Source organism: Notolepis coatsorum (assembly GCF_963971535.1).
Source record: "Notolepis coatsorum genome assembly, chromosome: 1".
NCBI classification, from domain to species: domain Eukaryota; kingdom Metazoa; phylum Chordata; class Actinopteri; order Aulopiformes; family Paralepididae; genus Notolepis; species Notolepis coatsorum.
Window position 1 is genome coordinate 145991297 of NC_140165.1, and position 142617 is coordinate 146133913.

The 142617-nt window shown below is 43.2% G+C and overlaps 3 protein-coding genes across 4 annotated transcripts; 1 reads left to right on the forward strand and 2 right to left on the reverse strand.

The window, feature by feature from the left end:
- Positions 1-14653: 14653 nt before the first annotated feature.
- LOC311230578 (dual specificity protein phosphatase 18) lies at positions 14654-15435 on the forward strand. The gene has a single exon (XM_084316895.1). The coding sequence runs from the start codon at positions 14822-14824 to the stop codon at positions 15362-15364; it is 543 nt and encodes a 180-aa protein (XP_084173021.1). The 5' UTR covers positions 14654-14821; the 3' UTR covers positions 15365-15435.
- A 177-nt stretch (positions 15436-15612) lies between these two features.
- Positions 15613-51156, reverse strand: tgoln2 (trans-golgi network protein 2). Its single transcript, XM_084316885.1, has 4 exons — positions 51004-51156; positions 20147-21015; positions 17139-17222; positions 15613-17047 (listed from the first exon to the last, which is right to left on the reverse strand). Exons 1-4 carry the CDS (start codon positions 51065-51067, stop codon positions 17042-17044), a joined length of 1023 nt encoding a protein of 340 aa, XP_084173011.1. The 5' UTR covers positions 51068-51156; the 3' UTR covers positions 15613-17041.
- A 5563-nt stretch (positions 51157-56719) lies between these two features.
- tcf7l1b (transcription factor 7 like 1b) lies at positions 56720-107730 on the reverse strand. Of its 2 annotated transcripts, none has more exons than XM_084332159.1 (12): positions 106875-107730; positions 106698-106764; positions 106472-106599; positions 79764-79847; positions 67625-67757; positions 66964-67066; positions 64310-64393; positions 60033-60176; positions 58943-59102; positions 58370-58477; positions 58085-58133; positions 56720-57577 (listed from the first exon to the last, which is right to left on the reverse strand). In XM_084332159.1, the coding sequence occupies exons 1-12, from the start codon at positions 107058-107060 to the stop codon at positions 57132-57134; spliced, it is 1692 nt and encodes a 563-aa protein (XP_084188285.1). In that variant the 5' UTR covers positions 107061-107730; the 3' UTR covers positions 56720-57131. The 2 variants fall into 2 exon arrangements, with proteins under 2 accessions (XP_084188285.1, XP_084188284.1); XM_084332158.1 differs by having other exon boundaries at positions 58943-59105.
- Between the last annotated feature and the right edge of the window lie 34887 nt (positions 107731-142617).

Here is a 142617-nt window from a genome sequence, read left to right on the forward strand (position 1 = left end):
CTCCACCATCTGCCATGCTCTTGGGAAAGACAAGTCCACAGCACTTCCCATCTTCCATTCATACACGGGCTGTGACACAACTTCAACATTTTGCGGGAAGGGGAAGAAGTCTGCATGGGTGGCTTGGAATGCCTACCCTCAAGTCACAGAGGCCTTCAACTTCATGGCAGAAAATCCATTTACTCCTGTGACCATAGAGGCCCAGCACTTTCACCTTCTGGAGCGCTTTACCATCATCCTCTATGACAAGACTAGTTAATTGAAACCTGTCGATGAAGCACGGCGACGTCGGCGAGTGTTGTTCTGTCAAAGAAACAGATCCATGGAACACATTCCACCTACCCAAGATGCACTTCTGCAACATGTAAAGCGAATGGCTTGCAGTCTGGGATCTGGGCGATGTCTGACCTGGCCCAACAGCCGGCACCCAGTGTGAGGGCTGTGTGTGTGTGTGTGTGTGTGTGTGTGTGGGTCATGAGCAGATAACAGGGACTCTTAAAGTTATCCATGAAATGGACAACCACTAGACTGCTTACGCAGATATTTTAGGAGAGGGCAGAAAACAACCTTTACAGGTGGAAACCTCAACGTGAGTAATTAAGAAAATAAATCAAGTCCCAAAAAACAGGACTATTCTCAATAAAGAGGTATAGTATAAAAGTAAATAAGCCCCAAGGACACCTCCTAATAAAGGAGTTTATATTGGAAAAAGTAAAACAATAAACCTCCACTAAGGGAGTTTATGTGTAGAATCACGTGAGTAGCCTAAAATAAGAATGACTACCATAAAGCTCAATTCTGAATCAGAGATCAGACTACACTTCAATATAATGAGCGTGACCAAAAGGACAGCCAACGATCTCCAAACTTAAATAGACTCCACATGGCCATAGGCACAGCTGCACTACATCAGGTGCAATCAAGCCCACACACCTGCCGACCCATGAGGCAATTAACCACAGGGATGAATGAATGAATGAATGAATGAATGAATGAATGAATGAATGAAAACTTTATTAACAGATTGCAGAATGGGTACAGTGCAGTACAGCTCAATACATACAATTGTTAAGGGGATGCAGACCAGAGAAAGACTTTCGTCTTGTTTCCACCAGGGTCCCCCATTTCCAATTCATCGTAACATATATGACATACATGACATACAGATAGACAGTACTGCTACATCTATACATTTATGACATACCAGATTTGCAATTACAGTACTGTATTTGTGATACAAAAAGAGTCCAGAAAGAAAAGAGTATATACATTAGGCGTAGAAACTGTACATTGGATTGGGTAGGTGGGGGTGGGACTGTACATTGGAGGTGGTTGGGGGGGGGGGGGGGGGGTAGGAGTGGGGGGGGGGGGGTGTTGGCGGGGGTTGTGTTCGGACATTTACAGGGGCCAGTTTCGAGTTGCAGTCTCCCTTAGGTGTTTTTTGAGAGTGTTTTTGAAAGTGGGTAGTGATTCACATTCCTTTACAGCTTTGGGTAGGGCGTTCCACATTGATGTGGCATAATTGCGAAACGTGTTTAGTCCCTTGTTTGAGCCGAATCTGGGTTTAACATGATTTGTGGAGCTCCCTCTGGTGTTGTGATCGTGGTATTCACTGACCTTTGGGAAGTATTTAGTCATGTACATGGGTACCTTGGTCGTGTAGTGTATCTTGTAGACCAGGCCCATTGCAAGTTGCTGTACTCTGTCGTCTACTCTAAGCCATCCTAGGTTGTCAAAGTGGGCAGGGGTGAGGTGGGTTCTAGGAGTAAGGTCAAGCAGTAGTCTGACCAGTTTGTTTTGAGATGTTTGTAATTTTGTTTTTAGCGCCTTTGAGGTGCTTTGGTACCATGAGGTGCAAGCATAGTCGTAGTACCCTTGAATGAGTGCTCCTGCTAGAGTCTTCAGGGTATTCTTGTTTACCAGTGAGGAGATCCGGTACAAGAAACGAGTTCGTTGGTTGACTTTTTTTATTACATTGGATGCCATTTTGTCACAGGAAAGATTTGCCTCTAGGATGGAACCCAGGTAGGTAATATCTTCTTTCCTTGTGACAATATTGTCACCCACTGTAACTGAGAAGCCGTCGGTCTTGTTGAGTTTGTTATTTGAACCGAAGAGAATGGACTCTGTTTTGCCCATGTGTAATGATAGTTTGTTATCAGCGAGCCATATGCAGATTTTGCTTAGTTCTGAGCTGAGGGTTTTTTCAACCTGTAATTTGTTCTTGTCAGAGACCAGCAGGGCTGAGTCGTCCGCAAACAGGAACAAGTTGCAGTCACAAGCTGACGACATGTCATTTGCATAAATTAGGAACAGTAGCGGACCTAGTATGCTTCCTTGTGGAACACCACAGTTTACTGTGAGGGGGGGGGATAGGGTACCGTTTACCTCCACCATCTGCTCTCTCCCCTCCAGGTAGGATTGCATCCAGCTCACTGATAGACTATCAAAACCAATTGCTTTTAGCTTGTCAATCAGAATGGTGTGATTGACAGTGTCGAAGGCCTTTTGTAGGTCCAGCATGACCATGCCGCAGTATTTGCCCGCGTCCACCTCTTGTTTGATGTGGTCGTTTAAATAGAGAAGGCATGTGTCAGTGGAGTGGGATGTTCTGAAGCCAGATTGGAATTCGTAGATTAGATTTTTTTCCGCAAGGTATTTTTCGACCTGTTCGTATACAATTTTTTCCATGGGAACAGGAATTGACAGCTATCCCTCACAGAGAGGTGAAATAAAGCAAAAATAGACAGCTGTCCCTCACAGAAAGGTGAAATAAAGCAAAAATAGACAGCTGTCCCTCACAGAAAGGTGAAATAAGGCAAAAACCATGACAGGACCCCTGTCTAAGGGGCAGCTCCAGACGGACCCTCTGAGACACATCTCCGAAACTCCCGAACAAGCTCAGGGTCCAAGATGTCCCTGGCCGAAACCCACGTGCGCTCCTCTGGCCCATAACCCTGCCAGTCCACCAGGTACTGTATACCCCTACCAACCCGCCTACCGGACAGGATACGCCGTACAGTATACACAGGTTGGCCATCAACGAATCGAGGGGGAGGTGGAGGTCTCTCTGCAGGAACCAACCTGCTCCTCCGAACCGGCTTAAGGCGGGATACGTGAAATGTAGGGTGTACCCTCATCGACGAGGGTAACCGAAGACGCATCGTGACTGGGTTTATCTTGCGAACAATAGTGAAAGGGCCCACAAAACGGGGAGCGAGTTTGCGCGACTCCACCCGTAATGGAAGGTTGCGTGTGGAAAGCCACACCTGTTGGCCCACACGGTAGGAAGGCGCAGGGCGGCGGTGTACATCCGCCGACCGCTTGTGTCGGGCCGCAGCACGCACAAGAGCCGAACGCACCCTCTTCCATGTCGCCCGAGACCGACGGATAAACGCCTCGGCAGATGGCACCCCCACGTCCCTCTCCTGTTCAGGAAACAGTGGAGGCTGATACCCAAACTGAACCTCAAATGGGGAGAGACCAGTGGATGCATTGCACAATAAATTATGCGCATATTCTGCCCATGCCAGTTGGTGACTCCAAGTGGTCGGATTGGAGGAGGCCAAGCAGCGAAGCGTACTCTCCATAGACTGGTTGGTGCGCTCTGTTTGCCCATTGCTCTCCGGGTGGAACCCTGATGACAGCCTAACCGTCGCACCCAGTATAGCACAGAATGCCTTCCAAAACCGAGCAGTAAACTGGGGTCCACGGTCCGACACCACGTCCTGGCCATGAATTCGGAAGACATGGTCAACCACCAGTTGAGCGGTCTCCTGAGCAGATGGCAGCTTGACCAGCGGAATTAAGTGAGCTGCTTTGGAGAACCTATCCACCACCACCATGATGACGCTGTGACCATTAGAAGGAGGCAGACCAGTCACAAAATCCATGGCGATGTGGCTCCACGGACGACTAGGAATGGGCAAAGGATGAAGCAGCCCTGGTGGTGACTGTTGAGAAACTTTGTTCCGTGCACAAACGGGGCAGGCTGCCACAAATTCCCGAATGTCCTTCATCATACCAGGCCACCAGAACCTTCTGGCCAAGAAGTCACGAGTTCTGTGCACTCCGGGATGTCCTGTCAGCCGAGAGGAGTGGCCCCACTTCAACACCCGAGAACGAATGCTGTTTGGTACAAATAACCGACCCGGGGGCACCCCACCCGGATCTGGTTCCAAACGTTGTGCCCTCCGCACAGCAGAGTCAATGCTCCATGTCACAGGAGCTAGGATCTGTCCTGCAGGAACAATGGGCTCAGGAGGACGGTCCTCTTCTGATCCATCATATAACCGGAAAAGAGCATCCGGCTTGATATTTTTAGACCCGGGACGGTACGTCAGGAGGAAATTAAACCGAGAGAAAAACAGTGACCAGCGAGCCTGTCGCGAGTTTCTCCTCTGAGCACCCTGGATATATTCCAAATTTTTATGGTCTGTCCAGACTGTGAATGGGTGTTCAGCTCCCTCCAGCCAATGGCGCCACTCCTCCAATGCCAACTTGACCGCAAACAGCTCTCTGTCCCCAACATCATAGTTTCTTTCAGCCGGCGAGAGCCCACGTGAATAGTATGCACATGGGTGTACCTTACCGTCGGACGATGAGCGTTGAGACAGAATAGCTCCGACTCCAAGCTCAGAAGCATCCACCTCGACGATAAATGGCAGGGATGGGTTAGGAGTAATGAGGATAGGCTCAGAACTGAACCTTCTCCTAAGCTCAATGAACGCTGCCTCAGCCTTGGGAGTCCACTGGAAATGGGAAGGTGCTGTCTTCCTGGTGAGTGCAGTGATAGGCGCTACCACTGAACTGAAATTACGAATAAAACGACGGTAGAAGTTTGCAAATCCTAGGAATCGTTGCACCTGCTTGACCGAGACGGGTGTAGGCCAGTCTGTCACTGCTGACACCTTCTTGGGGTCCATTTGAATCCTCCCCTCAGATACAATGAATCCCAGAAAGGTCACAGAGCGGACATGGAAGGCACACTTCTCAGCCTTCACAAACAACCGTGCATCCAAAAGGCACCTCAAGACCTGCCTGACATGTTTGACATGGTCAGAAATGGACTTGGAGAATATCAGAATGTCATCTAAGTAGACGAAAACAAACTTTTCCAACATCTCCCTGAGCACGTCATTGATTAATGCCTGAAAAACTGAAGGGACATTAGTAAGACCAAATGGCATCACCAGGTATTCGTAGTGACCATTATGAGTGTTGAACACGGTATTCCACTCATCCCCTTGGCGTATGCGCACCAGATTGTAGGCATTGCAGAGATGCAGAGATCAAGTTTGGTAAAAATGGATGCCCCCTGGAGGCGTTCGAACGCCGAGTTCATCAGGGGAAGGGGATACCGGTTTTTTACTGTAATGCTGTTCAGACCTCTGTAGTCGATGCAGGGTCTCAGTCCTCCATCCTTTTTTCCCACAAAAAAGAATCCAGCACCCGCAGGTGAAGTGGAAGGTCTAATAAAACCGGTAGCCACAGCCTCCTTGATGTAGGTGTTCATAGCTGCGCTTTCGGGGACCGACAACGAGTACAAGGAACCACGAGGGGGAATAGAGCCCGGCTGCAATTCGATGGCGCAATCATAAGGTCGGTGCGGTGGCAGGATGGTGACCCTTTGTTTGCTAAACACCTCACTGAGGTCAGCATAGACAGTGGGAACTCCCTCTGGTAACGGGTGTGACTCCACGCTCATGATGTTGGTGCTCTTCATGAGGGGGTCAGCTGTACAAGTAAGCGAGGAGAAGTCCTCACACAGAGCCATTAAACTGTCTAAACTGTCCTCCGCCAGAACCTCCTCACCGAGGGAGTCCCAATCAAACTGTGGATCCCATTCCAAACTCCCATCCTGATCGACAGATGGCTCGGAGTGCAATGGTTGAGAGAGTGGGCTCTGGAAACCAAGACCGCCCACTGCTTCAACAGGATCACAACCGCTCTCACTAAACTGATCATAACTCGTGGGTGACGGAGGAATTTGGAAACAACGGTGACGGCATTGGGAGCCCCACTGCATGACAGTGTCCCTCTCCTCACCCCAATTTATCTGTGGCTTGTGTTTACTAAGCCAAGAATGACCCAGTACAATGGGATACGTGGGGGAATCCACCAAAAAGAATCGAATGCGCTCAGAATGGTTCCCATAAGCAACCCGCATAGATAAATAATTGGTTCTTTTGGTGACACTGCCTGTACCCAATGGCCGTCCATCAAGCGCCGTGACACTACAGGGCTTATGGAGGGAATGTACAGGTATTTTAGAGTTCTCAGCCCATCTGGAATCGATGAAACTGTCCACTGCCCCTGAGTCTAAAAAGGCGTTAACCTTAACAGACTGCCTATTCCAGCCTAAAACCACAGGCAAAAAGGTTCGAAAGGGGGTGATGTGATGTCTCACTAGTGTCTCTCGGCCCACTAGCGAGACTGACCGTTTCCCTTCAGTTTCGGACACTCCACCCTCGTGTGACCTTTTCTCCTGCAGTACCGGCACCAGTCCACATGAGAACCAGTCTGCCTGGAGTCACGCACAGAAGTGCTGTCCACCTGCATAGGTTCAGACGAGCTGGCCACTGAAGGTTGTGGAGGAAAGGACGAAACTTCCTCCAGCGGGACACGAAAACGTTGGCCCCGCCTCTCACGCTCACGGTCTCTGATCCGGTTATCAACGCATATGGCGGTAGTGACCAGTGTGTCGAAATTGTCTGGAGATCCCACAACCGCCAAAGCATCTTTAACCTGATTAGTGTGAGGGAAAATTATTTATGTATGATATCTCATTTATAATGTACAAAATTCACAATTAGATATATTTCATTTCAGACCATAAACACTCTGTCTGTCCCAAAACCTAGTGCAAAGGTTCGCTTATGCAAACAAGCCATTGTTTGCACAAGCTGACTGGCCCCAACTTGTACACCACTACTACCCCCCCACCTTTGTATTATCATGTGCCCCGAAGTAATTTCTATAAACCCTGTCTGAATCATACCACTATTATCACTGCCTTTGTCATCATGACCTCAAGATAACATGGCACACTTGTACCCCCCTGTATCGGCCCTGTGTAAACATTACACCACTGCTTTCCTCGGATGGGACTTCTTTAACGTGCATGTATTGGATTGGATGAGAACCGCTGTCATCTATGTGATTGGATCAAACACTATCATGTTACCATGCCCACTTTTACCCTATATAAACTGTATTCAAATGTTCATTCAATTGTCCAACTCAGGGTAGAGCATTTGATGTGCTCTGCCTTGACTTGTCACCATTTGTATTCTGCAGAATATAATAATAAATCACTTTTAACTGTGAAAGACTGTGTATCCAAAGCTATATTTATTTCATGCATTACCAAGGGTTTATGACGACTTTTATTTCCACAACATTAGATAACGCGTTGGTTAACAAAGTGATGAGTGGTCCCTCAGGCCAGCTTGTAGCCCCAGCCAGTGTCCTGAAAGCGATGGAAAACTCAGCTACACTACTGGCACCCTGGCGCATGCGCGTCAGCTTCATGGCGACCTCTTTATCGTATAGTTCATGATCAAAAACGATCTCCATCTCATTCATGAGTCCCTGTGAGTCGTTTAAAACTGGGGTCTGAGTGGAACCGTATGAGTGGAACAGCCCAATCAAGGGCAGGTCCCTCCAACAGGGATAGAATTAGGGCAACACGTGAATCCTCAGACTGAAAACGAGAAGGCTGGGCTCTGTACACTATTTGGCATTGTGCGAGAAAACCACGGCATTTACCATTAAAGCGTGAGGGGAGCTGGACTTTAGCCTCACAAGGTAATGACCGGGGGCCTGTGAGTAGTGCTTGAGAGACATTAGGTGGGCTCTGGTGAGGGGGAGGTAATTGTGCATTGGCTATGCAGTCAGCCAAATCACGCATGGAACTATCCATCTTGCGCAATCCTTCATACATCTCCCCATGCTGTTGCACCATGAGAGCTTGTTGTTGTTGTAATTGTACGATGGCTTCCTCATGTGAAAGCAATCCTTGACGCTGCGCAGCTAGTGCTTGTTCGAGACCTGTGTTATCTGCTGACCCAGTCATGGCTTTTTCATTCTGTGAGGGCTGTGTGTGTGTGTGGGGGGGCAGGGAGCTAAATTAACTTTTTGACTCACCGGCCAGTGGCGGGTAAATGGGAAGAATCTACCCGCCAAGCATATTTCTTACCTGCCAACTTTTTTTTGATAAAAAAAAAATTTATTATTATTTTATATAAAAAAAAGTTTTTTTTAATAAAATATATATATTATATAATCATACTTGTGATTGTGTTATCTGCGAGACATCGCCACCTCGCTGTCTGCAAACAGCTCCACTGTCTGTGTGTATACTCGAGTAACCTCCAGCTCCAGCTAGGATTCTCCGGTGCTGCAGCTGGACCCTAAACGCTACATTCAGCATGCAAAAGGATTCTCCTGAGCTACAGCTGGGCCCTATTCAGCAGCCCTCACTCATGCGATGTAAGCCAGGGACTCGAATACGCATGTTGTTGTTGTAGGACATTGATGCCAGGAGCTATCTGTAGCTACTGCTGGATGGCGTTGGGACAACGCCTCAGTGAACTATTTAGTTTACTGTGACATTTCGTAGTGACTAGTGAGCTACCTAGCCAACGGAGGTATTATGCACTGGACTATTGCTGGAGCATTTGTTGATGTCTGGAGCTATCAGTAGCTAGCCGGCTGGATAACGTTACACAATGCCTCATGTATTAAACTGAAAAGTGAATAGTTGACTGGGTCATTTTGTAACGGTAGCTAACGTTATCTCACGAAGGTCCCACACTGACTAGACTAACATCACGGTGACTCGGAGGCAATAGCCTCTGTTTACATGCAGGCATACAGAAACAGGTGGGGAGGGGTAGGAGCAGCAGCAGCAGTGCACGGTGCGCTGCATGTCTGTGCTGAGACAGCGAGTGAGAACTCCGCTAAAGAATTGGATCATGATTTTCGGTTTTCACATGACTATTTGATTGCCCGCCACACGGCGGTCAGACCTCTCAGTGGGAGGCGCCAAACGTAAAAACTGAGCGCCAATGGCGGGTGGCGCTCTCTAGTTTCGGTCCCTGTGTGGGGGTCATGAGCAGATAACAGGGACTCTTAAAGTTATCCATGAAATGGACAACCACTAGACTGCTTACGCAGATATTTTAGGAGAGGGGAAAATTTAACAACAGAAAACAACCTTTACAGGTGGAAACCTCAAAGTGAGTAATTAAGAAAATAAATCAAGTCCCAAAAAACAGGACTACTCTCAATAAAGAGGTATAGTATAAAAGTAAATAAGCCACAAGGACACGGTTTATATTGGAAAAAGTAAAACAATAAACCTCCACTAAGGGAGTTTATGTGTAGAATCACGTGAGTAGCCTAAAATAAGAATGACTACCATAAAGCTCAATTCTGAATCAGATCAGACTACACTTCAATAATGAGCGTGACCAAAAGGACAGCCAACACTAGGAAAATTAAAAAGCAGTTGACACTGCGATCTCCAAACTTAAATAGACTCCACATGGCCATAGGCACAGCTGCACTGCATCAGGTGCAATCAAGCCCACACACCTGCCGACCCATGAGGCAATTAACCACAGGGAACAGGAATTGACAGCTATCCCTCACAGAGAGGTGAAATAAAGCAAAAATAGACAGCTGTCCCTCACAGAAAGGTGAAATAAAGCAAAAATAGACAGCTGTCCCTCACAGAAAGGTGAAATAAGGCAAAAACCATGACACCCAGTCCTGAAGGATGGGGATGGACCTTGGATGGAGAGGTCTGGCTTCCTGTGTGGAGCAATCTACCCATGGCATCAAAAGCCTGCAATGAACTTGTGAAGTGCAATTGAAGCGGTTGTGGTCAGGCCACGTGAGCGGATCGGCGCGGCCGAGAAATCCGCTCTTCGCTCTTTAAAGCTTGGTCCGCTCCGCTAATCGCTCATGTTGACCCCGCCCCCAAGTCGCTCTCCGCTCGCTCCCCGCTCACCTTGAATCGAGTGCTCCCCGCTCCCCGCGCCAGATCGCTCGGCATTTTTTTCTTTTTTTTTTGGAGCATGGTGTAAATGAGCTCAAACTACAACAGTCTACACCCCCTGGGCCCCTTAACAATTGTTTGTATTGAGCCGCATTGTAATTGTACCCATTCTGCAATGTTAAATAACGTTGTTTATCCATTCACTAGCTCTATTAAGCGATGATAGGCTAGCCGAGCCACAATGCTATGGTCGCTGCCATTAACGTTAGCATGTAAGCTAACGTCAACAACAATGGCGTCGATACTTTTTCTAACAGGAGTGAGTGAAGGAGGAGGAGTGAAGCTTGAACAGGATATCACAGGTTCACCCTTCTCATTGGTTGAAAATGGCCTTCATGTTTGTACATCGCCATCTGTTGCTTTGGCATTGTACTGCATGTATATTACATCAGTGTTAAACCACTGTGAGCGACCTGGAGTGGATTGGAGCGGAGGAGAACTCTCGCTCCGGACGTCGCGCCGACTCATTTTAAAACCCACTCCTCGCTCACGTCAAAACCGGCCGCTCCGCGCCCCGCGCCGCTCACGCTCCGATCCGCTCACATGCACTGGTTGTGGTGCAAGGTGCTCATGCAAGAAGGCACATTGGAAATGCACAGATCTTTGCAGCTGCCATTGTGACAGATGTCACAGCTTCTGTGCACTCACCCGGAGATTCCCTGGACCTCTTTCTCGCGCTTCCTGGACTCCAGCCTTCCTATCGCCTGCCCGCTGAGGAAGATTCCGACCAGGATCAAAGCCAGCGTGCCATGGTTCCCAGTGCTAGACCGTGGCCACATAGGCTACAGTCTAGTTCTCTAGTCTATTCTATTAAGCTTCTTTTATTGTTTTGTATTTTGTGCTGCCTTACAACCTACAACCCGCGCTTACCAGTGTTTGCTTTTGCTCCTCAGTGATTCCCCTGGACCTGTCAAGACACCTTGTGACCCCTCTCAAGCCTCACGTTCCCCCAGACGTTCCCTGGACCTCTCCCTCATGCTTCCAGGACTCCAGCCTTCCTACCGCCTGCCCGCTGATGAGGATGCTGACCAGGATCAAGGCCAGCATGCCATGGGTCTAGTGCCAGAACCTAGACACATATATACGGTACAGTCTTGATTCTATTAAGCTTTCCAGTGTTTTGTATTTTGTGGTGCCTCGCATTCGCTACAAGCTCGTACTTACTCATATTTCCTCTCGCTCCCCAGTGACGCCTCCAACCAACTTTCCCTGGACCACTCCCTTGTGCTTCACAGACCCCAGCCTTCCTACCTCTGGACTCTTGCTCACACACATGCACACATGCTGGACTCTTGCACACACTCTTGTGTGTGTGACTCTTGCACACACCTATGCATATTGGTCATACGCAACATCATTCCCACATAGTCTTTGCACCATATACTTAGTTCCACACTCCATAACAGTTAAATACGCCTATACGGGCTAAAGAGTTATGATAATAATAATAATACATGTAATTTATTGAAGTTCCTATGTCTCTGTGCCACCTCCCTCCGCCATAACTTTACGAGATAATTTGTTCTTATAGAGTGATCCTAATAAAATGTCTATTCGATTCATGCATGTCTGACTGTTAAACAAGTAAAAAATTATGTAAATATGTTGTTAGAATGGTACAAATATTCATCTGGTGACATTCGTCATAGCATTAACACATTTATTGACCCAGAAAATGTGTAGTTTGACACCAAAATTGATCTTCTATGTTCAACATTCTAACAACAAACCCTAACCCAACATTCACATTTTTGGCAGTTGTTAGAATGTTCGACACATTTGTACCACATGCACAAACCTGCTTGATTATCTCCCCAAATAGCATGCAAGTTGGACAAAGTGGGTATGTCTGGAAAGAAGAGGCTTGTGGGTACCTATAAAACCAATGTCCACTCTGATATATTCATGTGAACGGCCAAGGGACATTTTGGAAGATGAGCATGGCAGTTTTTTCTAGGCGAATTTAACATCATTTTGAATCATTGCCTATTAAAACCCCCTTCCCAACAGTTGGGCTTAATGAAAATGATACCAATGGAAAGCTTCTCTAGTTTACAGGGATACCATACCAATACCTTTGTGTTCGCTCAAATATTGAGCGCGCTATGGACCAAGATATTTATTAATGGGCAGAACCTTGATTTTACATGGCGGCCATCTTGAAATCCATCATGATGACGTGGCCCCTACCCCAAAATGAAAGCTATGATGATGAACACGTGGGGAAAATGTGGTGCTTTTGTCCGGCGCGTCCAGGGTACAGTGTACTTTTTGTATCACAAACAGTACTGTATTTGCAAATCTGGTATGTCATAAATGTATAGATGTAGCAGTACTGTCTATCTGTATGTCGTGTGTGTCATATATGTTATGATGAATTCAAAATGGGGGACCCTGATGTAAACAAGACGAAAGTCTATCTCTGGTCTGCACCCCCTTAACAATTGTATGTATTGAGCTGTACTGTACTGTACCCATTCTGCAATCTGTTAATAAACTTTTCAATCAATCAATCAATCAATCAATCAAGTTTTGGTGTGATTCGCCTAGTTTTGGAGATATCTGCTTTGGAGATGACTGCCATCACTCCAATACAATGGAGCTGAATTGTACTTGATTCGTGGCGCTCAAAGCACCAACTAAATACATTTGAAAAACTGAAACGTAACGTCTCTTTCAAGAAATCATGAAGGTTATAGCCCCCTCGCACTACCGCCACCTGTCCGCCAAAGGACCCCTGACACCTCCTACTCAGTGAGGGAGACCTTTGGCTATCTCTCCCACTCAACTGCATGTGTTTTGCAGTAATTTAATTGTACCAATAAAGTGTTTATTCTTTTTTCTATCCGTTGTGGCTGTGTATTCGGTTGGGAACCTACTACGGTCGTCCAGGTTCGATTGACTCGACTTGTGACACATGCACCATTCTCTCCTGAAGCTAGAAATCCGGTTGGCAAACCCCTTCAACTTCAAAACAATCAAATCAATCAGTGTCTAAAAGTAGGCCCTACTGTACCTATAAATCCATATGGGTTTGTGACTTCTTCTGTATTGCTAAATAAAAACAAGACTACTTTGTTGACACTAGTTACTGAGTGAACACATTCATTAATTAAAGTTGATTTAGGGCGCCCGAGTGGTGCACCGCATAATATACAGCACTACGGTGCAACACGGCCGACCCGGGTTCGACTCCCGGACCTGGTGATCTTTGCCGAATGTCTTCCCCGGTCTATCTCCCATTCCTCCTCTCTCTCTCTCTACCGGACTGCCCGGTAGCAAAAATCAATAAAAACCTACAAAAACATAACTTGTCCGAAAGGACAAGTAACATTTTTAAGTTAATATTTCAACTCGTACATCAAGAACTTAATCTTTGAATAAACATGTGTTATATTAAAGATGGGCTACTCTTATGTTATAGCCATAAGTAATATGTTAAGTGTTAAGTAATATGTTAATTGGTATTGGCAAAAGTCCAAAACAAAAACCGCAACCAGGAGTTGAACCAACAATCATTGCGAGTGCTCTTACCACTATCTAACTATGATTATAGTTTACATTTACATTTAGCTGACGCTTTTATCCAAAGCGACTTACAAGTTTTGTACAACAAGACAGCAGGAAGGGTACAACTCTATCAGCTGAGTAACAATGTTCATCAAAGTGTTGAGTGCTGTGTAGGTTAATATATTAGGACAAGTGCATGACAGTAAGGTTAGAGTCTATTTTAATTTTTTTCAGATAATGATTGAAGAAGTGAGTCTTTAGTCGACGGCGAAAGATTGGACGGGTTTCAGCTGTCCTAACTGTGGTGGGAAGTTCGTTCCACCATTGTGGGGCAAGGACCGAGAATAGGACGACTTCTCTTTGATGACTATTTAATGATAGTTAGAGTTAAGGTAAGAATTTGATCCCCAGCACTTATTGTAATATGTACACAAGTTACATTTTTTATACAATATGTAAATATATTACTTATGGGTATAACATAATGTACATTAACTTTATTTACATATTTTAAACTAGATTGGGATGAAACTTCAGATAAATAAAATGTATGTTGTCAAGGGGCAGGAGCCAATTTAGCAGTAATTAGAATAATAATAATAATAATAATAATAATAATAATAATAATAATAATAGATACAATTTCTATAGCGCCTTTCATGAAACCCAAGGTCGCTTCACAATGCTAACAAAAAAATAGGGCTAGGGAAGTAGGGGGGAAAAGGGGGGATGGGGGCAGGTAAAGGATAATGGACCTAATCTAATCTAACTAATGGGGAAAGCCTTGGTGAAAAAGGATGACCTTTTCGTGATATAATGCTAATCTTTATGTGCCATTATAAGAAATAAATTGTCATGTAGCAGTCATGGTTTGAAGTGGTTACAGCCTGTAACCACTTCAAACCATGACTGCTACATGACAATTTATTTCTTATAATGGCACATAAAGATTAGCATTATATCATATACAGGTTTCTATATTATGCTACCCCGTCCAGGTGGGGGCAGTGAACTGTGTGCGCTTAAATATATTTGGTATCACCAGCTTGCCGTAGAAATAGTCGTGGGCATGGAAAACATATCTATGATGGAAAACACCCGCTGAGTTTAGTCACTTTCATTAAAGCGTCTTAGCTTATTCGGTCTAAAAATCTTCTTTGGTATAACCTCTATAACATTGAGTAGCTCGCTCATCAGCAAACGAGGTTCAAAAAAGAAGATTCACTATTAGAGATCTGTCTACCTATGTATCAAGCGGGTCCTCCTCCTAGACTCTCTGGTTTATGCCAAATTACAGATCGACTTTACCTCAGTAACGGCCGAGCGGCAAATGACGGTGCCGTTGTATCGAGTTTCAACATAACCTGCATCGTTAATGTCACCGAGAAGACCGGCAACACGCTTCCTGGTGTTGAATATGTCCATGTTCCTGTTGCCGACTCTCCAATGTCCCCTCTGAGTGTTCACTTTGACCAGGTGGCGGATAAAATACACCTTGTCGGGGAGCAGAGTGGGAACACATTGGTACATTGTAATGCAGGCGTGAGTCGTTCCGCTACACTCTGCATGGCGTATATGATGAAGCACCGCCGCATGACTCTGGTGGAGGCGCACCGATGGGTGAGATCCTGTCGTCCAATTGTGAGACCTAACAATGGATTCTGGAATCAACTCATTCAATACGAGACCAGGCTTCGTGGGTGTGCTACGGTCAGGATGGTTTCTTCTTCACTGGGAGAAATACCAGACGTTTATGAAGAGGAGACCAAGAACATGTTGCCACTTTGAGTTGTCATACCTCAGAGGATGATTCGTCTTTGTTTTATCTGACCAATTGAAGTAGCTATGCAAATATGCTCAGTGTTGTTTTTGCAGCTTAATTTAATGTGTTAACAGCGCATATTTTGGCGAATGGAATGAACTCATCACAATTTGCAGAAATAAAAATTAGGCTATGAACACTTTAATGCATCAATTCTGTAACATATATAGCTTGAATGAAGGCATTCAGTACACAATGATAAGAGACTGACAGTATAAAAGGTATTTATTTTCAAATCAATATTGATATCAATTGTTCCAGCATACACTACAATAATGTGCAAAATCACAATTGCATTTCAAAGACTGTATTGTATGGAAAGCCATTCCTGGCAAGAAAAGAAATTGTGCCAATAAATTGTTTGACAGGCCTAAATGTTGCTTTTAAATTTACAGCATATGAGCAAATATATCGAATACTGCATTTTCTTTTAATTGCGTTAGACATTTTCTATTCGATTTCATTTTTTTTTCTTAATTTTATAATATTTCAACAATACAATTTATATGCTTGCAGAAATGGCTCCATACAATTACAGCAATTGCACATTGGGCAAATAGATTGCAAGCTTTGTAGGAAAGATCTTGGGTAGAAGTACAGTGGTAATTTAGGAGGCAGGCACATTATAGACAATCTCACACTGATTTGTAGTCAAACCATTGCAATTTGGCACAGGTCAAGTTATTCTCTTGACAAATATCAGCATTTTGAACACAATAATTATTCTAGATTCGATATCCTATCTAAATCACTAATAAATAGTGGTCAGTTTGGCCAACAACTTCTGTCCATTGCTGCACTCCAACCGTTGAAACAGTGCAAGTGTAGTGGTTAGTCTCCCAGACGTACATTTTTATATTTATATTGAATCACCATTACAATGATTGCTTTTTCTTTACCAAGGCAGTGCTTAATCCATCTGTCAAAATAAAATAAAAACCACCACCATGCTTTCTCATTGGGAGTTACAATGAATGAGCAACACACTACTACTCTCCAATGTCAGTGTAGTCAAATTCAAGATTACATTCAACTGGCCGACACATTTGTTCATCATGAACAAGTAGATCCAAACAGTCACTTAGTACATCGCAATGCTAGGATTTATACATAAAACAATTGTTGATTTTTATCTTAGTAAGAAGATCCTTTATCAATGGAACGGTATAACGGTCAATATCTTACAGTAGGTTTAAAATGGCTTATTCAGGTAAACAATGCAAGCACGAATGTAACGTACAAACAGGGTTGGACTCCAAAAAGCGAATAATTTAATCTGTTACTAAATATCCTGAGTAGGTACCATTAAGGCACCCTTAAGTCAGATCAAATGACTGAAAACATGTAGGCTGTCTCTAAGTGGCATAACAACACAGAGTGCAAATACACATGCTTATTTTACCTTTACTGATCTTCACTAATTTCCTTAATAAGGCAACAGTGTCATCTGCATAGTCATGCAATAAGCATCTAAATTAACAAAATATTTAATATAGCAATTTTCCATTTAAAAAACACAATTTTACATCAAAGAAATTATCCTTCACCAATAATTCACTTCCTTGTGCCTTCTCACCTCACCACCAACACAGTGTACTTAGCTGCACCAAGCAATGGCTTCAAGACCGTGATATACTGTACGCTCACATCTGAAAGAGAAATGGCGAATTCAGGACTCAAAATTACACAAAATGTTTAATAACAGGAAAGGGAAAACTATTTAGCAGTTCAACCACTCACCTCCTGTTCCAGCTTTTGGTAGTCTGTGGATTTGGGCCGACGTGCCGATCTGGACTTTTTCCCCTCCAAAGCAAAGGCAATAATCTGAAAAACAAGAAGTAAACTTTTACAGCTGAAATGAGCACACAACGACACCATGCCATAGAGATGACATAGGCATTAAAAGGTGTATTTCAACATATTTAGCATATGCTGCACATGTTTTTTTTGTGCAATATGTGTAGTCTAAACAAAGTATCTAAATATTAAATGTAACATATGCCCAATTTAACAGTGACATTCAACTTTATAATAACCAGCTGGTGCAATTGGACCCAGGCGTGTTTGATACATTGATATAATTTTAAATTGGCATGCAAACCAGATTTATAAATATTTCACTGTTGAAACTAAGACATTTGCTTAAAAAAATTAAAAGATGTATCCACAACAATAACATGGTCATGGATAGAAGGTATCCACACTTTGAAAACCACATTCATGTGAACAGGATAGCTTATACGCACCTTAAAGGAACACTCTAACATTTTGGGAAATTAGCTTATTTGCCATCTACCCTGGACTGGAGTTAGACAAGAAGATGCATACCTTTTTCTTCTCTGTGCATGCAGTAGGAGTAGGAAGACGTTGGGAACTAGGCTAATGGAGGAACCTATTTCCAGTGACTGACTCTAAGCTAAGCTAACAGTGTGCGTCTTCTTACTCCTACTGCATGCACAGAGAAGAAAAAGGTATGTATCTTAACACTCCAACATTTTGGGAACCCTGGAGTTAGACAAGAAGATACATACCCTTTTCTTCTCTGTGCATACAGTATAGTAGGAAGACGTTGGGAACTAGGTTAATGGAGGAACCTACTTGCAGTGACTGACGCTAAGCTAGGCTAACTGTGCACGCCTTCCTACTCCTACTGCATGCACAGAGAAGAAAAAGGTATGTATCTTCTTGTCTAAATCCAGGGTAGATGGCAAATAAGCTAATTTCCCAAAATGTTGGAGTGTTCCTTTAAGCTTATGAACAGGAAACATTCAAGAACTGTTCTTTGATAGAGAGGGGGGTTATAATCTGAGGGGAGAACTCATTAAAAGTTCTTAGTATACGCACTACCAGGACAAGACACTGCATTTCCATATGTGGAGTGAAACTGTGGAACAGTCTGAATGTGGTACTAAAGCAATGTCCGAACATGAGACAATTCAAACTGAATTATAAAGAAATAATTTTCACAAGGTAAAGGGATGAGGAAGGGATTTGACATTCACAGGTGTTTACATTTTTATTTTATTTATTTCATGTTTTACATATATAATATTTTTAGTTTTGCATGTATATATTTTTGTTTTGTACGGTTTTAAATTAGTACATTAATTTGAGTAGTGGAAAAGGGGTAGGATTAAATAAGTATACTTCTTCCTACTCCTTTTCGAACATGTAAATTGAGTTATGTTTTGTTTGTTTTTTATAAAAAGAAATCCATTTCATTGCTAGAGATCAATGATTTGTTTTTGTTTTATATTGTTTGTATTTATTTACATGTTCGAAATAAAGATTTTAAATCAAATCAACAGCGCCCAAAATGAGAGATTGATAGAAATCCACCATTCTAACAGCCCTTTCCCGGGCTACACCCTCGTCAACGCTACCACTCCAGCCAACGCGGAGACCCACTGGATCGGTGCACCTTCATTAAGGTCGCCCGCCCGACTAGAGGGGACAGCAGAGGGATATGCAAGCCATAAGCCTGCCTGCGGCCATTCCACCGCACTGACAGTGAGACAGACTCTGGCCCCCAGCACTAGTGGGACCTGGCAGAGTTTCATCCTCACAGGATGGTTAAAGCCCCGTCTGTAATGGGGAGGCATTAGTGGACTTGTTTGCAAGCAGCCAGTCCCATCAGTGCCCCCTGTGGTTCACAGTCAATCAGAATGACAACCCTCCTCTAAGAGTGGATGCCTTCTCAGTGTACCCGTGGCCTCACAGTATACTTTACGCATTTCTGCCCATCCACCTGGCTCACTGGTTCGCTGTTCTGATGCAACTCCCAGTGGCTCCGCCCTGGTTAATTCCATGGTCCCCGAGAGCCCTCTCTCAGGCTCACAGCATAGTGTTTCATCTACCTATCCTAGGTTGAATCTTGAAAGTATAGGTATTGACACGGCTGTGATCAATACTATCCGGAGAGCGTGTGCTCCCTCCACTACCACTTTTTACACAGGGAAGTGGCGCATTTTCCAAGAGTGGTGTAAGGCTAGGAACTTGGACCCACTTTCCTGTCATTTGGAATTGGTCCTCTCCTTCCTTCAGTCTATCCTGGATAGGCTCTCTACAGTGAAGGTTCAAGCTTTGGCTATTTCCCCCTGTCACAGAGATGTTGAGGGCAAGCCTCTTTTCAGCCACCCTCTTGTGAAACGCTTTCTGCTTGGCACAAGGTACCTTAAGCCTGTTAAGCATGGTCTGGACTCTGTCCCCTAACTGGGACCTCCCTATGGTCTTAGTCAAACTCTACTGGGTGCCCCCTTTCTACAGGAGCATGAGCCCTCGAGTCAGTTGTCTTTTAAGACTTATTTTCTCTTGGCTATCACTTGGGCTAAGCGCGTAAGTGAACGGTGCGTTAGTTCAACCAGAGTGCCCGTCTATCCAAGAGGATAATAGCAGTGCTACACGGCAACCCATGTCTGCTCTTGGGGGGGGGGGAATGCATGCGTGTGTTCCTATGTGTCGCCCATCTCACATGTGTGTGTTCGCTGCATGACCATGCATGTGTGCTACAAATAAAGACTTCTTCTTTATTTGGGACTTCACTGTCAGCTGCAAGTGTCCAGCTTGCTTACAAACTTGAGGGGAATCATTGGCAAGCAACGTCATGGTTTCAGCGGTCATGTTTCAGTAGCCTACCACCACTAGCAGCTCAGCAGTTAACAGTGAGTGAGTGAAATCCTGGTTATATGAGGCGTTTCCCCATCTCAAACAAATGACAATGAAAATCAATATTCTTAAATGCCAAGTACCTTGCGCTTATTGTGGTAAGCAATGTAGAGGACTGCAACCAGCACAGCCATGGACACAAGGTAGGCAAAGAAGTGACTGCTTTCTGCATCGTCTTTTGGCACAAGTAAGTTATAGTTAGATTTATCTGCTGATATGTCCTTTTTAGCTTCCTCCACTGGCTTTTGATTTTCCACTTCTGGTTCATTCTTGTCAGGGTTCTCTTCTGGCCTTCCATTAACAGTCTCCGCGTCAAGGTCCTTGTTGTCTTCCTCAACCACAGAGTCGTCATCTGGTTTTGTATTCTTATCCTTGTCTTCTGGTGTTGTATTCTTAGCCTCATCTCCTGCTTTTGTATACATAGCCTCATCTTCTGGTTTTTTATTCTTAGCCTCATCTACTGGTTTGGTGTTCTTAGCCTCATCTTCTGGTTTTGAATTCTTAGCCTCATCTACTGGTTTTGTATTCTTATCCTTTTCTTCTGGTTTTGTATTCTTAGCCTCATCTACTGGTTTTGTATTCTTAGCCTCATCTACTGGTTTTCTGTTCTTATCCTCATCTTCTGGTTTTGTATTCTTAGCCTCGTCGTCTCGTTTTGTATTCTTAGCCTCATCTACTGGTTTTGTATTCTTATCCTTTTCTTCTGGTTTTGTATTCTTAGCCTCATCTACTGGTTTTGTATTCTTATCCTTTTCTTCTGGTTTTGTATTCTTAGCCTCATCTACTGGTTTTGTATTCTTAGCCTCATCTGGTTTTGTATTTGCCCCTCCTGTCTCTTCAACATTAGTTTCTGCCCCTGGCTTCACATTCTTAGGGTCTGCTCGTCTGATTTTGCTGTTCTGTTGTCCTGGAGAACCTGAGGATTCGTTGTCCTGGTTCGGTAGAGCAGCTCCTGTAAACAAACCAATACAGACAAAAACATTTGTATTATTCCCAGCAAGGCATAGGTTTGAAATCCACATGGTAAAGATTTGCTTGTTAGGTTTGTGTAGAGACAGCAAGCCAACCTCCTTGGCTCTTTGTGAGGCCTAACAGGTATGGCTATATTGCACAGTTTAAATGTGATTCTGCCATATGAATTTGTTTATGTGGCTGAACAAAGCCTCTTCCTTGTAGAAACCTCCTTTCTGTGGCATCTAGCGTTAAATCATATCAACAAGTTGACAAAAACATAATTTCCCCCCCCTTAGAAACATAGCTAAGGTACGGCCGTTTATAAATCAAAAAGACGCTGAAAAACTGATCCATGCCTTTATCTCAAGCCGACTTGAATGTAATGCACTCCTCACCGGCCTCTCAAAAAAAACACAGAACGATCCAACTCATTCAAAACTCGGCAGCTAGGCTACTGACTAGAGGAGAGACCACATCAGTCCAGTATTAGCTGGCTTCCGGTAACATTTAGAATCGATTTATATACCTTATATACAAAGCACTAAATGGAACAGGACCAAGCTACTTAATTCTCTAGTCAACTATGTGCCTTCTAAGAACCAGTTTATAAAAATGATTTAAAATGTTTATTAGCAACGCCGAGCTTTCAAACCCCGCCGTGTGTGTGTCTGAAACCCTAATTGAACGCTGGGTACCCTTGAAATTTATATCTGATACATTTCGGACCCACCCCGAGCTTTTAAGCAGTGCTTGGTGGTCCAAATTAACCTGGCTACTAGGGAGCTGCGAGTGACTGCATATTCAAAAGCCCCTGGCTTGCACATCGCAGTCACGAAAGGGGCTAGACCCAGGCCTAGAACTGTGTCCTGAGAGAGGGAACTGCACCCTGAGAGGGAGGTTTGCCCTGAGTGGGAGGTTCGAAGGGGCAAAGTGGGTATCAAACAGGGGGGAAGACTGTCAGGTTTTAAACTGTGGATACCAAACAGAGAAGGTAAAGATGACTTTGAACTGTTGGAACAGTAATCCAGAACAATTCTATTGCACTGTAAAAAAAAACTGATTTTATATGTCTGCACTTTGTGCTCATTTCATGTCTATTTTATTCTACTACTTATTACACTGCACTATTGCACTATTTTACTCTATTTATTCTATCTTACTCTTTCTATATTGTCTATTTTTAAAACTGAATCAAACCATGAACAAGGTGGCCTGTTGGGATGTTAGATCCTAATGTGAAAAACTGATTTTATATGTCTACACTTTATGTGCTTATTTTATGCCTGTCTTGTTTCTGCTGTGAAGCACTGAGCTGCTGTTTCTGTATGAAAGGTGCTATACAAATAAAGTTTTATTATTATTATTATCTAGTTTCAGGAAGAGGGCGACGTCGTCAATTTTGTTAAAGTAAACAATTCCTTTACTTAACACTTTCCGTGCCACTTACGAGATTTCTCTGGTTTTTTATAGGTGGTTGCGTGCCACTCACGAGATTTCTCGGAATTATTATTTTTTTTTTTTTTGCGATCTGAAAAATGATTGCATCACCCGAGCCTACCCGAGTATAGCCGAGCTGCGCCGGTGATGACTGTGGAAAAAAGCGCCCCCTGTCGTCTCCCAGATGACATAAGTGATTTTGGAATGGACTCAATGAAAATGTGGGGGAAAAAATCCGGTACTCCACATTTTCCAGTTCACTGATCCAGCCGGGGTTACCACAGTTCATTCTGGAGCCTCAGATCCCCGCGGATCATGGAGATCTACAGTCTCGCGTTGGATCCATACACTTATCGATTTTTTCGAATGGTGATCAGGAATTGGAATATACCAGTTGGATACCATCTGATGTCAGGTAAGGACTCTATGTTATCAGTGGTAGGATAATCAGAGTAAGTTTGATGAAGTTATAAGCTGTTTTGTGAAATGTCTTCTTTCGGTTTCACTGTAAAAGTCTGTGAGGAAATCAACGGAGCGATTATCAGTGCACGGCCGTAATGTGCTTGCGTGCACGTATAATATTGATCATCTAGCGTTTATTTGAAAACGATTCATAAAAAGGCCGACGAATATCAACGTTGTGGAATATTCCACTAAAAGACGATTTTCATAGAATGCTCCAGAATGAGCTGTTTTTTATATCAAAACAGGGGCTTTTCTAACTGCTCTGAAACGGAAACGACACGATAAAAAAACAATCTGCCTTCACAGCACTGACTGGAAAATAGTCTTTGATAATGCGATGGGCAGATTAGACACATAGCCATAATTTAAAACATAGATTAGGCGATATTAACGTTAACATTGGCGCCGATGGTGGCATTCAAGCGGTAAAACGGAAAACCAGGCGTGGCGCTCAAAGTGTTAAAGTAGAAATATTGTATTCTGGTAAGTACTATAACATTTACATTTAGGCTAGTCGTTTAGCTGATGATTTTATCTCCAAAGCGACTTACACGTTTAGCAGGAATACTATTAATAGTATTAAGTGAAAGTACTTAATATTTTCTGGCCGCTGACATCTTGATTAGAACATAAAATTCGTTATTTTCACTCCAAGTCGCATTTGATTCATCATGGCAGCACCCAGTAAACAGAAAGAAGTTGGATAATTTCAACAACTTCAAGTAAGTAAGTGTTCGACAAATAAGTAGCCTGGATTTTAGCCCAGGTGTGACATGAAGCAAGCAAAGTGTAGCGGTACAGCTGGGAACCAGCAACATCTCCCCGCTCAAATCGAACCCACACATCAGACCAAAACCAAATAATATAAATAAAGTGCAATAGAGGAGCACGTCTGCCTAGAGGTCACTTTGATGACATTACAGATTCAACCTTTGAGTACAGTACTTGAATAAAAATAAGTACAATGATGTACAGTACAATTCAGTCAAAAATTGCTTATTGTGGAATGTTAATGCCACAAATATTGTCTTTTCAGTTTCAGATGTATCATTTGTTTTGATATAACTGTTTTAGGTCACCCTCTGTTTTAGCACAGCCAACTCTCAGTAGACTATACTATATAAATGCTTGATACTCCTCCTTGGCTACTGAGTGACTGCAGTTAGATGTGACTGATGGGCCAATCAGAGTAACCCACGTGTATTGTGCAATAGGAAACAGATTGGATATCTGAAATGGCTTGATTTCATTGATATCCAGGGGGACAGACATCAAAGGGCTTCAATCATCACAACAGCTCTAACATTTTGGGTAATGTTACACATACCGTCTGTAAAAATAAATGCAATGCGATTGAAAAACAAGATTTTCATTGTACTGCATCTTTAATATGACTTTCCACCACAGGCTGTGCCTAGACCATCTATGCTATTACCAGAACATCAAGTTTGCTTCTTCGCTTCAGACCAACGTTCAAAAAAGTCAGCCCCATTCACTAATACAGTATGAAGTGTCTCCTGTGTGTGTGGAATTGTGGATACTTGTTTGTCATAATTCACAAACAGAATGACCTACTGAATGGACTAACCAATGCCACATCAGCTATAAACACATGCATTTTTAAATGGAGTGTTATTCATTTATTGTGAAATCGGAGGGGAGATTGATATCCGAGACAGAGTTGTACCTTGATGCAAGAGCGTTCTTTTCAGTCGGTATGCACAATGTATCAGAGACTGATTGTACCAGCTGTGTCAAGCTAACTTAATTAAAACAATACAGCAACATTATGGGAAATGCAATTACCGTCTTCTCCAGAGTCAGACAAGAAGCTAGCTGCTGGCCAAAAACACAGTTCCCGGAGTTTTAAGCCAGGCTAGTGGTCCATATCTGTTTACATTCATGTGTGCTACTGCTAAGCTAGGCTAACTTGCAACTGGATAGCTTTTTACAGAACACACAAGAGGAAATTGGTATCAATCTTCTTGTCTGACTCTGGAGAAGACAGTAAGTGCATTTCCCATAATGTTGGCGTGTTCCTTTAAGCTTAGACGTTGACAGAAAGCAAAATAAACATCATCACAACATGGGGACCCTCGACTTTAACTATAGTGTGGGGGAAAAAAACGTAGAACATACCTCCCTCAGCGATCATCTCCCTGAACTCTGTGCCACGTTGACAACCCCTCCCATACCATTATAAACTTTGAACTCTGACTCCATTGCCTACACCCTAGGCTCTGTTACCCATACTGTACGACTCTGAACTCTACAACTGTCCTACACTATCATAGTAATCATAATAATCATAACTACCTACCTCATACTGGTTCTCAAACTTTTTACACCAAGTACCACCTGAGAATGTAGCTGGCTCTCCAAGTACCACCATATGACCGGCGTTAAAATACAGTCTATTCAGCTATGCACAGTTCACGCAGGAGGCAAATGTATTCCTAATACCATTATTTATTGTTAACTTTTGTCAGACACAGCCACAATGTACAAAGGGATAGCACTAGAACTAGCAAACGCTTCCACACAACTCATACAATGCAAGGGGCATTGAGAACATAATAACTAACATTCTCACATAGCAAGTGAGAAAATTAAGAACTGTATTTCAGCAAATGTACTTAATTTTCTCTCTCTCTAACACAGCAAGCAATTGTCCATCATTCACACACACACACACCACACACACACACACACACACAATTATTTTGTTACAAAATCTTAATTTCCTGCATTCTGGTGCAGGACTTTTTGAATTGTTACCCTTTAAATGCCAGTGTTTGTGATGGGCATCACAAATTATTGTAAAAAAGAAAAGAAAACACATATTCAATACATTTTTGAATTTTTACCCTTTAAATGCCAGTTTGTGTGATGGCATCACAAATTATTGTTAAAAAAAACACAAAGTAAAATATTTTCAATATATCAAATGCAAAGTACATTTTTCTGGGGGGGATTATTACAGGCTAGGCATGTGTCAATGATTAGCAGCAACACAGATTTGGATGGATTTTTTGTAATGTCAGATTTAACACCAACTCTTTATGATCAGGGCTGAAGTTGAATTAAAGATTTATGACTGTTTAGACTGAATTACTCTCTGTCACAGTGATCTCATGGTTGTTCCCCACTTCGGTTATCTAACTATCGCGCCGCCGCAACCAGAAACACTGGCCTGACCTGCTTCTAAGTTCAGTGGCCTGACTGCTTTTTTGTAAATGTTTTCAAGTACCACCAGCAGTACCACCAAGTACCACTAGTGGTACGCGTACCACAGTTTGAGAACCACTGGTCTACCCATATACTCTGTATGATAGCATGTACAACAGTGCTGTATATACCGCATACATTTATATACATATGTCTTATACCTGCATGTAATCCTTCTATATACCTGCATATAACCCATATAACTGTATGATGGCATGTACAATAATGCTGTATATACAGTATACATATATTATCTATCCACTGTCACCCATCTGTCTGTACATGCCTGCACATAATCATTTTACATATCTGTAGATGCTATATCTATACATATCCAGGGGCGTATCTAGACCCAGCACTTCAGTAGGGCACAGAAGGGCACCAAAAACGATGAAAGACATTTGGCCGGTTTTGGCCCGTTTGTGGGCGAAAATGGGTGGATTTTGTAACTATTTTCTTTTTACTTTATTTCGGTTTTAGGGTTAGGTTAGGGTTATGTTATTTAATTATTTTGGGGAGCCAGCCCCCCAAATTCCTGAAATGCATAGAAATCTATGAAATAAATAAAACAATCTGACATTTATATTAAAAAGAGCTAGCCACCCAAACCCCTAAAATACATAGAAATCTATGCATTTTGGAACAGTTACTATATATATAGTCAAGAAAGCATTTAGTCATACTTAAAGTTTAAAGTGCTTTACTTGCATTGAACATTGAACATTGAGGAGACATCATTAGAAAGCACAATGTATGTTTCCATAGTTACGCAGATGACACACAATTGTACATCTTCGCTGAACCAAATGATCACACAGCTATAAACTCCATTTCCGCCTGTCTCTTAGCAATAAACAAATGGATGACGAACAACTTCCTAAAATTAAATGAGGGCAAAACTGAAATCCTACTAGTCGGTCCTATAACAAAAAAAGAAATGTTACAGAGCAATATGGGGCAACTTACTCCTTGGATCAAACCCGAAGTTACAAGTAAGTAACCTACACTGGCTTCTGGTAACATTTAGAATTGATTTCAAGGTCCTCCTCCTTATATACAAAGTAGGGATGCCCCGATCGATCGGCCACCGATCGTTATCGGCCGATAATCAGTATAAATATGCGATCGGTGATCGGTGATAATGCTTTATTTTCGCAGAGCGTCAAAACCGATCTCACTCACTCGCTCGTCTCGCTGAGTTCTGTCTCAACACCGGGAGCTGTGCGGCGTCTGCTCCTCCCTCCAGCCCCTCCCGCGCGCATGTAAACACGGGTCTAGTAGTCTAGTCTAGTGTGACGGGAGGACGGCGTCTCCCTTAGCTAACGTTAGCTACCGTTACAAAATGACCCAGTCAACCATTCACTTCCAGTCCAATACATGATGAGGCATTGTCTAACCGAACGGTATCTAGCCGGCCAGCTACCGATAGCTCCTGACATCAACAAACGCTCCAGCAAGTCTAGTATAGAGACGTGTATGATACCTCAGCTAGCTCATGTTAGCTGACGCCAGCTCACTGTTCAAAACGAAATGTCCCACTGAACTAAATAGTTCACAGAGGCGCTGTATCAACGTTATATAGCCGGCCAGCAGTAGCCACAGATAGCTCCTGATATCAATGTTTTATAACACTCATTCGATGCGTATTCGAGCTGAGGGCATGTTGTTGAATTTGATCAATAGGGTCCAGCTGCACCTCCGGAGAATCCTGGCCGTAGCTGCAGGCAACTCGAGTATAGGGTCTAGCTGCAGCTCCGGAGAATCCTGGCCGTAGCTGGAGGCTACTAGAGTACACACAGACAGTGGAGCTTGTTGCGTGGTGGCGATGTCTCGCAGATAATACAAGTACAAGTCTAATTATATAATATATATATTTAAATTAAAAAGAAAATTATATAAAATAATTTTTTATTTCTTTTTAATCAAAAACGATCGGTATCGGATCGGTATCGGCCGATATGGCTCACGACGATCGGTGATCGGCATCGGTGGCAAAAAACGTGATCGGGGCATCCCTAATACAAAGTATAAACATTGCGATCATCTACTACTGGTCTATTGAAGGTTCCAAGCCACAGTCTAAAGAAAATCAGGGATGCAGCCTTTGCTAACTATGCACCAAAGTTATGGAACACACTACCTATGGACATTAGGGAAGCTAGATCTCTTAATATTTTCAGAAATAAGCTAAAAACGTACCTCTTCACCATAGCCTTCTAATACACCCCGCTGTTGATTGTACTGTAGCACTATTTTACTCTGGCCATTCTATTGCATAATTTTACTATCTATTCTACTATTCTATTATTGCACTGTATTATTGGTGTGCAAACCAGTCGACTTACAAAAAAGAGCCTGTTGGAGGATTTCAACAAGATAAATGCAGTGCAAAATATTTCACTATAATATTTCAAAGCGAAGTAAAAAATATTATAATAATTATTTGATCATGTTAAATGATCATTTGATCATGTTAAAAAAGGGAAAATAAAAAACATTTGTTCTTTTTTTTTTATCAGTGGGGCACAGATGATCATCAGTAGGGCACGCGCCCTACTGATAGTGGTCTAAATACGCCGATGTACATATCCCTTACCTACTCTTATTAGTTACGCTGCTGGCCAGTATGACTACTACCATACTGTCTTTATACCTGTATCACTGTAGTTGTACATATTAATATTACAACTCTTATACATCTGATTAGCACTACACCCAGTATTATACATCTGATTAGCACTACACCCAGTAGTACTAATTTATATATTTGATATCCACTTTAATCACCTGTAGATTGTATATTAGTATTGAAAGAAAACATGTAGCAGCCTGAAGTTGGTTAAAAAAGGTTGTAACAACACGTATAGTATACCAAATGATGAGGGGGGGGTCTCTTCTTGCATAAACTAATTGGTTTAAAGCCCATAGCAGTGTCAAATTAATCTCTGGAAGAAGTATTGCAGTGCACTATGGATTACACATGAAAACGGTTTATCAATGATTTACCATGGCCGTGATCTTTTCTAAATAAAGGTTAGCATTTATTCAAGTAAACAAAACATATTAAAGATAAAAATGTGCTCTTTCTTGTACAATGAGTTGTTTACTCATAACAATTAATTATTTAAATATTTTAGTACATTTAAATGATACACACTGAAATCTACGCTCTCATCGTTTCTTTTCCTCGTTTCTTGAACAGCTGATAACTGCATAAGCAGCACATTAAGATGACTGCGTTTCTTGACTCAGAAGATGACGCGACAATATTATTAAACAAGAGAGCTCCGTCATTGAAGTGGGTGGTGTTACCAACAGCGCGTGTCTTGACTCAGAGGCTTGACTCAGGCGTCTATGCCAAATACAGCTGATAACTGCATAAGCAGCATAATTAAGATGACGCGACAATATTATTAAACAAGAGAGCTCTGTCATTGAAGTGGGTGGTGTTACCAACAGCGCGTTTCTTGACTTCAGAGTGGCGCGTTTCTTGACTCAGGCTTGACTCAGGCGTACAGCTGATAACTGCATAAGCAGCATATTAAGATGACGCAACAATATTATTAAACAAGAGAGCTCTGTCATTGAAGTGGGTGGTGTTACCAACAGCGCGTTTCTTGACTCAGTAGTGGCGCGTTTCTTGACTCAGAGTAGTGGCGCGTTTCTTGACTCAGAGTAGTGGCGCGTTTCTTGACTCAGGAAGCGAGCGCTCTGTGCTGCAACACAGCGGCGAGCGGCAGCGATAAGGGGGGCGGGTCACGTGGGGGTCGCGGCCAATCAGAGGAACCCGGAAACCGAGCTCCGTTGCGGAAAGTATACGCGCGTACCGGAGCAAGATGTAGGCCTACCGGTTAGTGTTGTCAAAAATATCGAAGTATCGATACATATCGATACTGAATATTTAAAATGGTTTCGATACTAATTTCCCGAAATACCGATACTTTCTGCAGTATCGGTACCAGCTGGCGAGTGTTCTACCGCAAGTTGTTGACACGCTGTTCAGAGCACGCTTGCCCCTCCGCCTCCTTCAGCCCTCCCCCTCACAGAGCCGTCTTCAGTTTGTAAACAAACATTTTAGCTGAAGATGGCAAATGCAGAGCCTCTGCAACTTGTGCTTGTGGATAAAGAAAACAGCAGAAGTGCTGTTTGGAGGTACTTCGGGTTTGAAGTAAACAACGAAGGACAAGCTAAAGATGCCCCAATGCTATTTGCAAGCGGTGTTACAGAGCAGTGCCAACGCGGATCTCCATAAAGAAATGAAAGAGGTTCGTGACAGCTGCTCTTTCAACGTCACTGTGACTGAAGCATTAAACCATTAACTCTAGTTTAATACATGATACGTTGTCTACTGATGGCGCATAATATCAACAGCTGATTCGTTGTTAGTAACGTTACAGCTGAGCTATCAGCTAACGTTAGCTCCGTTAGCTTAGCTTAGAGGGCACTGACTGACACTATGGAGAGACTACATGTTACATTTCTCAGTCAGCATCCTCGCTACAAACTCAAGGGCTCAGTTCTGCAAATTGAAGCCACTTTCACAAAGATAGGTAGTGCAAAAAAAAATTTTTTTTTTAATGACTAATCGACGCAACAATATCTCGTCGACGATTTTTCATAATCGACATCGTCGATTATGTCGACTATTCGTTGCAGCCCTACTATGCAATGTACTAATATACAATACTATATAGTGCAAAGCAGAAATGGGATGAGGTACAATTTAGGTACAATTTACAGTAAGGTGTATGAGTTGTAGTGCAAATCCTTTACCAATAAATATAAAGTGTGTTTAGGTGATCTAAAGTGTGGAGAGTGGGTGCTGCAGTGTGTTGTTTGTTTAAAGTGAGTGTGCGTGTGGGTGTGTGTGCTGTGTGCATTTGATGGTTGTTGCATAGTGTTTATTGTTCGTTGAGCAGCCTGATGGCCTGGGGATAGAAGCTTCTTCTGAGTCTTTCTGTGCTTGCCTTGAGACTCCGGTATCGCTTGCCTGACCGCAGCAGTTCAAAGAGGCAGTTGTTCGGGTGGCTGGAGTCCTTGATGATTCTCTTAGCCTTACCCCTGCACCGCTTGTTGTAAATGTTCTGGAGGGTGGGAAGCCCCCCTCCAATTGTGCGTTCGGCTGAACGTGTCACTCTTTGTAGTCTGCTACGGTCTTGTGCAGTGCTATTCCCAAACCAGGAGGTGATGTTGCCAGTCAGGATGCTCTCTATTAGAGCCATATGAAATCCGCGTTCACGGAATCGCGGACGGAATCGCGGAATTGACCAATAAAAATGGAATCAACTGCAAAACGTGGAATATTGCAGAATTTGGCCTAATCTGGACTGAAATTCCGTTTTTGGGTGGAACGCTTGGTGCACACGCGACCGGAGAGGCGGACGCTAGAGCGGGTTACACACAACACAGGCAGTCTCCCAAGCGTCTCGCTGCTTCGGTGTTTACATCGTCAAGAAGCTAATAAATTCCCCAATAAGCCCTCAATTCAGAGCAGAGCAGTATCCTAATGACTTTTATGCCTCCGGCGATAAGGTGTTTTGCTAATTTTGTCAACGTTCCGTGGACTGGAGCCACAAAAACACTTGCGACACTATTGTCATTAAATAGCTATAACGTTAGGACATGATCGCTTCTTGCTAAATCTAGTGCACCCATCCATTTGTTTAATGCAAACGAGTCATTATACACTGCCCTTTATAATCGAAATAAACTTAAATAGCTATGAAACGTTTTACAGTACATAGGACTATAGATGGAAATGATAGCTTCTTGCTAAATCTGATTGATTGATTGATTGAAAACTTTATTAACAGATTGCAGAATGGGTACAATACAGTACAGCTCAATACACACAATTGTTAAGGGGATGCAGACCAGAGAAAGACTTTCGTCTTGTTTACATCAGGGTCCCCCATTTTCAATTCATTTGTTTAATGCAAACGATTGTCATTATACACTGTATACACTTTTGTCACAATATTATTTGAAAAGTATTGTGTAAAATGTAACTGTATTTCTGAGTTGCAGCACTTAAAAACATTAAATGGACTGTTATATCATATTCAATTGTAGACATTTATTCATTCCCACTTATTAGACACTATTTCTGATGGTAAAATGAGCATAAAAAGCAAAATACAGAATTCTGAAATATTAAAACGGAAAAAACGGAATTTGGGAAAAAATAAAATGGAATTTGGAAAATAATAAAACGGATTTCATATGGCTCTACTCTCTATTGTACATGAGTAGAAGTTCTTAAGGATCTTCTGACTGACTTGGAACTTCCTTAGGCGCCTGAGGAAGTAGAGGCGTTGTCGTGCCTTCTTCACAACACTGTCAATGTGTGTGGTCCATGTCAAGTCCTCGGATATGTGGGCTCCGAGGTACTTGAAACTGTTCACTCTCTCAACCGGTGCCCCATCGATGCTGAGGGGGCTGTAGTCCTTGACCCCCGACCTCCTGAAGTCCACAATCATCTCTTTTGTTTTGCTGATGTTCAGGGAGAGGCAGTTCTCCTGACACCACTGTGACAGATTCTCTACCTCTTCCAGGTAGGCCCTCTCGTCGTTGGCAGAGATCAGGCCCACCACTACTGTGTCATCAGCAAATTTGATGATTGTGTTGTTCCGCTGTGCCACGCAGTCATGTGTGTACAGGGAGTAGAGGAGGGGGCTCAGAACACAGCCCTGGGGGGCCCCTATGTTGAGCGTGATGGATGAGGAGGTGCAGTTGCCTGCTCTTACCACCTGGGGTCTGCCCGTCAGGAAGTCCAAGACCCACTGGCAGAGGTCATAGTTCAAGCCCAGGTCCCTGAGCTTGGCTATGAGTTTGGAGGAGACTATGGTATTGAATGCTGAGCTGTAGTCGATGAACAGCATTCTCACATAGTTCCCCTGCCTCTTGTCCAGGTGTGATGCTGCTGTTTCAAGTTTCAAGTTCAAGTTTCTTTAATAGTTGTCATACAGAAGTACAGAATACTTTTATACAAAATGCTTCTTACTGTTACGCTCCAGAGACTGTGCAAGACAAGATAAGTATGAAATAAAATAACATAGTATAGCATGTAAATTAGAAGTAAAAAAAAAATGAGGTCACAGTGTTCAGTATGTTTAGGGATGGGAATCGAAAACCGGTTCCCATTGGGAACCGGTTCCTAATTGGCCGATGCCTGGAACCGTGTGGCTCCTGTGACTTTCGATTCCCTTATCGCTGCCTACAGTTGCGCAATAACGTTACGTTAGCATGTAGCCATGGCAGACTCTATTTGATTCCTTAAGGGCTCGAAATTGCCTGGGTTTTGGTAATATGCTCCCGAAATGCTCCCGCTGTTTGGCTACTTCTATGTGCAGTGAAAACTACTTGAATGCTTTAGAACCCAGCCATTGATTTAGATCAGGGTGAGCTAAAATTAGCCGCGGAGCTAACGTGAGCTAACGTGAGCTAACGCTATTTAATCAAGCTCACAAAGAGAGATAAACAGCTGACAGCGGATAGTACAGGTACAAATACAATAAAACAGCAGGTGGGGGCTGTTGTGTAAACCTTGTACTCTTTAGTTCACATATAATGAGAGACGTGGGTGCTTGTTTACATGTCTGTAAGCCAGGAAGTACAGTGGTGCAACATACAAATGTGTCCGTGTAGCAACACAAGCCAATACATAAAGGACAGGGGCCCGGGGAGGGAGCTCTCTCTCTCTGTGTGTGTGTGTGTGTGTGTGTGTGTGTGTGTGTGTGTGTGTGTGTGTGTGTGTGTGTGTGTGTGTGTGTGTGTGTGTGTGTGTGTGTGTGTGTGTGTGTGTGTGTGTGTGTGTGTGTGTGTGTGTGTGTGTGTGTGTGTGTGTGTGTGTGTGTGTGTGTGTGTGTGTGTGTGTGTGTGTGTGTGTGTGTGTGTGTGTGTGTGTGTGTGTGTGTGTGTGTGTGTGTGTGTGTGTGTGTGTGTGTGTGTGTGTGTGTGTGTGTGTGTGTGTGTGTGTGTGTGTGTGTGTGTGTGTGTGTGTGTGTGTGTGTGTGTGTGTGTGTGTGTGTGTGTGTGTGTGTGTGTGTGTGTGTGTGTGTGTGTGTGTGTGTGTGTGTGTGTGTGTGTGTGTGTGTGTGTGTGTGTGTGTGTGTGTGTGTGTGTGTGTGTGTGTGTGTGTGTGTGTGTGTGTGTGTGTGTGTGTGTGTGTGTGTGTGTGTGTGTGTGTGTGTGTGTGTGTGTGTGTGTGTGTGTGTGTGTGTGTGTGTGTGTGTGTGTGTGTGTGTGTGTGTGTGTGTGTGTGTGTGTGTGTGTGTGTGTGTGTGTGTGTGTGTGTGTGTGTGTGTGTGTGTGTGTGTGTGTGTGTGTGTGTGTGTGTGTGTGTGTGTGTGTGTGTGTGTGTGTGTGTGTGTGTGTGTGTGTGTGTGTGTGTGTGTGTGTGTGTGTGTGTGTGTGTGTGTGTGTGTGTGTGTGTGTGTGTGTGTGTGTGTGTGTGTGTGTGTGTGTGTGTGTGTGTGTGTGTGTGTGTGTGTGTGTGTGTGTGTGTGTGTGTGTGTGTGTGTGTGTGTGTGTGTGTGTGTGTGTGAGAGAGAGAGAGAGAGAGACAGAAGTCAGAGGAATAACAACCTGTTATTCAATAGATTAAATTAGTTTAAGAATAAAAAAATAAATACATTTTAAGAGAATCTCAAATACATTATTTTATTTAAGTGTAGGCTATAGTTAATGTTTAATTTTTTACAGTTTTTGTATTTTTCTGACATGGGGGCTCAACAATAAATGACAATCAGAAATGTCAAGTTGCATGTTGTTATTCTAACCAGCTTAGACCCCGACGCTCTGCATCTTCTGGCCGCCTCAGACCTACTCCTATCCGAGCTCCGGGAGGGTCATCAAAGAGAAGTCGCCTATTCTCAGTCCTTGCCCCACAATGGTGGAATGAACTACCCACCCCAGTTAGGACTAAAGACGCACTTCTTCAACCATTATCTGAATAAAAAAAAATATATCTAACCCTAACTAACCGTACTGTCATGCACTTGTCCTAATAAACTAACCTACACTGTAGCACTCAACACTTTGATGAACATTGTTGCTCAGCTGATAGAGTTGTGCCCTTCCTGATGACTTGTCGTACAGAACTTGTAAGTCGCTTTGGATAAAAGCGTCAGCTAAATGACTAAATGTAGTTCTGTTGCATTTACAATTTATTTATTTAAATTATAAATTGATCAGGTATCGATAAGGGAATCGATAAAGAATCGAATCGATAAGCAGAATCGATAATGGAATCGTATCGATAAAATCCTATCAATTCCCATCCCTAATAGACATATGTACAATGTTCGATGCAGAATAGACGTGCAGCACATGGGCTATGGCGTCCTCCGTGGACCTGTTAGGGCGGTATGCAAATTGCAGGGGGTCCAGGTTGATGGGGAGGGAGGAACAGATGTAGCCCTTCACTAGCTTCTCAAAGCACTTCATGGCTATGGAGGTGAGAGCTACAGGGCGGTAGTCGTTGAGGCAAGCGGGCGTAGATTTTTTGGGTACAGGGATGATGGTGGACTTCTTCAGACAGGTGGGGATGACAGCCTGTTCTAAGGACAGGTTAAAGATGTCAGTGAATACCGGGGCCAGTTGGTCGGCACAGACTTTTAGGACGTGGCCGGGGATGCCGTCCGGTCCTGCTGCCTTCCTGATATTCACTTTCTTAAAGGTCCTTCTCACCTCATGTTCTGTTATTCTGAACACTGAATCTCCCTCAGCAGACCCCCCCCCCTCCCCATTGCCGTGGCTTGTAGGCTGGTGTTGTTATTCACAGCCTCAAACCTTGCATAGAAGGTATTGAGATAATTTGCTAAGGAGATGTCACTGTTCAGTTTGAGGGAGGTGCCTTTGTAATCTGTCATTGTTCTGAGGCCCTGCCACATACCTCTAGTCAGCCTGTTCAAACTGAAGTTCAACTGTATCCCTATAACGCCGTTTTGCCTCTATTACTGCTCTCCTGACGTTGTATCTTGCCGTCTTGTGTTCATCCATGTTGCCTGTCACAAGCCCGGTGTTGTAGGCTGAGGTGCGCACTTTCAGAGCCTCACGGACGGATTTATCTACCCAGGGCTTTTGATTTGGGTAGATTCTAATTGTGGTAGAGGGGATTGTTTCTTCTACCAGAGTACAGACAAAGTCAAGCACCGTTTCAGTGTATTCGTTAATATTGGCTGTGTTATCACGGAATACATTCCAGTCTGTGCATTCCAGCGCAGCCTGAAGCGTCTCCTCTGACGTCACAGTCCAACGCTTAACCTCTCGCGATACTACCGGCGTTCGCTTAAGACTCCGTTTATATTTTGGCAAAAGAAAGATGGCGGCGTGATCGGACTTACCGAATGGACTAAGAGCCTGTGACTTGTACCCATTCTTAAATTGCGAGTATACATGGTCTAATATGTTCTCGCCTCTGGTGGGACAGGTCACATGCTGATAGAAATTCGGCAACACCTTTTTAAGACGCGCACTGTTGAAATCGCCCAGAACCAAAATGGCAGCGTCAACGTTAGCTATCTGTAGTTTGTTTACCTCGTCGTGTAGCTTTGAAAGTGCGGCCCCAGTGTTCGCTTGTGGTGGGATGTACACTCCGATCATGATGATGGACGTTAACTCCCTCGGGAGAAAGAAGGGTCGGCATTTGATGGTGATATACTCCAGGTCTGGGGAGCAGTGGTTAGACAATTCCTTTGCGTTGCCTATATCGCACCACTCCTTGTTTACCATGAAAGCTATGCCGCCTCCTCTCGTCTTTAGTGATTCTTCTGCTAGAGCCATATGAAATCCGTTTTATTATTTTCCAAATTCCATTTTATTTTTTCCCAAATTCCATTTTTTCCGTTTTAATATTTCAGAATTCTGTATTTTGCCTTTTATGCTCATTTTACCATCAGAAATAGTGTCTAATAAGTGGGAATGAATAAATGTCCACAATTGAATAAGATATAACAGTCCATTTAATGTTTTTAAGTGCTTCAACTCAGAAATACAGTTCAATTTTACACAATATTTTTCAATTAATATTGTGACAAAATAAAAATACATATTTCAAGTGTAAACAATAGATACAGCTAGCTACTACTGACATTATCACAATGACAATGTCAGTAACCTAGCTATATCTATTATATTGTGATGAAATATAGTAATGCATAATTTAGGCACCTTTAGTTTAGTTTATTTCGTTTATAAAGGACAGTGTATAATGGCAAACGTTTGCATTAAACAAATGGATGAGTGCACCAGATTTAGCAAGAAGCTATCATTTCCATCTATAGTCCTATGTACTGTAACGTTTCATAGCTATTTAAGTTTATTTAGATTATAAAGGGCAGTGTATAATGACAATAGTTTGCATTAAACAAATGGATGGGTGCACTAGATTTAGCAAGAAGCTATCATTTCCATCTATAGTCCTATGTAATGTAACGTTTCATAGCTATTTAAGTTTATTTAGATTATAAAGGGCAGTGTATAATGACAATCGTTTGCATTAAACAAATTGATGGGTGCACCAGATTTAGCTAGAACTTCTAGAAGCTATCATTTCCATAGATAGTCCTATAACGTTACATAGCTATTTAAGTGTATTTAGTTTATAAAGGGCAGTCGTTTGCATTAAACAAATGGATGGGTGCACTAGATTTAGCTAGAAGCTAAACGTCCTAACGTTATAGCTATTTAATCACAATAGTGTCGCAAGTGTTTTTGCGGGTCCAGTCCACGGAACGTTGACAGAATTAGCAAAACACCTTATCACCGGAGGCATAAAAGTCATTAGGATACTGTTCTGCTCTGAATTGAGGGCTTATTGTGGAATAGTTTAGCTTCTTGACGATGTTAACACAAGCAGCCAGACGCTTGAGCACCGCGGCTGTGTTGTGTGTAACACGCTGTAGCGTCCCCGCCTCCCCGGTCGCGTGTACACCAAACGTTCCACCCAAAAACGAAATTTCAGTCCAGATTAGGCCAAATTCTGCAATATTCCACGTTTTGCAGTTGATTCCATTTTTATTGGTTAATTCCGCGATTCCGTCCGCGATTCCGTGAACGCGGATTTCATATGGCTCTATCTTCTGCCGTTCGGTCCTTGCGGAGAACGAAGAAGTGATCTGCCGGTTCTATTGCATGGTTTGGGACGTCCGGAGACAGCCAAGTCTCGGTGAAACAGAGGACGTTGCAGTCCCGAATGTCTCTCTGGAATTGGATCCGTGCTCTGATGTCGTCCAGTTTGTTTCCTATCGATTGCACATTGGTCAACAATATGCTGGGCAATGTGGTTCTGTGTCGCTTGGATCTCAATCTGTTTCGGACCCCAGCTCTTCTACCTCGTCGTCGCGCCTTTTCCTTGCTTCGGCCGCAACAAAGGATCTCCGCTGGCCACTGTTGTTCAGCAATCCGATCCAGAGAGCAATCCAGTCGGTAAGTTTTCCTTAATCCAATGTCAATGAGTGACTGACGGTCATACACATATAATGCACCAACAGTTGGTGCAAATAAAACTCTTAAAACTATAAAAAATTAACAAAAGTAAGCACAGTCTCGACGGAGCTAACAGAAAGGCGGCCGGTCGGAGCAGCGCCATTCTCTCCTGGGACCAGTGGGTTACCCGGACAGGTAAAATCACAAAAAAGGGAAAAGATGGTGCACTGGAGGAGACGAATGTCAAAAACACAGCACTGGAGAAGACACACACATCTATCGACAAACTTGTTGACCTCACTCAGGACCATAAACTGGCCATTCATGTGTATAACATCCAGCACCAGTTCCAGAGGCTGAAGTCACTCAAGGAGAGCCTTACTGAGAAAGAGGTGGCCGTCCACATTGATTACAGTGAGAACTACAGCTGTAAGTACACCAGGGAAGTGAAAGACACCCACTTTGGTGGCGGGAACCAGCAAGTGACGCTTCATACTGGGGTCAAATACCTGAGTGGGGGACGTGTGGAGTCTTTTGCCTCTCTGTCAGCGTCCCTAAAGCATGATGCTGTTGCAACGTGGGCTCATCTTAATCCAGTGCTCAAGTCCATCCGGGAGGAACATCCAGAAGTGAAGCACATCCATTTTATTTCAGATGGACCCACCTCCCAGTACCGCAACAAGACAGCATTCTATCTGGCCTCGACAGTGCCTTTCATGAGAGGGTTTGAATATGTCACCTGGAACTTCTCAGAGGCATCTCATGGCCTTGGGTAGGGGGTGCACTCAAGAACCTAGCAGACCGGCTTGTTGCTTATGGAACTAGCATCCCAGACACCAACACACTGCATCAGCAACTGGCAACACACTCATCTGTAAGGCTATACATGGTAACTAGGGATGCACCGAAATTTCGGCCACCGAAAGTTTTCGGCCGAAAATGGCAAAAAATGGCCTTTCGGCTTTCGGCCGAAAGAGTTTTTTCACCGAAAATATATCACCGAAACAGAAACAACCTGTAACCTAACACCTGTTGTTGTGATGATGTCGCGCTGTCGGGAGTCGCGCTGTTTCTATGTAAACTCTGCGCGCAACGCGTCCAATAAATGCGTCTTTAACATGCTTTTATATCCTTATTTACTATATGCCCGTCGCGGTTAATCACTGAGTGATCTAATATGCATATTATTCAGAGCGAGGGGGGGGGGGGGGGGGGAGATTGTGTTTCTCACATTGACGCTGTCTGTCTGTTGCGCGTCTACTGTGCCAAAGTCAGGAGAGCACATTCATCAGTGGGGACTAGAAAGGTGCGCTCAGTAGAGCACAGATGTCCGCTGCGGCAACCAGAGAAAAGATGGAATTAATGTACTGTATGCATTCAGAAGTGCTGAATAAATGTTTTATGGACCCATAATAGTGATTATTTATTATTTAAGTTAAGTTTTGCCATAATCATATATTTTTCCATAATCATAATGTTCCACAACATTGGTAAAAAAAAATCTATTCTATGAATAATTTTCGGCCTTTCGGCTTTCGGTTTTCCGCTAATTGTTTTCTATTTTCGGTATCGGTTTCGGCCAAGAATTTCCCATTCGGTGCATCCCGAATGGTAACAGAGGAGGAGATCATTTCGGCCCAGGATTTGATTCCTCCATCCCTGAATACAGTGCCCGGGACTATGAAGATTCACCAGGTAGGTCAATGTGACATGAGGTTGAACAAGTTTGATTGATTGAAAACTTTATTAATAGGTTGTAGAATGGGTACAATACAGTACAGCTCAATAATACACACAATTGTTAAGGGGATGCAGACCAGAGAAAGACTTTCGTCTTGTTTACATCAGGGTCCCCCATTTTCAATTCATAATGACAAAGTGGGCAGGGGTGAGGTGGGTTCTAGGAGTAAGGTCAAGCAGTAGTCTGACCAGTTTGTTTTGTGATGTTTGTAATCTTGTTTTTAGTGCCTTTGAGGTGCTTTGGTACCATGAGGAGCAAGCATAGTCGTAGTACCCTTGAATGAGTGCTCCTGTTAAGAGTGTTTTAATTAATTAATTAATTGTCATCAGTTGGCTTAACTTGATTGATTCATATGCTTTTTTAATACATTTATTGTTTAATTTCTGCTTATAGCTGACATCTACAAAACCAGGGGTAATCCAGACCCGGGACATATCCTGCTTTTGTGGCAGTGCATGTGGATGCTTTCTCCCAAAAGAGTGCTCCTTCATAGGAGCGAATGTAGAGTCAGATAAGCAGAATGCAGAGCCAGGACCTGTTTTGGAAGTGGGAAAGTGGGTCCTTGTGGAGTATGATGCAGAGTTGTTCCCTGGCACCATCACACAGGTATGTAGAACTAGTTTTAGATATGGACACTAGGTTACTTGTTAATGGTAAATCCTGAGTCCTGTTTTGTACTTTTTCTTTTACCTATGTCCTTTACAGATTGTGGATGATCAATATGAAGTTGACATAGGGCTGGGCGATATGGAAAAAAATCATATCGCGATAACGATATGATAATTTTATTTTATTTCTCGATATCGATAATTATCGAATTGTTATAAGTATAAAAAAAAATAAAAACATTTTTATTTATTTTTTAACAACAGATGTATGTTTATTTTGCAGCAATTCTTTGTCATTGCCGCCATCTTTAGTGTTACATCCCCTCACACTCCAGTTCTCAGGCTGCAGCTGGTTTAAAAGCTAAAGTAAACCGGCTTCTCTGCTGGCTGTGGCTCCAGAGGAGTTGAACAGTTCTGGCTCTGCTAGTTTATTTTCGATCTTTTGGCGCTTTTTTGGTGGACAAATAGGCCTGCCACGATAACACATTTTGCTGGGCGATTAATTGCCCCCGAAAATATCGCGATAAGCGATATTATTGCGACCGGTTAGAGATTTTTTTTGAGACATTTATTTCCCAAAACTTTTATTTTGAAGCCCACCGCTCCGTCTTTTCCGGTTTAAGACTTTTATTTTGAAGCCCACCGACCGGACCGGAAGTATTGTTGTGATTATCCTAGCCGACAACTTGTCTCGTCCGGTTGTGTTTTTTAGTTTTAACGTTAGCTACTAACGTTAGATGCAGCTACTACAGGCAATCAACGATGAGGAGGAAGCGTCAAAGCAGTATATAATAGAATAGCTGTGGTGCGTAGGCACTGCAGCACGACTCGAAAACGACCCGTTATAATAAATTAATTCATGTTTAACTTGTCCCCGTCTCCAGTGCTTTGACTAGCCCCACCCGTTCATTGTAAACAATGATGCATGTAATTGTATTAACTAGGGCTGGGCGATATAACGATAACGATAAATATCGCGATATATTTTAATAATCGATATCGAATATCGAAATTAAAAAAAAATCGAAAAATCGTTTTTTTTTTTTTTTTTTTTTTATTATTATTTTTTTTTACCTGCAACAGGGCAGTTTTAAAACCAGAGACAGTGGACAGACTTGTCTTTCTTGCCTGCAACTTAAAGTAATGGCTTTGCTTGTCCAAATGACAATACTGACCAAATTCAGATTTCTTTTTCTCTTGTCCATTTATTTTGTTTGCTTTCTAATTTAAAATACATTTTGAAACCGTCTGTACACAGTAGGCTATGTGTGCTAGCAGAACTAGACTCCAGTCACGAGTCACAGTGCACATGTTTGTCCACCAATAAAGCGCCAAAAGATAGAAAATAAACTAGCAGAGCCAGAACTGTTCAACTCCTCTGGAGCCACAGCCAGCAGAGAAGCCGGTTTACTTTAGCTTTTAAACCAGCTGCAGCCTGAGAACTGGAGTGTGAGGGGATGTAACACTAAAGATGGCAGCAATGACAAAGAATTGCTGCAAAATAAACATACATCTGTTGTTAAAAAAAAAAAAAAAAAAAAAAAAATTATACTTATAACAATTCGATAATTATCGATATCGAGAAATAAAATAAAATTATCATATCGTTATCGCGATATGATTTTTTTCCATATCGCCCAGCCCTAGTATTAACGTTATTCTGTGTTATTCTAACGTTACACTACAAATAACGCTACTTGGTTAAAAGGAGCAACACTATTGAGAAATGTAGTTAAGCTATATGTGGCATTGCTACTGCCCCACGGAGCTCCCGTGCTGTGCTCTGTAGTAACGCCAGCGGCCAACCCACACGGAGAGAGACTGCAAGGGGCACTGGTTCCGCCTCATTAAAACAAACGCGCAAATAGCAATTAATCGCGCCCGTCAAAATCATTGCATTCATTTTAATTATCGCGGCAATTAATCGATTTATTGCTTATCGCGGCAGGCCTATGGACAAACCACCGCACATGTGCACTGTGACTCGTGACTGGAGTCTAGTTCTGCTATCACACATAGCCTACTGTGTACAGACGGTTTCAAAATGTATTTTAAATTAGAAAGCAAACAAAATAAATGGACAAGAGAAAAAGAAATCTGAATTTGGTCAGTATTGTCATTTGGACAAGCAAAGCCATTACTTTAAGTTGCAGGCAAGAAAGACAAGTCTGTCCACTGTCTCTGGTTTTAAAACTGCCCTGTTGCAGGTAAAAAAAATAAATAAAAAAAATTTAATTTCGATATTCGATATCGATTATTAAAATATATCGTGATATTTATCGTTATCGTTATATCGCCCAGCCCTAAGTTGACATGATGAATTGTGCTGGAGAGAACAAATTCTACATTCCATCTCGGAGGTTCAATGGAGAGAAAGTGTGGTATTACTTGGACGACATCAAATGTGTCATCCTGGAGCCACTACCTGCCACATCCTCTGCACGTCATTTTAGTGTTTCAGCTGAGATCTGGGCTAAATACACAAAGAAGTGTGTCTAAAGCACTGGTGTTGTGTAAATGCGTGTTGTGGGGTGGGGGGGTTCTACAGGTCTAAGCATGTTTTATACATGACAACCATTTTGTCATGATTGTGTCCTTGTTTTTTTTATTCATTTTGTACAGGCCTACTTGTTTTTAACAAGAATATACACATTTATCTTAGGCCTATATGGATTGTATTGTCTAAGCAAGGTTCAGAGTTGCACATTTTGCTTATCAGGCCTAATATGTGTGATTGTTTGAGTTATTTTTTATTTTTTTTTATAGCACTTTTTGAAGTATATGACCTGAACCAGTGATTGTTCTGAAAGGTTTTGTTTGTTTTTGTTATTATTCTGTATATTGATTGCATCTTATTGTATTTTTAAACTGAATGTTGTTAAACAGAATAAAGTTGTGAGTTGAGCTGAACAAATGCATTTTTTTCTTAATTTGATTGAGAGGATATGCAAATGCCTTAGTTGCAATTTTATGAAAGCATCCAGTCACTGCAGTCAGTGAGAGTTGGCAAGCCCTGAAATAATCTCTCATTAAAAAGGTTCACTGTTAACTTGACAAATAAGACAGTAAATTAGAGGTTTTCATAATTATGTAATTTGTTGTGTTACCTAAATTTTGGGATGCAAGTAAAACTAGACAATTCCGTGCAGGGAAATTGTGGGTGATGCCTCTATTATGACATCATACTGTGACATCACAAATGTTCTAGAATGTTCTATTATGACATCATCATACTGTGACATCACAAATGTTCTAGAATGTTCTATTATGACATCATACTGTGACATCACAAATGTTCTAGAACAGGGGTGGCCAACCTTTTTTGAACCAAGATCTACTTTTTAATTTACCACCTAGCCGAGAGCTACCAGCCAAAATTGTATATTGTAAGCCGTCATTTGAGGCTTTATAAAAGCAGCATAATGAACACAAATCTGTCAGTGCCGAGTCCGATCTCATCTAAAATAACAAACAGCATTGCTTGTTGTAGTTAACAAAGAGAGGCAGAGTTGATTTACAAAAAAAGAAAAAAAAAAAAAAAAAAAAAAATTTTAATAAAGTTTTATTAATCGAGATCTACTTGAAATCAGCCGACTGGTTGGGCACCACTGTTCTAGAATGTCTATTATGACATCATACTGTGACATCACAAATGTTCTAGAATTTGATTCTAAAGGCATGTCCATGATCTATTTGTTATGTGCTTTCAGGTTTACAATGACATTTTAAGACAAATTCAGGTTTCCATGAAATATCACAAAAATTTGTCAACTGCAGAAGGTGTTGCGGTAATGAGAGTAATATGACAAACTATTCTAAAAATGATTATTTAAAGATATATATTATTTCATAGTTTCAGGTATGTGTCTATGACTGTTAATAATAAATTCTTAAAACTGTGAAAATGTATACGCTTTTCTCAGGGCCGCCTCAGGGGGTGTGCGAGCAGTGCGGTCGCACAGGGCTTCGCGGGAAGGGGGGCCTCACACAAAAAAAAAAATAAGAAAAATATTTTTTATTTATTTTTTTTATTTTTATTTTTTTTTGCGAGGCCCCCCTTCCCGCGAGGCCCTTTTTCATCACAGACCTAAAATCTAGTTTTGCTTATATATTTCACATTAGACACGTTTGTAGAATGTGTCTGACTTGTTCCTGGCTCTGCAGCAGACATACTCACTATTGGAGCTCTGGGGCTCTGCAGCAGACATACTATTGGTTTCAACGAAGGGAGGGGTTACATGTGTACAGTCGGCCGGCATGCGTCAGCTGCGTTTGACTATTTCGCACGAGCAGCATTGGAGGTTATGCTTATGCCAGCCAAGACGAAGAGGACGGTCATTCGGCAGATGGACTGAAGATGAAAGTTGTTGCATGTTAGACAGTTCAGTCAGGCTAGCCATGTCGGCTTAGCTAAAGGCAGGGACAGCTAGTTAGCTTTAGCTACGTTATAATATCGAGTGCTAACGTGTGGTTCAGTCGGGATAGCCATGATGATGTCGGCTAGCAGCTAGCTTAGCTAAAGGCTAACTAGCGTTAGCTAACCTAGAGAGCGCGTGCAGCATTGTTATGCCAAGATGAAGAGGACGGTCATTCGGCAGATGAACTTCCTCAACTCCACGCGGTTGTCTCCATCCTCTTGGACGTTTGGTGAGTTTTTAATGAACTCTATTCTATTCCCGCCGTGGTTATATCTCTCTCTCTCTCTCTCTCGGGCCGGCTAGCTATCGTGGCTAAGGCTAACGTTATGTTGGCTAACGTTATGTTGAGCCAAGCGGGCCGGCTAGCTAACGTAGCTAACGTTATATTGAGCCAAACGGGCCGGCTAGCTGTTGTAGCTAATGTTATATTGAGCCAAAGCGGGCCGGCTAGCTAACGTAGCTAACGTTATATTGAGCCAAACGGGCCGGCTAGCTGTTGTAGCTAATGTTATATTGAGCCAAGCGGGCCGGCTAGCTAACGTTATATTGAGCCAAACGGGCCGGCTAGCTGTTGTAGCTAATGTTATATTGAGCCAAGCGGGCCGGCTAGCTAACGTTATATTGAGCCAAACGGGCCGGCTAGCTGTTGTAGCTAATGTTATATTGAGCCAAGCTGTTGTAGCTAACGGTGTGTACCTGGTGTCAGTACCTGGCTACTCTATTTGCAGTTAGCCTATTTAGCTGATGTCGGCCGTTGGCTCCTTGCTACTTTGCTTATCTCTCTCATACATGCTCTCTCTCTAACACAGACATGCTCTCTCTCTCTAACACACAAGCTCTCTCTCTCTCTTTCTAACACACACAGACATGCTCTATAGCTCTCTCTAACACACAAAATGACATGCTCTCTCTATATATTTCTTTCTCTTTCTAACATACATATACATGCTCTCTCTCTAACACACACAAACACATGCTCTCTCTCTATCTCTCTCTTTCTAACACACACAGACATGCTCTATCTATCTCTCTCTTCAATTCAAATGGGCTTTATTTCACATTCTTGTATTTCTCCCAGTAGGTATGGGAGTTTTGAGTTATTGTCCATGTTTTAAAAGTCTCTTTGAGTGTTTGCAATTTGTGGGAAGTACCATACTTTTCGGACTATAAGCCGCGGCTTTTTTCCCCATTTTTCGACCTTGCGGCTTATATAACGGTGCGGCTTATATGTGGACCAAACCCGAAAATATTGCTTTTTTTACTGCATTGAAATGTTATTTATCTGTTCCCTTATTTGCTAAACTTAATACAACTTGTAAATGAGTTAATTCTTATTTGTCAGACAGTATTGTGACAATCCCCTCTGTGCACGAACCCTTACATATGGTAATTAAACATTAAAACACCTGCGGCTTATAGTCCAGTGCGGCTTATATATGTACACATCATTCAATTTAGCTGCTGCGGTTTATAGTCCGGTGCGGCTTATAGTGCGAAAAGTACGGTATATGTCTTGGTATAGTGGGCAGGTTGTTAAGAAGTGGAGCTCGGTTTCCACCTCATCTTGTGTGCAGTGGGTCTGTCTTTGCTTGGGAGCCAGGTCTGCCTATCTCGATGGCTAGGCTGTGCTCGCTGAGTCTGTACCTAGTCAAGGATCTTCTTAGTATTGGGTGGGTGGGTGGGTGGGTGGGTGGGTGGGTCGGTCGGTCTCTCTCTCTCTCGGTCTCTCTCTCTCTCTCTCTCTCTCTCTCCCTCTCTCCCTCTCTCCCTCTCTCCCTCTCCCTCTCTCTCTCTCTCTCTCTCTGCTCTGGTGGAGGGTCAGGGGCATTGCCGGGTCTGTGCAGCGATAACACTGTATATTGACTGTAGAACGGGAGCTCTCTCTCTCTCTCTCTCTCTCTCTCTCTCTCTTGCTATATGTTGACTGTATCATACCCAGCCTCGGGCAGCGCTATTATTTAAGAATATGTTGACTGTATGGAGAGAAAAAGAAAAAAAATTGTCTTGAAGTTTTAAGACTGTTGCGGTAATGAGAATTTGAAGGACTTATTTTGGAAAATGTGTTCAAAAAGGTGTTAAATTGTAAATAAATATTTTCTAATTATTATTCACATATACTCTAGACCTGGCTTATAGTGCTTGAAAAGGAAATGTGTTGATGCAAGTTTGTTAAAAAAAATTATGTTTGAAATTTTGAAATCAAGATTTCATGAGAATCACCCACGACGATTAAATTAAGGGAATATGAACTGTATGCTTTCTTTTTATTAGCCAAGATTAATAATGAGGTATTGCCTTCCGACCACATGGTATGCCGTATGCGCTAGCGTGATGAGCCACCAGGACGCCCCAGCATCACTTTTAACATGTTTTACTATTTCATGTGCCAATGCTATTTGCCTTATTATTTTCTAAGCGTTGACCCCCCCCCCCCCCCCCCCCCTGACGTATTTTTACTTTTTATAAAGCAATACAAATTTATGAAAAGGCACTGGGTCCCATGTACACTACTATACAATATACAGTTTTACTCTATGTCCCTATGCTATACTTGCTATTACTAACTATACTATACAATAACCACAACAAGTTATTTCCTTAACCCATTCTCTGCCGATGACGTGTTAACACGTCATTCTCCGCCATCGTAATCTGCCAGGCGTGAGGCGTCTTTGAGATCAATATTTCATATTTTCGTCATGGTATTCACATTTCACCCACGGAGTCTTGGCTGGTGCTGTAGGACTCCGCTCTACTCTGCAACGCTTCAATACCGCCACCTCGTGGCCGATCGACGAGTTGCCAAACCGGAAGTGGCCGGAAGTGCTTGGTCCGTCCCCTATTTTCGTCCGGCCACTCTGTGATCGTCCCGGGGCTCAATACAGACACCGTGGATATGGATCTTTGCCATAACTCAATAATCAACATTATTTGGACGTGTATTAGTAATATACAACCCGGCAATGGATCGCATCGATCAACATCCCATAATAGCGATCTTTTTGCTCCACTCTCATCATCCAACGCTACGAGGAGTTTCAGCGTTTTTCTTTACCATTTTCGATACAAACTGCTCTGATCAATATATCACCCATACTACATGAATCATTTAACGTCGGTCACGGAATTATAAACTACCCCCCCCCCCCCCTCCGTTCATCCGCGCATGATGAGTCATAACGTCTAGGACCATGTACAGTTGACATTTTTAATCTGGCGTCAATCGGTATCAAACTGCATTTGATGATCTAATATATGCATTTATGGCTATATCTCACGTTCTATGAAATACTGCAGAAAACGATAAAAACATATTTATACTCTAGACCTTATTTTTGTATGAATGTGTGAATGAAAAAGTAAAACGTTCCTACATCCTGAATGATAGATAATTGATGTTGAATGGGCCATAGTAATGTCAATTTAGCAATACAATTTAAAAAGTTATAGCCCTGCAAAGAAGGTGAACATCTCCATAGACAAATAGAGCTGGCAGAGGATGGTTTAGGATGGGTACAATGCCCGGCAGAGAATGGGTTAAAGTGACATTTTTTCCCTCCTCCTTGATTGATTGATTGATTGAAAACTTTATTAACAGATTGCAGAATGGGTACAATACAGTACAGCTCAATACACACAATTGTTAAGGGGATGCAGACCAGAGAAAGACTTTCGTCTTGTTTCCACCAGGGTCCCCCATTTTCAATTCATCAGGACATATATGACATACATGACATACAGATAGTCAGTACTGCTACATCTATACATTTATGACATACCAGATTTGCAAATACAGTACTGTTTGTGATACAGAAGGAGTCAAGAAAAGGGAGTATATACATTTGACGTAGAAACTGTACATTGGAGGAGGTTGGGTGGGGGGGGTTGGGTACACTGGGATATTGACAACCATACTGGGTAATTTACATTGGAGGTGGTTGGGGGGGGGGGGGGCACACTGTATAGACAAGCAAAACTGTACATTGAGGGGGGGGAGACTCTGTACAAACAAACAAAATTGTACATTGGACTATTGACAAAACCATACTAGGTAAATGACTGTACATTGGAGGGGGTTGGGTTAGGATATTTACAGGGGCCAGTGTTGAATTGCAGTCTCCCGTAGGTGTCTCTTGAGAGAGGTTTTGAAAGTGGGTAGTGATCCACATTCCTTTACAGCTTTGGGTAGGGCGTTCCACATTGATGTGGCATAATTGCGAAACGTGTTTAGTCCCTTATTTGAGCCGAATCTGGGTTTAACATGATTTGTGGAGCTCCCTCTGGTGTTGTGATCGTGGTATTCACTGACCTTTGGGAAGTATTTTGCCATGTACATGGGTACCTTGGTCGTGTAGTGTATCTTGTAGACCAGGCCCATTGCAAGTTGCTGTACTCTGTCATCTACTCTAAGCCATCCTAGGTTGTCAAAGTGGGCAGGGGTGAGGTGGGTTCTAGGAGTAAGGTCAAGCAGTAGTCTGACCAGTTTGTTTTGAGATGTTTGTAATTTTGTTTTTAGCGCCTTTGAGGTGCTTTGGTACCATGAGGTGCAAGCATAGTCGTAGTACCCCTGAATGAGTGCTCCTGCCAGAGTCTTCAGGGTATTCTTGTTTACCAGAGAGGAGATCCGGTACAAGAATCGAGTTCGTTGGTTGACTTTTTTTATTACATTGGATGCCATTTTGTCACAGGAGAGATTAGCCTCTAGGATGGAACCCAGGTAGGTAATTTCATCTTTCCTTGTGACAATATTGTCACCCACTGTAACTGAGAAGCCGTCGGTCTTGCTGAGTTTGTTATTTGAACCGAAGAGAATGGACTCTGTTTTGCCCATGTGTAATGATAGTTTGTTATCAGCGAGCCATATGCAGATTCTGCCTAGTTCCGAGCTGAGGGTTTTTTCAACCTGTAACTTGTTCTTGTCAGAGACCAGCAGGGCTGAGTCGTCCGCAAACAGGAACAAGTTGCTATAGGGTCCTTTTTATTGCCAATGAAAGAAGAGACCTTCCCATAATAATTTGGTATGTATTGTTATGACAATGAATGAATGAATGAATGAATGAATGAATGAATGAATGAATGAATGAATGAATGAATGAATGAAAACTTTATTTAACAGATTGCAGAATGGGTACAATACAGTACGGCTCAATACACACAATTGTTAAGGGGATGCAGACCAGAGAAAGACGTTTGTCTTGTTTACATCAGGGTCCCCCATTTTCATTTCATATTGACAACAATACAACATTTGAATAGACTTGATCAGGCCTCTGTATGGCCCATCATAGGCTATAATAGAGAGGAGGTTGGCTTAAGTTGACACCGCAATGGGTCATTTGTTTATACAGGAAGAGTCCTTCCCTTACCGTGTGTTGTACCTTGACGTGAGCCCCCACTGTTCAGGAAGACATCCATATTGTACTACGTTATGCCATATGTAGCAAGAAACCCACACACTATTCAGAAAGTTGTCCACCGTCAAACAGGCAGTGTGGGTACCCATAACGTACGACTTTTATTTATTTTCTATAAAGTACGATTTTATTAGGCATTGTGTTAGATCCGATTACACCATGCTAACGCGTGCTGGAGATGAGTAAACGAACAAAAAATTAACAGACGCTTCCAAGCATACTGTCTGTCAAAACACTTCCACTTACCTCTGATGCTGCTACAGCAAAGATAGAAGACTGTGAGCAGGACTATCACACAGATATTCTGCATTATGCTGACTCAAGACAACACAAGCACACGACAATGTGATTCATATGACAAAAATTGGATTTTGACAAGCGCATCCGTGTACTTTCTTCCTTTACATCACTCTTCTTCTGATGTGATGCCACTACTGCAAATTTGTGTCTGCGGCTCACTACTGCCATGCATAGGTTAACTGGAGACATGACGTTTAATCCATTTTCTGGAGACTTTATCGCTATTATGCGACCTGACCGGCAGATGGCAGTAGAGACATTCATTTCGAAATATAAAATGTATGTACCTATTTGACAGAATTTTACCCTGTACTTCTGTTATTTAATATTTCACGCGAAGGAAGGAAATCACTGGGGGTTCGTAGGCCACACAGAATACATTTTCAATTAATGGCTACAATTAACTCTTACAGTATAATGACAATGTCAATAGATATATTTACTACATGGAATAAACGAATCACGTGCATCCCCTTTCTTTCACTTTATGGTGTCATTGAAATCAATTCCAGACAGCAGCCAGTCCATACAAAACAGTAGGAAATCTATGGTTACAAGGTTTGTAAATGACCAAGTAAGGCTTTGTCAATATTCCAATGTACAGTGTAAAATGTGTGTGTGTCCCCTACCCAACCCCCCCCCCCCCCCCCCCCACCTCCAATGTACAGCCCTCACCCAACCCACCCAACCCCACCCCACACATCCAACCTCCTCCAATGTACAGTTTCTACGCCAAATGTATATACACTCCTTTTCTGGACACTTTTGTATCACAAACAGTACTGTATTTGCAAATCTGATATGTCATAAATGTATAGATGTAGCAGTACTGTCTATCTGTATGTCATGTATGTCATATATGTTATGATGAATTGAAAATGGGGGACCCTGATGTAAACAAGACGAAAGTCTTTCTCTGGTCTGCATCCCCTTAACAATTGTATGTATTGAGCTGTACTGTACTGTACCCATTCTGCAATCTGTTAATAAACTTTTCAATCAATCAATCAATTGTTACAGAAGTGCAACGTTACAGCCAATCACAGCACATGTGCTTTAAAAAAGAGTAACAGGTCAGATTTGCAGACAGCCTCTTGCAGGCCATAGATAATTTCAAAGGGGCCATATCTGGCCCGCAGGAGGCTAGTTGAATAGGCCTGCTTTATACACATATTGACTTCCCCTACCTATAGGCTACATGTGAACTGTGGTGATGTTATATATTGTGTAATAATATAAGACCAATTATGTTTCTCTCTGCTATATGTACAGCTTTGCCTTCGCCTGATTTTAGTAAAATAGGATAATCAACTAAATGTTACTTGGATGTGTTTTACATCTCAGCTGGATGAGGGAGACCTGTGGATTGTTGTAATGAACGTGTCTTAATTATGGCAGGCTATTTGACATTTTGAAAAGTCAGATCGTTCTTGAGGTTCATTTGCATTCCCCTCTTTAAGGTCAAACGGGTATGAATAATACATAATGGAGGTTCTTAAGCTCACAGCCAGCCATACACCAGCTGAGCCTTGCTGTTAGCTCAGGGAACACTAGAGAAACAATCCATTAGTATCACTTTGGGAGCAGGCATGGAGTAAACACACAGCATTCACATCCTGTTGTCATTTGGAGCATGTTCATTCTCATTCCGTTAAGATAACTGAAGACCACAGCATGTATAGTTTAATGTTAACAATTATCATTGTGTGGACTGGACATTAAAAGAAACAGTACCTAATGTCTTTTGTGTTTTCATGCAAAGTGGACAATTGCCATTGGAACAATTTTAGTTTATTTGCAAATGGCCAACTGATGAGTATAAGGTAGAATATCTTTCTTAAAGATCCAGTACAATGATGTTTTAATTCAAGTTGTAAATAGCTTATTATGGAATGTTAATGTCATGAGTATCATTTTCAGCTTCAGAGTATCAGCTTCAGATGTATAATTTGATTTATTACAGTAGCCTACATTTGAACTGTTTTAGTGCATCTCTGAGCACAGCCAACTGTGAGTATGTTGAGGGGGCGTGGCCTTCTGTTCATTGAAAGGAGATGTCAAGTTAGTATCATAATAAATTAAGCTTTCAAATGTAAACAAATGAATGAGCCCAGTATGATCAATTGCTATGGGAGATTAGCATTCCCTAACCTGTGCTAGCATGTGATAAATACATTGTCACAGTTGCTGTGGATGTTTTTTAACCACTAAAATTAACTAAATTGTAGCAAATTATTTCATTACTTGTTTGTGGACTAGCTAACTGATATCCTTTCCAACTACAGACTATTGACATACTGACTGATGGGCCAATCAGGGTAACCCATGTATGCTATGCAATATTTCAAAGGAAGTAGATTGGCTTATCTGAAATGACTTGATTTTGTGGATATCCAGGGGACAGACATCAAAGGAGCCTTCATAGTCATAATTTTAACAGTTCTAACATTTTGAGTAATTTTATGTCAACATATAGCTTCTGTTAAAAAATACATGTAGTAAAGATCTACGCTTTTCTGCTGGGAAATAAATCGAACTCTTATGATGATGATGATGATGATGATGATGATGATGATGATGATGATGATGATGATAATGATATTCTCAATCTCAATGGTTGTGATATTCTCTATATTTTATTTATATTTTATTGGGGTTTCCTCCAGGCCTCTATGCAACGTGTCCACGTCACACATTTTTAAATATCAAAGGGTTAATACCTGGAATGGATTCAGCATCAAAGGAAGGCCCAGAAAAAGAACCCTGGCAAGAATTTAATGAGCAGAATTAACATGTTATTAAATCTGACCTTGTGCTCAGATGACAGATGTCGAGTAGAGAGGCAACCAAATATATTATTAGATGAACAGTCATGCGTTACAGGTTTTTAGTGCCATGCATTGTGTGACCTATACACCAAAAACACTCTACTTCCAATTCCTATTCACAAGTACAGACCGTCTATAATTTCTCAGGTATGTTCTTCAGGGAGGTGCTGTGGTCCATTATTGTTTAATGCTACAATCTCAGACCGGTGATTATTCAGTGTTTCTCAACTCTATTATAGGTATTATTAATGATGCACGTGTGTTCGTTATCATTGCTTAGACTGAATACAGTACACCCTGTAGGCTGATCTGTTTGTGTTTATAATGGTTAAACATTTTGTAATTGTAATTATTTTTTTCCCCTTTCAAGGAAAATATTTTCACCAATTCAATGGCTAGTTTGACGTCTGGAAGGTTGTAAATGTAAAGTCAAATTCTAAATTGAATAATCGATTATTTGAACACATTACTTACATATTTTTAACCAAGAGACCTATTTGTAATCAACATATTAAGAGATACATATACAGTGGAGCCTTGTAAGTCTGACCTATAAATATACATGGTTAAATGAATTCTATTGAATGTATTCTTACTTTTAATAAATCCCAAATTATTCCCTTTAATAAATCAACCCACTAAAAGTCACAGAAAGAATATTGGAAGTATATGCAGTGAAATGTATAGCCAGAAATACCTCACATGGCTTCCGATCAGGAATAGGAATACATTTGATGTCATTCACTTGGAGACTGTGTTTCATAATGGTGCAGATTGTCTTTGGAGAATTGAACATTGCAATAGATGTGGCTGAGTGGCGCAGTGGGCAAGGCGCTCGCCACTAACGCAGGATATGCTGGTATCGAGCCCAGCTCTCTGCGTTGCTACCGGCTTGGCCGGCCGTCATACTAACACAATTGGCAGTGTTAGAGGGTGGGAAAGCCGGTGGGTGGGGATTGGACGTTGTGGACAGCGACTCCTACAGGTCGGTTAGGTGACGCCGGGGGCAGTGTGAGCCTCCCACGCGTTACTCCTTGCCACTGAGAGTTCGAGCTGCTGCGGTGAAAAGATGCGACAGGCTGCCTCCTCGTGTACCGGAGGGAACACGTGATGCAAGGCTTCTATCCTCACTACAGCCGACCAGTGGGAGGCATAGTCTAGCAACGTTCAAGACAGGGGAGGGAAGAATTGGAAACACGAAATTGGGATGGGAGAAAAATAGAAAATGGGGAGAAAAAGTGGATAAAAAAAACAACAACATTGCAATAGATGTGTGGCCTTGAGGAGGGAGCCTGGCCGGGTGTTTTTGACAACTCATTACCTGTAATTTCAGTGACGGATTGGAGTAGCTGAGAGCAGGCAGCTATGGCACCAGAGACCAAGGCCTCTGCCTGGAATGATGTAAAACAGAAAGGCAAACAAGCAAAGACTTATTATATGTAATGATTTGCTAAAAACAGAGGGGGTAGACTGACAGCTTGCTATCTCACCGCAGGGCCAACAATGGAAACAAATCCTCAGTGAGCACCAGTCTGTTTTCTTTAAGTCCAGAGCAGAAAGGAACCACTCTTAGATTGTGGTAAGTTTGTCTGAAGCAGTGTCCTTCTGCTGTGTCAGGAACAAATTGCTCATTATGGATTATAGACACTGTGAATGACAGGTAACCTATTATCTGAGGAAGATTATTCTCCATAATGGGGATTGCTGTTGCTCTCTGCCTTCTCATTTTGTGCAAAATACCGCAAATCCATTAAACTTTATGCAACACCACAAAACAATTGATGTAGGACTCTGATTGAAATAAGAATGTTGCTGGATTACATTGAAACTTGAACACTCAATTGGGTCGAATCAAGTCGAAGACAATGAAACAAGGGCAGCTCCCGGTTTTTTCTTTGTAGGTGAGGTCCTGACCTGGTTAGGTCTAAAGCCTAACTCAGCCACGTCACTGGGTGAGGGGACAGACAACAGGTTAGCTCCTCCAGGCCAGTCCCCCTGGCTGCTTGAGGCTAATTGGCCCATCTCTGGCACAACTAATCTCCAAAGCACCAAAAACTGTAACCTAACCTTGTGTATTTTTTTTCTCACTAATTGAATTGCCTAATGAGGTCCCGTGGGCTCCATTCCATTACCTTGGAGTTAATTAAACCCTCAGCCACGTGCCAAATGGTGAATAAAGACACAGTAAAAATGGAAGAGAAACAGGGAGACAGAGCAGGGTATGGCGCATGCAGGGGAGGGGGCTGACCTGCTTTTGTGTCGTTGTTGTGGGACTCCATATTCCAGGGAAGGAACAGATGTCTATTCTTTTTTTAATTTGTATTTCTTTTTGGCTTCAAGTTGTGTTACCCTGGTTCAGACTTGTGTTTTCCATGCGGTTAGCCTGAATTCACCTTATTAAACATTAAACCAGATTATGACTCCTCTCCATCATCTCTACAACATTGTTGTTGTTCCTTCCTTGAAAACTAGAGACAAACTAGCTGCTAAAACCACTTACATTATGTTTGCAATCGATGTGTCACACTATGGCGTTAGGGGGAAAAACATGTTAATACCTATAAACCTAACAGGTGTGCAACATACTTTTGTTCAATTTCAATATGAGTTTAATAAATAATTTTGTTGACTTTAGCAACATTCCAAAGTCCTACGAAAGACAGCGGTTGTCAGCTTGTAATGGGCTGTGGTTACAATTATGGGTTATAACATAATTGGGTATAACAACCAAACCCACAATAACTTGTTAAAAAATCCACCTGTGGCTAAACCCCATGTAAAATCAGATTGAGACATTTCTTTTAAGAAACCATTTCAAATGTTTATTTCACATGTCAAAGAGGGAGCACACACATGAGAGTTTAAAAGGGGGGTAGCAATTATTGGCCTGTACTATGAATTAAACTTAATACTAACATGAATCAAGTTTTTGGCTAGAAAGAGAATTTATTTTTGTTCCTTTTTGTTTTTTTTATAAAGCAACTTTATGTACATTGGTTCTTTTATACAAGAGGTTCATTGGATAAATGCATCAAAACAAAAAAAAAAAGAAACCAGTTCTGCAGTAAACTTTACAAAAAATACATTTTGTTTCATTGAGAGATGTAGAAAAGGAGACGATCAAATATTGACCAATAATATTTCTTCCTTTTCATTATTTAGAAAAAAAGTTGTTCTAATACCTATTTAAAAGAAAAGCAATATACAGCACAATAAATGGAGAGGGGGTGGGGTGATTTTGTAGATTTAGTCATTCGATTTGGTAACCAATGAGAGCGGCTGTGACTGGAAAAAGGCGTGATGGGAGTGAAGGGCTGCCTGATGGAAGGGGGAGGGCGGGGAGAGCATGGAGTGGTGCAGGGAGGTGAAGGGAATTGGCCGAGTGAGAATGGGCGACTGGCGACCAATTGGGATGGAGATGGCAGGGTGGGAGGAAGAGGACGATGTGGATCCGGGAGCCTTCCCTGGGTGGGGATAATGGTGGTGGTGCATGCGACCCTCCGGCTTGGTGGTGAGAGACAGGGGCTGGGCCTGCTCCGAGTGGGTGGCGGCGGGGGCGGCCGGCGAGGCCAGTGCCGCGGAGGGAGTGGCCGGAGAATCCAGCATGCTGCCGTGAGAAGAGGCGGGGCTGTCGCACATCTTCTCCGACGGCAGGTACTGAACACACTGCTTCTTGTTCCTTATCGAGAAGTCTGGGGGGAAGAGAGGAAAAGTTTCAGTTGTGAGGTTATGCTCTCAAAAAGCTGCACGTAAATGGGCCTTCACACGTCCCTCATCGACGCACGTCACGTTACATGGTGCAATGGTTACGATAGTGTGGTTGGGAAATTAAATCGACAAAGAAGGATCTCAGACAGAGACCCCCCCCCCCAAAAAATACACCAGCAACAAAAATGAAACATTTTGGATGAAAAATAATAATAATAAGACAACACAATAAAAAGTGTGGCACTGAGACGAGGTCAGAGAGCTGTATTAGACCACTGTGGGTGGACTGGATCTTACACAGCAGCAGACATACCTGCCACTATTAGCATTGAACCTCATATGCTGCTTGTCAAAGTGTAGAGGGAGAGAAGTTAGTGTAAAAAAGTGTTCCTAAAGGAAACGGCTAATTCCCCCAAATAAATAAATAAGACTGTGTCTGCTTGCGTAGTCCCATCACTTGAGAAGAAAGGAAGACCGAAAAGTCTGCTCACCCTCTGGTGTTGAGTCTTTATTATCTCTCTTCCTCTTTTTCCGTTTTCCCTGCAAAGATAAACAAAACAATGTGGTCAGGAAAAAAAAGAAACTGTACACTATCAAAGTGAAAGCAAACTGCCTCAACGCCACCTCAAAACACCACAACTTTATGAGAACAAAAGCAAACGTTATTATCATTACTAACGTTGTAAAATGTTCTTGTACCAAAAAGAGGGTTGATTATGTATAATAACAACACACTTATTTACAAGAGAGATGATGTGACAAATGTCTCTACTCACATAGTTATCTCGTGCTGACCAGCCAGGATAGAGCTGGGAGTGCAGTTGCCTCTCTTTCCTGGCCAGCTCATAGTATTTGGCTTGCTCCTCTCTTGATAAAGAATGCCACTGTGGACACAAACATACGTCAAACAATTGGTAGTGTTGGGGGGGGGGGGGGGTCACATAAATAATACACAGGCTTATAATACACAGGCTTATAATATCAGGGTCAAATAGTATTGGCAAGCAATTCTTAGTTATTGTTTTAATCTGCTTGGAGTGCCAGGCGGATAGGGTTTATCTTACAGAGTATATTCAGACTCTATTTTGTCCTATGCAGAGGACAAACAAGAGTTCGAGCAAATACAAATATCCCTCCTGTTTACACATATTGTACACACAGCACCCCCTCCCCCGACATACAGACAGTATGCATTTCTTCATGTGGCAAACCTCACCTATCTAGAATTCCAAGCAGGTTAAAAGAGACTATTATTTGCAAATACTATTTAACCAATATCTATTGCATACACACACGCACACGCACACGCACACGCACACACACACACACACACACACACTACTCTGTACCCGTCTTCCCAGGATCTGGTTGATGGCAGCGCTCTCCTTCAGGGTACACTCAGCCACTACTTTGGCCCTCATCTCTTTCATATACAGCATGAACGCGTTGAGGGGTTTCTTGATGTGGGGCTTCTTGTCCTCCTCCTTCTTTGCTGGTCCAGGAGACTTCCTGCTGAGACAACAACCCAAAACATTTAAAAGATGTTGAGAATGGATCATAATTGATGATCTTTTCTTGATCCTCCAATCAAAACGGTTGATTTCTTCCGTTTCCTCAGAAACAGTTGTGATTGGAGGATCAAGAAAAGAGGGCAGGGTCAGAGATTAATTGGTTTAGAGGTACACGTGTATGATAATAGGTTGTGGTTGTGATCATCATTTGTTTTATACACTGTAGGAAATAGTGGAGAATGATCACTTTCTTATCTTTTGTTAACCTTTATTTACCCAGGGTATGTTCTATAAGCATGGAGGCTCTTTTTCAGCAACTCACCCAGTTACACACATTCACACCTGGGAGCTGCCCAGTACAACCAAAGTCCTCTACTGTTGCAGAAGTTGGGGGTTAAATACCTTGCTCAAGGGCATTTGGGGTTTTGGGTACAGTGCGTCTTGAAGGAGGGGAGAGTGTTCATTCATTCACTTCCCCGCAGTGACCTTCTGGTCACAAGCCTGCTTCTCTAACCTAACCACCCCTTTCTGGCAATATTTGTATTATTTCTCCACATCTAATATCAAGCCATATATGTTCCATTAAATATCAAGGTGTGCCAAACCAGGCTTTTCAGTATATCCCTATCAATGTCACACAGGTTAATACACTGGAATAAAGCCTTTGTAAAGTATAACTATATGTATATTCTGAATTCATCAATAACACATAGAGATGATGAAATCCCAGATACAGTTTTAGTAAAATATCAAGGGGAAAAAGTAGAGATTAATTTTATGCAAATAAGCCATTATAACTTCTGACAGAAAATGATAGAACATGTATGTTAAAAGAAAAAATAATAATAGATAATAATAGATAATAATAATAATGAGTTAGCCACCCTGAGAAAGGTTTCTACATAAGCTGTAAATATGTGTCTCTTACGCGTGCATTGAGGGACTCATGTCACACATGGGCTCCTGTTTGATGACTGGGGAGACGATGGCAGGATGCGGGATGCCCGTCTGGTGCAGGCCGTGGTGCGGGTGGTGGGCCATCATGTGAGGAGAGAAGCGACTGGACACCAAGCTGCAGACAGAGAGAGAGGGGAAGAAAACAACACTATCAGTTCAACTCTACTGTGACCCTCTGTTTTACTGAGTTAAAGGTGTTGGTTTGACCAATCTGCCGCAAAGTCAGATGTCAAAGTCGACTTCAGTGTGTTGACTATATTATGTCTAGACTAGAACCCTATACGCACCGAGGCACATGCTCGGTTTTTTGTTCAAATAAAGACTTTTTCAAAAGCCCCTTTATTCCGCCATGCCTTGAGAAAAGTGGAGTGTGTTGTTTCCATGGTGACCGCATATGTCCTGACACCTGAAACCACTTTCCTCACCACGCGCCAAGCCGTGGAGGGACCTCTATAGCCGCGCACACAGAACACCGTTACAAAGTGTCTCTCTCTTGCTCTCCAATTGTTAATACAATGGCGCATTGTAACGGATAAGAGGAAAATGCAGTGCTGTAGTGCACCTCTGCCACACATTCCCGTTAAATGCTTGGAAAATCCTCCTGCTTTGTAAAGGGGAAAGACATCTAATTAAATTCCACATAGACTGTCACACGGGTCACAATGAACAATTGCCTTTAACCAATAGTACAATAATACTTCAAGTTTGTGATTATGCAGAGGCAACATCCTCGATTATTCATGAAGGTCAAGATGAAATATTGAAGATGAATACATCTTCCTGAATAAGTCAATTTTCTCTTGTTCGCCGAAAACTACCATTTGAAAACAAAGGACACTTCACTTCAATTCACTATTGTAACTTTGGAAATACTCTCACTTAAACGTATATAATACCTTAATTTACAGCATCTCCAAATGTAGCCAGACTCCAAACTTGTCCCTTTTGTATTGTAGGCTACCAGTATTAAAACTGTTGTTAAAAGGTATACAGATAAAAATGTATTTGGCAAATGATCACATTGTCATTAATGTTGATGATGAGTGGTTATGACACTATGATAACTAATAATAAAAAAAAAAAAAACAGAATGACTCCAACTCATTAAAAACTCGGCAGCTAGGCTACTAACTAGAACCAAGAGTAGAGACCACATCAGTCCAGTATTAGCTACCCTGCACTGGCTTCCGGTAACATTTAGAATCGATTTCAAGTTCCTCCTCCTTATATACAAAGCAAAGTCAACTATGTGCCTTCTAGAATATTACAATCATCTACTATTGGTCTATTGAAGGTTCCCAACCACAGCCTAAAGATAATCAGATAATCTTACCTCTTCACCTTAGCCTTTTAATACACTCTGCTGCTGATTGTACTGTACATTGAACTATTTTACTCTGTCCATTCTATTTGACTCTTTTATTACTTATTATTACATGTTCTAAACTGTCAGATATTGAACTGTGTGGGTATCAAGCAGGAAGAAAGACTGTCAGGTTTTAAACTGTGGATATCAAACAGGCAAGGTAAAGATGGTTTTAAACTGTTAAACAGTAATTCAGAACTATTTTATTGCATTATTTTACTCTGTCCATTCTATTTTACTCTTTTATTACAGGTTCTAAACTGTCAGGTATTGAACTGTGTGGGTATCAAGCAGGAAGAAAGACTGTCAGGTTTTAAAACTGTGTGGGTGACCCACGCCTAGAACTGCGCCATGAGAGAGGGAACTGCACCCTGAGAGGGAGGTTTGAAGGGTCAAAGTGGGTATCAAGCAGGAAAGGTAAAGACTGTTTTAATCTGTTAAACAGTCATTCAGAACTATTTTATTGCACTGCACTATTGCATCATTTTACTACTATGTCTATTCTATTTTACTCTTAAAAAAATATATATATATATAAAATGTTTTGCCATAATCAAACCATAAACAAGGTGGCCTATTGGGATGTTAGATCCTAATGTGAAAAACTGTGATTTTATATGTCTGCACTTTATGTGCAAATTTTGTGCCTGTCTTTTTTCTGCTATGAAGCACTTTGAGCTGCGATTCTTGTATGAAAGGTGCTATACCAATAAAGTGTATTATTATATTATTATTATTATTATTATTATTATTATTATTATTATTATTATTATTATTATTATTATTATTATTATTATTATTATTATTATTATTATTATTATTATTATTATTATTATTATTATTATTATCATTAAACTTTTATAGTTTGATGAACATTTAAAAAAAGACCTTCCACAACAGTGGCAAACACAGATTATACGGCAGCATACAGTCTCCAAAATAATGGAGCCTAGTAAAATATCAGTGGAATATGAGGGTGACACTTCCCTCACAACCTCCCCTTATACCACTTTTATTATTGAGGGGCGCCATCCCTGCTTGTATCGGGCCGTGGGAATACACCTATTTCATTTCAAATCTTTATTTCAACTCGTAAGACACTATGGTTACCCTCATTTACAGCGACGAGGAGCTTACAAAACAAGACATAGTTTATCAGCAATTTCATACATACTGTATAGGCACAATAAATAAGAATAAACCATTTTTACAAATCTGCTGAGACGGTTATAAATCGATACACAGTGGTCGGAGATTATACTTTTAAATGTAGCAAAAGAAGGAAGAACCTTCAGAGTCAGTTGGAGGAGGGCATTCTAGGTGTTGGAAAGGAAAAAGCAGTTTTTCCTAGTTCAGAGCAAACTGGAGAAACCCTAAGAATCAACCAGTCATTTGAACTTGTAAAATAGGATCCAAGATTCCATTCCAACAGTAAGGAAGCTATACCTGCTGTAGTTTCCTAAACCCTGCTTGACACCTGATAAGCAGCACAACCCTCGTGGCGCACCGCATAGTGCCTCGCACACCTACGCGGCCGTCCCGGGTTCGCCTCCCGCTCCCGGTGACATTTGTCGCATGTCTTCCCCGCCTCTTCTCCCGTTCAACCTCTCCTCCTCTGTCGGTCATGTCTGACCATGAAAAAGCAATAAATGCTCAAAAGAAAAAAATCTTTTAAAAAAAAGTAGGTATTGCAGATCAAATATGAGGTAAGATACAGCATGCTTTTCTTATCGTTTCTGTCAGAAACATATTTTAGATAAACATTCGGTGGAAAATTAGAACATTTTACGAGCAAGCTGCCATTTAGCAAGGGCCACACATTATCTAAGATCCCTGCTTGTCGTATGACAGAGAGGCAAATCTGAATGGCTTGTTGAAGCACATGTTTTTCGGACCTAGGAAGCCCAAAAAGATCTGACTGGGTTCTCTTTATTTCACGGTTTGTGTCTTCATAGGCCCACCGGAGACCCACATATAGTAAATGCACAAGCACTGTAATAGTGAGTTTTTCCACAATATGTGCCCTTTTTTAATGATTAAATAAAACTGCCGTTTAGGGGTGTGTGCGAAAGTCTTTCTGAACGCATCAGTCTATCTTTCAGTCTTTAGGCTGGAGCTACAAATACTATTGATCACAGAGAGACCCTTTTGAATATTTCATTTCATACGAACACCGGAAGGCTCACTACAAACCTTTCCAGTTTTGACAGTGGGCCAGAGAGTTAAGTCTGATGGGACGTGTAGGTTCAGATGAGCTTTGATTTGTCCTAATCGATTCCCAGCTCTTTCATCTTTGTGTATGTGTGTGTGTGTGTGTGTGTGTGTGTGTGTGTGTGTGTGTGTGTGTGTGTGTGTGTGTGTGTGTGTGTGTGTGTGTGTGTGTGTGTGTGCGTGCGCGCGTGCGTGTGTGTGTGTGTGTAGTCGAGCGGTTAGTTTAGCACTGAAAGGAAAGACAGAGCTGTCTGAAGAGATGTGTTCTGAATGCCAATAACGTGTTCACTCTTTAAAAGGCTGAACTTGTCTCTGTTATAGACCTCTCATTCCTTTGTAGTCCTGACACCGTTGGCTGTCTGTGATCTGATAGTCTTTTGTCTGAAGTGGAAAAGACATGGGGTCCTTTTTTTGTGCATGATTACCATGGAGCTATTGTTCTTGAAAATGAAATTCAGGCCATTTCCTCAAACCACATTAAACTCTACCATATTCACGACAATGGAATTAGAGAGTTATTCTGTTTTACAGCAGCTGTGTGCTTCACCCTTAAAACTGTTTGAAAAAAACAAAAGCGTGAGAAACATGATTACAGCATGTCATATAACCAGCACATATTAATATCTCGCTTTGGGGAGGATGGGGGTTGTTGCTGAACACGATCCACTCACCTGGACATTGATGCGTTCATTGCTAGCGCTGGATAAGGGTGACGAAACCCCCCAGGGGGTATGGAGTACATGGGCTGGCCCTGCCTGATAGAGAGAGAGAGAGAGAGAGAGAGAGAGAGAGAGAGAGAGAGAGAGAGAGAGAGAGAGAGAGAGAGAGAGAGAGAGAGAGAGAGAGAGAGAGAGAGAGAGAGAGAGAGAGAGAGAGAGAGAGAGAGAGAGAGAGAGAGAGAGAGAGAGAGAGAGAGAGAGAGGGAAAGAAGGCTGCAGTGAGAGGTGGGTCAGACACAGCTGACAGATAAGTTAACCCAGCAGCGCTAATCCTCTCCTCATCAAGTCACATCCCCCGCTCGCGGAACAGCACTGTTGTAATTGATTACAAAAAATAACATAGCAAAACCCATAAATGTCATAATTCATTCCTCCTGACTCAAATATATTTCAATATTTTATTGTTTTGATATAGTGGGCTACACCTGTGCCTAGATTAGGGAGGTAAAACAGTCCCATGGTAACAAAAACCGTAAATCGATTTGATTTGCTGGTTAGCCGCTAGGTGATACCATTCATTCAGGGAGGTTCAGGGGGTGTAGCACCAGTAGTGTAGGCCAGGGTGGGTGAAGGGCATAGACAACCAACCCCTGATTCAACGCTAAACTCTAAAAACTAACACCTAACCTTAACCCATTTAAGTTCCTGCCTAAACAGGGTGGTGTAGTGGTTAACACTGCCACCTCACAGCTAGAAGGTCCAGGGTTCAATTCCCGCTTGGGCACCAGGTTTCCGCGTTGCTAGGTACCCAGGTGGGGTATCTCCCGGGCCTTTCTGTGGAGTTTGCATGGTCTCACCGTGCTCGCAAGGGTCCCCCCCCCCCGATAAGATAAACCCAATGGAAAAACATGCACAACAGATCGCTAACGCTGTTGTGTCCCTGACGAAGACGGACAGGTCCCCGGGGCGTGGCCGGGAGTCCCGGCTGCCCTTGTGGGGAAGTACGATGGGATGGGTCAAGTGCAGAGACTCAATTGCATCGGAAACCCAACAAAAATTGCATGTGTGTGTGTTCCTGTGTGTGTGGCGCCCATCGCATGTGTGTGTTACTGCATGCCGAATAAAGACTTCTTCTTCTTCTAAACTTAACCTTATCTAGCCGTGTCGAAACCTAACCATAACCTTGACCTCTCCCTTTCCCTGCCTGACTTGACCCTAACTAACTAGTCCAGTAATAGAGCTTTTCCATTACATGGTACTCAACTCGACTCTTAAGTACCAGGTATTATCCACAAGGTTTGCCCAATGGAAAACCAAAGGCAGCAGGTGGAGTCGAGTTGAGTTGAGCCTGTAGCATGTAATGGAAAAGGGCCATAATAAACCCTAGCTAAGTGGTTGTTTCAAGATAACAAAGATAGAAAAGCTAAAGAGCCAACTTGAACACTTTCAACAAGGTTTTGGCAATGCACTGCTTGACTATGTTCGACTAAACAGGCACTCTGATTCAGCCCTTGATATGATTCAGCCCTTCAAACCTGTGACTTGTGGTTTTGAATGGTATCCATGTGTCAGACTAGGGCATGTGCATAGCTTTGAAGAGATGAAATCCTCTTAAATGCACTGTACTAGTTGATACCATTTTAACACTTTGGTCGCCAAAAACGCCTTACCACGTCATTCCCCGCCATGCTCATTCTGCCAAAGACGCCGTACCACGTCATTGAGATCAATATTTCAAAAATCTGTGATCGCAATCATATTTCTCCCCCGGAGACTTGAGATCTACTGTTGATCCCCTCTCAACTCTCCAACGGTTCAAGAGCGCCATCTGGTGGCCGATCGGCGGATCGCTCAAACCGGAAACCGGAAACGGAAGCTGGTGCTCATTCCAATTCGGTCCGATCACTCGCTAATAGTCCCGGGACTCAAGCTAGACACAATGGATAGCAATCCGTTACCAATAACTCGATAAACAACATGATTTGGACGTATATACTATTATACAACCTGGAGATGGATCGCATATTTCAACATCCCATAATAGGAATATTTCTGCTCCACGCTCATCGCCCAACGCTACGAGGAAGCTACGGTAAGTTTCAGCGTTATTTTTTAACGTGTTCGATACAAACTGCTCTAATGATCATATCACCCACACTAGATGAATCATCTAACGTTGGCCACGGAATTATAAACGACCCCCCCCCATCTGGTCAACATCAGATGATAAGTAGTAACTTCTAGAAGCACGTCCATTTGAAAATTTTTATCTCGCGCAGATCGCTATCAAACTGTATTTGATCATCAATATAATGCATTTAGGGCTATAAATCACGTTCTGGAGAATGCTGCAGAAAACGATAAAAACATACTTATACTTTAGACCGTATTTTAGTATGAATATGTGAATGAAAAAGTATAACATTGCTACACCCTGAACAATAGATACTTGACGTTGAATGGGCCATAGTAATGTCAATTTAGCAATACAATTTAAAAAGTTATAGCCCTGCAAAGAAGGGGAACTTCTCCATAGACAAATAGAGCTGGCGTGGGATGGTTTATTATGAATATAAGCCTGGCAACCAAAGTGTTAAACTGTATCCGAATGTGTGAATGTTGTTGACAGGGTGAATGTAGAGTGAAGGAAGACAGAAGTGACTCACTGTGGCACCAGCCAACCCAGGGGGTGTGGGATCTGCCCCACTGCCCCAGGAGACAGGGGATAGTACGGAGAGAGCTCTGATGGGTGGGGTGTCCGAGGAATACCTGCAGGGAGCGCACAGGGGACAAAGTTAAACAAACAAGAGCTGCTGATTCGTTCAAGTGACAGAATCAAACATATGACAGAACGAAACATATAAATTATCGTTGCTTGGAAGGAAAGTACACACGGTTCAATTGGTTTATAAAAACAAGGGCCAGGTGCTTCTAGGAATAGGATTGCATTGTCAAAGAGGAGAGTACTGGAGTACACAGGTCATCTTAAAGGACCACGCCAACATTAAGGGAAATTTGCTTACCGTCTTCTCCAGAGTCAGACAAGAAGATAGCACAGAGAGGAAATTGGTATCTTTATTGTCTGAATCTGGAGAAGACATGGCGAATTTCCCATAATATCGGCATGTTCCTTCAATGATCTATATTATAGGTACAAGTAGACTGACGTTTTGACAGTGTCTTCTTCAGAGTATACAGTATAATTTCAGTATAATCATATACATTATCATTACCTGGAGATGGTCAATCAATGTTCCATACAAGCTACTGTATGTAATGATGTCAATACAAAAGCTTGGGCATAAACACGTTGGTGAAGTGGTGTACCTGTCTTTGGGTCTAGGATCTCTGGGGAAAGGTGCGAGGGAGAGCCAGGAGAGAAGTGTTCATTGCTGTAGGTGATGAGGGGGGTCAGTGGGTGGACATGGTGGGCATGCTGGACCACAGGGACCTTGTTGGACTGTTGAAGAGAAAGAGGCGAGGAAAACAGAGGGTTTAGGACCTGGAAATGAACGAGCGCTGTGCATGAAGGCCTCTACAACGGAGCATTCCAAAAATGTTGACACGTAACGTTTATGCTAGGGCTAACCCTGGACTGAAGGAATTCTTAGTCGACGAACTGTCATAGAAGTTTCTCGACTAATCGATTTGATGATTCCGTCAACAAATCTGTAAAGTTTGAATTTCCCACACGTGATAATGCAGAAGGACCCCTTTAAATATCATTCATACCAGAGATGTGTGCAGTTTTTCAGGAAATAACTGACTAACTGACTACAAACGTATTTTAATCAACTAATGCATCTGTATACAGTAGCTTTAGCTTATGTGTAATGAGCTTATCTCTCAAATAGTCAAATTTGTCTTCCATCTCTCTACTATTCGTCAATGTCAAACTGTTAGCGAGAAGCTAATGTTATGCTAGCCAGCCTTGTGATCGCTAGTCTTCTACGGTTGGAAATCAGTGAATATAATCAGACAGAATGTTTGCTAAAAAAGCGAACTATCTACTTCATTATCTAAGCAACGTTCCTTGTAAAACAGGCATGAATACAAAAACTATGAATTAGTCTCAATGAAGTCTCTATTATTATTAGCCTACTGAAATACCGTCGTGTTGTTTTTTTGAGTGACCTATTTTCTACTGTCATAGAATAGAATAGAATAGAATATAAATACTTTAATCATCCTGAGGGAGATTTGGCACTACAAATCGCTCACAGTAAGCATACACTAAACTATCAATTAAGCATTGCGAACGAAAATTTGGCCCATAATTACTCATGCGATCCGGATATGGCGTGAAACACAAAAAAAATATCCTAACCCACATAAATGGCACAATCATACTCCCTTATTCAATAACAATGCACTCTTGATTGGAAAACGACCTATAAGATGCCCTATATGGGAAAAGCAAGGCATACACTCATTAGGGGATGTTTTTAACAAACAGGGTTTTTGTAGTTATGAAGAAATACGCAAAAAAAATTATCTCACCAAGTCCACACATCTTTTTTACATACAGTTATTGTTATGTTTGAAGACTCAAGGTGTTCCATTAAAGAAACCAATTGAACACCACAGATACCACAAATTCTTCTATGAAAGAGAGACATCGAGAGGTTTTGTTTCAGATTTTTATCATCAATTACTAACGTCCTCGTATGAAACCCTCCACCTAGACTCCGTCTGGAGGAGGGATATACCAGACCTGGAAAGTGATTTTGATTGGCAAGAAGCCTGGGCAAATGTTCAACTCACATCAAGGAACCCGGACCATCAACAAATCAATCTTAACTATATTCACAGGACATACTTGACTCCTATAAGACTGAAAAAAATGGGTCTTATACAAGACTCCAAATGCTCCTTATGTACAAATGGGGACGAGGGGACATTTATGCACATGTACTGGGACTGCCCACCAGTTAAGATATTCTGGAAAGAGGTGACCCAGCAATTATCAAATCTCTTAACTTGGAATATACCTGTACACCCCTCTGTATTACTGCTGAATGATGTTTTTGAGTGTGCAGTACATCCACAGCTAAAGAGATTGGTTTTATCGGGTATCACAGTGGCTAAAAAGCTGATAGGATCACGATGGTTCCAACCGGAAAAAAATTGCCGAAAGGTCTGGATTATTACATATCTCGATGTGATCTATCAAGAAATATCTACAGCAAGAATTTTGGGTCTCAATGAATCCAAAATGACATTGTGGTTAGAAGTGGTGGAGAAAATAAAAGCTAGCATATAATGGTAATGTCTGGTTAGGAGCGAGGGAAAATGGATGGATTATCCAATGGGGGGTCCGGGAGGGGGGGGTACGAGCTAGAGCATATGTGTGTAGGTTTTTAGATAACAGGTATTAAGGGTATATCCTGTATAAGACAATTAACTAAAATGTGATTTCATTGGATGTGCACTGTCAACTAATGCTTGTATATCTTATCGTGTGTTGTCATGTTTGTTTATGTGTTTGTTTAAAAAATAATAAAAAAATAAAATACAAAAATAAATCGCTCACAGTAAACAGTAAACACTTAGGTAGACAAAAGAAAAGTCACGAATAAGAATTAAAATAAGCCTAAGAATAAAATACGGTTTGGGATATACATTTCCTATGTTACATTCTAATATAAAATATACAGTAAAATATACAGAACTATACAGTAAGTGTAAAGTTCTGTATATTTTGACAGTATATTTTATATTAGAATGTAACATAGGCCCAGGAATACAGCAATAATGTAGCTAACAGGGAAACGCTAACATTAGCTTTATGGTCAGTCAGGGCTTGGCAACCAGTAAGAGCATAAAAACCCAAATTATGAATGAAAGTCCAGAATATTAAGCTTTTCAAATATCATCATAAAAAGAAAAAGAAAAAAAACACATATATAATATTTTACAACATTGAGTAATAACCAACCCAACAGGGGATGCTGCATAGTTATGATCTGTCTGTTTTCGAGATGGCGAGATCTGCAGTTGGCGCTGTGAGGCCACGACATATAGGCCAATGAAAACGACGGGGCTGGGCTTGGAGCTAAACTCCATTGGGAATTGTTAGGACGCGTGCCATTTGAAGATCACATGTTATTTCTGTGGTCACAGTGCTACCTAGTGGTGTGATCCTTCATATGCGAGTGCTGTTTCCCTCCATGGTAAACAACGCAGGCCGTGCGTGTGACAGGCCCCTATGATGCAATCTGGACCGGCACCAAGGAACACTAAAAAGCCTGGTGGATAAATGCCAAGACCATTACAGACATTTAGTGGAGGAGAGAACTGTTTGTTCAGCTCAACCAGGAAAACAACAGCGCCAATGGTCCAAAAGTCACACCAACATAAGTCCCGCCCACACAGAACAATTAGGTACTCTGAATAATTAGGTAAACTGAATAATACCCATTACACCGCTGGAAATATTATCAACCCCACAGCCCAGTCCATTGATCGGAATAATGTGTAAGATGCAGTTGCCCTTGCTTATGGTTTATGAGAATAGTAATACACTGCCACTTGATAGATATCATAACAATAAAATTAAGTTATGCCACCACCACCATGTGCCATGATAATTGTGGGGTACTACAGACACTTCAAGGATGGAACTTCCTCCTTCCCTGCAGCAGTCACCTTGTTGCTTTACGCTCATTTCACATTGCAGATCATCTGGCCCAAGGACAGCTTGTAGACCTGTCCAGGACAATGATGACGAAGATGAGCGATGATGATATTATTATTATTATTATTCTTATAATTATAATTATTATTATCATAACCTGCGTCTCTACTTTCATTAAGCAGCACTCAGCCTCGCAGTAATTTCCCCTGGCTGCGCCGCTGAATAGAGCGCTTGTTGGCTCAACTTGTCACATGGGAGGGCCGGGGAGCGGGGGGTGGGGGGAGAAAGGAGTCTTGTTCCTCCAGTCTAACCTTTCTTCAATATCCCTCCCCACCCCCCTCTCAACCTCTCTCTCTCCAGCGTGGTCTGAGAGGGAACAAGGTTTGCATTGAGACTTCTGTACACTCTCCTACTTCACGCTGCTTAGAATTGTTCCAAATCTTAGCCATGCTTTTTATTTTTTTGCCACTTTTTAAAGGAAGGTCCAACCTTTTCCTCCTTTTAAAGCCTTTAAGCAAACTTGTTTCTCCCACGTCTAAAGCATACTTTGATTCTGGTAATGCCCAGCTGTAATGAGGAAAATATTTACCAGTGTAAAACAAGGCTATATTAGGATCACTTTACTTAGAACCGTGTTTTTTTAGGTTTTATCTAGACAGAGAGTATGTAAGGTCAGTTTGTTTGAATGCACGTCAGGGGGAAGGGAACAAGATTTCATAGAAAAAGGCTTTGATATCATTTGATGGCTGAAACCGTATGAGGTTGAAATCCCAGCTCTCACATTTCATGTATATTTTAGATATGCTTTGTTGTTCTACTCCATGTACAATGTGCTGCATTTTCCCTATATTGTAGATGCTGTTTGAGACCTCTAGACCTGGGTGCCAACACATTTTGGGAAGCACTTCAGTGAGAATTGGAAATGATGGCCATTAATAATTCATATTATGGAATACACCAATCGTGTGTTTGCTCTGAACTGATTTCTAAGTTTAAAAGCACCAGTTTCAACATCACAAATCTAGCCTGCGTTTCAGTTAAATTGTTTAAAATGTATTTATAAAAAAAAAATAATAATAATAATAATAACAAAGGAAAAATGTTGCATGCAGGTTGTGCACATGCAAACCCATTTTGACCTGCATCCTACTTGACGATGCTTGAAGCAGTCTCCAGAGAGGAGAGGCTATCCTGTGGTCTGCCTTTAGGTACAGAGATGGGTCCCTAAACAGGCTTATTTCTTTAAATACATTAAAACAGTTTGGAGTGGTTTAAATTATATAAAATACTCTTAAGTAATAAAAAATAGTATTTTTAAGCTCACTCCATTTAAACTCATTAAGTCCCATAGAGGCCAGTTAACACAAAAAGCGATCATGTAAAATTAGGGTGGGGAGGGAGGGGGGCACTAGACTTTATAGCCCAATTGTGGCTTAAAGCTAAGCTGCAGGGCCATCAATACCTTCATTCAGCCTTATGTGTGGAGGTAATATTCCTCAAAACCCTTGACAGCTTCATATGCTTGGTTTCATGATCCATGGGCAAGGTGTAATAAGGAAACCACACGGAACATGAGCTGTGTTTTAAATATAAACAACATCTACGTGACAGGAATGGAGAAAGAGCGACCTGGATCCAGATGGTATCCGCATTGACAGGCAGAAATCGCAGGTCTTTACATAGGAGTGCTTGTTGAAAACAGAGCTGTGAAAGAGAGCAGCACACCTCTGCGAGCGTGTAGCAGAAACACTAAGAACCCGGAGTAGAGCGGGTGGGGAAGGTAACAGCGAGGTGAAAAATAGAAGAAGAAAATAAAAAGTGCTGAGCCAGTACAGAGAAAAAGGTGTCTGTCTGTTAAGAGGTTTTTGGGCTAAAGAAGCCGAGGTGGCAGTGCCTCGCCGGAGCCCGTCCAACTTGGAACGCAGCTAAGAAAATCACAGTCCTTGGTCAATGTGGGTGGAGGGGTGGATTTCATTCAAGCAAACATGTTTTTGGATCCCGCACATCTGAATTGAATTACTAGGCAAACAGCCGATGGGGAAGAGAGCTCAGAACAAACTGAATAACCCCACAGCTTTGTGTGCCTTTCTGCGAGGCGATTCTTGGGTGGGAGGCTCGGAGGCCTTTCAAAACTCCAGGAAAGACAGAGTGAAAAGAATGCCTGGCATGCTGGGAAATCTAAGCCTTGTTTGTCAATGCCAACAGGAAGCGGACGTGAGAGGGGGGACGACGGCGTTGCACGCCTTTAAACCGGTCCCAAAACTATGCCATTCATCACCGGCAACCTGTGTTTTATGTCAGGTCGTCTCCTTTGTAAAGGTCAGGAGTAGTAATATTCTAGGTTAGAATAATATGGCACACTGCAGTGTCATGTTGCTGGAGCCAGTCATCAGGATACCGAGCCCTCAACGAAAGGGCATAACATTTTATTAAATGAAACACAGACAAATCTCAAGCCCCATTATAAGAATTGATGGACTGCTTAATGAACTGCAATAGAATATTTTCCTAACATTTAGTTGTAAAAAAAAAGATTTAGTGGCTCCATTTAAAATTGATGCTTGTTTGTTTGCTCGGATTCATTCTATGAGATTTTTTATTTAAAATTTTTGAATTGGCATGGAAATAACGTAGTAGGTCCACATTCCAAGCTCTTGTCTCTGCAGTGGCACAGCAGGGCTGCAGATCCCAGGTCAGTATAGCTCTTGTCTCTGCAGTGGCACAGCAGGGCTGCAGATCCCAGGTCAGTATAGCTCTTGTCTCTGCAGTGGCACAGCAGGGCTGCAGATCCCAGGTCAGTATAGCTCTTGTCTCTGCAGTGGCACAGCAGGGCTGCAGATCCCAGGTCAGTATAGCTCTTGTCTCTGCAGTGGCACAGCAGGGCTGCAGATCCCAAATCAGTATTCAGTTCAGGCTTCCCAAAGCCTTTGATATCGTGACGGATTCTGGTTGTTCATTGCCTAATGCAAAATGGGGAGGGCAGGGGATCTCACAGGACTCCCAGTCAAAAGTCTGTGGAGAAATGTGGGTCGAGAGCTCGGAGTAAAAGCATATGTGGGGGAACAAATAAATCCTCATTACCAGTCTTATACCATTTTGTTCCAATATATTCAAAAACTGCAATGGACACTAGATAGGAAGACAAAAGGCATCTCTGGGATGTAGCTCTAGACCTCTCGTCACTTTTATTCACTTCAACATTTAGTGACTCTAGACATGGGGGGACAAAGACCAGGGCCCTTGTTGTCGTGATTGCTCTCGACAGTAACTCAACTGAAATGGAGACAGATTCTTCTGTGTCTGTCAAGTTCTGTGTCAACTAAAAGTAAAACCCATATTTGAGCTGCGAGCGAGCCGTCATCTGATAAGCGAGAGTCAGGCAGGTGATCAGGTCAATGCCGCTGCTTCATTAGAGAGACTTCATTAGTCACTTGACTCACTTGACGTAGAAATGGGACTCATAGACCAATCGGTGCGAATGACTGAATGACCAGCCTTGACAGCATGATCAACACAGCTGTAATAACTGCCTGCTGTGGTGATGATCGTATGTGGACGACACACATGATCTAGACAGCAGCCTCCTCCATTCTCCTCTCCCTCGTGGTCCTCTGTTATCCACTCATCTCTTTTCTTTCACCCTCCTCTCCTCTCCTCTTCTTTCTCCCACTCTCCTCTTTTCTCCTCTCCCCTCTTTTCCTCTCCTCTCTGGTCCAGCTTGGCGGCTACTGCTGGACTGACAAGGCTGAATCTCCCTCACTGCATCACCTGGCCCTGCAGCGCCTTTGATGTATAATTCATGAAGAGACAGCCCTCTGAGCACAGGGGCTGATATGGGGGTGCTGGGTGCCAGTGTGTGTGTGTGTGTGTGTGTTGTGTGTGTGTGTGTGTGTGTGCGTGTGTGTGTGTGTGTGTGTGTGTGTGTGTGTGTGTGTGTGTGTGTGTGTGTGTGTGTGTGTGTGTGTGTGTGTGTGTGTGTGTGTGTGTGTGTGTGTGTGTGTGTGTGTGTGTGTGTGCATTTGAGTGTGCATTTGAGTGTGCATTTGAGCATGTGAGTGTATGTGTGCATGTGTTGGGGGTGTACTCATAGGAAAGCTTGTTCCATTCTTCCCCTTCTACCCCCCCCCCCCATCCCCACCACCACCATTACCACCAAAAGCAATACTACCAACTGAATGCTAAACAAACCTGTCTGTTGAATAATTGAAGATCTCAGGCCGGAGTAGGCTCTAGATTAGCATACAGGCCTTATGGACCCAATCTGCACAGTGACAGGACAGCCTTCCCCCAGACTTCCATATCAAGCCTCTGATTTCTACTTTACTGCCCGCCCCCCAGGTCCACATGGCCAGGAGTGAGGACAGGAGTTGAAGCACATGAAGAGACAAGGCATGGTTGTCTGTAGGCATCAGGAGGGCCTCCGCTTGATGATGAGTCATAAGGAATCTCATCATCAACAGCAGTGTCATCATCATCTCGTGTCTGCTGTAGTTCAGCCTGTAAATGACTTATTGATCGGTAAGCTGCCACGAGGAGAAGATGCCTCATCCGGCAGACAGGACAGGCCACACTGCATCAATAAACTAACACGGCTATGCAAAGCCGGTGCACAAAATGTCCTCCAAGTTATGTGCCTGCGTACGAGCACGTCTCTCCCTATTCCACCACATAATCAATATCTGATCAAAAACAGGCCAGAAAAAAGCAAGAAAACAGCAATGTTGTCAGATGTAACGCGTGCTCACAACAAAACCACTGCCAGAATGCATAAAGCGTCTGCTTGCGGAGGCCCTGCTGGAGTCTCGTGCCTGCCTCTTGTCTTCAGGTCCCTCTCTGTCTCCTGTTGCCCTGGGCAGTAATCCCTGGCCCCCATGTGCGCCCATCCGCTCCCCCTGCTCTCATTAGTGCAGCGTGGGGGCCTGGGGAGCCTGTAGGCCTAGGGAGTCAGCCTCCTGCCCCCCTCCCATTCCCCCTCTCCTCTGCTCGGGGTAATGAGCTGGCTCCCTGTCAGCAGCATCCGAGCTGGATGTGGGCTTCTGGCCCAGTGTGGGGGGTAAGGGCACAGTAGGGTGTTTGGCTTTCTATCCACCATGCCCAAGCAGGGTATGCTGTGGCCAGGTATTAAGAGCGCTTCCCCCGTAAATACGTGCATCAAATTACACTATGCTCTGACATCACCAGATTTGAATTTTCTTTAATTTCATCTTTATTTCACCAGGTGAGTCATTAAGAACAAATACTTTTTTTTAAAATATATATATATATATAACTGCAGCCTGGCAAACAACAAGAGCCACTTAACATGTTAAAAACACAAAATACATCAATAATAACAACTAAACATAGGTACAGGGAAACACAGGCAAGCAAACAACAATCAACAAAGGAGATATGGAGAAAACCCCATAAGAACGTTATATTACATGGCAGAAAAACAATTGCAGGAATCATTTAGAATGTTCGAGATGCATCTCTGAAGACAAAAATGGAAATAAGTTACCCAGTTTATTTTTGCAGAGCATTCCAGTCGCAGGCAACAGCGGACTGAATTGATGCAAGTCAGAGGAAGGTGTTGGTTTGGGGTATTTTTAATTGGATGTGGAATGAGGACCGGGTGTTGTGTGTCACAGACATTGGGTGCAGCAGGTGACACAGGTAGGGGGGGGGGGTGCACACTAGCCATTCGGGGTCGAATCAGAGCGCGATCGCACCAAAATATCGCATTAGGCAATTTCTAATACATTGGTTTCTTGTTCGAATGCATTTATTTCTATAGACCAGTGGTGTGGTGCCCAACCAGTTCGCCGTGAACGACCGCTAGATTGCAGGCTGATTTTCAAGTAGACAGGGAGATAATTTTTATATAACATCGAGTATGTTGTCACGTCGAGGCTTGCTTTAGCGCAGAGCTTTGCTCTCATTTCATTATAGACACAGACCAGCGCGGACCTTCAATGATGATATGCAATTGTAATTTCATTACACAGACCAGCGCGGACCTTCAATGACATGCAGTATAATTGACGCAAGCAATGGGCTAACGTTAGCTGCTAACAGTTATCCAATAACTAGGCTAAGCTAACTAGCGTTAGCCGCTAACCCTGGAAAACGCTCACAACACCAGTTCCATTCGTGAGAAAAGGGGGTGGGTTATATTGACAAGGCTTGACAGCAGAGGTTCAAAGATAACTTCATATTTATTGGTTATTCGTTTATTTATATCTGGCATCCAGTTTCCATCCGTGTGTTCAACTGTTGATGTGTTGACGTTCGAGTGTGACATCATCACCCACGGCAGCTTACACGCTCAAAACGCAAAAAGACGGAGCGAGGACGGAGCGGAGCACCCGTTCCTAATGAGAAAGCCCCCTTAAAAGTTCACACGATGAAAGGGCTCAGGTTGAACTGCATTTATCCGTAGAGGGAACTTCCAACTGTTCAAAGGTATGGAAAACTGATGTATGTATGTTATGTCAGTGTCATGCACTCTTCATCCTTGCAGAACATGTAAATATCATCTGAGCTATAACATGTCTAGAAAATAGAAATATCATCTGAGCTATAACATGTCTAGAAATATCATCAGATATACAGCATGGCTCTGACACTGTAGCCTTGCAGAGGGCAGTGGAGAGCAGCCAGAGCCGCAAAAGATGTACTTGTCTTCAACCTTTTCACCCTCCCCCTGCACTCACAAGAGCGAATGCCAGTTCGAGAGGATTATATGTTTTGCTAACTAGCCTATTTTTAAAAGCCAATTTGTTGACACAGAGTGGATGTTGCAATTTTGTTACGTCCAAACTACGAGAACACTGAGGCTGGTGATGTCAGAGGACCTGAGCTGCAATGCTAAGCTAGTTTTTCCTTATATATTTTTTTATTGCCACATCGAAATTCAAAACCCCCTGCCTTATTGGAGAGAGAAATCCAATCTTAGAAGAGTAACTAGCGTGTGTGAACCATGTACAAAGCTAGTCTAATAAGGGAACTGCCCTCCCTTATTTGGACAAAAAATTACGCACGTGAGAGAGAGGTCAATTATTTTCGAAAAGTTTAAACTGCACATCTCATTGTGTATTATACCTTACTTATATCACCAGTATGAATGGATATATATGTCCCTTATTATTCACATTTCCTTGCTAGTTAACGTGACATATTTTATATAATTTCAACCCCTGCAATCTGTCTTTTCATGTGACCGAAATGTGAGCAAATCACATTAGAAGGATCCTACAAATGTTGAGTGAAAATGATCCAAACCTATAAAAGAGTAAAGGTTATCTAAATGGAAGCCAATTAAAACGTTTTTTTATCCACTTTTTCTCCCATTTTCTATTTTTCTCCCATCCCAATTTCATATCATCCAATTCAACCCTCCCCTGTCTCGAACGCTGTTTCTTGCCTCCCACAAGCCGGCTGCAATGTGGACTAAGTCATACATAGCACGAGTCCCCTCCGATACTCGAGGTAACAGCAGTCGCATCTTTTCACCTGCGCGGCGCGATCTTTCAGCATCAGGGGTCTGCGCTTTGGAGGGGCGCCGCCCCCATCGCTTCCTGATTCTACTGCGCAGGCGCACCAACCGACCTGTAGGAGTCGCTGTCCACAACGCCCGATCCCCACCCATCAGTTTCCCACCCCCTAATACTGCCAATGTGTATTAGTACGGACGACCAGTTAAACTGAAAGCAATGTGGAGCGCTGGGCTCGAACAGGCGAACCCAGCGTCTCCAGTATTCGTGGTGAGCACCTTGCCCACTGCACCACGTAGCCGCCCGCAAATGAAGAGGTTTTTTAAAGTGAATCCCGGAGCAGGGAGCAGCCGCGGCAGGACAGAGTGGAAAGTATCCAAGCAGAGGCCTCCACGCCAGGTCCTCAATGCTGTCTTTCATTTCCTCCTAATTCAATTACCATTACCACGCTCCTTACTAACATTTTATTTTTTTTGTTTGTTTGTTCGCCGTCTTTATAGCTTGTTTGCTGTCCTATAATAAAGACTCATGCATTTCATAATGTTATATATTAAGTAAATAAAATAGAAGTAAATTGGCCAGAACAAGCCATTGCACGGCAGCCCTGTTCTCCTGTAGACAAGCCAACCATATACTCACAAGAGAAGTCACTCGCAGGTCAACACTTATTGTAATAAAACATCTTTAATTGGCTCCAATTGAGACTGAAGTCAGCCACAGACCAGGACTCCCCCGGGCAAACTGTGCTGCCTCCACAAAAGCTTCCCATTGACTGCGCTCAATGAGGACTTTGTCGTGTGCATCATTGCGCTTATGAGATCCGACGAATCCACCACAAACTAAATAGGCCCGTCTAGCCAGGATAAGTAAGGTCAAGGGCTGAGTCACATCGGTTACTCGGAGTGAAGTGAGGGTGGCTCTCTCCGTCCGCGCACAACTAAACCTGACTTCCTTAACCAGAGGTCACTCCGATTATGATCGAACCGGTCATAACCGGCCACAACCAATCCCTCCGTAACTTAAAAGAATGCTGATTTGGGCTGCCATTTATCTAATGGTATCATCACCAGCACAGCTCCTCAAGAGAAAGCACACACCAAACAGGTCCGCTCAGGTCCCGCGTTGTCTAGTCAGAGCTACACATCACGATGAGGAATGCTCCTCTGTGTGTGGGAAAGCCTACGCAGTATGAATGACTAGGTAGGTGGCAAAAGTCTCAATGATTTACGGCGGGCTGAGTTATTGTGGTATGGACAGACAGAATGGCTGTTCAAAAGTTGAGGGTGCACCAATCCTCTGGGGGACTTTTTCTGGTAAAGTCGATGGATGAACGACAGCATTAGTGTGTACTTACTAAATGCCCTGGGGTCGGGGAGCGGGAGTCTTTTATTCCTGCAGATCCTGGAACATCCAGGAGAGGCCACTTCATCTGCAGGTACTGTGGAGAGAGACAGTGGATTGACCCGTTAGAGACCACAATGCAACAGTACTGATACTGGCCTATATGACCATATTCACATGATGGTGGCCATTTTGCTCATATATCATGCTCAGGTTGGGATTCCTTTCCACCCCGTGTGAATATGTTCAATATACTGGCTAAAGCAGAGGACTAGGGATGTCCGATATTATCGGCCGACCGATATTATCGGCCGATATCGGCAGTAAAATGTGATATCGGAAAATATCGGTATCGGTAAAAAAAAAAAAAAAAAACAATAACAATTTTTTTTTTTTTTTTTTTTTTTTTAACATTTATTTAACCTTTATTTACCCAGGCAAGCAAGTAAGAACCAATTCTTATTTTATTTATTGTCAAAAGTATGCATGTTGGTTTAAAATGTTCATTTTTACTTTTTTAATGATCATATTTTGCACAGATAATGCTTACATTTAGAAAGCCTTTTGAATGCATCCAGTGAAATTATTAGTTACCTGAAATTATTCCGTTTTTTGGGGGGGAAACCCTGCATATATCGGTATCGGTTGATATCGGTATCGGTATCGGTATCGGAAATTGGAGTTGGACAATATCGGAATATCGGTATCGGTAAAAAAGCCAATATCGAGCATCCCTACAGAGGACCCATTATTATGCAACACGTCAAAGATAAAAGCAAAGCAACTTTGATTTTCTGCATCATTGACAGTACACATGTTAAGATTTCTGCAATGAAAAGATTTGATGGCCCCATACTGTATGTCTCAATCATTCTCAATCATTTCTGTCCAATGACACCAAATAAATGGTCTAAGAGGTACTTCAGCAAAAGGAATGGATCAGATCCGTACTCTGTATGAGCGGTGAAAAAGTGGGATTCTTCCGCCCTTAGTAACAACCAAACCTCGAACATTCAACAAAGTGCAGCAGAACAACACGTTAACACCAAATGGAACAATCTACATTTCTGATCTGCTGCAAGAAAAACTCACTAACGCTTTCTGTGACTGAGCCGTATGGATTGGACAACTTTTCAGTGCTAGAACGGACAGTATGATGAATGGCGTGAGGCAAGCCAGCAAAGAGCCATAACTCTAAACAGACACCTGTATGAGACTGTACTGCTGCTGGAGTCAGACAGTGGGTTTTGGCATAAGGGGCGGGTGGGGGGGGGGGATGTGAACACAACAGACTGGTGGAAGGCTGTGAAATTGCCGTTTGTCAAGGGAAAACAAGAGTCCAGCTGTGGGCGCCCATCGCTGAGCTGGTGGGAAGGGACAGCTGGAAGGAAGCCCCCTACGAGAGACAAGTGAGACGAGTGGACGGCTTGGGGTGGGGGACTCTTTAGGCTAAGCCTGGACAATCCTGCTCAATTGGTTTGGCCTTCTGACCCGAACCAAACTAATCCACTCTCATTGTTAGCATTTTTCCATGCCGTTATCAAAGATCTCATGAGGTGCGGCCAGGTCCAAGTGTTTTCTTTTCCTCCTTCTCGTCACAAGAGTTTGTCCGACACAATTGTTCTTATTATAGCGGTCCATCCTATGTCCCGCCCCAACGGAGCAGGACCATGTACACTACAGTATACTGCACAGAGAGGTTATCGCTCCTGCTCAATACATAATAATAACTGTACGGCTCACCATCTGGTTTGTTAATCAGTTGAAATACCGGATACAGCAGACTGTCATGCATGTGGATTCAATACTCCCTGGTATCCAACTATTTCAAATGAACAACGTTCATATTTTACCCTTGGTTTAGCTTGTGCACGTGTTGATGTGCTGCATTATAGCACCCTAGTAGTTTATCATTACATTACCTTTTGGTAACGGAACATTACTGTTGGCCAGATATTCTGTTTATTAGAAGTCATTACACCATCTAAATATTTATTGCCATAACAGTAGTTACTAGCATACTATTATCAAGTCATTCATTTTCTGATAAGCATTACATGGCCGAATCCAACATCCAACAGTATCAATCATCTGTAAGATGGAAAAGACTTTGAATTATGACTAAAACCAGCATGGGATATGATAGTGATGTTGTGTCTATTCTTAGAAAACCTTCTCCTGAGAAAGGATGACAAAAGCAAACTGGGGGTCTAGAATGGCTGAGAATCTTGCAGCCAGGTTCTGATTTTTAAAGCTTCATTCATCACTCAAGAGTTTTCGAGGAGGAAGGAAGCTTGGATGGCTGTGTGGGTTAAAAATGGAAAAGACATTATAGCAGGAGGGGGAATGGGAGAGAAGGGAAAAAAAACATTTTCAGGAATGAGTTTGTCGGAGCAGGCAGAGGGTATTGTTTCCTGACAGCTGGGGTCCAATAGAGCAGTGAGGGAGGGGGGAGGGGTCCCTTTTCCCTTTTCCAAAAAGGGGGGAAATTCTTAGAGTTGACATCAGCCCCCTTCATTTTCACTATACTGCTCAAGGCTGAATCGTAAGGTTCCAACTAATGGGCCCAAGTCCATACAACTGTCAGGAGGCAGTTGCTTTTTCGAGGCTGCTAGCTCCCCTATTGAAACGTCCCTCCCGCGCCGTGCATGCTGCCTAATGAATGCTTCTCTCTGGAGAGAAAAGCCAAAACAATACAGTTTTCACTGTCTAATCTACGTCAATCATGGAGTCCTTCTTCCACAAATGAAACAAGCCCCATTGTGAGCGTTTGGGTCCAGGCTGCCTAGCTGTGCCCGCACCCCGACTCTCCCGCCCAATCCATCCCTCGTTTGACAGCTTCTGCCAGGACTGAGGCACACGCCCCCGGGCACTTTCCTCCTCTAAGAGTCTACTTTTTATAATTGCCAGTGTGCCCCATGGAGCAACGGCTCACAGACAGCGCGAAACATCCACCCAGGTAATGCCAACCGCACACTGTCACATCAGCTGCTGTCTAGCTCTCTACAATGACAGACCACAGCAGCAGCACTCCAGAGGCCAGAGGGAGGGGGGGGGGGCATCTGGGTACGGTCCAGATAGCTGTTACAGGAGACAAAAGGTACGAAAATAGAGGGCCAAGCAACTATGAGAAGACTCAGCGAGTCTCGTCTTTACGGTGAAAAGCACATAAAGGGAGGTAAGAGAAAATAAGAAGATTGGACAGACACAGGACACTGAAATAAGAGGAAACACTTTTTTTTTTTTTTAAAGGGCTGTCTCTCAGTGTTAAAGAAACAAAGTGCAAACAAACCTACATTAAGCAATTACATGTTGCACTAAACTTCAGGACATTTAGTAATGCTTTGCAGATGCTCTTATTTAATTAGAAACAAACACAATTTGAACAGGCATATGGTTGAGAGAGCCGCACAGTGATGCTTGTTTCAGCATTGAGAGCTGGATGCTCCGATAAATACTGAGAGAACAGTGTGAATACAGTACATTTTTGCAACTTTCTGATCCATTTTCCCGCCTCTCTAATTGTCTTCCAACCTTCCCCACTGCTTCCAACGCTCAGAATAGACATCAGTAGAATGTGCTACTTTTTAACAGACACCAGATGCGACAAAGGTGGCAGAAAATGCCACAGGAAATTTCTAAAAACGGGCTCTTTGGTTTTTTCTAACAGAGAGAATACAACATATGCTCATGGGGCATGTGGCCTGCCAGGGCTGGGAATAGCAGGCGAGAGAGGCAGATGTCTGGACGTTTGCTGTCAAACTAACTTGAAAACTCTGCCAAGGAGAGAGAGAGAGAGAGAGAGAGAGAGAGAGAGAGAGAGAGAGAGAGAGAGAGAGAGAGAGAGAGAGAGAGAGAGAGAGAGAGAGAGAGAGAGAGAGAGAGAGAGAGAGAGAGAGAGAGAGAGAGAGAGAGAGAGAGAGAAACTTTTTCAACAACTATCTGCCTATGGTACGGCACAATTAGGCACAGGGAGAGCCATGGCTGACAGACTGAGAACTTTCTTGTTACACAGATATAACTGAGTAGAACTTTATTATTAAATATATCATAACACAAAAATAGGTAGACACAACATACACACACAAAGAAACAATGATTACGTATATGATATGTTATATTGCACAACACCAATGTCAAACCATCAAGAGCCAACGAATAAACTGACACAACTAAAAAAGCGACAATGCCCAAGCCACAGCTCAGAGGAAACCTTGTGCAGTGCCCCCCCCCCCCCTCTCTGCTGAATAGCAGCACAGCAGGAATGCCTCCATGGATCGCTCCAGCAGATAATGTCAATCACCTACTGTGTGCAGAACCCCTCCCCTGTGTTTTCCTTCACCCCCCAACAGAAAACAAATGGGCCACACAGCTTGCTGTTTGGCTGAGGTGTTAATTACCTCCCCTGCCCATATGAACAGAAACTTCAGACAATAGCCTTGTCAAGCCCCTTACACACCAGTCCCTCCCCGGTTTGCTCTGCTGATGTCACCTGCTCACATGGGGGCCATTGACACCTCAACTTGATCTATGCGCGACATACAATTAAAGCCTCTGGGCTGAGACAATGCTGTGAGTAGCCCCCCGCCTTGTCTCAGGGTTTGCATTAAGACCCATTGTTTGCAAACATTAGAGGCAATTAAATTGACAATTCTTAAGCAAACCCCGGCCCTCATTGTGCTAATTAGTGTTTTAATGGATGGGGAAACAACCAGCGAACGAGCTGGTCAGACCCGCAGCCTCGCCATGCCGGCACACTGCAACAGCTCTGAATGGAAGCTGCGTTCCATTATCCAGTCCACCACGAGGAAGATTACTTAAGTAGAGAGGAAGTTGGAAACGAAAACAACCGCGGGGTACATAAGGAAGACACAGAGGGATTGTACAGTGTCAAAATATTTAGTTGCCAACATAATTGGTGGAAATATACAATCTATATGAGCCAAATACAGAAACATACAGATATACGGTACATTGTAAATGTTGTATATAAGACATTCGCCTATAGGTACCCTGAGCTACGTCAACAATACACTCCATCGACCTGTAGTTAGAGGTTAACGTTAAAGTCCGAAGCAATAATAAAACAAAATTATCAGACATTTGAATACATCCTGTTAAATAAAATCACAAGCACTGGTAAAACCAGGAAGCAAAACCTGTTTGCCCTCTCATACAGTAGCATCTCAACTCATTAAAGATTGGGTAATGTGAGATTCCCTCCCACAGAACCCAAACTCAAGTTAAATGTAAAAATGCACCCCGAGAAGCCTGATGGTCCTCTGGTATAACAGCTAGCATCCAGCTAATGGCTACCACATTTTGAAGTGTCCATTAGTCCATAGAGGAGTGAAGTTAAGTGACTATGACAGGGGCAGTCCCTCAGCTCGCTGGGCCTCTATTGTGACCTGGTTGGTCGTCCTGCACTCTTATTCACAGCCAGTAAAAAAAACTGGGTCAAAGGTCAGCCATCCAGAGTGCTGTGGTTTCTATGGTAACGTGGCCTATTAAGGCCAGCCTCATTGGCCTTTTAACATGCTCTTGTACACAAAGGAACTATTAGTGCAAAAGAGAGAGAGAGAAGAGTGAAGAGGGGAGGTAGCATGAGGGAGGTCTTAAAAACACAGTGGCCACAGCTTTTACAAGATGCCCCACCGGTCCACACAAATTCCAAATAGTCCAGGATATGAGTGATCTCATTGAGTATCTCCAAAAAAGATGCTATGTTTGTAAATGGTTTCAACTATGAAATATTAGTTTATGTTGTGCCACATTTATTAGAACGGACTACTGTAGCACTGTAAGAACCTCTAAATGTAACTACAACATTCCAAAGATTCAACTTCATTGAACCTAATGAGCTTTGGTGTCATATGACTGCCTCATGCATATTCTGAACAATGCCAAACTGGTCTGCAAACATTTGTTTATTGGGAAAGTCTTAACGAGTGAATTTACTGGTGCTTCAGCAGTAAAATTGCATTAATAGAATACAAGGCCAAGTTAAAATCTCCTATAAACCTTCTTTAGCATTCTACCTAGGGGGGTGGCCAGTGACTTCAGCCAGAGTGCACATTTTTGCAGCTCAAGCAATTATTTGTTTCAGGGTTGATTTTTCCCCCTCTCCATTTGCTTGACATGATCTTGAGTTATTGCTTCCTGTATTCAGAGTTTCAGACTGCTACAGCCCAACTAATATGTCTTCTTTAAATGAAGCAGGCTACCTGATTCTATCTCACTGAGAACCCATTTATATCCATGATCTATGATACTTATATCCAACCTATAGATCATTCATAGTTGTATCCACTCATTCCATTTATAACCCTGTATACTCCAGCTATATCTTCTACAACGTATTCAGAGTTATTACCACTGTCTATAGTCTATAGTGTTTATACTCACTGTTCATTCTGTACAGTACTGCTCATACTGTTACCACAGTTTTTCTTATCTTCCATATTCTAAATATATTATTTAAACAACTGGCTAGATTGGTTATATTATCCATAGTGTATTCATATGTATACTACTGCCTAGTGTTAATATCGACTCACTCTGTTTATACAATACATCAGCACTGTTAATACTATATACCGTAGTTTAACTTTAGCATATACTCCGTAGCTTTTACAGTCTGGTTTGCACTCTGGTTAAGATGCTAACTTTATTCCATTGTACTCTGTACTTGTACCATGTGCACCGACAATAAAGTTGAATCTAACCTAATCTAATTTACACCTGGTATTAACATGCGATCTGGATCTCTTATCTGGACGCATTGTCAGCGCAAGGTGTAAATGAGGTCTTTAAGTCAATATCAATCAGACGCAGATGAAGAAAATAAGCTCGTTGTACAGTCTGACTAAGGTAAACGTCAGGAATAAACGAGTGTTGTATTACATAACACCAACAGCAAGGCAAATAAAACCCAAATGTATAATTAGACCCACAAGAACATAATGGTGCATCTGGAAGCAGCTTGGTCTGCTCATAAAGACAGAGCGACACTGTTTAAGTAAATTATATGGAGTCCGTTATGTGGTTTTCCATACCTGGGGGATCTTCGTTCAATGGACCTGTCTCAAACCCTGCCCTCTTTTCTTGATCCTCCAATCACAACTGTCGCTTACCTCGGACAAACCAAGTTTGTCCGAGGTAAGCGACAGTTGTGATTGGAGGATCAAGAAAAGGGGCAGGGTTTGAGACAGGTCCATTGTCATAGGCTTTCCCCCCCGCTGTATGTCCGTGTCAAGGTGATCTAATGTCAAGTCACGCTTGTACTACTGATGTCAGACATGTTGTCTGCCTTTCTCATAATTTCCTCTGGCATTGTTTGTCCAGTTGCGCAGGAACACAACTCTTTATTGTTTGGGGAGCAGCCGAGTCTCGTTCAAATTCACAGCCGTAAACCTCTGTGTAATTAACTCCAGAACATGTGGTGGTTAGCAGTGGTTGGCTGGATGTTTACAGTAAAGCTCAACATAGACATCCAATTGTGTGTGCGTGTGTGTGTGTGTGTGTGTGTGTGTGTGTGTGTGTGTGTGTGTGTGTGTGTGTGTGTGCGTGCGTGCGTGCACGTGCGTGTGTGCGTGTGTGAGAGAGAGAGAGAGAGAGAGGAGTGTGTGTGTGTGTGTGTGTGTGTGTGTGTGTGTGTGTGTGTGTGTGTTTATACAAATGACACACTGACGGAACCTGCATTTTTCATTTATGACCAACACAGAGCTGACTGGAGACTGCATGGGATACCAGTATAATGCATACAGAGACGACTGCCAAGGCAGTTAGGAGGCAGTAATAACTCCACCGTACACCCTCATTCACAACAGGGCAAATACCTCAGCACAGCAATCACTTCTAACCTCTAGGTAAAAAACATTAAAATAAGCGTCTTCTTTTTTTTTCTCCATTTAAATATTTTTTTTATATAAATATTTACCCCCCTCCCCCGCAGAGTAAACTTGATGTTAGACAACAGCACGTCTGCCAACTTTTCCAAAAGTGCCAAGAGAGTGACTTTTTTTTCTCTTTTCTTGGCTTTCTTGGTCTCTTTAAAAACTCTCTAAGAGCAGCTGACTGAGAGAGGAAGGAGGCCGTGAGGCATCGCAAAGGAAAAAAGTCAGTTTGAAAAAGTAGGGTGGGCATGTGTGGGTGTTGGGGAGAAGGAGAGGGAAAAAAGGCCTAAATTAAACACATTTGTTTCTGCTCTCACATACCACAAGTCTTATGAAAACAGAGGACTGATTGTGTTCACTCTCCAAGTAGCCCCCCCCACCCCCCTCCAACCACCACCACCACCTCCCCAACACCACCCAGCTCCACGCCCCCCACCCCCTGCCCCAAGCAGCAATCCCCCCCCCCAATACACACACACACACACACACACACACACACACACACACACACACACACACACAGCTGCCTGCAGATGCCTCATGTGTTTGCTCTGAGAGAGCAGGCACAAATCTCCAAGCTCTGCCTCATCTCAGTTTTACAGCATGACATCCCTATCACCCCAGTGCTAACCCAATCACTCTCCTCTCTCTCTCTCTCTCTCTCTCTCTCTCTCTCTCTCTCTCTCTCTCTCTCTCTCTCTCTCTCTCTCTCTCCATCTCCCCTCCTCCGCCTCCTCACTCCCTCAAACTCTCTGTGGTATAGAAACACATATACACATTCCCATCACCACTTCAGCCATGCTATCTTTAACCCTCGATCTCGCTGCTCTAACCTGTAAATGCATCTGGACTGGCAGCACGGTGGTGTAGTGGTTAACACTGTCGCCTCACAGCAAGAAGGTCCAGGGTTCGATTCCCGCTTGGGGACCAGGTTTCCATGATGCCAGGTACCCAGGTGGGGTATCTCCCAGGCCTTTCTGTGTGGAGTTTGCATGTTCTCCCCGTGCTCGCAAGGGTTTCCCCCCCCCGATAATATAAACCCAATGGAAAAACATGCACAACAACAGATCGCTAACGCTGTGGCGTCCTTGACGAAGACGGACAGGAGCACTTGGATTGGTCCCCAGCTCACGTTGACGCCCTATCTGCTCCTGGCTGCCCATGGGGGGAAGGACGACGGGATGGGTTAGGCGCAGAGACTCTATCGCATCGGCGACTGACCTAAAGAGGTCCTGCATTATTATTATTATTATACTCAACAACAATACGAATTGGAAAAATAACTGGATCACAACTAATTTCACTGATATCAGTTGGAGCATGAAACTAATGCCGTTACACCATCTTGTTGACTTGGCAAATAGTTTGCAAAGTAGTTACACAATAAGTACTGCTTCAAGTACTTAATGGGGGAGACAAGCCTGCTGCATAGCCCTCCCCCCAGACATTATCAGCCATGTCCTCTGTGAGGGGATGAGCTCTGAGACATTTGGAACACTTCAGTTTTACATCATGTTATGCAACAGAAAACTGCTCCTGAGTGCCAACACTTTGCTAGATAAATCCAAGTAAATTAAAGGGGCCAATAGCATTTTCCTGTGTTTTGCATTGTTTTTACAGAATGAGGGGTTGTCCCAACCAACACACGAGAACATGTTAAATACGGACATAGAGCCATTTCTGCAGTTCATCTGTGATGAGAACCCTCCCTCTTTACCGTTCAGAATTGCAGCCACAATCGGTGTAGTTAATAACGCACATGTATGTATGTGCCTGTGAAGAGATCTTGGAAAAAGGTGCATGTACAAAGTGGCCACAGGCCACTTGCTCGTAAATCTTCTCCTTTCTACCTAAAGTTGAAAACAAATTTAATAGTAAGATATGCTATTGCTAGATAGTCTGACATTTGATCCACAGAGTCTTGTTTAACAGTTTGATCTGAATTCTGTTCGATGCTTGTGCACCGAATGTGCTAGGTGATAATTACAATATTTGTGCGATACAAGCGGTTCACTTGTTACAAGCACAGAAATAGCCTGTTGAGAACAGGATTGAAACAGAGGGGTATAGAGGCTGCTAGTTGCATATCTGTCCATATTCAAATCTTTACAGTCTAGAATTTGATTCTAAAATTCACTCAATTCCAATGTTTTTCGAGGACCAAGAAGAAGCTTTTAGGAGGGACTTGAATAAAGACGAGGCTGGGTGGGTCACAAGGTCTCCTGCCACTTCAAGGTTCATCAGGCCCCTTGAGAACAAAACAATGGAGGAGTAAACATATGCAAGGAACGCTCACCTTCCCCAGAACACATTAACCCCCTTCCTCTCTGTCAATACTGAGCCAGTGGAAATATACATAATGTGTTTGAAAGGTTTTCCGAGGTTCATTCTTGTGGGGTTTAGCATTCATATTTGTTGTGATATTTAAAATGTATATATATATATATATATCCAGTTGCAGCATATTACCAGCTTTCAGTCTCAGTACATTATAATGAGAAGGACAAGGTGATTATGATCGGGGACTGCTGCAAATATCAGATTCCCAGGGACAGAGCTTATGAGAGGCCCCTACCAATTACACTGTGAGTTTTCAGGAATGCAGCGCCCGGACCACACCGCCAGAGCTGAAGACAAACGCTCATAGCTATCCCATTCAGGACATCCGACTGCGGCCTGTAAGGAATCACTTTTATGAAGTAGGAAAGTTTCTTCTTCTGCATTGATATCCTTCCCCGAAAAGCCAAAATGTGCGCCACAACGCACCAAACCTCTACTGAATCCAAACTGCACACTTCTGCAAACAATTAGTGATGACCCAGGCACTGTAAGCTGTGTCAGAGAGAGAGAGAGAGAGAGAGAGAGAGAGAGAGAGAGAGAGAGAGAGAGAGAGAGAGAGAGAGAGAGAGCTCCTGAAGGAAAGAGGGAGGGGTGAAGGAGTGATGGGGAAAGGGAGAGGGAAGCTTGTGCACAATTACAGCAGGGATTTATGGCCTGAGAAACAATTTATAAATCACAGCGCCTGAGCTAATGTGCTCCAGATTGTTCTCCATGCAGCTGCAATTTTGGTCTGCGTGAAACAGCATAATAAACCTGGCTGGAGGACATGTTTGGGTGGTGGGTGGTGGGGGGTGGGGGGGGGGGTAGAAACGCTCAGACTGTGGGTGGGGACCAGAGAGAGTGAGGTCTCGAGCTTGCAAGCACTTGAAGGTGTTTTGGACAAAGAGACGGAGAACATTTTTTGAGGCCCGGTGTGAGATTGTGCTAAGGTGCAATACAGGGTTGTTGATCTGGACAGATGCATGAGAATGTCTTCACACAAACCTGCCAAATATGACTTCTCAAATAATACAAACACAAAAAAAAAAAACGTTGGCCTTGAGTCCAGGTCAATGTTGTGAGACCAGATGCCCAGAGATGGTGTAGTGGTTAAGACCTTGAACCACATGTACCCCTTGCTGGCCTGGGATCAGATCCCACCAGAGCTTTCTCTCCCGTGTCTCCCCCAACTCTGAATCCTGCTCTGCCTTCCACATGTCTGAATAAAGAGAAAATACTGAGGGGAGTGGACAGTGTGAGATGAACAAAGTGGCGATACAGCCAAGTGTAGCAGAGCTCTTTAAACACAATATAGACAAATTGAACAATTATACAGCTGTCCACTATATGACACCACTTTAAGTCAGTGTCATTACCTCTATGTTAAACTGTGTAGCCCTGATAATCACATCACTGGTGTAGCGGAAATTAATTTCAGATAGGTGATTAGAATGAGAAAACACATAAGTTACAAATTGTTCCCTTTTTGTCACTGCATGGCTGGTGTGTAAGAGGGGAGCGGATGTGCTGAGGGAAGCGTGGGCCTTAGTGGCCACTCAGCCAACTGGCCCTGAACCTTGACCTCTGACCCTTCACCCTGGGGGGCAAACAAAGCTCTGAGTGACATCTGAAACTAGACACTCGGAGGGGAGAGTGTCTGGGGCTATAGAGACTCAACTGACCCATTAACGCTGTAGAAAATATGGAATGTCTTTCTGTTTCCCTCCACGAATCTGTAGGAGCCACACACCGTTCTATCAATGAAAATAAAAATAAATAACCAAGCAACTCTACAGAGCATAGGTCGAAGTCTTAATCTAGTTTATTTGGTCAACATCTTCTTCTCCCAACATCATCTTCTTGAGTGAAGACTAGCAGAATTGAGATTATTAACGATACACAAGTGTGTACGTGTGTGTGTGTGTGTGTGTGTGTGTGTGTGTGTGTGTGTGTGTGTGTGTGTGTGTGTGTGTGTGTGTGTGTGTGTGTGTGTGTGTGTGTGTGTGTGTGTGTGCACATGCATAACCGTGCAGTTACAGTGTATTAATATGTGTGTGTGTGTGTGTGTGTGTGTGTGTGTGTGTGTGTGTGTGTGTGTGTGTGTGTGTGTGTGTGTGTGTGTGTGTGTGTGTGTGTGTGCACATGCATAACCGTGCAGTTACAGTGTATTAATAAATTGTCAAAATAAATTCTGATGACCGAGATAAAGGCAAAGCTTATCTTCAGTCTGTTTTAAGGGACTCACTCAATGTATATTCACCACATTCTGAAGGATAACCATAGAATGGATTGCATAATAAACAGGCCTGGCATTAGCATACTGTAAACAATAACACAGAGGAAAAAGGTTCACGGCACAACTGTGCCGTCGTGAATGTGGGTCTCCGTCTCCAGAACGCTGAAAGCCACTGTAGTATTTAAATTGAGCGAGGACGGAGGAAAGACTGGGCCAAGCATTCTGTAGCTCAGCTGTGAGGCTCTAAGCCGTTGCCCTGGGGTCTTTGTCCTGCCTTTCAGGGCAAGTCTGAGGTAGTCAAAGACCCTATTCATTACGGACTCTCCCCCTGCCAACACACCCATACAGCCCCAGTCAAGTCAGCCGAGAGCTATAGAGCCTCCCCATTTCACACGAGAATCAGACCTGCCCCTAAAGCCTGCTTCAGGGATTTCCAATAGCCATGCCCCTCCAGCCTATGAACAAATCAAACAAAAGGGCTCCTTGGCCTACTCCATGTCATATAGGGTTGATTAGTTCTTTTTATTTTTTTGGATGTAGCTACTCTGAATTTGAAGCAAATAAGTCAGTCACATTTGTAGAGATTTGGTATCCGGCCATATAAATGGATGAGGGATTATGTCAGCGGGAGGCGTGGGGGCCGTTGTCCATCCCTCCTACCTCCATCCTCCTAACCAAGAGAAGATCGGCCATATTCCAGCACCTACGCAAAACAAGAGCCTTAATTTTAAAGATGTCGAGGAAGAACACTTTTGATATTCGTTCTTTCGTGAGCATTACACTTTTTAGACAACAAAGTGTAGTCAACAGTAGCCAATGGTTTCATACTCGAACCATAAGGATAACCTGAGGCAGGTGCAAGGGGAATCCCATATCACTTAATGTGTCCATATCTGAGGCTCTATCAGGAAATCCATAACAACCATCGTCCGAAATCTCATGATAGTTACAATCTGCCAAATGAGGTCAGGAAGGATAGAAGGAGTTCAAAACAGAGTGATGTGAAAATACCAAACCATCAGAATTTTCTACATGTCCTCTGGCTAACAGAATCCACAAGTCTGTGTGGAGAAGAAGAGGCTACACATGTTAAATGACTCGTGTCTTTGCTTTGGCTTTAATCAAATTTGACGCTCCGCAGAACATTGTGACTCCTTAACAAGTACAATTGGTAAACTTTACTGAGGTTACTGGAGGTAGCAAAGGGCACCCAAAGGCAAAACAACTATACCAACAAGCTAAAGAATAACTGAATTTGAACAATAACTTAACTAATAGATTTTTCCTTCTTAGTTTTGTTAACTCGTCTCCAGAAGCACTACTGGGACTAATCATGCACAAAAATATTTTAGAAATGTATGCTTTACATTATGCATCCACTCATGATTATTGTTCCCTAAACCCACCTGACCTCTCCACAACTCTTCCAACTACTCAACACTTTCCCACAGTAGTGGCTATTGCTAGCCAAACTTTATAAATGCAGTCAATTGACAATATGTGAAATGTTGTGCTTCGATGTAGCTTACTCATAAAATCAGGCAAATTCCCAATACATGACTATAGGACTTTTCAACATTTTCAAGCATTCCAACTAAAATGGTAGCCTACTGTGTGGTCAGACCCATGTCAAAGTTTACTAGCTAAAACTATACTGTATGGTTAGACCCATGTCAATTGTCAGAGTTTACTAGCTAAAACCATACTGTATGGTCAGATCTATATGAAAGTCTACTAGCTAAAACAATACTGTATGGTTAGAATGTTTGTGTGTCAAACCTGTGTCAAAGCTTTCTAGTTAAAATGATAGGCTACTGTACCAGTATGTTCAGACCTGAAACGGTACTGTACTGGTATGTTCATACATGTGTCACAACTGTATCTAAAATGGTAGTGTATGTTTAGACCAGGCCATGTCGGAGCTTAGACACTATCTGTGTCAGTTCCTACTTAGCAGCGCTGGCATTGCATATGTTTTGATATTCAATGGCACTGGTGGTTTGGTAAGGTGCCATGTATTGCTTAAGATATAGATGTAATGTGTCCATGGACCCCCCCCCCCACACACACACACACATACTGAATATCTGTGTATCACATCTGCCCCAGTGGCAGCCAAGACCTTTCAGTGGAGTGTGTGTGCAGGTGCATCACATTGACTCCACATCCATCCCATCCATCAGGAGACCTGAGCCGGACCGGCAGCCCCAGCTCACTGCACCGTTACAGGGATCCGCTCTGTGGGAAGCAGCCAAACTGATTTACAACTACAGCAAGAGGAACAGCTGCTCTGCTCACTGTCAACCAACCGCATCCTGGACTGATATCCATCCACTTCTTTATTTAGTACTCCTTGGACGGTTTACTTACTGATATTACATGCATAACACATGGCATTTAACATAACACATGCACAGAATGCCTCCTGTCCCCGTGTTGCCAGATAAGCGTAGGGAAAGCGTTGTCATGCCCCATATGTGAACCTCAGCGAGAGACCTGATAAACATCTCAGTACCAGTGATTCCACTGCGTGATCTGATAGTCTCTCCCGTCGCTTGCTGATTGGGCTACGACTGTGAGGGAATGGCAAAGCATTCTGGTTCATGGCGGAGTAGCCCTGCACTGTGGGAGAGAGAATATCCCTCCGATAAGTAAGAGCCTGAAGGTCTGGAAGCCGGCCCACCTCAGGATAACAGGACCCATATCTGCCCCAGTTTACGCTCCCACCACCACATCTCATCAACAATCTCTCCTCTTCCTTGCTCGCTCCCTCTCCCGCTGCCTGCACAGTTTAAACTGAAAACAGCTGCTTGGAATACCAGACTGATGAAACCCTATTTCGAGGTTTTCTTTTCTTTCTTCCTGCTGTACAATCAGGTTTTATAAGACTGGAGTGAAGAGTTTAAGGTCCACTCGTAGAGTGAAAACATTTCTTTGCGTGAACTAAACGCGATGGCCACAGCCATGCAGGGGCCACATTACACGTGGCATCCCAATGGTAGGGGGTCCCGTCACTGAGCCTCTCATTCCCATCAATCAGCCACAAACCTGATCACCTGGGAGTGGGATTGATTACCCTGACCCCTGATGAAACTGCACCAAGGCTGTACCTTAATACCACAGATAATCTGGTAGTCATGTAATGCGTACCATAATAAAGGCCTCCACCCCTCTCTACCACAATTTATTTTCATGGCATCTGTTTTTTTTTGTTTAGTTTTGTTTGTTTTTTAGTTTTGCTTTGTTTTTAAGATATATTTCTGATAATTACAACCTAGTATGGAGATTCAATGGGCCTCATGCTCAAACATTCTCTTAATTTCTCCTAAGTTAAATGCTGAATGCCACCTGTTCTTAAGATGAATACATGTGGCCATGTATAATTAATTAATTATAATTAATTATAACATCCCCAAAGTAACATAAGGCCAGTTGCTGTGTCGTGTGCCAAATACACAGAAGACTTGGAGGAATTGTCTGTTCCCAGTCGTAAACACACTACCTAAAAAGGAGCAAAGAAAAAAATAACTTCAGGAGTCCTGCTCTCTGAGCCAACCAACAGGAAGAGCTTCTTCCTCACCAATCAATTAAAACAATAGATCAACATGAAATTGGACTCCAAGAGAAGTATTGCCAGTACCAGGTGACCCATGACAGCAATAGCAGCTGGGTCAGGAGGACGTCTCCATCTCTGAAATGGACTGAAGAATTGTCAATAGACTATTATAGTAGGGATGCGCCGAATATGAAAATTTTGGCCGATACCGATATTCACATTTCTGTTATGGGCCGATAACCGATATTGCCAATGCCGATATGATCTGTATAAATAGAAATAAGAAAAAATATAAAATATTCTATGATAATCAAATTTCATACATAAAATCTTTGTACATACTGAAACTATGTTAGCCCACAATCCTGTGCTGCGTCATTGTCACATGCAAGTAACGTTACCCAAACTCTGTGTGGCCAAAAAAAGAAAAACACATAGACAGACAGACACACACACACAACAGCAGCTAGACAGAGAAATAAGCCTCAGTTTTGCTCATCGGACTGATGCAATCAATAAAATAATCACAATCACCAGCTGATATATGTTTGCTGATATACTGTATACTGCCCAATTTTGCATGAAAAAAATCCCTATCATCGGCTGATACCGATATGGTCACAGATATAATTTTGTGCATCCTAATATTATAATCTATAGGTTGTTGTGATCTTACACACAATTCAATATCGAACCCGTATGTGCGGTTCATGCATGAGGCCCAATGTGTTAGGGGGAAATTACACAAGTGATCATGGCTTAGCAAATACCTTGATGCTGAAGCGGAGTCGTTTGCATTGCTATGACCTTAGCTCATCTAACTCTCCCACAGCGGCCCCTCTCACACATGACAAGATGATCTGCTAGGAGCGGACTGCACATTTAAGATCTGCTAGGAGCGGACTGCACGTTTAAGTACATTTACAATCCAGGCTGTGAGCATTCAAACCTCTTCCGCCCGTGCGGTCCGTCGGTGGACCGCAAATGACATCATGTCATAAATCAATATCCCCAGAATGTTCTACAAAAGTATAATTTTTTTGTCAAACGTATTCAAGTATAAACATCATAACCATGTCACAACAGCATTTATAATGTATAGTATCATCAATACGTTAGTTTAGGAATAGGTTAAAGTGTTATTAGATAGATTTTCATTTTCGAAATGTCTGTATATTTTGTGAGAGGCGACCATTTTGGAAAACCTTGAATCATGGGAATTGTAGTTTTTTGCTGCCATTTTGTAGCGGACATTCATAGATCTGGATCTGCGTTGGAATCTTTCAAAACTACAATTCCTGAAAGGATCTATGGGGTTCAAGGTTCATAGTTCTGTATAATTTTTTTAATAACTCTTATTATTCTGGATAATATACCACAAAACGTAGCATTATTGACAAATATTGAAAGACAGTTAGTTTCTCTTCCCTATTGTTAGCATGCAGCAACAATTAGATCTGAAATTAGTTTAAAAACGGTTTCACCCTGGTGAAAATAAAAAAGTACAGTAGATTACAGTAGATTTCATTATCTGTTCATATGCACGCCTGGCAGTGGAGGTTTCTCTATGACAACACGTGAAACACAAATTCACTCATAATTCATAATTATTATTAATTTACATATATATATATATGTGTTATATATATATATATGTGTTTTTAATTATTATTATTATTATTATATTTTTTTTTAGAAATGTTTTCCTCTGTAAAAAAATGCCAGTGAATTTTTTTTTCTTTCAAAAATGGCCAAAATTGACAGCTCTGAGCAGGCCTGCACTGCAGTAATGACTGCAGTAAATATTCGTGCAGATGGCTGCACAGGTTGACCCAGGATTAAATAAATAATAGCCAATCAAAATAGGCTATTAACGTCATCTAAGCACGGTCTGTGCATTTAAACTCTTGCCATTGAATGGGGGATTGAATGATTGACAGCCTTGCAATCCAATACACAGAGGTTGAATGATTGACAACCTTCAAATCCAATCAGATTGCTGCATTGCACAGTCAAAACGGGTCCAGCTGCAGTTCCGTAGGTTAGGTTTAGCTGGTGCCAATCTCAAGTTTCTCAAGTTTCTTTATTAGTTGTCATACAGAAGTACAGAATACTTTTATACAAAATGTAACAGAAAGAAGCATTTTGTATAAAAGTATTCTGTACTTCTGTATGACAACTAATAAAGAAACTTGAGAAACTTGAGATTGGCCCCAGCTAAACCTAACCTACGGAACTGCAGCTGGACTGTTTTGACTGTGTAGGTATAGGCAGCATTGAAAGAGCTTGCTTTAGTTTAGTAAGCTGTACAGCTGTAACAACACAGTAGGCCAGGCTAAATTAAACTTTGCGCCAACATTAGGACCGAAGTATAAACCAGCAACTGAGCAACATGAAGAAGTGGACTTATGCATCTCAGAAAAAAGTAAGTTGTAGTGTTTATAAAACGAAAGCCTGCTTAGCCTGGACGCTAACGTGAGCTAACGTTGGCCAGCCGAATTGTTTAGAGAACAATACGTGTCCGTAACAGTAGTGTAGTTCTAACTTCACTCAGGAGACAAAAGCCAAACATCAATTTGATGCAACAAGCTGGCTCGCGATGCACATGGCTATTGTTTACATTGTCTCCTCTCCTCTCCCTCTCCTTAATCAGAGTTTCCAACGATATAGGTCTATATGACAGGCGTTGTACTCTTAAACAGTAATGTATATTTGTAGATCTCGTATGTCATAAATGTCTGGATGTAGCAGTACTGTCTATATCTCTGTATGTCATATATAGATGTAGCAGTACTGTATCTGTATGTCATGTTATGATGAATTGAAAATGGGGGACCCTGATGTAAACAAGACGAAAGTCTTTCTCTGGTCTGCATCCCCTTAACAATTGTGTGTATTGAGCCGTACTGTATTGTACCCATTCTGCAATCTGTTAAATAAAGTTTTCATTCATTCATTCATTGTCCTTGTGTTACATAAAACCCATCTGTGGCCTCGTGCAGAGGAAGGTGGTAGATATTCCAATGTACAGTTTTGCATACCATTGACTCAGAATGGTCTGTTTTATTGAAATCGTCACAGCAGTATAGTTTGTTTATACTTCAGAAGTATGATATTTAAACATGGTCCCCAAAATGAATGGAAGCTAATGAGGAGCCTGACACCTGGGAGGAATGGGGGTGTTGCAGCGTTGGGGATGTTTAAAAAATATAATTTAATATATAATATAATAATTTGTGCTTCACCTAAAAATGTTGTCAGCAGCCTCCACTGACGCCTGGTGATACTAAATCCAAATTGAACTTGGCCATTTGAAAGATAATATATGTATATATATATAAATGTGTGAATTGCCTATAATAAGGTAATTTATAAGCCTGCTATTCTATATTCTATAATAATATTTCAAATTGCATTGGTCCGGATGGGAGAATTAATTCAGTACTGTATCTACAGAACCTTCTGTTTAATCATCTTCCCTTTATTAATTTCCTTAGATTTTTTTGTACACATGATCTCAAAAAGATACTGAACGAGATCAGTGGCAGTTTTTAATGTTTGGTCATTATTAGCATGGTGTTATTCACTGTCAAAGATGTAAAGAAAAATCATAATTCATATTCTCCTTTGTTTCATCACAATTTAAGCAAGCCTAGTAATAGACACAATATTTCTGACACAGGGAATACATTCACTGAGGTCCATAGATGTCCCTAGATACCAAGAATATGCAAATGGTCCTTGTAGAAGTGGAGCAATATTCCATTTACTTAGGTATGTATTTTCAGAAAATAGGCGTATCTTTTGTTACGATCCTTTTTGTTTGTTTGTTTGTTTGTTTGTTTGTTTGTTTGTTTGTTTGTTTGTTTGTTTGTTATATGAACAGTGATTTAGTACAAATGAGCATTTAGTCACAGGCATACTCCCAGACATCAGTGAACATTTGTTCAACGTCATTTGGTCCACAGCAGCACAGCCTAGTCAATATGTGTTTAATAACAATGACACACTTCCATAAAGGACAGCAGACAAAACCTAACCTAACCAAGGTACATTTCATGCCTTGCAAAAATGCCTCTCCAGTTCCGCCACAAGCAGACCCAAACTTCAACGCTGGGGGGAAAGTAATGTACCAAATCTCAAAACTCTGCAGTAGCTCTGGCCAAACATAACGAATGTGGAAAAACACATAAATTGATAAAAATAAAAAATAAACACATTTGCACACATATTCATCTTGGCACTTCAAAGGGATTCATTGATGTCACTGAACGTAGGCAGGGAGTCTGAAGGCTGGAGAGGGGAGAGGGTGGTTATCCAGGGTACTGAGATGCTCCTGATGGGCTCTGCTCTTGAGAAGCCAGAGAGAGTGGTATAAACAGAATATCTAATGGCAGGCGGGAGGGAGGGAGGGTGGGCGCACTGGGCGGGTTGGGTAGGTAGTGTGCTAGTAGTTCCAGGGGTGGCGGGGAGGCTTGACGCCAACTCGTGCTTTCCACAGAGAACCAAGGGGGGAGGTACACAGGCCAGGACTGACACCATTTCAGTTCACACAGTTCTACACGCGAGTGGTGTTACGAAGTTGAAGCATTCCCTGGTCTGAAGAGGAAATGCTAAATAACAACAACATGTTCCAATAAGATGGAGAGACAGGGTGAAAAGCTACTATGTGGTAAGATATCATGCTCTGTAAATTGGGACGAAACGCCATATTTCACACCCGTGATTAGTTATAACAACCCTCTGTAACCTCGGACACATCTTTCAGGAATAGTGCTTCTTCTCTAGTGGAAGTTAACCATTACATTGTGTAACACTTTTAAAAACATTTAAAATATTTTAAGTAATATTTTATAACGATAATCGTTGGCGCAACAACACTGTCGGTAATTGAAGCTTTGATTTATATTAAAGTAATTAGAAACGGGTCTTGACCCTTATTCCACTTACGCAATATAACAGTAATTGTTCGGAAATACAATCGTGGAAACACAGAACAATTATTGTAACGAAGAGTAACAATGTTGTTACCGTGGAACGGAATAATTGGAAGTGTGTCCCACCATCTCACCCTCTCTCTAAATCTAAATCATTAGTGATTAGCAGACATGAATCACTAAGAGTAAGATGTTATCCTAACATTTCTGAGGCTGGGTGCAATTTTTTTATCTTTAATTACATGGTGCCACCGCGCACTGAATTTAACTAGATTTGTTTGCCTTTGAAGAAAAAAATATATAAACCTCGTCAAAAATGTTCACTTTGTTGACACAGTCCTTGGTTATAAAAATATTTGCAAGCTAACATTCAGATTACTTTCAGCAGTGGTATACAGTACAACACTGAGCCCTGTACACTGTTCCCTCTGTTGCAGGGTATACTATCCACAGACCCTCACCTGAAGTCCACTCCCCCTCACTCACACACACATGCACACACACATAACCTACATACACAACACATGGACACACATATACACACACATACACACGTAGAAATTCACATTGCACATTAGATGTGTGCACACACATATACACACACACACTGATTTACACATGCACACACACAGATGTACACACACATGCACACACACACACACACAGATTTGAACACACACACAAACACAGCAAGGTGAGTGAAAAAGCCAAACGATGAAAAGATAGCTCCATGCAAACATCGTTTGCTTATGCAGGGAGAGGCCCTTTTATTCGAGAGGACAATGTCTCAGTTGACTTTTCTTTGTCTACAGGTTTTTTTTTTTAGCACCAATAGCACCAGGAAGACCGGGGGGGGGGGGGGAGACGTCAGATAGATATGCTGTTACTAAACATGTTCAGACTTCCATGCTCCCCAATTCACATCTCAACCCTGACACTTTCTGTCCAACGACCACGCACAGGATATTGAGTGTTCTATTGTGTGTTTGATAGAGGTATATTTGAGTGACTAACCTCCCTCTCACTTACTTGCCACCTCTCACACACAAGAGGCATTTCGATCTTTGCTGCTGCTGCTGATGTACTAGCAGGGAGATCTACACTGGCGATGGAGCCCATAGGAGAGGTGTCAAAAGTCCTGCGCTCACAAATGAAATCTCCTACTAATCCAAGACTAGACACAAACCTACCCAATCGTATCAATGAATCTACAACAGGCCTAAAGAAAAAACAACGTGTAGGATTTAACAGTCTAATCCACAGCAAAAGCTGTCTTTGGCCCCTCCAACCAACGGCATAAATGGTGGAACATCTTTCCAAACATAAAACCTCCTCTTCAGCTCTCCATGGATTACAGCGGAATGTCAGCTCAGAACAGGCTTTAAATCAGTTATGCGTGCCCCTCGGGGGGATCCTTGTGCTGAGCCCATGTAGTCCTGTCTCTCATTGCTCATGATAGGGTCGCTACATCCCCATGCAAAAGTCATGCCATGTAGGGAATGGGATACTCGCTTATATCTTCTTTGCAGAGTCTTTGCACTTGTGAAGAGTAGCGTTATTGAGCAGACGTAACATGTAATATTGTAATGTACAAAACCTAATGTAAATATGTATTCATTCAGTGCTGTTCTCTTTATGTGGACGCTATTCTTTAAGGAATAGGAATGTAGTTGTGTGTAAAGTACTACATTGTTTGGTTTTTAAGGGCTGAGAGAGTGCCAGGGCAAAGTGCATCTCATTGCATTGACTGTACACTGTACTTTTAATGTATGTGACAAATAAACTTGAAACTTGAAGATTACATTTAATGATTGAGGTTCCAGGCCAGAAGGGGGAGTTGTAAACAGAATCAAGAGGAAGAGCATGAAAGAGGAAGAGTGTGAAAGTGTAATTTATCTCTCTCTCTCACACACACACACACACACACACACACACACACACACATATGTCAGTGTATCAGAACTTGTGCAAAATATTTACATCCCACGCAAAGCTATGAAATTGCTGTACCCACTGGAATTAGTTAAAAGAAATGAAAGCTGCTTCTTGAGAGCAATTAAACGAGATACGCGGCTCGATGCAAAACACATATATCAGTCTGAAGGACACTTTCACTGCCATGTTAAAGTATGTAGCAAACATATGGATTTCAATACCAGAAAGCAACACATGTATCCCCACAATTACTATTCATCCAGTCAACCAATTAAGAGTCAGCAGATACTCATCTCATTAGCTAAGCTAACTCGTTGACCCAATATTTATGCAGGTCGATTGGTAAATAATGTCCACTTAACCTCACCGCAATCAGTGTTCATTGTTAAATATCACTGCATCTCACTCCATCCGTTATGTAGAAACAAACTAACCAACCAAACTCACAACACAGGCTAAAAAAGTAATGAGTTCAACATCCGATTATTCAAATTCAGAGCTTTCACACTAAGCCATGAGCAATGAGTTTATGCTCTGTGCCATATGGCAAGTATACCAACAGCTTAAGAGGTCTTGTTTGCGTAGGTATCCAAAGTATGCCAGCCATTGTCTGCTTCGTCTTTTCTAGCATATTGTGACGATTGACACAGGCTCAATCTGTCCTTCTACCCTCCTGCTATAATGTGAGGGATCTTTCACAAAATTATTAGTCCAGACTAAACCGATTTCGGTCGTATCAGTCAAAGTATTTGATCGTATGCATATGCACCTTTCATCCACACGGAACTTAATTTAGCTGACGCTTTTATCCAAAGCGATGGGCTTACAAGTTATGTACAACAAGTCAGCAGGAAGGGTACAATAATTCATATAAATCTAGAATCTCCATAGTGGTGGTATGTAGCACCTACTGTGAAGAGAGTAGCCATTTAGTTAATGAGCCCTGATGGAGACATCCAATTCAAGCCTGTTCACAACAATAGACTGACCAGCAGGAGCAGGTCGCTCTGTGGGCCTGTTGAGCACCCATTATACAGAAACAAGAGTGAGAGAGATGCGTCGTCGGCCCACTTTGATTATGCACCAGCCCACACCCTCCTCCAATTATATTATGATGATGAGTCTGATTTTTTTGAGTGGCAGTGCATTTCGCAAATGCCAGATTGGCTATACTGTCATTCAATGTATAGCCAGCGCATTGCACAGAGGAACGGAAGCCCACCTTCCACCAGCTAGGTGTTTTTAATGTATGTAAGCTTAAATCATGGAGAAACAAAGCAGTTTAATTTTGTCACAAAGATAAATCTTGAGGAGCATGAGGAAGAGAAATTCAGCCATCATCCTCAACCCAGAAAAGTTTCTCCTCAATGTGCCAAGTAGCAGCGAGTTTTTAAATCGGACAGAGCCTTTCCTCGTTGAAGTACTCATGCCCCTAACATGAATCGTCTCCCATAGGCCCATGTCACCCTACCCATGACAAGCAGAAAGACACTTTTCAACTTCAGATCTGTCATCAGGGTATCAATGGTGACGTACACACTGAACTCTCAGTCCCTGCTCCTGAGCATGTTGTCTGGGGAAACGTTGATGCGCGTGACACCGCTATGTTCATGATATCTTCTCCAGTAGAGAACTGACTGAATTATTGGACTATAATGAAATAACTGAAGTGTTCAACAGTCTATGTGTTCCACACCAGTTTTTGTTGGTTGTACAATTGGATTTTGTGTTGCTGTTACTGCGTGTGCCATCTGTACGTGTGTTGTTTATGTGTCCGGCTATACGACGCTGTTGTGTCCGCCTATATCTTGGTGCCTTTAACGTTACCCCTGATGATGTACTGTATAAGGCTTGTATGATTAAATTGTGGTGCATTCAGGCAAATATAGTTATAATGGCCTATTTCGGCTAATGCATTTCAGAACCTGTGAAGCCATCTGATTTTCTCAGTGGTTCTTTGAAGAGCAGCAATACCCAGGAGTAATGGACTTATTAGCAGCAGGCCAAATATGTACATTTGAGATATTATATTATATTAGAATTTGGTAGATATTTTAATATGATTTATTATTTAACGGCACAAATACAAATGTATGTGTACCCGATGGTTGGAATGATTTATTGTTTATAGACTATAGCAATACCCAAAAGAGTAACACTGAAGAGTCCTTCAGGTTTCAAGATTCAAGTGATCAAATTGGCAATGACATTATCTGGCTTATTTCCTGTGTTGAAAAAGATTATACAGCCTGTTCAAATAAAGACATTCATCATGAAATACTGACTGCACAATATAGTGGCCTGAATCTATCATGGTGTCCTCACAGTGGTGGCCTGCTGGGGACAAACCTTTCACTTGCTCTTAAAATAGCTCTTTATTAGTGTTACAGTAGCCTAGACTCTATCCATCCATTCTGCTTATAAGTAGAGGAATTAGGGCTGGTGTGTTTGTATGTGCGTCGATGAGGCGAGGGTGGTGGGGTATGTGCGGGCTGGTTGTGGTGGGCCGGTCTGGGTCAAAAAGGGAGTTTTTTTAGTCCCAGTCCGTCCCTGGTTCAGAATAACAATGGTCAACTAACTTTCTAATTCTAATTGAATGGAGGGTGCGAGGGGGGGGGAGTGAGCTTGGAACAGGAGGAAGAAAACCTTGTGGGCTGGGGAGGGGGGACCTTTTCAGTCAAATGCTTGCCTGGTCCTAATACAAGCACTTATTTTATTTTATTAGTTTATTTGTTTGGAGGGGGGTGTTGGAGGATGAACATGCTAAGCAACACAGTATTTCAGGAGGAGTTACTTCAAGGACATTTGCATTATTCATCTTGTGAAATGCATTTGATATCTTTCACAGAAATAATGTGTGTAACATTGCAAGTCTAATTTCTTACACATCTCTTTGGAATCAATATAAAATATAATCAAGAATAATATGTGATTCGTTTGTATATGTCGGTTATTTTGCCTTTAATTGTTTACTTTTTCAAGTGTTATAGCCTTGTCTCAAAAAATATTGTTCACGCTTAGAAATATCTGGAGTCTGGAAGCATTGTTTGACAGTGACTAACACGTGCCAGTTTAATTGTTGGCAACATTAATTAGATATTCTTCATCATGGCCTCTCAACTGAAACACTCCAATAGCTTTTATGGTCCACTAAAATGCAACAAATCCTGACAAGCAGGCCTAAATCAATTTACAACTCTCGCCATAAAGAACACCCTGTATGGTTGTCACTCGTATCATAGACACATGTTCAAGTCTCTAATTGCCGCAGCTAATGTCATGTGGACTAGACTGCTGTGAAATACCTCGCATAGTCGCATCTATTTCAAGTAAGGCATTATATTGTCATCATTGCCAGATTTGACTTCATGCATAACCATTCTTGGTGAGAATATAGCCTACATTTGATTTGAACCTCTATGATACTCTCTCAGCTGTCTCTGAATCGCTACTATAATGTCAAGATTTAGCCTAAATTTGTAAACCAAAGAGCTGTTTCCGTTATAAAAGACAAAAACAAATGACAAAGCGATCCAAGTGGTGTGGACAACAAGTAGGCTATCAAGGAATTCACCAAACTTAGGCAAAACAAGTCAACACATTTGACATGTGGAAAGCACGAGTCTGACGTTAAATTGTCAAAAGAAACTATTATTGGGGGGTGACTCGAGAAATGTCCAAAAAGAACAAAGACATTTGCACTCCTTGAGAGGAGAGAATATGGCGGTCTGATATACTGCAAGTAACTTTTACGCATGAACTCAATCCAGTTAGTCGACAAGGATTCTGGCCTGGGAACAGTGCAACAACAATGCGATCAAGTCGTTAGTCGTGGCCACTCACCGTCCTTGCACTGGGAGACAGAGCACCGTTGGACAAGTATGGATTGGTGAGATCAGGGATCATTAGAAACGGGTAGCCCGGATAGTGGGGACTCCTGAACACGCCACCATCTTGCTGCCTCCTTAGTGCTGTAAGGGACAAGAGTGTGGAAGTATCGAAATTAAAAATGCATGCCAAAAAAATAACAGCATAGTTGCAAGAGTTAAATACATTGATGAGTTTTTACCTTCACTGAAGTAATCTCTGGTATAACTTTCTAGGTCGGGTCTCCTTTGGGGACGCCTCTCAGCTTGCTGACAGGAGTAGAATACACATGGAGAAACTAGCGAAACTCTTTCAACAAGTTTATTGCATACACTATTAGTAACTAGGCTGTGTAATAATTCATTTGAAATATTCTTACCTCCGAGTCTGATGAGCTGCTGTTGTTTTCCGATTCGTTCACTAAAGAGGACTTCACATCATCCAAGTCCCTTTCCGCCGATACATTTTCTGATATTTTCTCCTCTTGCTCCCCTTCGTCTTTGAAAGATATCATTTCATCGTTCGCACCCAAATCGTCTCCACCACCTCCATTTAATTGTGGCATTTTTGCACGAAAAATGGATGGTGTTAAAGAAAGGTAAGTAAATACTCGCTCGAACAAGTTACTTCTTCTCTCAGATGAAGAAGTTAGTCCAAATTGTTCACTCAATCCCCTAAACTAAATCTGAATACAATGGTGTTTTTCAAATCTCCATTTTGATTTTCTGAACATTCTCCCACTTCTCCATGGTGGCTGTTCCAGTAATCCACCATAAGATATGGATGGAGTTTGGCGTCAGTGGTGGGATGCAGCAGCAGCTTGATAAAGTTTGTCCTCCACAGAGCGCAACTTGTAGCCCCGTCTCTCCTGCTGCTGCTGCTGAACAATGCGGCTCGCTCCTCCTCACACGCACGGGGACGAAATAAACTAGAGACAAACCGATTGATAGGCTACTCAAAACTAAAAAAAATCACCTCCTAATATCCATGTGTGTGTGTGTAAGTAACAATGCTTCACACACACAACGGCGAACGAGACGCACGGACTGCAGCGCGCAGGAGCTGCGGGTTTCTTTTTGGTTGAGTCCAGCTGGTTTTTCCCCAAACTTTAGCCTATACCTTTCGCTATTTTCGAGAGCGTCAAAGCCCCATGAACTGTCAAAGTAAGCTTATTATGCCCGTTGGAAATTCATTTGATTTTCAGCAGGACGAAATAGCTTTCCCTCCACATTGCTGTCGAGGAATGCGCCCTAAACAACTTGGTAGTTCAAGTGGAAGAAAAGCGCAGCTCGTCCGGACCGTAGAGGAGGAGTTTGAGTTGAAAACCGACACTTGATTCACCAGCATGTAGATAAGCTATTCTTAACCCCCAAGCGGCCACAGCACGGAGCCTAACGACATGACAGCATAATGATGGACACAACATTGATAAGCCACCATCAATGTTTAGCCTCCTCCATAGGTTTGTATACGATCTCATTGCTATTCCAAAGTGACTAAATGTAGGCCTATAGCCTACTACGTTAATTATATTATTAGTAACCCAATAGCCTATCATAGGTTATGTTATTTATTTGTGAATTTGCATTTGACTAACATTTTTACTTTATGATTTAGGACATTGGTTTGCGGTCCGGGGACCCCCCAGGGCCCATTGAGGGGGTTCTAATGGGTCCTCAGTGGTATTGAAAAATGGGGAATTTCAATACCACAAATCATTTAAGTTAGCACAATGAAACAATACAAATGACTATTCTTATAGGTTTCATTCTCTCCTCTGTTGTGAAATTCTCAACTAAAGCATCTAACTACAAATATTATATATATATTTTTTTTGAGATGTGGGTCCCTGAGGATCATCAAAGTTTCCTTTCTATCAGTCACCTCATGGTAGACGTGCCAACAGATGACAGGAATGGAATGAATACTCACTGTCTTTACTAACAAGAAGGACATCGCAGCATCAACAAAGCAACTTATCCATATTGGATGATGGACTGTTGCTTAAATTATTTGATGGTAAAATCAAATGTGTGTTGGGTGAGTTTGAGTGAACTTGAACAACATGCCTGCATCATGTGTTGTGTCCACTGCAGTCACGCTCAAGCCATGCCTCCTATTTAGTGCTCTGGGCCACAACCATGTTGCCTACAGCCTTGTGAGAATGACAGCCCAGGGTTTGTAAGAAAGTCATAATTACACACTGCCATGTCAACTGTATGTTGGTGTGTGTCTTAAAACAATACACTGGGAAAAGCAAAGTCCAGCAGCCCTGGGCAGGTTGGGTTTATTTCCTCCCTGTTCCCACCCAACAGGGTGGAGAGGATCCCAACCTGAGCATGACATAAGAGCAAAATGGTCACCGTGTGAATCTGGTCAATGGCATGGTGTTATAGCACAATTATAGGTTTGACTTGGAAATAAAACATTCTCATAATAGGTGGGGGGGGGGGGGGGCTGATCCTCAGGCCTCCCACCTTAGAACTACCCTGCCTTTCTATAGTGAAATACATGGCTGCATTGTTGATTTTAGGAATGGGAGGAGTGAAAGGAATGTTTCTATGAAGGAACCCTCATAAAGATCATTTTAATCAAATACAATTTTGGAAAGTTAGATGATTTTAAAGTGTTAATAATATCTTATAATAACGTACCATATTAATATGCTGAGTCTGTCTCTCCTAAATTTTACCTTACAGTAATCTCATATCCTGTCTCACCTCTCTCACTGAAACTCTGGACTTTCTCTTTGCTTCTTCTGATACAATCTGACAGGCTGCCCTCCATTTGAGAAAAATATCACTGATGTTGTCGACTGCGTGTCAGCATGAGGTTTGATTGACAATCCAGCAATGTCTCCATGGGCCTCATTAGAACCCCACTCCCCCTGGGTGTGTGTGTGTGTGTGTGTGTGTGTGTGTGTGTGTGTGTGTGTGTGTGTGTGAGTGTGGGTGTGTGGGTGTGTGTGTGCGTGTTTAAAAAAAAAAAAAGCAATGTGCACCTTTTGTATCATATGAATTGCAAGCATGGTGGCGTGAACAATGGACTTCTTGCACTCACAAACACACACACATGTATGCATGCGCCCGTATACATGCACGGATTAAGATTTACACTCGTCAGTCTCTCTGTGTTACAACATTCACGGAACATAATAGGATGTGTGTTACAAATAATGCTTACACAAGCTTGCTATTCTCTTCCATTCAAATTGATGACTCAACCTCTGTTTTCCACTAACAATGGTACCTAAGCTATATACTGTATATATTCAACCCATGATACTACTTTGATTAATTCTAAAACAATAGATATATGATTTTGAATAATTTGAAGGGGGAAAAAAAAATTTGATATTCTAAAATGTGTGAGGAATTGTGTAGATCCCAGCAGGTATAATAATTACATTAGATTCAGTGCTCACTTAGCTATTATGTATGAATGATTCATATACATCAGAAATTAAACCCAATTGCCATAGAGAAGACATTATAAGGAGGACACACACTAGAGGTGGGTGCATCTAAACAAGCGTCCTCTCTCAAAAACTCGACACTTCTCACTAAGAACCATCAGTTTTAGTCATGCATGCATGCAGCTGAGAGAGACATTGCTGTGTGATAACTGCTCTTACGCCGGGCTATACGAGCACCTTGAGATATGACAGGTCCACAGCAAAACAATGATAGGGGATCATGATAGAAGAATGTTTTATGAGAATAGAAGGCTAGATTATTCCTTACAACATGCCACTGACTTATCCGCTTTATGTCTACCTACATAATCTCTCTCTCTCTCTCTCTCTCTCTCTCTCTCTCTCTGTCTCTCTCTCTCTCTCTCTCTCTCTCTCTCTCTCTCTCTCTCTCTCTCTCTCTCTCTATGACTGACTTGTTAGTGTAGGATTGGTTTTAACTGGGAGCTGATGAGGGGTCAGGAGAGATGCGAACAGCCACAATCTTAGCCTGAGGGCAGATCGACTGGTGGCCAGAAAATTATTCAGAGAGTGCTGTCCCTGCATCTGCCTTGCTTTGAAGTCGCTCTCTCAACTCTGGCTTGTCGTACGTGACTGTGTGTTCATCCCCCACCCCACCCCATAAAGGCAGTGGGAAAAAAGGATTGTGTGCGTGTGCGTGTGAGTATGTGTGACACACACAGAGGGGGAGAGAGAGATGCTGTGTGCCAATCCATACTCGCTTTGGAGAATTCAAGGTCATCCCTTCATGTTTTGCCAACCATCGGTCAATCAGTTCCCGATCAAAGTGGTGCTTAATTCACCTCAGTCACGTCTTTGCGTCACTGTTTCAGAGGTGCAACAGAGTTCCTCTTGTCTCTGCTCTGATCTGCTGCAGTACACCTCACAGTGCCAGGCCCACCTTGTCAACGAGGCCCTCTCATTCTAGTTTATGTATAGAGAGGATATGTCAGATCACACGTGGCACTTGTGTTGCCTCCACCTATCTTAGTCCATGAGATGTAAGGATTAGCTCATGGTCTTTGAAGCCTCACCTTCATTTTAATTCATAAATGTCCTTTTTTCCCTAATCACTCATAAAGCTGCCCTTATAAATGTCCTAGTTAATAAATGTCTCACTGGTTGTGATTTATCTCTCTATGTCTATTATCTCTATTAACCTGTACAAAACATTTGTGCTTTAAAATGTGTCACATTGCTGTTCAAACATAATATGTGTTATGCTCACTGTCAGGTTCTACACCAGTAAGTGCAGATTCTTAAAAGAAACCTATTGTTTCGCTAATGGACGGGAGCCCATTTCACGTCAGCTCCTCGAGTCCTCGCAAAACTCTTTGCATCACCACCGTGCCATGAGCTCTATGCTTTTCTCCCACCCTCACTTCCTCAGTCAAACACTGACTAGTCTAGATGGGAGTGCCTCGTGCAATCATGCAGCTCACAAAATAACCTCATATCCGTCTTTTCTTTCTCCAAATACAGGTCCCCTTTTCAACCTAGTATGGGCGTATATGGCATTTTAAGACTGGATGAGGACACTATTAGATGACAGTTTTTTTTACTACCCAGAGGGTGTAACTGAAACAGTAAACTGTACAGGCAAGGAAAATAAAAGTGTAACAAAATGTTATTCTGTCCTCAGTTTCTCTTTAGGGCGTGTGGTGCACACAGTACTTAGTAGAGTATATACCGTTCCTTTCGACATCTCCTGCCTTTGTGAAGTGAATATGTTTGATTATGTATAACCCTCACTGATTTCTGAACAGATTTCTAATGCACTTTCACATTAATATAGGCTACTCAATGCTGCATTATAAGAACGTTCTAATGTTAATGTAAGATGAAAACACATCAAACCAGCATGAGTTAGTCCTCCATTGTGGATTTACATGGTGGTAGAGAAGCGCTCACTCAGGTATCTGATTGAAATACTTGTTTGTTGTCTGTATTGCGGACGATGCTTTTAAGGAGCATTATTTCGGAGAACTTCAAAGCTGGCCAAAAGCACTCTCCTTCTGAGTGAGTGGCCTCTTGAAAATGTACTTATATTTTCCAAATGGACAGGAAGCAGCCCTCGCTGGTATTGAGGTGATGTTAATGCAGTGTGGCGCTTGTTTTCAATGTAACCCTGTTTGTCCCCATTGAGGAGCTACGGTATGCTAAGCTATACTCATCCCTATTGAGCTCTTTACAGGCTGACTCTATACATGCACTTGAAATGTAAATATCCCTATGTAACTACAGGGAGACAAACTGTGTACTGTATTTTGTCCTGTATATACTGGTAAAATCCTATTATGCATTATAGTTTCAGATATTATATATATATATATATATATATATTTATTCAAATTATTAATCCTTCACTGCACTGTCTTTGTCCCGTGTCTGTTGTTGCTGTTTGTTATGTGGAAAAAAGATCTATGTAAAAATGCATATACTGTAATTGCTGTAACAATTACCAATGTGTTTACACATATGACTCATTAAAGGAATCTGAATCTGTAATCAGAATAGGGCTTTATTCAGAATCAGAATCGGCACAATTTGTCACATCCATATTCTGTAGTTACAGCATAGAGGAGTGGAAGTCTTTGTTCTTGGCTCCTTGGCCTAGCAGCACCATCAACATACACAGACAACAAACAAGTATATAAAAAGAAGCAATAACAGACTAAAGATTTAAACAATTAAAAGATTTGCAGCATAGCAATGATAAAAGAAAACACATTTAATTAATAATACAATAATCACAGTGTAATAATCCCAGTGTGGGTGTGGTGGGTGCAAAGTGGCAGTGGAAGCAATTCAACGGTCATTGTGAAATTCCTAAATGCACCAGGGAGGTCTCATGTTTTAAATGTCCAATTTTGATGTTTGTGTTCCCATAGAAATACGTACTCCAAATGACGTATTGATTTTGAAACTCCACCTAACCCTGACCTTAACCACTCCTTTCCCTTGCCTCATCTCAACCTGACCCTAACCGGGAAAACGCCAGGTCTCCCCGACATTCCAGAACCTTCAAAATAGGACCTTTAAAAATGACAACATGTTGCATGCATGGAAGGGCCCTAAACTGTGTTGTTCACTCTACACAATATGATTAGTGACATTGTCTCTTCTTGTTGTCCACAACACATGAGACCAGATAGTTTCCAGATGCCGTAGCCAGGCATTCTGCTATCACTTGTTTTATTGATCCAAGTTAACGTGATCAGTTACAAGGCCACAGTGTCTTTAACTGTCTGTGTTTCCTCAGCTGAGGATGCATTGCATGTCTCCTTGGAGGATCCAAGCTGCTTTCCAGTGATGTAAACCCTCTATGCGAGTGTGCGAGTGAGAGGCTGTTGACTTTATTTAATATGTTCGCCAGAGTTTATTTCTTTTTACGTATTTTTTTTTGGTTACATGTAAGAGATGGTTTGCATTATGCGTGAACCATAGGTTCCACATAGGCATGTATCGCTGTAGACAGCTGGAAGTAACTCGAGCCCCTCAGTCACTTATCAGCCCTGGCATCCCTGCCATTTCCCATAGCCATCTTCAAGCCAGAAGAATCCAGCCATTGTTTTCATCTCTGTGGGCCCTGTGTTAACCCAGCAATGCCTTGCTGATTGTTGCAGAGATATTAAAGAAAATGGTAGATTTGTCTTAGTCCATATAACCCCATCTTGTGACATCCAAGCTCTTTTGCTGTGTGTGTGTGTGTGTGTGCGTGCGTGCGTGTGCGTGTGTGTGTCCATGCGTGTGTGTGTCCGTGCGTGTGCATGCGTATGTATATGTGTGTGTTTGTAAGTAAGAGGGGGTTCTACTTGGTGTAGTTGTGGAGAGCAGCTGCACCTGCCCTGTATGTCAACATGGGGTTCTGAAGCAGACACTCAAGAGATGAGGTGCCTTTCACACCACTGGCCCTCAGTAAAGCTGCTTTACTTTCCAAAGATAACAATGACCGCGCTGCTGCAGTGTTTGGAATGACCAGGCTCCATGGAGCCACTCTACAAGCTTTAAGCGCCTGGTCTGTGTGGCCTCCAGATTAGCTTTGGGCTCTGAGCCCTCTCTGCATACAGGCTTATTGGACTTCCTCGCGTCCCCCCCCGTGTGTTTTTGGCTCCTAACGTTTCCAGGATGCTTTCTGACTGTCTGTTTTACACATAGAGACAGCGTCTCCCGTGGGGGTTGTTAGGAGGTTACAGGGGTGTAGTAAAGGGGTCAGGGAGAAACCTGTCAGTCTATTTCCTTTCTCTGGCCTTGGGAAACTGCACCACAAGTCTTGCATATTTTTAGTGTCCTCGCTGTTTTGCCGTTTGAATCCACAGGAGAAGATACCAAATAATTTCCAGTTCATAGAGGGGCTTTCATTTCTCTCGTGGATTACTTATTATTAGTCTTGTCTGTTTTCTTTTCTTTTTTTTTTTTTTCATAGAGGGACCATGTCCAGCACACAATCTGTCAACATAATGCACTGGGTCTGGAAGCCATCATCTTTATGTGTTGGTGTGTAAAACTGCGCTCCATAGAATTACAATCTTCTTCTGGTAGTTTTCGCATACTCCTGAGTACCAGTACTGTGTCTACAGCTGTGGGCTTGGGTGTGGAAGGGGTGAAGGAACGCAGTGGAAAGAGAAGTGTGAGTAGTGTTATGTCTTAAGGTTCTCTATCTACCATGGGTGAGGCCAATGTTAATGTGAACAGGAAAACTCTTTTAACACCAACCTGAGATAATACAACTCAAGATGTTTGGTCCCTCGCACTTGACAAAAGGTACAGAGGTTATTTTCTGGTAAATGTGAAGTGTTGTCATTACATGCAGAGGGTGAAATGGGCAACATGTTTTTGTTATTATAAAACTGATGTGCTGGCAGTAATATTCTATGGGGAAATGGGGTCTTGATGATCAGAACACAGAGTACTGAACATTGATTGGCTGGCAGAGGATTCCTTCTGGGAGGGGAAAAGCTGAATCGTAGGAGAGAAAGTATATCAGACATGACAGAGCACTGAGTGCAGCTCGACCCTCTTTCTGTTTTAAGCAGTTCTCTTTCCAAGGTCAGGACAGGTAGTGAGTGAATGCATTCAGGCTGAGAGTGAGCCAGGCTCTCATAAACCTGCTGGGCGGTCACGCTCATTTACATTCAGACAGCCTGTACGAGAAGAGAACCACCTGACCCATGCCTTCAGATGATACAAGCCCAGAGACTCACCCCATTTTACCCGCTGCTCCACATTCCTGTGGATGGTGTTGAGATACTGTTATCTCAAGGTGCATCAACATCTTGACACCTCTCTCTCTCCGCCTCATCGTGCATTCAAGCCCAAGCCCTCCCTGGGTGTTCCAGGCAGGATGACCAGCCACCCTTGTGCACCAAGTGTGGGTAGAATTCTTAAACGTCAAACAGCGACCTCTAGGGCAAAAGATGACAACACAGTACTGCACTTTGTTAACAGTTTTCTTTGTTTTTGTTTGATGTGGATTGGATTTCAGTGGGTATAGGGGAGGGGTTGCTACTGCTGGCCACACCTCAGGCTTTACCAAGAGACGTCTGGGGAAATTCACTCCAATCCACACGTCAGACCAAAAGAAAAAAGTAAACAAAGCACTTCATACCTTGAATATGGGTATATTTACTGTTTATACAGTCTGTATAAGGAAAAATGAAGATCACCATGTGTAACACCTAAGCTCTTCCGCATTACTTTTTAAGCTCTCGTGTTACCAAATCTATCCTGAGTCTTCTCATATGCAATAACAAGGCTAAAAATAAATAATTATTGTACTTGAGAAATCTTTTTGTAATATTGATTTGAGGCACTCGCCAGAATGCTAAATACAGATAATGTGTTTATATCTCTAGAACCACACTGGGGACACTGCTAGCTATACTATTGTACGTGTGAGTGTGAGCGATATGCTTCATACTGATTTGAAAGTAGTTTGTAAACCATACTAGCTTCTAAATGGATAGCAGTACCTGTACGTCTGGGGAAATTCACTCCAATCCACACGTCAGACCAAAAGAAAAAAGTAGACAAAGTACTTCATACCTTGAATATGGGTATATTTACTGTTTATACAGTCTGATGTACTAGCCTACACTAATACCCGACCTCAGTATTATACAGTACTGCACCATCTGGACTATTATCTAACAGCCATTTCAATGAAGTGTAGCCTAGAATAGAGTAGAATAAATCTTTATCATCCCCAATGGGCAATTTGTCTTGCAGCCAGCAGATAAAAAGCAAAAAGTCACAATAGCATAACATACAAGGGCGGCTGGGTGGCGTAGCGGAGATTGCGCTTGTCACCAATGCAAGAGGCTGCGGTCTCGACTCCCGGAGTCAGCATTGCCTGCGGCTTGGGCCAGTCGTCATACTATCTCAATTGGCAGAGGTAGCGGGTGGAAAGTCGATGGGTGGGGATTAGGCGTTGTGGACAGCGACTCCTACAGGTCGGTTGGGTAACGCCTGTACAGCAGAATCAGGAAGTATCGGGGGCAGCGTGAGCCTCCCATGCGTTACTCCTCGCCACTGAGAGACCACGCCGTACTGGTGAAAAGATGCGACAGGCTGCCTCCTCGTGTACCGGAGGGGACACGTGATGCAAGGCTTCTATCCTCACTACAGCCAACCAGTGGGAGGCATAGTCTAGCAACGTTCGAGACAGGGGAGGGGAGAATTGAAGGGGAGAATTGGCGAGACGAAATTGGGATGGGAGAAAAATAGAAAATAAGGAGAAAAAGTGGATAAAAAAAATAGCATAACATACAAGGCATATGAAGAATAGCACCGGTTGTCTGTGTGAACCTCACGTCAGCATCACCACGCCGGCTGCCAGCTCTCTGGAGGCGACTGCACTGAGTTTTAAGAGTCCTGTTATTACTACAGTGATAATATTGTAGAAAGCAGGAACCCATAGTGCAATATAACAGAAAGCATATTTGAGCACATTAAAAATGGTCTTAATCAGACTGTTGTTCTTTTCCACTAACTCCACAATGTAATTATCACTTATAGTGAAAGGGCTGGCGTGTGCCAATAAAAAATAAGTAATTTTTGTTTAGCTCTGGCCTACCTCTCTCTAATGCTCTAATGCTCCGCTCCGCAGCTGTGCTGTGGAAAACAAACAGCGCCGTGCAGCTGGGCTCCTCAAGACAGCGAAAGGGGAATTTTAATCCCATGTCCCCCCCCCCCCCCCCCTTGGCACCAGTCAGATTTATTTGGTCATAAAAAGGGGAAAAGCACCCCGCTATCTGAGTAGGACTGGGAAGTGAGAATGCAAGTCATGTCAGACCTAGTTGTAGATTTAGACACATGGCAGACCAGGAAATTAATCCGCAAGAGGTCGAAGTGCTCCAGGAAAATTCAAAACACACAGAGTTCTAATTAGCTTAGATAGTGGCACGTTATTGGCATACGTGCACAACTATCACCCAGTCATACTCTGCACTATGAGCCAACCTGACATGCTGCACTAAGACTATTATTATTAAAAAAAATTATAGTGACATCATTCACAGTAAGTGTATTGACACCATGAGTAACGCAGCACTAGATCCCATGGTTAACCTACATGTGTCTCTCATCCTCTCTCCGTTATCCACTCCCTACAGCCTGATCTGAAAACAAACTATCCGTACACCACCCAAAACCGTTTCCAGATGTCGCCTCCGTCTCCAGTAACTCCAAACCTGATACTACAGGGCACTGTGGGGTGAGGGTCAGGCCTGGAGGAAAATGCACAATATGTAATTCAAACTGAGAACACTATATTCAGAATTGCCTGTGGAGGAAAAATGAAGATCACCATGTGTAACACCTAAGCTCTTCCGCATTACTTTTTAAGCTCTCGTGTTACCAAATCTATCCTGAGTCTTCTCATATGCAATAACAAGGCTAAAAATAAATAATTATTGTACTTGAGAAATCTTTTTGTAATTATTGATTTGAGGCACTCGCCAGAATGCTAAATACAGATAATGTGTTTATATCTCTAGAACCACACTGGGGACACTGCTAGCTATACTATTGTACGTGTGAGTGTGAGCGATATGCTTCATACTGATTTGAAAGTAGTTTGTAAACCATACTAGCTTCTAAATGGATAGCAGTGTGACTGAGCAGGTCCTAAATTATTATTATTATTATTATTACCAGTAACAAAACATCACAAACTAAAGATAATCTAACATTTCAGGTGCTTTACAGAGCGTGCCATCAAAAGACAAATAATAAGCTGACAATACGTTATATAAAAACAGCATCTGGAATATTGTTCAAAGGTCTGCACGATAAAGAAGATGAATGTGTCTAAGAGAATGTCCAGAGAGCAGCACATATACTCCTCCGGATCCCCAGATACACCTGGGTAGACGACGTGCTGCAGGGCCCTAAATCTCTTTAGTTCAAGTGTAATAAACAAATACAAGTAGAAGGATGACTCTCAAAAGCCTTCAGGAAAATGTCCAACTTCACACACAGACACACAGACACACAGACACACACACACACACACACACACACACACACACACACACACACACACACACACACACACACACACACACACACACACACACACACACACACACACCTCCGTCCTCATCAGCAAGTTCCAACGTGTGATTCTGAGCTATTAAAACAGAATTCATACGGCTGTTTATTTGACATCCTGTTGATAAGGCAGTCAGCCAATATAAAAATGTCTACTCCCCATAATCAGTATCGTAATCTCAGTCCTTTCGCTTGCTCTGCGGTTGAGTTTCAACAGTGTGCTGGGAAAGACAAGACACACACAGTCCTTTTCTTTGCTGTGTTTAATGATATGCCTTACCCCCTGATTTGCTGGTCAAAATGAATTCCCTATACTTCTGTGGGAAAGTATGTATTCTGTGTCACCCATTAAAGGAAATCACTGCACTGAAGGACCTAATAAAGACCTAACAAGGAGGGCAAACAGGGAACAGTGCCTCTACACATGAAGAATTGACCGATGGCAATCAGAATGTTTCAGTATGAAATGGTCAGTCGCTCCATTGTGCTTTAAACCCTGTCTTCAGTTTCCTGAAACTCTTGAACTAACCTGCTTTTAGAGTGAAAGATGGAGTGAACAGAGAGAGAGAGAGAGAGAGAGAGAGAGAGAGAGAGAGAGAGAGAGAGAGAGAGAGAGAGAGAGAGAGAGAGAGAGAGAGAGAGAGAGAGAGAGAGAGAGAAATAGAACCAATTTTTATGTTTTGTTTTTGAGGGTGGTAAGCTCTTTATCATGCCTCCTATCCAACCTCTTACCTCCCCCTTTGGGTCTTTAGGAGCATCCTGTGACCTTTGACCTGCAGGACAATAGAGGCCAGGACGTTTCCCAGTGAGCAGAGATGGAGCCAACAACAGGAACATGGAGGGGTGCTCCTGGGAAACAAACTGTTTATTGTGTGGCAGGATGGACAGCCCCCCCCCCTCCCCTAGAACCACTCACTTACGTTCACACACACACACACACACACACACACACACACACACACACACACACACACACACACACACACACACACACACACACACACACACACACACGCACGCACACACACACACACACACACACACACACACACACACACACACACACACACACACACACACACACACACATACACACAGCACACTCTAATAATGCATAATTACAGTTTGTAGGCTAATGGGTACGTTTTAGCACCTCAAAATGTGTTCTTTACGTTCTATTGAGGCCCAGTCTAACCCCGAATCTAATCCTCTGAATCTGTTTCTGTTTTCCTAGTTAAGGGTGGGAGGATGGCAAAGCTATAATGTCTGGTAATGCCAGACATAGTGGTGTGTTGGTTATTGTTGTGGTGCAGTGTGTGTGTGTGTGTGTGTGTGTGTGTGTGTGTGTGTGTGTGTGTGTGTGTGCGTGTGTGTGTGTGTCTGTGTGTCTGTGTGTCTGTGTGTCCGTGCACTTTGTGTTTTCAGCTTTAGCTTCAGTTACCAAGGACGTTTCCCCTCCTGATTCCTAAAATACGGTTTTCGGAGTACATCAACTAAACAGGTTTAAGGACTTAAGCTTGCACTCTTTTCATTCTTCTTTCTTGTATTCAGCTTTTCACATTGTATCCCTTCCCCTGTTCGCTTTTTGTTGTGCCTGAAAGTAAATTAACCTTGTCTATCTTTTGTGGTTTTTATTCAATTAGGCATAAAAAGCCATCTGTCTATTTTTGGCTCCAAGGGCACAGTCAATAGGGAGGGCATTGCTTTTGTCAAGATATGAAATGGCAATTTCTTAGCTAGACGCTTGGTTCATACAGAATGAATCCAGCTAATCCTGGGAATGTGAGTGCAATTACTTGTGACTGTTATTTAGCTCAATCTATTATACAATGGAGGTTTTATCAACATGTAAAATGTGCCAGAAGCTGATCATTTGTTATTATGAAGTGATGGAAGAAGGACACAAGTCCTTTTCTTAAGTAAAAAATTTAAATAAAAGAATAATACTATTTAAATTATATTTAAAGGCCCAATCCAGGATATTTTTTACCATATCAATGTGGGGTATATTCACATACAATGAATATACTGTAAATGGAAAATAGGCTCTTTGGAACTTTCTTTACCCAATGTAAATCAGAATATAGATCCGTTTTACTCAAGTGTTGACACAAATTACCAATGTAATCACACCTTTTACAGCTACAGAATACAGGAAATACAATTACAAACCTATATTTACATATTAATCTTGTGTTAATCATTGTATCAGGAGCTCAATCTATCAACTAGACTAGAGACATACATTTTTCCCCACCCATTAGTATAAAGGTATTTGATAATTGTTACAAAGGATCAGATTAAACCGAATATATATATTTATTGATTGATATATATTGCATAATATTTGTATATCGTTTGATATCCCTTGTATATTCCTTGTACATATACACGGAATATCCCTTTAGCCTAGTACAGACCATAATATTTCATTCTCCTATTGGACAGCGGTCCACAGGCGCCAAGGCCATGCCTCCAGAGTCAGGTTCAAAGCCACCGTCAAGACATGTCTGTACATGCCCGGCTTCGCCCAAGAATACGAGACAGAAATAAGGCTGGTACTAGTTTATTCACCTAACGTATAAATACGGCGCAGGTGAATACAGAAGTAGAGTTACCCAATAAGTTGAAGCCTCACCCACGATACAACGTGTGGTGAAGTATGGCCTGTTTTTGGCCCCAAATAGAGCATTGAGACCGCGTGCGAATTAATAACTGAAGTGTCAGAGTTTGGCGCTATACCGTCGAGTGCGACATATTTCTATTAAGTCAGTAATAGTCTATTTGTGTATAGTGTATCGTGCGGCTAAAGTTCTACAGTGACCAGCATCACCAACGCTTCCTCGTATCAGCTAGAGAGCTTATCCAGGCTGGGCTGCTTTCATGGCGCTTTCACCCGAGGAGCCCTAGACGAGAACCGCTTGGACATGTACACTGGATTAATCTACCCGACGACTACATAGCCCTTTGCGGCTGGATTATATTTGCTTTTGGTCCTGTGATTAATGGAGCGGAGAATCGCCGACGCCTACACGTGTGTGGGATTTACCCTGTGAGGAGCCACGTCGAGTCTGCGCCTCAGAGAGCCTGAGGCAGGCTAGCTTTCTTCACTGTGGAGCTACAGTCTACGGAGAACAGCTGTATTCGTCTGTGGATCAAGAGGCTATTGCACCGTCTCCTGTACTTGGAGTCTCCTTAGTCATCGTTGACCAGACTTTCTACTACCGACAATTCCTTTACCCCTGCTGGCTTACAACCGGGGGGACCCTTCAGTATCTCCCGCTATATATCACTAGTGTACCATAGATATAATTCCCTAAGATTCAGGTTGTATAATTACCTCCTGCGTACCCAGAGAATGGACATTCATTATTGCTTTGCCTACGCACATTCCTTTGCCTTACAAGAGCATCCAAAGTAATAGAGAAGTATATTATGTACCTTTTGCTGCAATAAATACTTAATTATAACTTTGTGTGGAACCGATTCATTGTGGGAAGTGTTCATCATATTTATATATCATGTACTGTATGGCCAGTAATTAAAGTACATAAGACGGTAGTGGTTTAATGATACCATACTTATCAATACAGTCAGGGAATTGTACCCCTCAGTTACAATTGGTCCTTCGAGCCGGAGGGTAACTAGTGTAATATTAATATAGTGGTATTAATATCGACATGGCCAATGATGAACACTCCACAAAACGGTTCTCCTAAAGTAGATCGCCCGCAGCGTAGACGGCAGACACCTCAGTACTTAGAGGATTACGTTGCCAGTATACTACCTAGCTTTCTACAGACGGTAAACGCGGAAAAAGTAGATAGTAAAATTATGTCCGACCCTATCAACCAGGCTACCCCGCCTATAGAGGCCCTAGTGGGTTCTAACGTAACTGACCAAGCTCACGGAGGGGACCAGGAGGGACCTGACATGACTTTACCCCCCGCCAAGACCGAAGAAGTAGTCCCCGGAGAGCTCCAGGATAAAGACAGCCCTCCAGGGATGGAACTCGACCCGCTACAAGAAGAGGCGAGCACCCCGGAGATGGATCTCCAGGACTCGCCACAGGAGAACAGATCTCCAACGAGTACTGCCAGGAGCGGATCACCTCAACCAGCGTCTTCCCCCAGCGAGGCGGACAAGATGCTGGCACAGGCCTTCCTCGCCAGCCTAGCAGCCTCAACAGAGCGCGATCGACTCCAAGCACAGACGCTTAGTGAGCGCGAACATTCTTCCATGGAAAGAGAACGCCTTCAAGCGCAGCAACGGAGCGACGAAGATCGTATACGTCTAGAGATTAGACGCCTTCTGACGGAAGAGAATATGGTAAGGGACCGGGCCGAAGCCCAGCGCGCCGCCGCCGAAGCCCAGCGCGCCGCTGCCGGTGCCCAAAGAGAAGCAGAGCGCGACCTCGCTCTCACCAAGCGCGAAGCCGAGCGCGACCGATTACAAGCGCAGATAATGGAGCAGCTGATCACCAGGGCAACACCCCCTCCCTCCGCACGGGGCTCCAGGGCCTCGTCAAGACAAGGGTCAAGGGCACCCTCCCCGACCCGATCAAGCGACCCTGAGCCCGACCACCAGAGAGAGCCTATACCCCCCTCCGAACCCCTTCCCCGTCCGGTCCAAGTGAGACCCAGCTACAAGGAAGAAACGGTCTACACCGCGGAGAGGCTAAATAGACGACTACAGGATCTAGATGACCTGCCAGAAGAAGAGGGAGAGGAGGAGAGTCAAGCCCGACAGCAGCACAGTACTCCACAGGACCAGGAGGTCCAGTACAGCCCAGGCTCTACCCCCGCGGCTCTGCGCTACAGACCCCCGACTCAATTCACGGGTGAGCTTAACGCACGACCAGCCCCGAGGAACAGCACCTGGATACGCGGGCCATGGTACCCAGCAGGTACCAGCCCACCAAGAGGCGTAAGAGGAGACTCGCCTAGGAGGCCTCTCTTCCAACGCTCACCGATGTGCCAGCCATCCATGGCATCATACATTGGCACACCGACGTTTCCGGACTTTACACACGAGAACAGAGCACAGTACACGGAGCTACGAATGTGCCTAGAGACAATGATGTCCGATGTAGCTGATGAACCGTACAAATATGCTATCCTACTGAACTTCACTGAAGCACCTCAAGGTGCCCCGAGCGCACAATATAGCGCTGGCCTATGCCACCTCTACTACCCCATACACCGCGGCTCTAGCAGCACTCGACCAAAGATATGGACGCATATGGGACTACGTAATACAAGAGATAAGGCATATTGACCGCCTACCCCCAGCCACAGACAATCGCTCACTAGATGACCTGTCTATCAAAGTACAATCCCTGGTAGGGATGCTGGGGGCGCAACGAGAAAAGGGTATGCACGAACTGTACGCAAACTCTAATGTTGAGAGGATTTTAGAGAAGCTTCCGCCCGCCCGACAAGAGTGCTTCAGGCGGCAAAGAGACCACCGTGATCCTAACGGTCCCGAGCCATCCCTCCTAGACCTAGCCGACTTCCTGGCGAGAGAAGTCAACAGCCTACGGTTGGATACGTTCATGCGGAGCACACCAAGCTCCAGAGAGGGACCTAGGAGAGCAAACGATGGCCGCAGATTGGTGACGTCATGCACCAATCAGAATCAGTACCGAGCAGCAAGAACCACAGTACCCCCTCGATGAAAGAGAAGTGGAAGATGGTGTGCCCGTACTGCGAAAATGAACACTGGCTGTCACAATGTGACACGTTCAAGAAGATGACCACCGACGAGGTGAGTCAATGGATAAAGGCCAACCGACGCTGTTACCGATGTGCACGCAGTCACATGGCAGCCGTTTGCCGCTTAAAGAAGAGGTGTAGTCGGTGTGACGGAGCCCACTTAGACGTCCTACACGAAAGTAACAGAAGAAAGCCTGCACCCTCAAGCAGCACAAAGGCAAGTGTTATGTACATTGACCCCGCCAGCAGCGGGGGCGCCCGGGTGCTCTTAAAGGTGGTCCGCGTAACACTGAGTTACCAAGATAAGGTCATGGACACTTACGCCGTCCTTGACGACGGGTCAGAGAAGACCCTTCTCCTCGCGTCCGCTGCGGCCCAGCTGGGGCTGCGGGGGAGCGAAAACCAGATGACGATTCGGACAATAAGAAGAGATCTAAAGACGATAAAGGGCGAGAATGTCTCCTTCACTATCGCAGCAAGCGGGCAGCCAGAGAGACGGTATAGGATTACTAACGATTTCACCAGCCAAGAAATAGGCCTGTCGCAGTACACCTACCCCATCGCCAAGCTGATGGATAAATATGTGCACCTGCGTCAACTACCTATACCGCTCATAGACGGTGCCACCCCGACCATGCTGATAGGCTCCGACCATGCAGACCTCATCGTCCCGATGGACCGGGTCCACACAGGGCCCAGAGGCTGTCCTGCAGTAGTCGAGACCCGCCTAGGATGGACATTACAAGGCCCCCTCGCTAGGTCCCTTAACCGAACAGCAGCCACTAGCTGCCTCCACTCCAGAGTGACAGAAGAAGACACCACCCTCCTACAGCATGTCGAGAGGCTATGGACACTAGAGACAATGCCCTTTAAGAACGAAAAGAAAGACATTCGTTCCAAGGAAGACATTTACGCTATAGCCCTCCTCGAGCAGGGGACAAAGAGAGTCAAAGTCAACGGAGTGATGAGATACGCAACTCCACTCCTGAGGCGAGAGGGTATGCCTACCTTCCACGCCCCAAAAGAAGCGACGGAGCGGTATCTATTGAACACAAAGCGGCACCTAGCCAGAGACCCCGCTCAAGAGACTGTGTACCGCGCTGAGATTAACAAGCTAATCACAGCGGGACACATAAAGAAAATTGACATTGAAGAGGCCGATCAGACGACCGAATCATGGTATGTGCCGCACCACAAAGTCCACCACAACGGCAAGGATCGTATTGTGTTCAACTGCAGCTACCAGATCGGATCACAAAATCTGAATAAAGAGCTCTTGCCCGGCCCAACACTAGGCCCCTCTCTACTAGGCGTGTTATTACGTTTCCGCCAAGACAAGGTGGCCATCAGCGGCGACATCAAAGGGATGTTCCTGCAGGTGAGACTAGTGGAGGAGGACAAGCCCCTGCTGCGGTTCCTATGGAGAGAGAGGATCGGGGATGAGCAACCAGCCATCTATCAATGGGAAGTCCTCCCTTTCGGAACCACATGCAGCCCATGCTGTGCTACGTTTGCACTGCAAAAACACGTCGCAGAGGACCCAGCAGCCGATGAAGAGGTCCGACAAAGTGTAGGAAATAGTTTCTACGTGGGCAATTGTCTGCAAAGCGTCTCGACGCCAGAAGAAGCCGAGGCCCTTCTACTCAAGCTCCGCGCCTCCCTGATCAAAGGCGGCTTTGATCTCAGGCAGTGGGCCAGCAGCGACCCGCAAGTATTGCGCAGCCTCTCCCCCGAGGACAAGGCAGCAAGCAGCGAGACCTGGATGGCGACCATCCCAGGAGAAGCCCAAGAAATGACATTAGGACTAGTCTGGCACTTCAAAACAGACTCGCTCCATTATAAACACACACCCCTGACCAAGGAGCAGGGAAGGTCGACTGCACTACCGACCACCAGACGGAGTGTATACAGAACACTCGCTAGACAATATGACCCGTTGGGATGTATTCTACCTTACACCACCAGGGCAAAGATGATTGTAAGAGCGTTATGGGACAAGGACCAGGGCTGGGACGACCCCATACCCGAACACCTTGCATCCACATGGAGAGAGTGGGAGACGGAACTCAGCTCACTCCCAGGTGTCAACATACGCCGCAGCTACTTCCCACCCACAGTGAGGCCGGAGACGTGCCAGATGGACCTGCACGTCTTCAGCGACGCCTCCGAAGTAGCCTACGGTTCGGTGGCCTACTTGCGTGCCCGAGAGGAGGGAGGAGAAATACATACTGCTTTCATCCTGGCTCGCTCAAGAATAGCCCCACGCAAGCAACAATCTATCCCGCGTCTAGAGCTCTGCGCAGCCCTAGCAGGAGCGCAACTCGCTACGTTGATCCAACGTGAACTCACCATCCCGGTGCAAAGAACAATCTTGTGGTCAGACTCCACGACAGTACTCACATGGATCCGGTCCGATTCGTGCAGATACAAGGTCTTCGTGGGAGTCAGAGTCACAGAGATTCAAGATTTAACAGAAGTAGCAAGCTGGAGGTATGTGGACACAAAACACAACCCAGCTGACGTCATCACCCGGGGAATGTCCCTGGATGACCTCACCCGTCACAACCTATACAGTGACGGGCCAGAGTTCCTCAAGCTCCCGGAAGAAGAGTGGCCTACACCCACCCCACGGGCAGCGAGTAAAGAGGAGGCCGAGAACAAGAAATCTATGTTCTGTGGATTGACCACACCCGTCTCCACAGACCCCGACATAGACGATTGCCTCACCCTAGAGAGTGCGCAGCTAAAGACATTCCTGTGGCACCACCCAGAGGTTCAGCTCACTACAGACATTACTGCAGCTGACTACGAAGAAGCAGAACTTCTTCTACTACAACGAGCCCAGAGAGACTCGTTTCCCGATGAGCTAGACCAGGGGTGGCCAACCAGTCAGAGACTAAGAGCCACAAAAATTACTGTGGTACCACAAAGAGCCACACCATATACCAGCGTTTCTCAACTTTTTTTTCAGTCACGGCACCCTTCATGTGTTTATAGGTCTCACCCTCTGGCCTCTGAAGTTGCTAATGTCTTTTTTATTTGGGCCTCACAGGGTTAAAAGTACCCTGTGTGAGACCCACGGTTGCAAAATTACAAAATCACTTTTAGCCAATTAAAAAAATAATGTTTATTTAAAAAATGTTAAAGGGGAACTGTTTTACTATTTCTTTCACTATTTGGGCACTTTTACACAATTCCTGTGAGTCTATGGAACACCTAGGTTTTTTTCAAAAAAAATGCATTGTTTTGTATTTCTAATCAAGTACTAAAAACCGCATTTTTCTAACTCAAGATCTTAAGCCGTTTTGAGGCTGGGCTCCAACCACTGTGTGGCCTGGTGCCAACTGCCACATCAACTGCCACATTATTATGCAGCTGAGAAATCTCTGACATCACAGCACATTTTCAGATGACTCAGTTCAGTGAGGGTGAATATTGTGAGAGGAGAATTGGAAGAATGCGCCAATATGAGAATTAGAGACATAGATCCTATTAATATAAGTCCACATAGCTAAGAAACAATGGTAAACACTGAAAAAGGCCATTTATAAGATAGTTCCCCTTTAAGCACATGTATAGTCAATTGGTCCTGTTGTTCAGCCTCACAATGCTATTTGATAGTAAATGTGTTTATATGTCCCACCCTCTGGCCTCTGAAGTTGCTAATGTCTTTTTAATTTGGGCCTCACAGGGTTAACCTCTTAAGCCCGAGATATACAGTAAAAGTGTATATTTTCAGCATTACGTTTGTTTACCAATTATTTTAACTGTTATTAGTGAAATATAAGATTATAGAAATCTCAGGGCATTGAGTCGGAAACCGGCGCATATTGACAGGAGGAAGTGGCACATCCAAAAGTGAGTGTAGTCTTTTGAAGGAAGAGACTCAGGGCTTTCAAATTTAGAAAAACTACCCTACCCAGCTCACACCAGCCCCTGTCAATCATCTGACTTCTGAATTTACTTTTTAATTTCTCTTATTTTTTGGGATTATCTCCCACAAACCTGAACGTTATTGCCATAAAACGGAACGCAGTTAGTTTCTCTACCTTTCTGTGAACGTCTTGCAAAAAACGGTGTTGCAATATGATGAAAATGGTGGAGAAATTTACATTATAAAAAAGATGGCAGAATTCAGTACTGTATCTACAAAACCTTCTGTTTAATCATCTTCCCTTTATTCATTTGCTTAGATTTTTCAGGTCTGGTCAATTTTAGCATGGTGTTATTCACAGTCAAAGATAATTTTTTTTTAAATAGAATTGATATTCTCCTTTGGTTCATTACAATTTACTCAAGCCTAGTAACAGACACACTATTTCTGACACTGATCCATATATGTCCCTAGATTCAGATACCAAGAACATGCAAATGGACCATTAAAAAAAAATTGTAAATGTTTATTCTACGTCCTTATGGAATGAGTGACATACAAAAAAAAAAGTAAAAAAAAAAAAAAAAAAAATTTAAATATTTTATTTCTATTTTATTTTATTTTTTTTTATGGATGGAAGAGCCGCACATTGATGGGCAGAGAGCCGCATGCGGCTCGCGAGCCGCGGGTTGGCCACCCCTGAGCTAGACTGTCTACAGGGAGCAAAGCCCGTCCCATCAGACAGCAGATTGCTCCACCTAGCCCCCGAGAGCGACGCCCATGGTCTCATCAGAGTGGGTGGTCGTCTGCGGAGAGCCCCAGACTTACCGGATGACGTCAAGTACTCGATAGTCTTAAACAGCCGACACAAGGTCACAGAGCTGATTATAAAGAAATACGACGAGGATGTGCATCACGCCGGGGCAGAGAGAGTCTTCGCGGAGATCAGACGTCGTTATTGGATACTGCAAGGGAGAGAAGCAGTGCAGCGCTTCCAGCGAACCTGTCTAGACTGTCGTAAATGGCGAGCGCAGCCCAGTATACCCCGGATGGCTGACCTACCTCCCTGTCGCCTCCGACTCGGCGACAAGCCTTTTCACTCCACCGGTATGGACTGTTTTGGCCCGCTGTATATAAAGAAAGGAAGAGGAACCGAGAAGCGGTGGGGTATTGTATTCAAATGCATGACCACCCGAGCGATGCATATAGAACTCCTTCCAACCATGAGCACAGACTCATTCCTTATGGCCTTCCGAAGATTCACATCGCGGAAAGGCAAACCGTCTATATTATTGTCTGATCACGGGACAAATTTCAAAGGCGGAGAAAGAGAGCTGAGAGAGAGCTTCCAAGCTATGGGCCCAGAACTTAAGACCCACCTCGCTCCATCCCAGATTGACTTCCAGTTTAATCCCCCGAATGCACCTCACTTCGGTGGAACTTGGGAACGAGAAGTACGTTCAATAAAGACAGCCCTGTACGCCGTGCTTGGGGCCCAGACCGTGGCGGAAGAAGTCCTAATGACAGTCCTCGCGGAGATCGAGGGAGTATTGAACTCAAAGCCCCTCGGTTACGTCTCAAGTGATGTAGCAGATGTCGACCCAGTCACCCCCAACACACTCTTGATGGGGCGGCTGGACCCCGCGCTACCACAGACAATGTACAGGCCTGAAGAAGCGAACGGCCGAAGAATGTGGAGGTACAGTCAAGTATTGGCTGACAAGTTTTGGAACAGCTTCTTACTCCACTATCTACCGTCTCTACAGACCCGCCAGAAATGGGTGAAAGAGAGAGACAATTTGACAGAAGGAACAGTCGTCTTGATTGTCGACCAGTCACTACCCCGAGCTATGTGGCCGGCTGGCCGCGTAAGCAAAGTGATCACCGGTGCCGACGGAAAGGTCCGAGCAGCCGAAGTGCTCGTCCAAGGGCGGATCTACACCCGACCCATGGCGAGGCTAATAGAATTGCCAAGGCTCCCCGAGACTATTGATGACGACCATGACCCCATGACTTTGTGAACTGCCCTACCCTCACAATAGACATTGAGTAATGGACAGTGCGGTTAATCTGTCTCTGCTTAGCTAATTAGGTGGGACTAATTAGGAGGCGGCTGTTACAAAGGATCAGATTAAACCGAATATATATATTTATTGATTGATATATATTGCATAATATTTGTATATCGTTTGATATCCCTTGTATATTCCTTGTACATATACACGGAATATCCCTTTAGCCTAGTACAGACCATAATATTTCATTCTCCTATTGGACAGCGGTCCACAGGCGCCAAGGCCATGCCTCCAGAGTCAGGTTCAAAGCCACCGTCAAGACATGTCTGTACATGCCCGGCTTCGCCCAAGAATACGAGACAGAAATAAGGCTGGTACTAGTTTATTCACCTAACGTATAAATACGGCGCAGGTGAATACAGAAGTAGAGTTACCCAATAAGTTGAAGCCTCACCCACGATACAACGTGTGGTGAAGTATGGCCTGTTTTTGGCCCCAAATAGAGCATTGAGACCGCGTGCGAATTAATAACTGAAGTGTCAGAGTTTGGCGCTATACCGTCGAGTGCGACATATTTCTATTAAGTCAGTAATAGTCTATTTGTGTATAGTGTATCGTGCGGCTAAAGTTCTACAGTGACCAGCATCACCAACGCTTCCTCGTATCAGCTAGAGAGCTTATCCAGGCTGGGCTGCTTTCATGGCGCTTTCACCCGAGGAGCCCTAGACGAGAACTGCTTGGACATGTACACTGGATTAATCTACCCGACGACTACATAGCCCTTTGCGGCTGGATTATATTTGCTTTTGGTCCTGTGATTAATGGAGCGGAGAATCGCCGACGCCTACACGTGTGGGATTTACCCTGTGAGGAGCCACGTCGAGTCTGCGCCTCAGAGAGCCTGAGGCAGGCTAGCTTTCTTCACTGTGGAGCTACAGTCTACGGAGAACAGCTGTATTCGTCTGTGGATCAAGAGGCTATTGCACCGTCTCCTGTACTTGGAGTCTCCTTAGTCATCGTTGACCAGACTTTCTACTACCGACAATTCCTCTACCCCTGCTGGCTTACAACCGGGGGGACCCTTCAGTATCTCCCGCTATATATCACTAGTGTACCATAGATATAATTCCCTAAGATTCAGGTTGTATAATTACCTCCTGCGTACCCAGAGAATGGACATTCATTATTGCTTTGCCTACGCACATTCCTTTGCCTTACAAGAGCATCCAAAGTAATAGAGAAGTATATTATGTACCTTTTGCTGCAATAAATACTTAATTATAACTTTGTGTGGAACCGATTCATTGTGGGAAGTGTTCATCATATTTATATATCATGTACTGTATGGCCAGTAATTAAAGTACATAAGACGGTAGTGGTTTAATGATACCATACTTATCAATACAGTCAGGGAATTGTACCCCTCAGTTACAATAATGATTATGTACTCATTATCAAAAGTACAAGTATCAAAAGTAAAATGTTTAAGTTTACTTTATTAAATTCTTAACACACTAACTATGTAGTGTTGTTTGGTGGTCCAGTTTTGCTGGCTGTGTTTTCTTCACCTGTTAAGCTGTAGCCCTATTTTCAGAAATTTCGCCTAAAGGTACATGCCTAAGTAAATGGAAGATTGCTCCACTTCTACAAGGTCAATTTGCATGTTCTTTGCATCTAGGAACACCTAGGGACCTGGGGGTATGTATTCCTATTACTAGGCTTGAGTAAATTGTAATGAAACAAAATGATTTTTTTTGCATCTTTGCCGGTGAATAACACCATGTTACAATTGTGCTGGATCCGAGCTTGCTCACTGAGCTCATTCACCACCAACAGAAGGATTTGTAGATACAGTAATAAATTATAATCCATTTGAATTATAAATTCATATTTGACCTTGAACTTGACCTTATTATGGCCAAATCATACATCTATGGATAGGGAATCCTCTTTCCAATGGCAGTGTTAAATCTGGATTTAGTCATTTCTTCACGGTTTTACGATAAAAGAGATTTTTTTTCGATAAATTAATATTTTAGGTCAATCTTAAAAACATCGGTAAAAATGAAAATATACACTTTGATTGCTGTTTTGATAGGGTTAAGGTCTTTACTCTTGGCTACATTTGAAAAAGAAACACAACACCCTCTTGAGGACGATTCACAACGCGCCACTTTGCTGACCTCTAGCGGCTTGGGTGTGCATTTATTTTAATATAATATATATATATATAGAATTAAAGCCTTATTAGTTGCCTGTCGATTGCCGCTTTAGGCAACAAAATCCGTTCAGCGGTTCTCGTGTTACATGCCGATATATGAGGCGTGCGCCAAAGTACACATTACCACCCGACTCCCGGGGCTCTAGCTCCTCAATCATTTGGCGATCTCGAAAAAATTTGGACAGGGTTGTAGCCAATGAGTGTGGCTTTCCAATGATACCCCACGCAGGGATCTAATACGGTCTCTATTGATCGATTTATGATTTTAAAAAAAGCACCTTATAAGGGGACCCTACAGCTTAACAGGTTAAAATGGCCGGACAACACTACCGGATGTCCCTAACTGACTGACTGGCTGACTCACCTTTGTTGAAATATACTGTACATGAATGTTTGTGTCAACTCCAAATTCTTGAAACATGCACGCTTGAGACCTGAGAAAGAACATTGTGCAGTACTCAAGTCTTAACAGCTAGAAGCAGCAATACGCATCTAGCCTGCTAAAAGGCAAAAGAAGAAGTCGTAGCCTGAGCAGTTCAGACCACCGGGAGTTTTCCGGTGGCCTGGCCTGCACAGATAAAAAAATAATAAAAAAAAGTTTATTTTTAATATATATATTGATTTTTTTTTTTTTTTTTTTTTTATTTTGCCAAGCCATTGTTTCTAGTTGCGGTGGCGCGATAGTTAGATAACCTAGGTGGGTGGGATTTCCAGGATTTCACTGTCTGCGACAAAGTTGGAGAACTATCTCTCTGACTCTCTCCCTCTCGCGGCTCACACACACACAAATGGAGCCGCACTGCCACATGTGATTGGTGGAGGCGGGACCAGGCGATACAACTGATTGACAGCGGAGACGGCGAATGGAATGGCAGATGGCACTCTGCAGAATAACAGCAAGTGAGCCAGGTAGTGAGCGACTCGGGAGAGATAGAGGGAAAGTAAATTAACGTTGATGTCGAGATGGACAGTGGAAGAAAGAGCAAGGGAGGAGCAGAGAGGGAGAAAACAAAAAAAGAAAGGCCCTTACAGGAGATGCTGCTAAATCCGGCAACATTTATCAAATGTTTTCTTGCACCAAAGTCAAGGGACCAGCAGGTTAGTCAGTGATAAAAAATAAACATGTGGATGTTAGCTAGCTAACGTTACCATGCAATGCATCATCTCCCCTGTCAAAAGCCCATTGTTAAATCTGCCAAGAAACAAATAAATAATTTAACCCTTGTGTCTGAAAACTAAAGTGTTATACTCTACCATATTAGGGGACTAAATAGAAAAACGCCATAAAAAGATTATATGTTGAAATAATTTCGCACTTTCTTTCCCATAAATATTTTATTCAACTTCAGCCCTGATCATAACCATTTTTTGTTTTTTTGTAATGTCAGATTAAAAATGAAATACTCCCACTTTTCTGAAAAGAGTTGTTAAATATGACATTACAAAAAAACAATATGTGGTGGTTATGATCGGGGCTGAAGTTGAATAAACAATTTATGAAAGAGAAAGTCAAAAAAATTCCAAGATAATTCAAAGATTACACACCTTTGCCACATAGGCTACAAACATAATCACTGCAAAGTTATAAAAAAATAAGAAACTGATCAGACACCAGGGTTAAGTTGTTGTTCCCTTTCTAATTTCCTCAAAAACATCTAGTCTAGTTAATGTGATCAATATTATTTGACAATTGATGCTTTTTGTTGAAAATTTCAGTCAGTGAGCTCATACTTTGAGCTCATAAATTTATAGTTAAAATGATTGAGACAACGCACTCTTCTGTCTTCGTTGTGCATGCATGCGTGTGCTCACCACATGCAATACATGTGTCACACTATTCTGGCAGTGGCTACTGTAATTATAGTATTGTTAATGAAAGGTCTGTTATTTAATGTTTGTGTAAAGGGCTATTTTAACTTTTTATGGGTAGTGGTGCATCAGTAAACTGAATAGGGTATTGTGCTCTTGCTCTGTTTGAATAGGTGGAGAGAGTGGTTAACTGTATTATAATAGTAAATAGAAAAATATGTTGTGCTCTTGCTTTTTTCTTTTTGAAGGTGGAGAGAGTAGCGTTGCTAGTGCCACAACAGTTTTATTTGAGGTTCATAACAGTACATTGTACTAAGAAATTGTTGGCTCATTAGTTTGTGATTCACATGCACTCAAATTCACCAGAATGCAGGAAATAAAGTCTTTGTAACAAACATTTTCCTGGTGGGCGACTCCCAGACCCCCCGCTTAAAAAGTGGCCTGACTGGGGCTATATTTCGCACTATATCTCCCGGTATGAATTATTTCCCCAGTCCGGCCCTGAACGGAGCCATTCAAACTTGTGAAAACAGCATGAAGTAAATGTAAACTTGGTTGAGGCTAAATACAGTTCTGACATTACTCACCCGTATTGCAGTAAACATATGTGCCCGGGGTAATGTAAGCTTTAGCTTAGCTTAGCCTAGTTATGGTAGCACCAGCAGGCCCTGCCTTATAGAAGCACAGCACAATTTTGTTGTTTACCTGCCTCTAGCTTTAGCTTAGATTAATTTAATGTTAGTGGTGGTGGATGCTAGCTGCTAACGTTACCACCAGCAGGCCGCAAAATTCTGTACCACAGGCACACATATCACAAACATGTATCAATTCATCGTCAACTTTATAGACCTGTTTGCTGTTTACAAACATACCGTGTTCGAGCCAATCAGCAATACCAACTGAGTCACGTGACTAAGTTGCCCCGGACCTGCGCAAACTTCTGCGCTAAAAGAATACAACTGGGCTCTATGGAGAAACCATGACACTCCCCTGACTAAAAGTGGTTTCAAATGGAAACGGATGGATGTCATTTTGCCAAATCAGCATGGCTGTGAGTGTGAGTCTTTCACCTTTTACATATCTAGCTTTGGCATGGATTGATTGTTTAGATCGCTAGCATGGCTAACAAATCCAAATATATTGTAGTGTGCCCCATTGTTCTGACCAGGATTACGTTCCTTTCTGCCCCTGTGATGCGAGCGCACACTGAGTCTGACGTATACGGCAAACAGGTCTATCTTTGTTTTATTTTGTTTTGTATTTTGTTTTGTTATATTCTAGGATATTGCATGTTGAGGAAGTTCATGATCATTATACAAGACAGGTTACATACTTTTTTTGCTTTTCCTTCAGCAAGATCTAGATGCAAAAATCTGTTTTGTATATATCCATCTCTTTTGTATAGATCCATAATATAAGAAATGCTGGAGGGCGGCTACGTGGCGTAGTGGGCAAGGCGCTCGCCACAAAATGCTGGAGACATTGGGCTCGTCAGTTCGAGCCCAGCGCTCCACATTTGCTTTCAGTTTAGCTGGTCGTCCGTACTAATACACATTGGCCGTATTAGGGGGTGGGAAACTGATGGGTGGGGATCGGGCGTTGTGGACAGCGACTCCTACAGGTCGGTTGGTGCGCCTGCGCAGTAGAATCAGGAAGTGTCGGGGGCGACTGCTGTTGCGACTGCTGTTACCTCAAGTACCGGAGGGGACTTGTGCTATGTATGACTTAGTCCACATTGCAGCCGGCTTGTGGGAGGCAAGAAACAGCGTCCGTGACAGGGGAGGGTTGAATTGGATGATACGAAATTGGGATGGGAGAAAAATATAGAAAATGGGAGAAAAAGTGGATCAAAAAAAATATATAAGAAATGCTAATTATTTAATTGTGTTGTGAAAATTACTTTAAAAATATTGGTGAACTCTGAGTTTAGGTTATTTCCATGGTAGTCCGTTTGGTTTGGTTATGGTGATCTAGTACATTCTTGTCTTGGTTTAAATAGTTTAAATATGAATAATTAGTTAGGATTTTTGTTTTGTTTATAGTGCACATATATTTGTGCTTGATTCTAAGTTAAGAATTTTGTTATGTATATATGTTTTGAGTTAGTCGATTGTTCTACTTTAGGTGTTACTATTAACACCTTATTGTGCTTTAATTTTAGGTGAAAGCGGATGGGGTTGCAGGTGGTTGAGGGCAGTGGGTTTCAGTTTTATACAACATGATAATTTACTTATTCAAGTAATGTATACTATTTGTTTGTATAAGGATGTTTGTATACATGTTTCTTTTTTATGTTGTGGACCCCAGGAAGAGTAGCTGCTGCCATGTGTAGCAGCTAATTTGGATCTTAACAAATAAGAAACAATAAACAATAAACAATAGACTCCTACTGGTCGATCAGGGCGCCTGCAGGGAGGGGATCTGGAGGAGATAGCATGAACCTCCCAGCGCGTTGCACTCTCCTATAGTGAAGCTCCTCGCTGTCAAGTGAAAAGAAGTGGCTGTCGAAGGAGGCATGTGGTAGTCTATTAGTAGTCTATTAGTGGATTAGTGGTTGATCGATATGGGTTTTTCAATGGCCGATGCCGATGTTTTAATTAATTAATTCTAATGAAACATAAAAATACATCATTGGGTTATGCTGTAGATTTTTGGTGAGGGCACCAGTGTGATCAGTACCCACTACCCATTACCCATTAGCACATCTCGGCTAGCCACAATTGTTATGGTCAACATTAGTGAATCTGGCTGCATTGATTGTCACATCCACTACCTACCACTGATTAAGGTATTAATCAGTTAAGGTATGTTAAAAAGCTAGAGGCGAGTAAACAGTAACGTTCTGTATCGTTAGTGGCTTAGCTTGGCATCGCCTTCTGCACTATCTCGCGTACGTGCACGCGTACTGAATAAACCACAAATGTACCTCTAATACCAGTATTAGTCTGACCACACCCCTCATCAGCTTACCTTCATAAGCAGGTGTGTGGTCACCTGCTCTCCTCCTTCTCGCTTTCACCACAAGGAAGAGGTGCCTCGGTAGATCCCCACACTTGACACCATGATGGAAGAAATTGGATTAGGAACAGCTTGGGAAACAAGGATACGTTGACATCATATCTTTATTTTCTCTCTCACTATTTTCGAGAAAATACGGCGATATTGTCTTCGTACTGGAGTGTCTAGAAGATGATGATCATTCTACAAACCCTCCACCGGTTTTCGTATTGGGAGCACGCCGCTGCATGCTTCTCAACTGCAGTTCCTTGCTGTGTTTGTTGGGGTGAAACCTGTCAGGCCACAGCTGAACTGTCGGACATGCCGCTGTTGTGAGGAGCGGTGCGTTCCAGGTTGGGTGAGTAGTGTTTGCTGGCGGGCTCCACTTGTCTGTTAGTGCTATGGGGGCTACTAGACAAAGTTTATGGAAACCGGCCCCAGGCTAGGGTCCTTTGTTTAGCCGTCTAGGCGACAGAAGGCCTTGGTCTGGCGACCATTATAGTTTTAACTAGTGGGCCGCGACCATTGACACTGGTGATCCCTGTGTGTTCTGGACGAGTGGATTCTCTCTGTCACCGTGTTAAGACCCCATCTTTCATATCCAAATGAGAGTATTCCTTCACGAGGGGATATGTGCATGTAATGTGCGATAGCGGCAGATTCATGTTCAAAGTCAGCTATACAGGCCAGTTGGTACTGTGCTGATTCCGCCGGACGTGGTAATATCACCGTTGTGAAGCGGTGTTGACGTCTTGTTTTCTCTTTTTTCTTAAAAAGTGAGGAGGGTTCAGAACGGCGGCCTGTCTGGGTGAGTGTTATGTCATTGTTTACATGTTCATAGCTTACGGTTAGCCGGTCGGTGGCCTGGCGCGGGGTAGCTTGGCTTCTCGCGCGCCGCCGGGAGCTCGCTCCTGATCGCGTGCGTCGTAGATCGGCGTCTCGCGAGCGGAAGCAATAGCACCCGAACGGTTGGAGCAGCCGTTAGCTTGATGCTATTCTGTTGAACGTGCTTTGATTTTTAACATGTTTTACACTCTTGACCACGACGTCATCCTTGACAGGGGATGTTCGTCGACCCTGCCTGAGCCTAGACGGGGATTGCGTCAACAAAGAGGACTGTAGCGACTGGTGGAGCGGCGACGCTGCCCGGATCGAACAACACGGGACGGCTGTGTTCTACGGTGGCTTGTGACTGCACTTCGCTGATCTGCGTTCCGGGCAGGTACGGGGTTGGCCAGACCCCATAACACGTCTTCTGGTTTTACCTTGCTAAATGTATTGTGAATAACGGTGTTTTTTCCCAAAACGTGTGTTGTTGCAATGCATTTGAGATACGTTGCGGGTTGTGTGTGAGCTGTTTTTGTCACTGGCAGTTAGCTTCTCCGTGCAGGTCGTGATGTATTGATCTGGTTGTTGTGTGAGAAACATCATGGTGTTTATGTGTACCGTGTACTCACTACTAAGGCAACTAACCTATGAAGCTATGCTTGGTGACGAGTGAGTAAAAGAATGTTCTTTCTCAGACTGTAATGACAATGACCAGTGAGTTCACACATTAACAGGTTTTCCTGTTTTAACTGGCCGTATTGAGGGTAAAATAGGAGGATTGTGTTTCCCCCCCCGGTTCCCTGGGGACTTTATCACCTCCTATCAGACATGTTGTGCATTAATTGTGTCTTTTGTGTGGTAGGGATACGATGTAACTCTCAGCTTGATTGCTGAGGTTGTGCTAAATCTGCTGGAGAAACTTATTTCCTAAAGGGAAATTGGTTTGGTTGCTGTCATGTGTGCTTAGCAAGGCCTGTGGTCGATACTAATCAAGAATGATGTATTCTCTCATTGTGAAAAAAACGGCGTTCCTCTGTTGAGTGTTTTTGCCATTTTTTGTAGGTGATGATGGGTTGTGTGTGTCATGTGACCTACAACTGGGTTGTACTGGCCACAGAAGCACATGTGTATGTTGGACCGGGGTTCTTAGAGCCCTCTCTATTCTGTGTTTTTCCTTAGTAAAAATCAGATAGCAGGTTAGCTCGTGCGCTGTGTGGAGCTGTGAAACGCTTCATAGAGCTGACTATGACTGTGTCATATTCTCTTTTTGTCGTTACGTCGTATCATGGGTGTGGGGTCGTAAAGGGGTGAACTGGTAACCTTTCCTCTCCCCATTGTTCTGTCGGTCAGGGGTACACCCCCTGTCCTTCAAGGTTCCCGTCACGTGGCGGTTCGGCACGTTACGGGGGGGGGGGGGGGGGGGGGGGGGAGGGAGTTCCTGGTCCCACGGCCTGGTATATTGGGCGTGTGCACCGCAGGAATTCCCCCGCCATAGAGTACGTCACCGTGCGCGTCTCTGTTGGTAGGACTTCCGTGTGCTGTTCAGGTCCATGTGATGGATCTGTTTTCAGGGGGGGTGGTCAGGGCTCCTCCTCACCAAGCGCCTACTCAGGCCTTCTGTGAGTTCGGACTCCTTCTTCCATGTGAGGAAGCCTCCATCAGAGTACAGAGCCTTCCTCCTCAGATTGTCAAAGTGAGTGGACCCTCTAGAAGGGTCCTTTTCTATTGTATGTATATTCGATTCAATTCGTTTATTGAGTGTGTATGGGTTCGGTGCCTCTTCCCCGGAGGCCCTAAAACCAGTTTTTTACATGGCTCAAGGTGCAATATATTCTTTTCAATCTGTACAGCTCGCGTGGGAAGTCTCTCTGGGGATCCCCGTCTCTTTCCTATGGGAGGGTGGTGGGATGTAAAAATGTGAACATTTTTTACCCCGGCTGTGTAGACTGGGATACATACTGTTGATGCTTCCTTCTTTCTATTCCAGAAGTGTTGGAGTTAGGGAGTGTCACACCCCTCTTGTCGTTCCCCTGGGCGCCTTGGGGATTCAATGACAGGTCTAAATAGCCTGTTCATTGATGGGGGTGTGTCCCGACGCACGTATAGTGCTAGCTCGCTGTAAACAGGCGATTGACTGGCACGCCTTAGTTGCTTGTGGTTGAAACAGCGTTTTTATAAAGCAACTGAGATGGGGGTTTTTCCTCTTCCGGCGACCACATCCCATGACCTGGGTGGGTTGTCGACGGATCCTCGTTCATGTCTGGGGGATGATGACGGGATGGATCTGAACATATGTAGTGGGGTCTCACGCCCTTGGGGTGGGCCACCAGGCGCGGTTCGTCCCGACGTCTGGGTGGCGCCTTCTTTTCATGTTAAGATCAACACGCATATCTGCCCTTCTCCTGGAGTAGGCATGTCGGCGTGGTTAGGGCACGGGACTGGTTCTGGTCACGCTGGTCCAGATCAGTTGAACCCGTTGTCCGCCGGGGATGCAGATCTGCTGTTCTGGTACCCTGAGGGACTTGGGCTTTTTTCAGGGGGAAAAATGCCAGGTCGGTCTGGGTGTCACAGGGTTAAGCGCTATGGAGACCCTGGTTGGGTATGTTTTTACTCAGCACTGTCGTCATGGCTTACAGCCATGCCATTCTGTACGCGCTCGATCTCGTCGGATCTCGGCCGCTACACAGGTTGGTCCTGGTTAGTACTTGGTTGGGGGACCGCCGGGGAATACCGGGTACGGTGTGCTTAGGGGCTGGTTCTCCATTATTTTTCGCTCCTCTCTCACGCATGGCGAAGAGGGGCCTGTGGGGGTGGTTTTTTGACCTCCTCTGGTGACCCTGTGCTTCCCGTACCGCCAGGCCCGGTCCGAAGTGATGTTTGCGACCCGTAGGCCTGGGTTTTTGGAAACTGAAGCACTTGTACTGCGGTATAGCCGGTGTATACCCGCAGGTGTGTTTTGGAGTTTTTTCTTGAGGGGTTATAGGAACAACCACCGCATTGGGTAACACCGAGGTGGTTGATTCCCTGGTGTGTTGGAGCAGTGTCAACTCCCGGGTTCACCGGTTGAGGGTGCCCCTGCACGTTCATGACGTCTGCCAATCGTGTCAGCCTTCTCTGCCTCGACCCCTCTGGGTGGGGGTTGTTAAATGGAGGCTTGGTCATGCAACACCGCCAGCTTACGCTCCTTCCGCCGGGGCGGCTGTGTTCAGCTGTCCCCTCTGGCGCCTGTCTCGTCCGCAGTCTCCAGGCTAGGGTTAACAGCCTGTTGCCTGGTTTTTCCCCGGTGCGCTGCCTGCTTCCGTTGGTTAACCTTTTTTGTGTGCTTACGGCCATGCTGACTGCCTATTCTGCAGGGTCAGTGTGCCAGGCGGTGTACTATTGGGGGGACGGGGCCCGCTCGGCTTACGGCCATACCGACCTGAACACGCCCGGTCTCGTCCGATCTCGGAAGCTGGGCAGGTTCTGGCCTGGTTGGTTCCGCCTGGGAATACCAGGTGCAGTAACTGAGGGGCCTTTGTCCGAATACGCTGGCGATGTGGGGGGCGGGGCACTACGTGCCCACCTGGTGGGGTCTTGATGCTGGCATCATGGACTTCTCCGGGCCCCCATTCCAGGGAGTCCAGTCCTTTTGGTGGGTCTGGGTCTTCCTTCGTGCTCCGCTGCTACGGCCTTGCCACGGGGTTGGGTTTGCCCTTGACCCCGTGATTCTGGGGGCAGTAACGAGGTTGTTCCTCCGTTCGTTCCCGGGTGGCATGCGGGTTGTGCGTGTGTGTAGTCGTGGGGTCAAGCCACGGTCTGCTCACCCTGTGCGTTGAGTTGCTTGAGTGCCTCTTCGCACGGTCGGGTCCGTCGCCCTCCCGTGACGTCCCTAATAGGGGGGCTACCCTCCATTAGGGGGGGTCGGGGGGGCTCGGCCCTCCCTGTTCTGATGGTTTTGGGGGGCTGTCAGCGGGGTGTATTTGTCAGCCAAGTGGCTCCGCTTGGCCTCCCTTGTGCAGAAGGCGATGCCAAGCTAAGCCACTAACGATACAGAACGTTAGGTTATGACTATAACCAAGTTCTGTTAGTTAGGGGCGATGCTTGGCATCGGACGCCGCTGCAGCCCTTGTCCTCACCTTGTGGTGAAAGCTTGGGAAGGAGGAGAGCAGGTGACCACACACCTGCTTATGAAGGTAAGCTGATGAGGGGTGTGGTCAGACTAATACTGGTATTAGAGGTACATTTGTGGTTTATTCAGTACGCGTGCACGTACGCGAGATAGTGCAGAAGGCGATGCCAAGCATCGCCCCTAACTAACAGAACTTGGTTATAGTCATAACCTAACGTTATGACCGTGTGTTTGGTTGGTTTGAAAGGGTAGTTAGTGGATGATACTGTCTTTATAAACTGATCGTGAAAACAGTATTTTGGGTCATAAACGATGCTGTTACTGTAGCCTACTACAACAGAGCCAACAGAGGGCTTTGTGATTGTTGCTAAACTTGTGGATGTGCATCTTTGCAGGGGTTACATCAACTCAAGGGACACCAACAAACTGAACATGCTGGTGAGGAAGGCTAGCTCTGTGGTGGGAGTCAAGCTGGTCAAATTAGAGGTGGTGGCAGAGAGGAGGATGAGAAGGAAGCTGGCTGCTACCCTG

Coding starts and splice junctions, on each gene's coding strand:
- LOC311230578 (XM_084316895.1), top strand. CDS start 14,822: ATGTATCAAGCGGGTCCTCCTCCTAGACTCTCTGGTTTATGCCAAATT.
- tgoln2 (XM_084316885.1), bottom strand. CDS start 51,067: ATGCAGAATATCTGTGTGATAGTCCTGCTCACAGTCTTCTATCTTTGC. Junction 21,016..51,003: donor TTGCTGTAGCAGCATCAGAG/GTAAGTGGAAGT, acceptor GTTTGTTTACAG/GAGCTGCTCTACCGAACCAG. Junction 17,223..20,146: donor CTTACCACAATAAGCGCAAG/GTACTTGGCATT, acceptor CTTGTTTTTCAG/ATTATTGCCTTTGCTTTGGA.
- tcf7l1b (XM_084332158.1), bottom strand. CDS start 107,060: ATGCCACAATTAAATGGAGGTGGTGGAGACGATTTGGGTGCGAACGAT. Junction 106,765..106,874: donor GCAGCTCATCAGACTCGGAG/GTAAGAATATTT, acceptor TACTCCTGTCAG/CAAGCTGAGAGGCGTCCCCA. Junction 79,848..106,471: donor TGTCTCCCAGTGCAAGGACG/GTGAGTGGCCAC, acceptor CTCTCTCCACAG/TACCTGCAGATGAAGTGGCC.